Source organism: Erinaceus europaeus, chromosome 8 (assembly GCF_950295315.1).
Source record: "Erinaceus europaeus chromosome 8, mEriEur2.1, whole genome shotgun sequence".
NCBI classification, from domain to species: domain Eukaryota; kingdom Metazoa; phylum Chordata; class Mammalia; order Eulipotyphla; family Erinaceidae; genus Erinaceus; species Erinaceus europaeus.
In genome coordinates this window covers 91,206,931-91,351,109 of record NC_080169.1, presented here as the reverse complement: position 1 = coordinate 91,351,109, position 144,179 = coordinate 91,206,931, and the positions used below count along the sequence as shown (strand labels likewise).

Genomic DNA, 144,179 nt, shown 5'->3' with positions numbered 1-144,179 from the left:
TCAAAGATTAGATGCCCATAGGTGTTGGGATTTACTTCTGGGCTTTCAATTCTGTTCCACTGGTCTGTATGCCTATTTTTGTTCCAGTACCATGCTGTTTTGATGATGATGGCTTTATAATATAGTTTGAGGTCTGGGAGTGTGATGCCTCCATTTCTGTTTCTTTTCCTTAAGATGGTTTTGGCAATTCTAGGTGTTTTCAGGTTCCAGATAAATGATTGTAGCGTTTGTTCTATTCTCTTAAAGAAGCCTGGTGGAACTTTGATGGGTATTGCATTAAATTTGTATATGGCTCTGGGGAGAATATTCATTTTGATGATATTTATTCTTCCAATCCATGAGCATGGGATATCTTTCCATTTCTTGGTATCAGTTTCTATCTCCTTGAGTAGCGACTCATAGTTTTCAGTATACAAGTCTTTCACTTCTTTGGTCAACTTTATTCCTAGGTATTTGATTGATTTTGCTGAAACAGTAAATGGGAGTGATTTCTGGATGTCTTCTTCTTCAGATTTAGTGTTTGCATAAAGAAATGCCACTGATTTTTGTACATTGATTTTGTAGCCTGATACCTTGCTATATTGCCTAACAACTTCCAGTAATTTTTCTACTGGATTCTTTAGGTCTTTCTATGTATACTATCATATCATCTGCAAATACTGAGAGCTTGACTTCTTCCCTTCCAATCTGTATCCCTTTGATTTCTTTCTCTTGCCTGATTGCTATGGCAAGAACTTCCAATACTATGTTGAAGAGTAACGGTGACAGTGGACAGCCCTGTCTAGTCCCCGATCTGAGGGGGAATGCTTTCAGCTTCTCTCCATTGAGTATGATGTTGGCTGTAGGTTTGCTATATATAGACTCCACTATCTTGAGGAATTTCCCATCTATTCCCATTTTCTGTAGAGTTTTGAGCATGAATGGGTGTTGGATTTTGTCAAAGGCTTTCTCTGCATCTATTGAGATAATCATGTGGTTTTTGGCTTTGCTTTTATTGATGTGATGAATGACATTGATTGATTTACGGATGTTGAACCAGCCTTGCATTCCTGGGATGAATCCCACTTGGTCATGATGAACAATCTTTTTGATGTGTTGCTGTATCCGGTTGGCCAAGATCTTGTTTAATATTTTGGCATCTATGTTCATCAGAGATATTGGTCTGTAGTTTTCCTTTTTTGTTCTGTCCCTATCAGCTTTTGGTATCAGGGTGATGTTGGCTTCATAAAAGGTGGAAGGGAGTATTCTTGTTTCTTCAATCTTATGGAATAGCTTAAGAAGTATGGGTATTAACTGTTTCCTGAAAGTTTTGTAGAATTCATTTGTGAAGCCATCTGGTCCAGGACTTTTGTTGTTGGGGAGATTCTTAATAACGGTTTCAATTTCTTTGTCTGTGATTGGTGCATTTAGATTTTGTAGTTCTTCTTGGTTCAGTTTTGGAAGTGCATAGGTTTTTAGGAATTGTTCCATTTCTTCCAGATTCTCTAGCTTGGTGGCATATAGTTCTTTATAGAAGTTTCGCAGAATTCTCTGGATTTCTGTGGTGTCAGTTGTGATATCTCCTGCATCGTTTACAATTCTATTAATTTGAGTCTTCTCTCTTTTTTGTTTGGTGAGTCTGGCTAGGGGTTTGTCAATTTTGTTTAATCTTTCAAAGAACCAACATTTGGCTTCATTGATCTTTTGTATGGTTCTTTTATTTTCGATGTTGTTTATTTCTGCTCTAACTTTAGTGATTTCTGTCCTTCTGGTTGCTTTAGGGTTCCTTTGTTCCTCTTCCTCTAAGTCCTTGAGGTGTCTAGTAAGGTCGTTCATTTGGGCTTCTTCTTGGTGTTTAATATGTGATTGTATGGCTATAAGTTTCCCTCTCAGTACTGCTTTCACTGTGTCCCAAATATTTTGATAGGTTGTGTCTTCATTTTCATTAGTTTCCAGGAACATTTGAATTTCCTGTTTGAGTGAGTGTCTGACCCAGTGGTTCTTAAGGAGCATGTTGTTTAGTTTCCAAATTCTATGTCTTTTAATAATTTTCCGTTTGTTGTTAAAAGTTAGTTTTACTCCACTGTGGTCTGAGAAGATACTTGGGATGATTTCAATGCTCTTGAATTTATTGATGCTGTCTTTGTGGCCTAACATGTGGTCTATCCTTGAGTATGTGTTATGTGGATTTGAAAAGAAGGTGTATTCCAGTTTTTTGGGGTGGAGGAGTCTGAAAATGTCCAAGAGGTCTAGTCTGTCAATCTCTTCATTCAATTCTCTTGTATCTTTATTGGTTCTCTGCTTTGTTGATCTGTCTAAGTGTGAGAGTGGGGTATTGAAGTCTCCCACTATTATTGTATTACTATTGATGTATTTTTCAAATTCTTTCAGTAGGTGTTTAATGTATTTAGATGGTCCCTCGTTGGGTGCATAGATGTTAATAATTGTTAAGTCTTCTTGGCTGATTGATCCTCTAATCATTATGTAATGTCCTTGCCTATCTTTTATTACTTTATTTAATTTAAATATATCGTGTCTGAGATGAGAATGGCTGTTCCTGCCCTTTTTTTGTGGACCGTTAGCCTGTATGATAGTTTTCCATCCTTTCACTTTAAGTCTGTGTTTATCTTGTTGTGACAGATGGGATCCTTGCATGCAGCATATGGTTGGGTTATGTTTTCTGATCCATCCCCCCACCCTGTGCCTTTTGATGGGTGAGTTTAAGCCATTGACATTTATTGATATTATGGATTTAATGTATTGTAGTGCCATTGTTCTAAAAAACGATTTGTTTACTCTGATATATTACAAGTATTATAGTGATGTTCTTGTTTATAAGAGGTCTTTTAGTACCTCTTTCAGGGCTGGCTTGGTGATAGTTGCCTCCTTTAACTGTTGTTTGTCTAAGAAGGTTTTGATCCCTCCATCTAGCTTGAATGAAAGTCTAGCAGGATATATTATCCTTGGTTGAAACCCTTTTTCATTCAGGGCTCGATAGATATCTTGCCACTCCCTTCTGGCTTTTAGAGTTTGAGTGGAGAAATCTGCAGAAAGTCTTATGGGTTATCCCCTGTATGTGACTTTTTGTTTCTCTCTTGCAGCCTTTAGGATCCTTTCTTTATCCTTACTTCTTCTCATTGTGACTATGATGTGTCTTGGTGTTTTCAGGTCTGGGTTGATTCTGTTTGGTACTCTCTGGGCCTCTTGCACCTTGATATCCTTTCTGTTATTCAGGTCTGGGAAATTTTCTTGTATTATTTCCTCTAGAATGTTTACTTCCCCTTCCTCTCTTTCTTCCTCTGGCAGGCCAATTATACGAATGTTACTTCTTTTGAGATCATCCCATATGTCTCTGTTGTTGTTTTCAGTGTCTCTCAATCTCTTTTTAAGCTCTTTCACCTCTTTATTAGTTTTCTCTAACTCATCCTCTGTCTGACTAATTCTGTTTTCTGCTTCTGTTAGTCTGCTTTCCCTTGCCTCAGCTTCTTTCTTCATTACAGCTATTTCAGCTTTCAGTTCTCTAATTGTCTCAAGATAATCAGTATTTTCCTTGGGGGTCTCAACTGTTGTTTCCCTAATACTGCCATTCCTTTCCTCCAATGTTGTTTTCATTTCTGTGATTAATAAGTTTATTATTGCTTGCATACTTTTCTTATCTATGGTTACTTCTGATTGATTTATGGTTTCTTCTGGGCTCTTGTCTTCATTCATTGGGGTAGCAGTTTTATTTGTTTTTAATCTACCCATTTTTTTTTTATTTCTGTGTTTCTCTCTCTTTTTTTTTTTTAATGCTCTGTTGTTCCTCAGTTGTTGTGTTTTGAGCACAAGTAGCACTGTACTAAATACCTTTATGACAATTGCACTCACCAACCTCCGGAATTACAGTAGCAACTGAAGTAAGTATTAAAGGAGTTTAATCGTTACCAGTTAGCCAAAAAATTTCTCCAGTCCGTGAAAAAATAGTAACCAAATCCCAGTGAAGAAAGAGAAAAGAAAGAGAGGATAGCAAGAATAGACAGTTATGCAAATCTACTATCCAGTGTATATTCTAGGGGTAACAAGAGTGTAAAGGGAACTAGAGCAGAGATACACACATAGAAAGTCCACTCTGGGTCAGATTTCTTCCCCAAAGTAATTCACAAATTCAGAAAGGCAAAGAAGAAAGAAGTGTATGACAAGATTAAAAAAAATAATAATAATAAAAAATAAAAAAAGAGATAGAGAGAGATAAAAGAGAGAAAAGGGAGAATATAAGAAGAAGGGTTGTAATTAAAGAGCAGTGCGAGGAACTTCCCAAATGTGTATCAGTGAGTTTAAAAAAAAAAAAAAAAACACCCTGTTTTGTGGTATGGGGTATCCTGCTAGTAGCTGGTCCCAGGCACTGCTTATGGTGGGGGGGGGGGAGCGGCGGGAAGGATGTATGCTTGAAAATTAAAAGGAAGAAAAAAGAATTTTTTTCCCCTACCCTAATTCTTAACCCAAATTAAGTTATAGACACCTCCTTGGTATGACCGCTGAGGCCCCTTATTGGCTGGCCTGCTAAAGGCAGAAAATCCTATTATTTACACGAGATGTGTCCGGAGCTCAAAGGCTAGCCGCTTCTCCGTCGTCCGCCATCTTCCGGGAAACCCCCCCCTCCAGACTTTTTTAAAGGATTTCTCAAAAATGAAAACTAGCTCCAAATCCTTTGATCCAATGAGAGCTATACTCAAGAAGTCTTTGGATCTGCTCTCAGGGTGGCGGTGGACCCTGGATTCTCCCAAGAGGAAGCCCCCGAGCTAAAGTGCTCTCTCCGGGTCCTCTGCCCGCCGCGCTCTGCAACAGGCGGAGGAGCCGCCTTCCTGGGCGGGCGGAGGACAATGCCTGGCGCACTCTCCTTGCCCGGCGCCCTGGGAATTCTGGAGCCCTGCTAGTCCGTGTCACCTTTACTCTAATTCTTAACCCAAATTAAATTGTACCCACTCTTTGGTGTCACCCCTTATTAACTGGCCTGCTAAAGGCAGAAAATCCTACCGTTGCCGACGATGTGGTCAGAGCGCTCGCTGTCAGCAACTTCTCAGGCCGCCATCTTCCCACCTTTCGTTCTTCTATTGACTTTCTTTGTGCTTTGATATTTGCCCTTGATGTAGTAATCTGTCTCCCTATGCCTCTTCTTTGTCTCTTCAAAGTACTTTTTTGTATTAAGATTACCCTGAAGGTTACATCTAGGCTTCTAATTTAATAATCCCCTTTAAATTGACAGCAAATAAATCTCTGGTTTCAAGAATTCACATCATGACTCTATCTCTCCCGTATTTTATGTTGTTAAGTTATTGTTGTTCCAACTAGACTTTCATTATTGTTATTTATTTTTATTAGTGATTTAATAATGATCAATAAGATTGTGGGATAATAGGGGTACAGTTCCACACAATTCCTATCACCAGATCTCTGTATCCCATCCATTCGCCTGACAGCTTTCTTATTCTTTAACCCTCTGGGAGTATGGACCCAAGATCATTGTATAATGCAGAAGGTGGAAGGTCTGGCTTCTGTAATTGCTTCCCCGTTGAACATGGGCATTGACAGGTCGATCCATACTCCCAGCCTTCCTGCCTCTTTCCCTAGTAGGGTGGGTCTCTGGGGAAGCAGAGCTCCAGGATACATTGGTGGGGTCATCTGTCCAGGGAAGTCTTGTTGGCATCATGGTATCATCTGGAACCTGGTGGCTGAAAAGAGAATTAACATACAAAGCCAAACAAATTGTTGACCAATCATGGACCGAAAGGCTGGAATAGTGCAGATGAAGTATTGGGGTTCCTCCATTTTGTAGATAGCTAATAGGCATATTTTAGTTATATTTCAAAGGGCCTGTAGCTATAGTGTTTTGTTTTGTTTTGTTTTGTTTTGGTTTTCTCTCTAAGCTTGATATCTGATATCCAGGTGGATACTAGTTATTGTCTGGGGAGGTGATGTCATGGCTGGGAAAGGGACATAACGCTGCATCAGGGAAGAGAGTAGCTCCCTAATATGGGGAAGAGGTATAAATATTGTTGACTGTAAACCCCATGGACTTGATCTAGTTTGGAGCTCATATTCAGCTTAGGACCCTATGTGACCTCTGCATCCCTGTAGATCTGAGCTCACATTCTGTGGTCATGAGTAGGAACATTCCAAGCTGCCCCAATATTGACCCATCTTCCTCAGGTATAGCATAGAATATGTTGTCCATTTTATGGGATGCAGAAAGTGGAAGGCCTGGCTTCTATAATTGCTGGACATGGGTATTGACAGGTCAAGCTATACCCCATCCTGTTTCTATCTTTCCCTAATGGGGTAGGGCTTCAAACTAGATTTTCTTTTCTTTTTATAGATGAGGACTTCAGCAAAGAGTGGAAAATACAGAAAAATTCCAACCATAAATTATAGATCTAATGAGTACAGCTGCTCAACTAAAAAATAAGACAGACAGGTTTAACAGCTGGATAGCAGTAATACCAAAGATAGGATACAATAATAAATGTTTTTAAAAGACCATTAAAAAGAAAAAAAAGGTGAGAGTTGGGCAGTAGAGCAGCAGGTTAAGTGCACGCAGTGTGAAGAGCAAGGGCCGGCATAAGGATCCAGTTCCAGCCTACAGTTCCCCACCTGCAGGGCAGTCAGTTCACAGGCAGTGAAGCAGGTCTGCAGGTATTCATCTTTCTCTCTCCCTCTATGTCTTCCCCACCTCTTTCCGTTTCTCTTTGTCCTATCTAACAATGACGACATCAATAAAAACAGCAATGATAACTACAACAATAAAAAACAATAAGGGCAACAAAAGGGAAAAATAAATAAATATTAAAAAAAGAAAAATGTTAAAATAAATGAAGATAACACTTGACAGTTATAAGGAGTAAGGAGTAAGAGCATTCATCAGAAGTGTCATAAAGTTGGATAGAGAGAAAGTAAGATTGTATGTTTGAAGACAAAATTATCAGCTAGAGAGGCGGTATGTCAGGTAAAGAGAATTTCATGCATGAATGAGGCACAAAATCTGACCTAAGACTCCATGTATAGTGGATTATTGCTTGGGTCTCTCAGTCACATACAAAATAAATAAATACATATTTTATGCATTCTTTATTTTAAAAATAGCCAATACATTCCTGAGACTTAGAAAATAGAATCCCAAATCTAGGAAGTTCAAAAAGCTCCGAACAAAATAGCTCAAATAGTCATATACTAATATTCATTACAATTAAAATGCCAAAGATCAAAGGTAAACAGAAAATATTAAAGGCAATAAAAGAAATAGAATTCACACACAAGGACAGCCTCATCAGAATATCAGCATATTTCTCAACATAAATTCTAAAGATCCATACACACTGGCATGATATATTCAAAGAATGACTAGAAAAGATCTCCAACCAAGAATAAAATGCCTATTAAGATTATCAAAAAGATGTGAAGGGGTGATGATGAGCTTTACAGATAAATCAGATTTTTCAGGAGTTAATAACTAACCTGATGCTGCAAAACATATTAAAAGGGACTCATATAAAAAAGAAAGGAACAAAGTTTAACCAGGTACATTACAACTACATGTTAGTCCTTTTATCAGCTTGGTAGTGGCTCTTTCAGAAATAGAAGTTATCCAAGATTATCTTGGATGGAACCTGAAAACATCATGTTGAGTGAGAAAAGCCAAAAAGAGAAGGACAAATAGCAAAGGATCTCACTTATAAGCAGGACTTAATAAATAGGGGCAGGGAGGGAGAAAACTTATGTGAAACTTCAACTGGGCATGATGTAATGCATCAGAGTAAGGGACTCTAGGGATTTAGAGGAAGGAAGGGGCTAAAGAGATATTTGGGGTCCTGGTGCACAATGAGATTATGCTCATATGACAATGACTCCTTTTAAAGCATTAACCCTCCTCAGTAAAATTAGAAAAAAGTGATGGAAGGAAGGAAGGAAGGAAGGAAGGAAGGAAGGAAGGAAGGAAGGATGGATGGAGGGAAGGAAGGGAGATAAGCTAACGGCCAAAGATGATTGCCCACCTGAAGAAAGCCCCTTATGTAAAAACAGACACAAAAGAGCACATACACAAAGATATTGGCAGAGGTATAAGAATGTTATTAAAAAAACTCACTAAAGTTTTATGATAAAGGTGAACTGTCATATTGAAATAATAAGAGGATAGAGTAGAAGAATGGAGGGAGAGAAAGAATGATTTCAATAAACTATGCCAGAGCTGTTCAATGTTCTGGTTCAAAAAAATAAATATTTTAATAAAAAAATTGGAACTGACACATTACCTAATGTATTATAAATTTTTATCTGAGGTTCATACTTCTCAAAGAGAGTTTGAGAACTAATTATTTATAAATACATAACAAGCAGAAAAAATAAGATGGCTATTATTTAGAAAAATATTAAACATAAAAATTTAAAAATTGACAATTTTCAAACATAATTAAGTTGTCATAAGCAATAAATACAGATTTAACTTATCTTAGTATTTTAGGAAGTATCTTGTATTTTGAAAAATTTTGACTTAACTGAGTAGATTGATCAAAGATTGAAAATACCAAATTTATGTATATATTGGGGGTAGGGGATGGGCAGTGGTGTACCCAGTTAAGCATACACATTACCATGCGCAAGGATATGGGTTCAGTTCTCCACTCCCCACCTACAGAGGGAGAAGGTGGTGAAGCATGGTATCTATCTTTTTCTCTCCCTGTCTCCCCCATTCCCTCTCAATTTTTCTCTGTTCTAAACAATAAACTACTAAGAATGATGCATTCATTGTACAGTACTGAGCCCTAGCAATACCCTGCTGGCAATAATTTAAAAAAAGATTATGGGAGCATAAAGTGTGTGTGTGTGTGTGTGTGTGTGTGTGTGTGTGTGTGTGTGTGTGTGTTGTAATAAAGTGAATACGTAATACCAGAAGAATGGGCTGAAATAATTAAATGTGATGACAATTTTGAGGGAAAAAAATAACATCCTATTTCTTATAATATTTGAACACTTGGGTTGTATTAAGTTGGGAAATTAGGTCTTCTGACAAAATGAGTGTTCAGGACTATGAGCCTAAAAACTAGCTAAAGTGATAACTGTGTAACCATAGATAATAATAGCAAAAGTAGAAAGACATCAAAGATCTGTAATCTTAGGACAAAAGACTGGCCACGTTTTTTTAAAGCACAACAAACACAAAATTTAGCAATCATTAATAGATGCCAGGAGTTCAAGGTGAGGAGTGCTTAACAACTGAGACTTCTCCATAAAAAGTAGATGGTGACTATATTTTTGAGAGGGTCATTTTAATCTTAAAAGCTTAATTTTGAGATACTTGACTTCAAAATTAAGACTAAGCAATGAAATACCCTTGATTTTTTTTCTTTTTTTGTCTACAGGATTGTTGCTAGGGTTTGGTGCCTTCCCCAGGAATCCACTGCTCCTGGAAGCTATATATTACCTTTCGTTGCCCTTGTTTTTTTTTCTATCATTGTCATGGGTATTATTGTTGTTATCAATGTCACTGTTGTTGGATAGGACAGAGAGAAATGGAGAGCGGAGGGGAAGACAGAAAGGGGGAGAGAAATATAGACACCTGCAGAACTCCTTCACCGTTCGTGAAGCGACCTCCATGCTGGGGGGCTCAAACCGGGATTCTTATTCTGGCCCTTGTGCTTTGAGCCATGTGTGCTTAGCTACCACCGAACTCCCCAAATTTTTGATGTGTTGAATTAAGGTGTATTGGGGACCGGGTGGTGGTGCACCGGATTATGGTCACATAGAACAAAGTTTAAGGACCCACGTAAGGATCCCGGTTTGAGTCTCTGCCTACTCACCTGCAGGGGAGTCGCTTCACAAATGGTGAAGTAGGTCTGCAGATATCTTTCTGTCTTGTTCTTTATCTTCCCCCTCCCCTCTCCATTTCTCTCTGTCCCATCCAAAGAAACAGATAAAAAAAAAAAAAAAAAAGGTCGCAGGAGCAGTGAATTCGCAGTGCCAGCACCAAGTCCCCTGAGATAACCCTGGAGGAAAAAGAAAAGAGAATGAAAGTGTATTGAAAGGTCATCATACTATATTATTATATTGGTGGGCCCTAAATCCCAAACAAGTGAACAAGTGTCTAGATTAGAATGAGAGGAAAAGACAGGGAGAATATTTCAAACTGACACCTGCAGCACTGCTTCATCACTGGCAAAGATTTCCCCCCTGAATGGGGAGGGGAACTGGGAGCTCAAACCTTGGGTCCTTAGGCATTGGGTCCTTAACATGTGCACACAACCAGATGCACCACTACCCAGCCCCCTATTACTGAATCTTAATACTATCATAGGTCTCTGATTCAAACACCTCCATGACTACTCTGATCCTCTCTATATGTCTATATGGATTTGTTCTTATCTTTTTGAAGACTGAAGAGAACTTCTTATCTTTTTGAAGACAGAGAATTCACCTAGAAGAGCAATACCTCCCTATGCATGAGGCCTTGAGTTTGAGCCCCTGTACTACATGAGAATATTATGGATAGCAACAAGAGAGCTCTGTGAATGATGGAGTGTTATTATTGTTATTCTCCTTTCTGTTTCACTCCCTTTCCCCTATCTAGGACTCTTTCAAGAAGTAAAGAATTGAAAAAAATCTGAATCTGAAAGATTAGTTGTCTTGCATAGGTGTGAGCTCCTGAGTTCACTCTCTGGTATTATATAAAAATATAACAAAAGATGAGACCAGCACAAACTTAGTAAATCACCCTCACTAACATTTCAGTGGTGATATTTCTCAAGAAGATTTAAATTTTAGGGGTAAACTATTGACAAAATACATATGTATGGTTTTACCATCCTAAACTTGCAAAATCTCATTTAATCTCAAAAGCTAAACATAGTTGGGGCTGGTGAGTATTTAGATGGGAATTTTTTTTAAAGATCAAAACTGATTTACTGTTTTTAGGTTTTTGTTGGGTGTTTTATTTTTACTTCAACTTTTAAAGAGCAGAAATTCAGTTCATGAGGGAGGAGCCATCCTCAGAGTAGAGTGAAATGGAAGTGATTATTCCCATTTCTGCCACTATTGCAGTTGGTGCTTATAAAAAAAAATCTGAGATTAATGTTGTGAAATCAATCTGGAATTCATTTAATATCAAGTCAAAACAATTCTTAAAAATACATGGCTCTTCCTTCCTCAGGCTCTGAACCCCACATACCAATTCAATCTAGAATTCTTTTGTTGTTCCTTTTTCACTTTAAGATTAAAAGATGCACCCAGGGTTTGTGTTTTCTTTATTTTATTTAATCTATATCAGCATCAGCCTGGGATTAGATGAGGAACCTCACTGAGAATGGTATCACTTCCACACTCTTTAATGAAGATCTGATGGGGAGAAATCCATTTGGGCACTGGGACTGTCCAAAAAGTTCATAGGCAGGTACCTAATCATCATTTATATTCTGGGTTCCTTTGACCTGTGGCAAGCTGTGATGAGAAAATCCATCTACTTTCTGTATCTTACTTGGCTACACTCTTCCTCCTTTTAAAAGCTGTATGCTGGAGGAGGAACTAGGCTGGGGGTGAGAGTGTATTGCAAAAAACTGAGAAATTTTACACATGTACCAACAACCATATTTACTATAAAGCATTAATCCCACAATAAAAAATAGTGTAAAATACACTTATTTAAACAAACATACAAAAAAGCAGTAGAAAATAGCATTACAAATGAAAAGCGGATGCTCCAATGGCGCAATCGGTTAATGCAAGGTACTTATATGATAAATGAAAAGCAATTCAAATGTCCACTTGGAGTTACTCAAATTTTACTGAAGTCACTGTAGAAAGTACTAAAATGGGGGACAAGACGGTGGCACATCCATCCAGCTGAGTGCACACATTACCATGCTGCCCACTAGCAGGGAGGCTGGTGCTTCCAAAGTGGTGGAGCAGGTCTGCAGGTGTCTGTCTTTCTTTTTTCTTGTCTATTCCCCCACCCCCACCAATTTATCTCTGTCTTATCAAGTAAAGCAGAAAGAAAAGGATAAAAAAAGAAACAGATGGCCACCGGGAGTAATGGGTTCATAGTGCCAGCACCAATTCCCAGTTATAGCCCTGGTGGCAATAAAAGAAAAAAATGTATGTAAATATTGAGGTGATTTTTAAAATTTACCTGTGTTACAAACCTAAGACTAGATGTGTTCTTTTTTCCTCTAGCATTCTCACTGATGGAAGTGATGTCTCACTGTAAAGTCTTTGACTTTTTCTGATAATCTGTGACTTGGTGCACTTTTTTTCTTGGGTATCGACCACCTGGATATCTTCACTGATAAGGACTCTGTCCACATCCTCTCCCACTGTTAATGGGACTGTGCGGCTTTTTGTTGATGCCTTTAGTGTATTTGGGTGTTTTTTGGGTTATTCTTTTTCTTTATATATTTCGGTTACTTGCCTTGTGCCTGATGTAGGCCTCCATATACATAATGTTCTTGCTTACATCGACCCTCTCTCATTCAGTAAGTTGTCTTTCAGTTTTGGTGATAGTTCCTTTAATTGTGCAGAAACTTTTTGGTTTTATGTAACCCCACCCTGAGGGATCTACCCAGAGAGCACAGAAAAACCAATCCAGAAAGATCTATACACATATATGCTCATAACAGCACTTTGTTTTTTTGCCAGACCATGGTTTCTGTTGGATTTATAGATACATTTTCCTGCTCATTTTCATATACCTATCATTAGAGAGACAGCAAAACTAATTTATTGCTATGGAAATAACTAAAAATGGTGATAGCAACTTTTTGGTAGGTTCACATTGGAGAAAACCCTTGTGATTTTCTTAAACATATACTAGGGTTGCAACCTCATATGTGTGTTCTTAGGAACTATTGGGTCAAGTCCTGTGAGTGATAACAGCATAATCTGTAATAGCTCAGTCTTGGAAATAACCCATATACTCAGGATAGATTAGTAGATAAAGTGGTATGTATACACAACAGAATACCAGATAACCATAAAAAATCATAAAATCATCTCCTTCGCCTTGTTCTACATAAAATCTAAAGGTTTCGTGCAATAAACCAGAAGAGGGATGCATGCTGGTTGATCTTAGTCATAGGCAGAAACAAGAAAAGGAAAAAGAAGCACAAGGTGAAACCTGGACTGGATGTGGTGTATTGTAGGAAAGTAAAGGGTTCTGAGTGAGAGGGAGGGAGTGGGGGAGAAAATACTGGGGACCTAATAAACAATGGTGGAGAAAGACTTACAGAGGTGGTGACAGTGGTATGCAATTACCTACCGCTGGGAGATAAGAGCTTGTGTCCATGTATCAACAGCTGTCCTATAACTCATTATTTACCCAGTATGATTATTTGGATAAGGGGGTGGGTGAGGAAAATAAATTCAAATTAGCAGCCTGGAGTTAACACAGTAGATAAGCATTAAGCTCTCAAGCATTAGGTCCTGAGTTCTAGCCTTTGCATTATATGTATCAAGGTGATGTCTTGGTTTTCTTTCCTTTTCTTTTTCTCATTAATATATAATTTTTAAAAAACTTTGAAAAGGAGGGACTAGGTGGTGGCTTATCTGATTAAGCACACACAGTACAAAGCATATGGACTCATGCAAGCATCCAGGTTCAAGTCTGACCCCTCCCCCTTACCTCCAGGGGGATGCTTCAAGAGCAGCAGAGCGGGTCTGCAGGTGTCTATCTTTCTCTCTCCCTCTCTATCTTCCCCCTCTTGATTTCTTTCTGTCATATCCAATAAAATGTGTAGGCATAAAGCTCCAGAGATAACCCTGGAGGATTAAAAAGAAAGAAAATCTTTAAAAAGTTTTTTTAAAGGAAACTAGGACAGATATAGTTTAAAACATGAATATCCAATCATATTTAATATTTATTTTATTAATATGATCAGTCAACTGTGTGTAAATAAGCTATTTACTTAGTCTTTGTAGTACTGCCTTTACGAAAATTTTCAGAAAATGCTGACTCTATAAACTGCACTATATGTAGAAAGTATTTGACTCATTTTATATAGTAAACATCAGTCTCCTAAATTGATTTTACCTTAAAGAAACTTATTTGTATACTAGTAATTGGAAAAAAGAGTAATTTCCTTGATAATCAATAGGATAGTTCAGGTGGTTTAAAATTCTGATGTCTATAGATGGTCTTCAATAGGGCTATATTCCCTTTTGAAATGAGTTACATCAACAAAGAAAAAGCTATATTGAACTCATTTGTATATAGTGGCAAAGGAGTTGAAAATAAAAGAAACTTATGAAGAGGAAAACTTAATCATTTTTTAACATAAGAGTGAGAAAGACAGAGACCAGTGCACCACTTCATTATATACAGTATAAGAAAATGAACCCAGGGCCATGCATATACAATGCTTGTGACTCTACTGAATCACCTGCATAGACTTCTTTTTTCTTTTTTCTTCCATTTGGGTTTCCACAAATATGGGCTGACATTTTCAGATAGATGATAAATAGATACATGGGAAGATAGATGATAGGTAGATAGAGGTAGATAGATAGATAGATAGATAGATGATAGATGAAACATAGATAGGAGGAGAAGTCACTACAACTGCAAAGCTTCCTCCAATGCTTTAGAGAAAGGTTTCAACTCTGGGTCATGTGGGAAAACATTTATTTATTTGTTTATTTATTGATACCAGGATTATCGTTGGGCTGGAGCAGACATGATGAAACCATGGTTCCCGGTGGTCATTTGGGGAAATTTTTTGAAAATAACTTTAGGTTGCGCATTTCTGGAATACCTGTGCTTTTTCAATTTTTCATATGACTCTTTTTTTTCCCCACAAAAAAAAGCACATCAACATCTCCAGGAAATTAAGATCCATTTTTGGCATTTCCTCTATTTTCTTCTTTCTAGATGTGATGTTTGTACCTTGACATCACTGCAGAAATTGTTTTAGAGTCAAGATGACCTATTTCTTCCCTTGAATTTCCCTTTCAATTTCCAAAGGCAAGTTCTCAATTCTTTTATTTTGAAACTCAAGTCTCAAGTTTCCACTCCTTATGGGCTCAACACACACTCAAGTGAATCATATCTAAACTACCAAATGTTTGTTTGTGATTGGTATGTGAGTTTATGAACGGTTTAAACCTGGCCTTAGTCTATTTCCTCATTACATCTTTTGGACTATTTGCAATAGCTAATGGTACTTAACAAAAGGGGTGGTTGAAGATTAATAATTTTGACAAACAAGTCCACAGTTTATAATGAAGGTGGCTCAGGTACCAAAACCTGACACATAAACATTTATTAAGTAAATATTTATTAGCAAGTGGGCACAGCAAAGAACTAACTTGTCCAGACAAGCTCCTCTATAAACTTTTAAAAATCCTAGTCCACAGGAGTAGCGCAGCAGGTTAAGCACAGGTGGCGCAAAGCGTAAGGACGGGTGTAAGAATCCCGGTTCAAGACTCCGGCTCCCCACTTGCAGGGGAGTCGTTTCACAGGTGGTGAAGGAGGTCTGCAGGTATCTATCTTTCTCTCCCCCTCTCTGTCTTCCCCTCCTCTCTCCATTTCTCTTTGTCCTATCCAGAACAACATCAAAAAACAACAATAATAACTACAACAATAGAAAACAAGGACAACAAAAAAGAATAAATAAATATAAAAAATCCTAGTCCACTATAACTAGAAAAGGTTTGAACATGCCTTGTACAAATTTTATTTAATATTTACATGATTTTTTGAAGACAAGAAAAATGCAAACAGTATTTTAAGGATCGTTCTTACAGATAAAACTTTCTACCTTGTTCTGAAATTTTTTTTTTTTCTAGTACAGATACCACAAAGCTACTAACTCCACTAGTATGGACACAATTTCTAATTCTTGCTGCAGTAATTGAAGAAAATAAAAGAAAAGTTGGTGTTGGTAGACAGTAAAACTATCTGTAGTGGTTGTAGTATAACTGTTTCTGGGTCGGGCAGCCTTTCCTTAATGTGAGCTAATGGCTCTGAAATTATGAGTCTCTGATTAAAGCAAATGACTGTCTTAGAACTAAACTCAAACTAAAAGTGCTTTATAATAAAATACAGATGCCAGAGCAGCTCCTAAAGCTGTTGCCTCATTTGTTAGATGTTCACATATGAATTTTTTTTCGTAAGCTAAAGCAGCGTTTGCACCTCATGCAAAAGGGGAACACTTAGGGGAGTTCTTAGGGGAGTAGAAGAGTAGAGTGTTTAGTGGGAGGACAGCCTAGTGTTAACAGGGGTTCCTCCACAGCCTGAAAGCCCAGAATTAGAAGCATATTGGTGGCTGTTCTACATTCAGGACCCTGAGAGTTAGTCATAGAAGCTTAAAGTATACACAGCTTCATATTTAGCATACCTTAAATGACCAGTCACTTTTCTTAAAGATCACCTCCATTGTTGCTGACATCTTTCCATCTTCTATGACATCTAAAGTCATATCCATGATGTATTTTGTCTCTGCAGTTTTCATATCCATCACATCAATCATAAAACCTTCCTATCCTTCCTTTGTGGTAGTTCCCAGCTAACTACGTAACTTGTGAGGCCCAATAAAAAATGAAAGTGCAGAAGTCTTATGTAAAAAGCCGGTGGGGAAATAGATGCTATTATAAGGACTGAATAGATTTCCCATGCCTTGTACTTCTCAATCTGTCCTGGTGTGTGTGTGTGTGTGTGTGTGTGTATGTTTGATTTAATATATCACTCCCTCAAGTTGCTAGTCCCTCTTCATCCCCATGACTGTAGGCTTCAAAACCCTCTCTCCTACCAGCTGCTTGGTCATTCTGTGTTCCTGGTTGGGATCAGAGAAGGCCCCGGGATGCATTGGATCGACCTTCTTGTGATGCATACCGTGAGTACCCATTTATTGGGGAAACTGACGATCCTCCCTAGCCAACTGAATCCACATGGATCCCAGTCATTTTCAAAGCCAGCAACAAGCAGACATCAGGCTCAACCTGACGCTGTTGAGTGGCTACGGAAGAAGGGCAAAAGCTAGAAGAAGAAGAAGAAGAAGAAGAAGCAAGGCCCCCCCACCCCCTGCTCAAAGCACAAGTGGACAGTGACCAATTAGACTGCGTCCTTTGAGCTAGGACATGTTAAATTACCTGGGTCAGGGAAGGGCATGAGCTCATTTCCATGGGATTGTCCACTCTCAGCCACTCCTTGAGATACCACAGGCCTGAAAGCCCATATGCGATCCTTTTCATACTTGAACTATGTCCACTGGGGTCAGAGGTCTAATCTGGACCTGGAAGTCAGATAAGGCCCAAGATACAAATGAATGGTGAGGTTACTGGTAGGGAGCCCATGCTGGGGAGATAGTAAGAGTTGCAGAAGAAAAGTGGTTCCAAGCCTTCAAGGGTTGTCCCATTAAATACAAAAGATTGATATAAAAAATTAAATTATTAAGAATTTTGAGATAGTGACTGCAAAGCATTCATCCAGCACAGTGTCCTTCTGACAGTAGAACCCTCTAATACTTAGTTTCATGTGTCAACTTAATTGAGCCACAAGGTGCCCATATGTTCGACCTAATATTACTTTGGGTGTTTCTCTGAGGATGCTTTGAAATGAGATTAGCATTTACATCAATAGACTGAAAAAGACATTCTCTCATGTAATCATAACAAAAAGGCTGACCTTCCTCAGAGAAAGAAAGCATTCCTCCTCCCTGTCTGCTTTTGAACAGGGGCACTAACTTCCTGGGTCTTGAACCTGCTGACTTTGAAGTTGAAATCATGCTATGGTCTCTCCTGGGGCTCCATCCTGCCAGTTCATACAACAGATCTTGGAACTTGACAGTCTCCATAAACACATGAACCATTCTTTCTGTTACCCTGCTGGTTCTGCTTCCCTGGAGAATACTAATACTGGCCCATGTGAATGATAGCTTCCCTATGAAGGCTGCCTTGATAACTTCTCCCACACTCATTTCTTTTAGCTCCCATTGTTGCCAGATGAGCTCAGAAGATTTATCTTTTCTTTCTAGCCCTATGCCAGAAGCTTCCCAGATGATATTTTCTTTTGGGTATATCCTTGTGAGTCCCACAAATACAACCAATTCGCATCACTCTCTGTTAAGAAGCATTCCATAACTCTTTGTTTATCTTAAACATCCTTACATTTACATTCTTTTGCGAGATAGGTTTTGGAGTCAATTGTTAATCATGTACCTCTAGGTCATCCTTTTGGCCTAGTCAGTTTCATTTCATGCACATTTCCATTTATATACAGCAGACATTTACACCACTATGCCTTTGCCTGAAGTGTTCCTCAAGTCTGAAATGTTAACCCCCACTATCCTTTAAGACTCATCTCGGGGGCCAGGCAGTAGCGCAGTGTGTTAAGTGCACCTGGCACAAAGCGCTAGGACCAGAATAAAGATCCCAGTTCCAGCCCCACCCCCTCCTTCCACCTGCAGGGGGTGTCACTTCACAAGCGGTGAGGCAGGTCTGTAGTTATTTAGTCTTTCTCTCCCCATCTCTGTCTTCCCCTCATCTTTTGATCTCTCTGTTCTATCCAAAAACAATGACAACAGTTCTAATCACAACGATAAACAAAAAGGGCAACAAAAGGAGGAAAATAGACTCCAGGAGGAGTGGATTCATAGTGTAGGCTCTGAGCCACAGCAATAAGCCTGGAGGCAAAAAAAAAAAAAAAAGACTCATCTCAAGCTATTTTTTTCTAGTATAACCTATAAGAAATCTACCTAAAACCAGTTTACAATAACCCAGATTTCTGAGTTCTCCTACACTTGACCCCTACCCTTAGTTGTATTTATACATTTCTTGATTACTAAACTTTGTCATGTGTTTTCTCCATAACATAATTACAGGCTACTCACAGGCATATAAACCATATAGCCTAACAATATTATATTCCTTTTAGAAGTTTAAGTAATATTTCTTGAAATAAATAATACATGAATTAATTATTGCTCATTGTGGTAAATTGAATGGTGCCACTGGCGGGGGGGGGGAGACAAAACAAACAAACAAACAAAAAAGATGTTTACATCCTGTCCCCTGGAATTCATGGAAGTGAGATTTCAGCCAAAAGGGGCAGGACTGCATAACATGACCCTGGAAGAACCTGTGGCCTGAGGGTAACAATTGGGATATGTGCAAGTAGTTACTATGTAAAAGTTTAATTTGTAGGTAAGAAGATAACTCATGGCATATATCCTAAGGAATCAAACACACCCATCCAAAAAGATTTGTAGATACCTATGTTCATAGCAGAACAATTTGTAATAGCCCAAACTTAGTAATCCAGTTGTCCAACAACAGATGAGTGGCTGAGAAAGCTGTGGTCTATAAACACAATGGAATATTACTCAGCTATTAAAAATGGTGATTTCACCATTTTCAGCCCATCTTGGATGGGACTTGAAGAAATCATGTTAAGTGAAATAAGTCAGAAACAGAAGGATGAATATGGGATGCTCTCACTCATAGTCAGAAGCTGAAAAACAAGATAAGAACAGAAAACACTAAGCAGAACTTGGACTGGAGTTGGTATATTGCACCAAAGTAAAAGACTCTGGAATGGGGGTTGCGGAGAGTTAAGGTCCTGAAACAGGGTGGCAGAGGACCTAGTGGGGGTTGTATTGTTATGTGGAAAACTGAGAATGTACAAACTATTGTACTTCCTGTTGACTGTAAAACATTAATCCCCCAATAAAGAAATAATAAAAAAGAGAAGATAGCTCACTGGGTAAAGTATACTTTTTGGTATATCCATAGTTTGGGTTTAATCCCTGCCAGCACATGGAAAACTACTGTACTACAGGAAGATCTGATACACTGTTGTCACTCCATATCTATCTTTTTATTTACATATGATATAAAAAAGAGTGAAAAATTTGCCCTGGAGCAGTGGAATCTCCCATGCCTGAGACTTTAGAGACATAAATAAATAAACCTTGAAACTGCAAAAGAAAGGACATCAAGTATAAATTCCAACTCTTCCTTCTTGCTCTGCTCTTTCAGAACAATGAGATCTATTGTAAACTGATTGGGAGGAAATGTACTGAATACTCATGAACCAGAGGGCTGGATGACCTGCTAGCCAACAGATGCTATCCTATTCTTCCTGAAATATACTTCTTGCTCCTCCTTCTAACTGCACAAACATTTCCTAAGAATAAGTAATGGAGCTGGGAGGTAGATTTGAGTTGGGGTTTGTATCTCTATTGAATGTTATTGATACAATAGCAATACAGATTTTCTCTTCATGTGAAAATAGGCAGCAAGTCCATAAGACATTCCGACTTAAAGGTGAGCATATATGGAAAAATGAGTGCTTTGTGGATAGAATTAAAGAATTTTGAGATGAGATCATACTGAAATATCTAGTGGGCCCCAAAACATGATGTCCTTCTAAGACTTAGAAGCAAAGAACACAGAGAGAGAACATTTAAAATAACAATTAATTGGAGTAGTATCCACAAGGCAGAAGGTGATAGGCCAGGGAAAAGGCAAGGAAGAATGCTCTCCTATACCAGAAACATGATCCTGATAGCTTTAGATTTTAGAATTCTGAGGTCCAGAACAACAGGAGAAGAAAATGTAGTTGTTGAAATATCAGTGGTTGTAATCTGTTATGGCAAGCCTGAAGAAACAAACACATTTTTTTATTCCCTTGGGTTATCTGCAGAATTTAGACCCCATTATGTCTGTATGTAATAGTGGCACCATTTTTATCTTAGAAGTTAAAAAGATAATTGCTCCAGACTGAATTCTCCAAAATGTCAGGTACAAAAATCCTTCAAGCTCTTTCAAACACTGACATTCAAATTACACAATTCTTCAGGAATGCTGATTTATTCCAATCATTTTTTCAAAAGTACTCTTGTATACTCTTGAAATTTAATTTTATGATAGTTATGAAACCCTGTACAATTGTGAAAAATAATAATAGAGAGATTTCATGTGGGCTGTACCCAATTTCTTCAAATGGTAGAATTTTATAAAATTACAGTACAATATTAACAACCAGGATATTGACATAAATGCAGCCCATAGGTCATATTCTGGAGTTCCAATTCTATCTATATTTATTTGTGTGCATTTATTTACTTTGTGCCATTTCATCACCTGTTTGTTCCATGTCTCCTCCACAACAGTTTAGAATGAAAACTGATATATTACCACAATGGACCTAGTGAAATGTTTTTATAGACACATTCAATGTTTTTATTTATTTATTTATTCCCTTTTGTTGCCCTTGTTATTTTATTGTTGTATTTTTATTGATGTTGTTGTTGTTGGATAGGACAGAAAGAAATGGGAAAGGAGGGGAAGACAGAGAGAAAGATAGACACCTGCAGACCTGCTTCACCTCTTGTAAAGTGACTCCCCTGCAGGTAGGTAGGGATCCTTATGCTGGTCCTTGCACTTCTCGCCACATGTGCATAACCCGCTGTTCTACTGCCTGACTCCCTACATTCACTGTTTTTTATTAGTGATTTAATACTGATTTATAAAATAACATAATAATAAAGGTGTAATCCCACACCATTTCCACCACAAGAGTTCTGTGTCTCTATCCCTTCCATTGAAAACTGTGGTAGTTCTCCCATGTTTACAGATATGGGTTGATTTCATATCTATCACTATCTGTTTATATTTATTTATTTGCCCATCATTTCTATGAAATTGAAATTGACTTTATTTCCTTTCTAAATCACACCTACAGTTATTACTACTGTTGAGCATTCTTCTTTGTTTCTGTTCATTCACAGGTAAAAGAACCAGTATCTGACTTCCTCTGGTGTTTTCCAGATCACCTCCCTTTCAGTAATGATATAAAAACAAGATTCCATGTCAACCCTTCAGCCTCATTACTCGGGTGAGGCCTTTCCTTTCATAGGATTCTTTGATTCCATTTCAGGTGGTTCACTTCCTAACAAAGTCCCAAAACCTAGATATAGACCAGATCCTTTTAGATAGAGAATATGTTCACATGTATCTATAAATTAGGGCAAAATATACACCTGAAAGCAAAAGTACACCATAGTCTTCAGTGAGTCAGTATATGTAGCAAGCAAGCAGAAAGACCTAAAAAGACACCATAAAGTTCCTAATGAAATAGTGTCTACTTAGACTTAGATAACCTCCTCACCTACTTCCTATTATACTTAGTCACTCCAAAGCTAACCTTATCAAATTAAGGACTGCAAAAGTTGAATAAGGGCAAGAGACTCACATAATTTAATGGTGACTTTTTTTAGTCACTATCAGGCCACCCCATCATCTGGGGCCCTATTCGGGGAGTCCTGAGATTCCCAAACAGACATGATGGGCCGAGATCTCAAATAAGTCCCTCACTCCACTGTTACTGTTCATCTCTATCAGGAACAACACAATAGACCCCTTTTGTGGGCCCCCATAAGACCTTGCCCTCAGCTTGGATCAACAACAGCAGATAATGTTCCATCCTTCGAAGGGAGGCTGGACAACATAATCTATGCTACACCTGAGGAAGATGGGTCCTGAAACTGAGGCATCTTGGAACGTTCCTACTCATGACCACAAAATATGAGCTCAGATCTACAGGGATTCAGAGGACACATAGGCTCCTAAGCTGAATATGGGCCCCAGATTATAACAAATCGATGGGATTTATAGTCAACAATATTTGTACACCTTTTCCATATTTGGAAGCTACTCTCTTCCTTGATTCAGCTTTCTGGTTCTTTTTCCAACTGTGATATCATCTCTCCAGGCAATAACTTGGATCTACCTGCATATCAGATATCAGTCTCAGGAAAAAAAAAACTAGTATAGTCAAGGGCTTTTTAGAATATAACTAAAATAGGCCTACTAACTATTTACAAAATGGAAACCTCCCCCAACTCATCATCTGAACTATTCCAGTCTTTAGGTTCATGATTAGTCAACAATTTTTTTGGCTTTATATGTTAACTCTTTTTTTCATCCACCAGGTTTCAGATGCTAAGATGATGCCAACTGGACTTCCCTGGGCAGATGACCCCACCAATATGTCCTGGAACCCCACCAAGCTAGGGAAAGAGAGAAATAGGCTGGGAGTATTGATCTACCTGTGAATTCCCATGTTCAGTGGGTAAGAAATTACAGAAGCCAGACCTATCACTTTCTACACCCCATAATGACCCTGGGTCCATACTCCCAGAAGGATAAAGAATAGGAAAGCTATCAGGGGAGGGGATAGGATTACGGAGTTCAGGTGGTTTTGTGAATTGTGTGGAGTTGTACCCCTCTTATCCTATGGCTTTTGTCAGTGTTTCCTTTTTATAAATAAAAATAAAAGATTCCAGATGACAGAAACTTCGAGTCCTGGTGGAATTGGGTTCAGATCCCTCTAGTCATCTTACCCTATCTTTTGTTCTTCTGGGAATATGGGCCAAAATTTTTCTAGCATTGCAGAAGTTGGGATTTCTGGCTTCTATAATTGCATCTCCAAGAGATGTGGATATTGGCAGGCCAATCCGTACCCCTAGTCTGTTTCTGTCTTTCCCTCTTGAGATAGGGCTCTGGAGAGGTGAAGTTCCAGGACACATTACTGAGGTAGTCTACCCAGAGAAGTCAGGATGGTATCATAGTAGCATCTGCAACTTGGTGGCTGAAAGGCAATAAGATATTAAGCAGGACAAAATGTTTAATAAACAGCAACATAAAAGTAGCAGTAGAGCAGATGAGAATAGCAACTTTAGAGTTGAAAGAGGCTAGAAAGTCTATATTTAGTATGCTGCTAGGGGCCTATGATTTTAGTAACCTTTCTTTGAGCCTGATAGCTACCATGGAGGTAGACTAGAAATACTGTCTGGCAAGATGCTTTCAGGGCTGAGAAAAGAACTAGAAAGCCAGATTAGGGTATCTCCTGAAGAAAATATATAAATACAATTAACTGCTTTCTACATTCATCTGACATTTAGCACAGGAGCCTGTATCATATCTAAAGCTGTGTCAGTCTGAGCTCACAGTCCGTGGTCACAGCTGGGAACATTCTAGACAGCAGCACTCTTTTCAGAACCAATCTTACTCCAGTGGCAGAGTAGGATGGCCCAGCTCCCTTTCAGATACTGGGGACAGTCCTTGCCATTACTAATTTATAATGAGGGTAAAGTCCTGGAGAGGTCCACATAATGGCTTATGATAACATTTCTTATGGATGAGACCAGTGGTAGTAGAGAGAGAGAGATCCATCAGATATCCAGGCCCATAGTATCCATAGGGGAATCCAAAGATTCCCTGATTATCACTCCAGGTAGCCTGGTATTGGCTAGATGGCTACCATTAAGTAAACCAGTCTCTTTTCCTTTTCCAGCTTTTGTAGTCCCTTCTTTGTCTGATAAACTTAGACTTCCTCCCAGCTGTTAAAGCTCTGAGTTTCATTTGTTATATCCAAGCCAATATTAGGTTTACAGAGTCTGGCCTTAAGTTAGGAAGGAAATAGACTTCGAGTTTTAGTGGGGTATAAGTTAGCCTTATTTTTTAAATTTTACTTTTTAGATGATTCTAAGAAAAGTTGTCATAAAGACATTCATTGTCCTTTACTTGATATATATTGCCAGTATATCTCTTGGCCAATTATATACAGTGTGTCTTCTAAAGATTGTCTGGGTGATGGCAATAATGCTGATGCCCTGTCCAGAGTTCTTCTTTTTTGTTTCCTAACTCCTTAGAGAAATATTCTTTCAAATCTTACATATGCTTCTTTATACTATGCCTAAATTCCTAGATAGAACTCCTACTGAGTTTTCTATAGTCCTCTGATAGCTTCTCTATGTCTATAGTTTCCTAGAGTACTTCTGTTTCATTTCTACCTATATTGTTTGTCATATTTTGTTCGTGCAATTTCTCTGCTGTTTATACATTTATTGTGCTGGTTATTGCTGGGCCATCATCAGGTGATGCTATTATTGTGATTACTGAATTTTGTTTTGTTTGTATAATTGGTTGTAGGTGCTGGGGGCTGGGGTTATGTTGTTTGTTATTTTCTTGAACTGTTTCTTTACACTTACAAACCACATATATAGACACCACACAGTGTATAGAAACAGTGACTTCAAGCCTCAGGGGTTTGTTGCGAAGTGTTAGGTATGTTCAGAAAAGTTGGACTTAATTTACTGTTTAGCTTCCAGCTGCTATAATTTATCTTTTCATGTATCTTCCTTAGTTTGGGGACATACAAGACAGCATTTGTTCGTAAATTTCCCTTACCAGTGTGATATGTCTTTGCCAGAAGTTCAGTACCCTAACTCCCCAAGAGGTCATGAGTTAAAAGTTAGTAGGTTCCCCTCTCTCATGGTAAGCACAGTGTTTCTATGACTGCTGATGCACTGAAACAAAATAGTGCCATCCTCTGCTGCCAGCTTTTCAGTTTCTATGTATAGATTTCAGTACCACATCCCTTTTGACATTTCACTCCAACCACATGTAAATACCCATCTGAGACCACAGTGCTCCTGTGATGTCTCAGGTGTAGTTTGATGAGGTATGCAAAGTTTGATAGTTGTTGATTTTTACTGTTTTGGGAAAGAGTCTGAGCTGTCTTCTGTTATTCCATAGCCACGCCTCCCAGTGCCACATTCACCCTTTATTGTGCCCCTGCCCACCTTGGGAATAAGAAGTTGGTGATTTTTCAAGGGAATCATTCTAAGTGTAAACAGTCATCCTCAAAAGTTTATATGCTGGGAGTCGGGCGGTAGCACAGCAAGTTAAGCACAGGTGGCTCAAAGCACAAGGACTGGCATCAACGTAAGTATCCTGGTCTAAGTCCCCAGCCCCGGACCTGCAGGTGAGGCGCTTCACAAGCGGTGAAGCAGGTTTGCAGGTGTCTATCTTTCTCTCTCCCTCTCTGTCTTCACCTTCTCTCTCCATTTCTCTCTATCCTACCCAACAACAATGACATCAATAACAACAATAATAACTACAACAGTAAAAACAACAAGGGCAACAAAAGAGAATAAATAAATAAATTTTAAAGTTTATATGCCATATAATTAGAAGATATGGCATTCTTGAAACAACAAAATTATAGAGCTGAATAATATATTAGTGGTTGTCAGAGGGTTTGTACTCTCTGAAATTGAAATGAATATACTCAAGGAGATCAAAGTTGTTTTACACAGACTTAATTGGTTCATTTAATAAACATCTGAGGAGGGTGTGTGTGTGTGTGTGTGTGTGTGTGTGTGTGTGTGTCCAGCACCTATTTGATGAGAGGGATACTCAATCTCTACCCCAGGAGATGTATCAAGATGTAAAAGGGGAACAGATCCTGAATGGAATTATGTTAAGTCCTTTGGTGTAGAAAGGTATGGGTATGATTGGCTCCACAATAGGATATGACTGAACAACAGCAAAAAGACAAAGAGGAATGGGATTAATGAAGATGCATAGTAGTGATAATAGAAGAAAACAATATCTATCTCTATTAAGGAAATAGAAGAAATAGGAAATAGCAAGATTTAACATACAATTTATAGATTTGAGAGGCTTATCTTATGATATAGGTACACAGTTAGTGATAGACTATGTGTTTTCTGGATTCCTGAGGTAGATAAATGGGACAGTGATGAGTTTGAGCACCCAGTAGTTACACCACTATTGAGAGATAGGTTACAATTCTGGTTTGGAGGTTAGGTGATAGGGCACGAGATATTAATGTCTATACACACAGGAATATGAGCAAAGGAAGTACAGCGAATAAGAGAACAATAAATCACTGCAAAAATGAGTCCCAAGAGTTTAGAGAGCACTAAAGATGTTGCAAAGTTTCATCACTAGTGAAAGGTAGAAACAGGCTTGGGGGATGGATCAACCTGCCAACACATGTCCAGCAGAGAAGCAATTACAGAAGCCAGAACCTCCGCCCTCTGCATCTCAAAAAGAATTTTGATTCATACTGCCAGACAGGTGAATGATAGAGGAAGATAACCAGAAGGATCTGAGTCCCCATTCCTCCAGAACCTGAAGCATTTGTAACCAGGAATCTCGTTTTTATACCATAGCTGAAAGGGAGGTGAACCTGCAAAACAGCAGAAGTCAGGCACTGCCTCTCTTACCTGAGAAGATGTGTGTGTGTGGGGGGGAATGACGCTTAGAAATAATAATAGGTGTAGGTATGATTTAAAGGAAATGAAGGTAGGGCCATCAGAAATGGGCAAAAAAATTAGATATAGATAGATAGTGATAGATAGTGATAGAAATAAAATCAACCAATCTCTGACCCAGGGAGATCTACTGCAGTTTCTAATAGAGGGAGTTGGGGACACAGAACTCTGGTGGTGGGAATGGTATGAAATTATACCCCTATCATCTTATAATCTTATAAATCAATCTTAAATCACTAATAAAAGAAAGAAGTTTCATGATAACTAATAGCCTGAACTAAAAAGCATGTAGGTTATCAAAGGTTTGATGCATAGAAAAGAGAAAATGGTGTATCGAATTATTTGGGTCTATATAAAGTAAGTTATTTTCATCTTCTACACTAAAGTACACAAAATGTTCCCCACTACTTAGAAACAAGCAAAACCAAAACCAAACAAAACCACACACTGAAATTCTGTTATGTGATTGTTATTCTCATTTAAAGAGAGGAAACAGGCTCTGACAGACTAAGCCACTTGCCTGAGGTCATTTGACACTTCATAATATTCTGAGCCAGAATCTAAATTCATTTTTCTGTCTCCAAATCCAAGTCAACCCACCTCAGGCCTTTTAACAAGTTAAATAAGGCAGGGATAAGAGAGAGGTATCCTGGAGAAGACAAAGCACACAGCAGGAATCTGGAAAGGTGACATTATTTTGCCATCTAGAGAAAGGAAAAGTTAAATTCTCCCCCATGTCCCCCACCCCTTTTTTTTTTCATTTTTTTTTTCCTTAAGTGAAGTGAGCAACTTTCCTGGCTTTTGCTTCGTGAATCAAAGTGGAAAAACTGACTATTGGATAGAATTCTACAAAATACCAGATGCTGTATTTTACCAGAACTTCTCTGGGCAAATAAATCCCACTTAAAAATATTTACCAAACCTCAGCAAAGCCACAGTAGTTCTACATAGAACACTTCAAAATAAAAGTGTAAACATTAACTTCTTAGGGCCTCATAAATATCCTTTAATCAGTAGGATACAAGTTCAAGATATTTCAGATGTAGTCCTTTTGTAGGAGAGTGAATAAACTACAGTAGAAATTGATCTGGAATTGAAAATTCAGTGAATAAAACAAAACTGGTAAACTGATTCTTGTTCCCTACATAGGTCAGAGGAAAGATATTTTCCATAGACACAATTATACAAATCATATAGCCAGTAACATGTGAAATTCAAAGTATTTTCTGGAATTACATTTAATTCCTTGACCAGGAAATATTGAAATAAATTTAAGACAATGTTCAACAGATGTAAGACAGTATATATAGCTGCGTGAAAGTAACACAAAGATGGCAACAAGGTATGGAAAGGTTTTTGTTCTGCTACTTGTGTATTTCTAAGCCATGGTGTAACCACATGTGATTTTGACTTATTGGAGTTGTTGCTGAATTATCTTTAGTGACCATGAAATTCACCAGAGAACAAGTCTTAATGCAATACAAAAAAATTGTATGACATTTTGTTACTCATATTCTTGCCATTTGTCTTTGAAAAAAAATGAAATTCAATTTAATTTAACCAGAGATTTTAATGTTTAATAAAATACCGCAGTCATAGAAAATCCTTTTGTTTACACTAAAAGGGTTTCATATTCAGTTCATAATCAAGAATTAAAGTAACAGACTGAAGCAATTATATTTTAGGAGAGCACAAACCTTGTTTAGTTTCTTTTTCAGTTGCTTTTTCTCACAGTATTTCTAGTAGATTTTTTTAAATAGGAAGTGAAGTCTTCCTAGATGACATACTGTGAGGTTTATTCATTCATTTACTTAAATTTTATGAATGTCAAGGGTGTAGTTGCATTTTTCTATTTGTCTTGCTGTGGTAAACTGTGTGGTAAACACACAAAGTATTTGCTTTTAATGCTTGATAGTTTATGTGTTCAAATATCTTATAGACTATGCCTTATGTATATGCAAAATGCGTGTGTGTGTGTATGTGTATGTGTGTGTGTGTGTGTGTGTGTGTGTGTGTGTGCATGCACACACTTGCATAGTCTGATCCATGGTTTCTATGTCTTTCCTGAGCATTATCATATGTAACATTATCATGTAAAACTTCAAAAAATTATTTTAGATTTTGGTACAGAGTCAGAAATTATTCTAGAAAACAATTTAAGACATAATAAATAATTCTTTTGATGAAGTCACTAGTAACCTCAATAATTATTTATAGGATACACTTGAATATAATTTCAGGAAATGAAAGGTTACTTTGTAATTTATTTATGATTTCCTCTGTGATTCTTTTAAAAATTTTTTTATCTTTATTTATTTGTTGGACAGAGACAGCCAGAACTCAAGAGTGAAGGGAGTTGTAGAGAGGGAGAGAGACAGAGAGACATCTGCAGCCCTGCTTCACCATTCACAAAGCTTTCCCCCTGCAGGTGGGAGCTGGGGACTCAAACCTGGGTCATTACGCATTGTAATGTGTGCGCTCAACCAGGTGCACCACCACCTGGTCCCTCATGATTCCTTAATATGTGGGCTAATTTATAAAGCATATAACTGAATGTGTTTTATAATCAAGAAAGAGATGCAAAATTATATTACACAGAAACATATCATTATCAATCCAAATGAGAATATCCTAGGGAACAAAATAAAAAAAATAACATTAACAAAATCCAAATTTTGTGGGATATAGTATATTCTTTTTATATATTTATTTATTTATTCCTTTTTGTTGCCTTTTTGTTTTTTTATTATTGTAGTTATTATTGACGTTGTTATTGATGTCATCATTGTTGGATAGAACAGAGAGCAATGGAGAGAGGAGGGGAAGACAGAGAGGGGGAGAGAAAGAAACACCTGCCGACCTGCTTCACCATTTGTGAAGCGACTCCCCTGCAGGTGGGGAGCCAGGGACTCGAACCAGGATCCTTACTCCAGTTCTTGCGCTTTACGCCACCTGCTCTTAACCTGCTGCACTACCACCCAACTCTCTACACTATATTCTTGCCTATTGTAAGAAAGATATTAATAGACAAAAATTTTGGAGTTCATGTTACAAAGATACATTTGGTATCATTGTATATTGTATATTACATAGGAAATCAGCTACTAGTTTCAAAAAGATAATATTTCTTATCCATCAAGTGTAACAACATGAAATCTTCTGTCATTGTGTTTTTTTTTAGATTTTACAATTCTGCTTGTATGAAGTATATAGAGTTGACAAAGTCATAGAGACAGAGAGGCCAGTTTTAATTGGCATAGACTGGAGAGAGTAGAGTGACCGTTAATAAGTACCTGAAGAGTTTCAGTTTTTCACAATAAAAAGTATTCTGAAAATTAAAATAGTACTGCTTACATAGCAATTATGAGTGTACTTAATACTACAGAGCTTTACGTTTGGAAATGGTTTAAATGGTCATTTTGATGTTAAAATAGTAAATGTATCAAACATTACATCATCGAGTCTGTGGACATTCCAGGTATTTGTTTATTTACTTATTTATTGGGTTGATGGGACCTTAAGAATGTCTAATTGTATCACTGTCAGGCCAACTTTTCCATGCTTTCTTGTCTCAGACAGAGACACTGAGGAAGGAAAGACACCACAATTCTGGAGCCTCCCTGGAGTTACGATACTCTGGTATCGTGATGCTGGGCTTCCTACCCAGGTTGCATGCACGACAAGGCACACTTCTTACCAGAGACCTATCTTTTGGCTCCCCATTCAGGTTTTCTAAATGGTATTCATTGCACTTACAGATTTCTAGAAACTAAACAAATGTGTAATAGTTTTGGAGCAAATGTCACTAATTTGCTACCAGTTTACAATTCTATAGCTATTAACAAGCAAAAAAAAAAATCATGGTAATATCTTAACCACCCCACCACCACTAATAAAAAGCACTTGCCAAAAACCATGATAGTAGCTCCTATTTTTTAAATATTTATTTATTTATTTATTCCCTTTTGTTGCCCTTGTTGTTTTTTTGTTGTTGTTATTGATGTCATTGTTGTTGGAAAGGACAAGGAGAAATGGAGAGAGGAGGGGAAGACAGAGGGGGAGAGAAAGATAGACACCTGCAGACTTGCTTCTTTGCTTGTGAAGGAACACCCCTGCCGGTGGGGAGCTGGGGATTTGAACCAGGATCCTTATGCTGGTCCTTCCGCTTTGTGCTACCTGTGCTTAACCAGCTGCACTATCGCCCCTATTTCTTAAGTTGATCAGTGGAGTGGTTGCAATCAGTTGAATAAGGATAATTATGCTCTCCAAATAACTATCCCTATACAACTACTATTAATAGGTTTCTATTTATTTATTTATTTATTTTCCCTTTTGTTGCCCTTGTTGTTTTATTGTTGTAGTTATTGATGTCATCGTTGTTCGATAGGACAGAGAGAAATGGAGAGAGGAGGGGAAGACAGAGGGGGGGAGAGAAAGATAGACACCTGCAGACCTGCTTCACCGCCTGTGAGGCGACTCCCCTGCAGGTGGGGATTCGGGGCCTTGAACCAGGATCCTTACTCTGGTCCTTGCGCTTTGCGCCATGTGCGCTTAACCCGCTGCACTACCGCCTGACTCCCCAATAGGTTTCTCTTCACTGATGCACATTTACACAAAGTATCCCTGTGCAGAGTCTGCTAACTTAAGTGCAGAAATTATTATATGGGTTTGAAAACCACTTGAAAAGTTATTGCAGAGTAGGCTCTGAATTCATATAATCAACTGCATCAAAAGTAGGTTTTCTTCTTCATGATTAACTATATTTTCCACAACAAATTGGGTAAAATGTGAGAAATATTAAGATACAACATAGAAAATAATAAGGATGGGACATTTAGGCCTGAAAGCCAAGCTTATTCCTGGCTAAAATGCAAGACGAGAGGAAGGCAGGTGAGCAAAGGTTGAGGCATTCGCTTTGTCCAGCTTGCTGTCTAGGCCAACAAAGGCTATTGAACAGGGATTCAAGAAATTTGGGGCCTACATACACACCTAGAACATATCTTGGCTCAGCTGTTGATGGACCTGGCTTGTCATAAAGGACTTGGCACACGAGTAACATATCTGGGAGGTGGTGAAGTAGATAAAGTACTGGACTCTTAGCCATGGCATCCTGAGTTTGAGGCCTACCATTAAATGTCCCAGAGTGTTCTTTTTCTTCTCTCTCTTGTAAATATATAACTCTTAAACAAAAGAAAACAAGAGAAGGAGTGATTGAGGACAAGGACCCAGATTCAAGCCCCTGATCCCTACCTGCAGGGGGAAAGCTTCATTACCAGTAAAGAAGGGCTACAGGAGTCTCTCTCTCTCTTCCTTTCTATCTCCCCTTCTTCTCAGTTTCTCTTTACTCTATCCAAAAAATAAATACATAAAATATTTCAACTAAAAATAATAATTGAGGAGTAACCCTAGTGTCTTGAAGTGTATACCAATAGGTAGGATGAAATTTGAGAAGCTCTGAGCACATTTCTGTGAACATTATAAAAATAAGTTTAAAATACACTTGGGTGTGGTATTTTATCCAGAGTGGGTACAAAATCTGACAATTTAATTTTTATTTTCATTATTCTTTCTTTTTTTTACACTGCCATTCATTCATTAAAAGCTGGGCCAGATTGCCACTGGCCATCTCCATCAGGAACAACATAATGGACCCCTTTGTGGGCCCCTATAGGACCTTGTCCTCAATGTGGATCAACAATGGTAGGGAATGTTCCATTCTCCCAAGGGAGTTTAAATAACATACTCTACCTATCACCTGAAGAAGATCAGTTCTGAAATTAGTGTAGTCTGGAATGTTCCTAGCTGAGACCACAGAATGTGAGCTCAGACCTATAGGGATACAGAGGTTACATAGGCTCTTGTGCTGAATATGGGCCCCAGATCAAATCGATGGAGTATACAGTTAACAATATTTATATACTTTTCCCGATATTTGGAAGCTACTCTCTTCCCCGATCCAGCTTTCTAGTCCTTTCCCCAACTATGACACCATCTCCCCAACAATAACTTGGGTCCACCTGCATACTAGATGTCAGGCTCAGGCAAAAACCAGTAAAGCCATGAGCCCTCTGGAATATACCTAAAATAGACTGACCTGCTTTTTCCAAAATGGAGACCCCAAATCTTCATCTACAATATTCTTGCCTTTAGGTTCATGATTTGTTCTGCTTTGTATATTAACTCCTTTTCAGCCACCAGGTTGCAGATGCTACCATGATGTCAATCTGACTTCCTGGGCAGATGACCCCACCAATGTGTCCTGGAGCCCTGCCCCACTAGGAAAAGAGAGACATAGGCTGGGAGTATGGCTCAACCTGCCAATGCCCATGTCCAGTGGGGAAGCAATTACAGAAGCCAGACCTTCCACCTTCTGCATCCCATAATGATCCTGGGTCCATACTCCCAAAGGGATAAAGAATAGGGAAGCTATCAAGGGAAGGGATTGGATATGGAGTTCTGGTGGTGGGAATTATGTGGAAATGTACTCCCTCTTACTCTATGGTCTTGTCAATATGTCTGTTTTATAAATAAATAATAAAAAATAAAATAAAAAGTTGGGCTGAGGAAGTTTCTGAACAATGCTCTACAAACTTGACTTTATGATATCATGTAAATACAAACATGCCATGTCTTATTATTTTAAAGCCCTCGTACTTCTGGAGATTTAAAAAAAAATAATAACAGATCTTTTCTTTTATGTGTCAGTTAACACACACATACACTCACATATATAACTGCAAATTTTAGCAACTTAAAACAATTATTTATCAAAGTTCTGTGTTCTGACTGGCCTTAAATGTGGAGTTGCCACATAGTATTGTCCAGGTTCACTCATATGGTGCACTCAGCTAGGTGTGAAGCTAGAGCTGGGACATCGAAAGAGGTCTACTCATCTGTCTATAATAATTTGGGCTTAATTTGGTCTCTCTCTTTTCATGTAAGGTCTCCTCATCCAATGGCCTCATTTGAGTTTCTTTAGACAGTTACAAACATAAGTGAAGATAAAAGTTTAAAAGCCCAGAAGTCACACAGCATCAAGCTGATGGCTCTATGGGTCCAGGGAACTCCTGGGGCCAGCCTAGGTTCAAGAAGGAAGACAGACTCTACTATCTCTTAATGATGGAAGTCGTACAGATTGAGTGGAAAGGGAGACAGAAATATTCAGCTTGAGAATGCATCCAATTAATATTTTGAAGCTTTTCATTAGTTTGCTTATTTACTTTTTTTTTTTTTTTGCAGAATTGGGACTGTGCATATAAGCAATTATGCCACTTTCAAAATGTTTTTTTTTCCATTTAGGTGGAGAGACTGTGTAAGAAGGGGAGACACCAGAGCCCCAGAGCTACTATCCCCATGTCATGGCATCTCCCATATGGTGCAGGGATAATTGAAACTTGGGTTGTATATATGCCAAGGCAGGCATGCTAGTGGATGAGCTATCTCCCTGGCTCTCATCAAGCTTTATATTTAATATAAATATTATGCTATACTTACATGAGAAATAGTATACTATAAATTGTGAGGTGGAAAAAAAACCTGCACACAGAGAATGAATTTTCTTTTTTTAAAAAAATATTTATTTACTTATTCCCTTTTGTTGCCCTTGTTGTTTTATTGTTGTTGTTGTTGATGATGATGATGATGTTGTCATTGTTGGATAGGACAGAGAGAAATGGAGAGAGGAGGGGAAGACAGAGAGGAGGAGAGAAAGATAGACACCTGCCAACCTGCTTCACTGCTTGTGAATTGACTCCCCTGAAGGGGGGGGGGAGCCGGGGGGCTTGAACCGGGATCCTTATGCTGGTCCTTGTGCTTGGTGCCACATGTGCTTAACCTGCTGCGAAGAATGAATTTTCATGTGTATATAAAAGGCAGAGGTAGAGGAAGGGCATGGGAGTTTGAATGTTACCTCCACTCAGCACTTACTATGGGACCTTCAGTATTGCATTTTTCTCCTTTATATTTATAGGATTATTGCCAGGATTAAAGGCACCAGGATATTATATTTAAAGAACTTGGCACAAAGCTTGATACCCAGTAACATACAATGAGTACTGGTTCAAAAAAAAAGAAAGAAAAGAAATAGAAAAAAAATTATCATTACCTCTTGTGTAACATTGCAGCACCTGTTTGGATTAAACCTCCTAGAGCGGCAGTTTCCTGTCTAATTTAATCATTAAACCTGATTACTTCCCCTTCCTTTTCTACCTCTTGCCACGTGAAAAAGCAGGACGATTATTTTTATCCTTTCATAGGAAGAACAATGGGTTGATTAACAGGTGCTGTAAAGCAGTGATTTATCAACCTCAGAACATTCCATTAGATGTCAAGATATATATTTCACACTGTAATCCTCACCCACACCACAAATTATGAAAATATTCCATGAAGTAAAACTTGCCCTTATGTGTGCTATGAACTCTGACATTTTCACACTGTTCTTTTCCAGTGAAAACAACAACAAAATGTTGACTGTGGACCACTATTTTTAACTTTACTTCCACCAAACTTAGAGAGTTCTAAGCAACATATTATGATCGCTGGTGAATAAGACATTAAATACACTTACAGCTCAGGAATTAATTTCAAGTATGATAGTTCTTCTTCTTCTAGCATTTGCCCTTCTTCCGTAGCCAGTCAACAGCGTCAGGTTGAGCCTGATGTAAAGTTTTGAGACCTCCTTTGAATCTGGAGAGGTGGCAGTCGTTGACTATGTGGGTCATAGTCTGTCTGTATAATATGTAGTATGATAGTATAACAATGTGACATAAGTCATTCTCATACAGGGAAGTTTTGAGAGCTTGTTTGGAGGTTCTAGCAGGGTAGCACAGAGACTCGTATACCCTAGACCGAAGATGGGTCCATCTCTACGGTCCGTCTCTATTCAGGGAAGGCCATCCTTGTAGACCTAGTGTACAACTTTGGGAAGGATGTACATGGAGCATTGAAGGAGAAAGGGGACACCCGCCTAGCCAGCCAGATCAGCCGAATCAACCCTGGCCATCAATGTAGTGACAGATGTCTCAGCCAGATTGCCCTCACATCCACAGGGCAGTTTTGTTTTGGCATAAAAACATTCTTTCTAAGTGGGCACTTATGACAAGTGTGTACAATGCACAGTGGTGTACAAAAGCCCATTTTGTGATGGGATCATCGCATAGACATCCATCATAGAAGGATGTAGATGGGGCCTGGGTGGTGGTGCACCTGGCTGAGCATACATGTTACAGTGCTCAAGGACCTGGGTTCGAGCCTCCAGTCCCCACCTGCAAGGGGAAAGCTTTGCGAGTGGTGAAGCAGGGCTGTAGGTGTCTCTGTCTTTCTTCCTATCACCCCCTTCCCTCTCAATTTCTGGCTGTCTATATCCAATAAATAACTAAGAATAAAAAAAAATTAAAAAGAAGGATGTAGATTACTCATGTGACAATAATTGCCTAGTAAATCATTATTTCCATAATAAAACTATAAAAAGAATATATTCTTTCACAAAAGTCTGACCTCCCTACTCTAGAGCTTCATTCAACCCCCCCAAGTGGGACATAAGGACTTGAGGGGAGGAGTCATTTTTTTGTATGTTTTGATACCAAAAAACACAAAGTGTTTGAGGCTCAGGTAATGGTGCACTCAGCTAGAATGCACACATTACCATATGCAAGGAGCCTGGGTCAAGCCTCCTATCCCTCATCTGCAGGGAGAGCACTTGTACATGTCTCCCTTCCTCTCTACCTCCCCTTTCTCTCTCAATTTCTATCTTTTTAAAAATATTTGTTCTTTACTTGAATGAAAGAGATACAGAGAGAAAGATACAGAAAGAGAAGAACGGAGAGCATTGCTCAGCTTTGGCTTATGGTGGTAGAGGAATTAAATTTGGGAGCTCAGAGCCTCAGGCATGAAAGTCTATTGCATAACCATTAATTTGTTTCCACAGCACAGTTTCTATTTCGATCAACAAAAAGAAAGAAATAACTGCTATGTGCCCCACCCCCAGCCCGGTGGTGGATTCATTGTGTAGGTACTGAGCCTCAGAGAGAACGTTGGTGATAATAATATTAGTTATAGTAATAATAAAGATAAAGTACGCCAAGAAAGTGTCTTAGGCTTTTGTGGAGCTAGATGGAACTAGGTTAGAATTCTAATTTCACTATTGAAATGCATGCAGTTTGCAATTTGACTGATCCCAGAGACCCATATTTCCGTTCTTTTTATTTTATGCATAGAGATAGAGATAGAAAGGTCCGTTTCTATCACCCCTGGAACACGTAATGATTTAGTACATCCATGCATTTCCAGTCTGATAACCCATTTATTTTTACTAGCTGAGTTACCTACTGGGCCTACACTGCATTTTTGAGTAGGTTATTTAACGTGTTTTGGAGGGGTTTCTATTTAGTTGGTTGGTTTTTGATTTGCACAAACTTTATCTACTGGTGTGAAGATTAAATAAGGACACATACAAACATTCAGCAAAGGTACAACAGAGTGTTTGACATACAGGAGGTTCTCAGAATGTGCCTCCAGACTCCATCTACCATGGGGCACAAATTTCAAATATATATATATATGTATATTTGCTGATTTATTATTTATTTGTGATAAAGAGGCAGAGAGAGAGTGAAAGAGATCATAACACCAAAGCATTCTTCAATTTGGTGGGAGCTGGGCTGGAACCTAGGTCGCTCATATGACAAAGGAATACACTATCCAAGTGAGCTATTTTTCTGGCCCCGATTCAATAATTTTTAGCTATTACTTGGATTCTATATTTTACAGGAGGTAGAATATCTGCTATGATGAGCTCTCTTATTTCTTTACTACAATTCTAAATTCTATACAGAAATATTATCTCGTTATTTTACCTAAGAGTTAAAATATAGTGATTGCTATACAATATACATATGAATCATGAAGAATTTGGAGTTTAACTTTTGTTTAAAGGAATTTGTGCTGATTTCCTAGTCTTCAGCAGGATCCTGGTAAAAATGTCTTACAGGAGAAGAATATTTCTAAAGATGGCTTTGTTAAGAAGTAATTTAAACAAGTTGATGTACTAAATACAGGCTACTTTTTTCTTCTGGACTCAGGTTTTTTGAGATTACCCCGCCCCTAGTGCCTCAGGTAGGTAGTTTTTTTCCACAATGGGCTACTGGCTCTTAAGGACAGAACAGGGAATTGCCGGGTTCTTGCGGCCATCTCTCATATCCCAGCTGCAGGAGAGACAGATGGGACTTTCTTTCTTTCTTTCTTTCTTTCTTTCTTTCTTTCTTTCTTTCTTTCTTTCTTTCTTTCTTTCTTTCTTTCTTTCTTTCTTTCTTTCTTTCTTTCTTTCTTTCTTTCTTTCTTTCTTTCTTTCTTTCTTTCTTTCTTTCTTTCTTTCTGCTTTTATATCTGAGATTATTTAACTTGTGTTAAATGGAGGCGGGGAAGAAGTGAGGAAGAGGCCGTGACAGACTGCTCTAGCTTCGGGGTACCGTTGAGCGCCGCCCGCCGCCCCTGCAGCTCCTACGTGGCAAGTCCAGGTCGTGCAGCGCCGGGCGGAGCTGGGCAGGCGGCGGGAGGGACCGAAGACCCCACCCTCGGTTCTACGGTCCTTCGCTCCGGTCGGCTGGGGCGCCAACTCGGTCCTCCACCGCCAGGGGGCGGACGCGGCTTCCCAGCGGTGGGGGCCCATTGGTCACGGCGGGGAAGCAGGGGAGGAGGCCCGAAGGCGAGCTGGCTTCCTTCTGGCTACTCTCCGGGGTGAGGATCCAGGGAAGAAGCGGCGGGGCAAGCGAGAAGCGGCGGCGGACTGGACCGCAGGGAGGCAGGAAGGCAGGTGCGCTCGGTGGCGAGGCGGGCGGGAGGCCGGTGAGATGCAGCGGGAGACGATCGGAGCCGCGACCCAGAGTGGGAAGGAATGGAGGGCGCCCCGGGGCGCGGGGGAAACGGGCCCCCGCCTTCCCCTTCATCGTTCGCTTTCCCCGCCACTGCCGGCTGGGGGCGGGTCTAGGGGGCGCGTCTGGGTCGTCGTGAGGCATCCCGACCTGGGCACCTGATAGCAGTGAACTATGACTCGGGACCGCAGCCCTGGCGCGGCACCCACTGCCGGCGCCCCCTCCCCAGTTACCAGAAGGGCGGGGCGGCGCCTGCACCTGGCGCCCGGGCTGATCGCGCGGCCTGGGGACCCGCACCTGGAGCGCTCCTTCTGTGCTGGGGCTCCGGCTCGCGGCGAACCTGGGGTTGAGCACCCAAAGGAGGCGGGGATGGCGTTGAATCTGTGTTGCATTTGAACTCTTTGGAGCGCCCTTTTTGTTCACTCTTGTAAAGTTTTAGTATCACCTAAACTGGAGGCGCTTTTTTTTTTTTTTTGAAACCTGTTCGGCTTATTGGTGTTTAGTGTTAATGGCTGAAGATGATGTGCTTTACTTTTAATCCCGGGACCCCCATATGTTTACTATTAAAGTGATTTTATTATATAAAATGATTAGGGTGACCCAAGATCTAAGTCTGATGAGTGACAAATTAAATAATCAGCTATGATTTGTTTTTTGGGGCGGTGTGTGTGGGGGAGGGGGTCCTATGCTTTAATCAGCCTCTATGATTTATTTATCTTATTTTGTGTAGTAGTGAACTGTTGTAGACAAACTTCCACTTTGTGTGTGCTTTTATTTTAGTTAGAAGTACATAGACACAGTGATACTTGATAATCAGATGTTTCAAGTGCACATTTCTCAACACAAAGATTTGGCCTTTTTTTTTTTTTAATTCCAGTTGTACCGGTAAAAATATGAACTTCCCTAGCAGTTATGTGTAAGTATTGGCTGGCAATATATTCCCAAATTTTTTGAATCTTTCCTCACTTTGTAGACTAGTGATAGGCTGTCAAATTTTCTACGTATCTGGAAGCATTATGGCTATCTATACAGCAGATTAAGCAGAAAAGTCATAACGTACCATTCAACGAGAAGTTGATGGAGTCGGCATGATCATTGAATATAACTGTTCCATTTTGTAAAGATTGAGACCTGTTGAGTTCTTTGACTGTTAAATAAATTTTTCCCCATTTTTATACAGGTGTTATTTCTCACAAATTCTGCATGATATTTTCAGCTTATTAAACATCAGAATGTTTTTTTATAACAATGGCAGGGGACTTCCCAGAATCATCCATACCTAGGTCTTTACAAAGGCCAGGTTCCTCCTCCAAAGTCTATATTCTAAGAGTCCTCAGTTTCAAAAGGGAATCAACATAGGAATGGAGACCACCAGGTTAAAATGACTTTGGAACTTAGTGGATACTTTGTTACATTTTGAAAGTTTTAACTTGGGTAACTTGTTAGGAGAAAGTAATTAGAAGAAGGGTCAAAGGACAAAAGAGATGGGCAAAAAAATCATTACCTTTGGAGTCTGTAGGTAGGTCTATTGCTACATACTTCAACATATACATCTATCTATCACATTTTAGATCTTTAATGGTGGTTCTCCTTATTCAAAAATTTTTATTATTTTATTATGTTTTAAAGTTTTTTGTTTTTAATTATATTTATTTATTTATTGTATAGAGACAGCCAAAAATTGAGAGGGAAGGGGGTGATAGAGAGACAGAGAAACACTTGCAGCCCTGCTCCACCACTCATGAAGCTTTCCCCCTGCAGGTGGGTCCTTGCACATTTTAACATGTGTGCTCTACCAGGTGCACCACCACCCGCCCCCACATTTTTAATATTTCTTTCTTTTTTGACCACCAGGGTTATTGTTGGGGCTCAGTCTCAGTGCCTGCACTGTGAATTCACTGCTCCCAGTGGCCGCTTTTTTCTTTTTCTCTTTTAATTTTATTTGACAGGACAGAGAAATTGAGAAGGGAGGGGAGATAGGGAGAGAGAAAGATAGACAAATGCAGAGATACTTCACTGCTTGTGAAGTGTCCCCCCTACAGGTGGGGAGCTGGGCTCAAACTCAGGTTCTTCTGCATAGTGATACCTATGTCACTCCCTTTTTTATATTTCTTTAAAGTATGAGAGTGCTGACTTCCCCCTGATTACAGGTAATAGATATTATTAACAAGGCATCTGAACCCTTTAGCATGTTTTAAAGTTTCATCAGTGTTGTAGCAAGTATTGCATTTCAAATCTTTTTTGGCTGAATAATATCCCATATGTGGATACATACCACTTAAGCTATTTATTCATTTCACCCAATGAGGACTCTGGAACTCTGGTGGCTTTTTAGTGTTCTAGTGAAAAAAGTTATTTGGTTATCTTAACAGGGAATCAGTTCCTAAGTTAGTTTTCATTATACTTTCTACAAGGGCTTGTTAAAGTAGTATGGTATCAGGTGTACTACCTTTATACCACTTATTATGTGTAATTAAGTGGTCATTAAATGTGTTTTGAAGGATTTGTGGTCAACAGAAATGCTGTTTTTAATTAGTTCAGCCTTCTGTAACCTCCAGCAGTTTATGAGATAGACACACCTTTACCCTACTTTTCCTCAACTTCCACATAGGCTGTGCATTTAGTTTTATTTTTGCCACTGTTCCCAGTTAATACTTATTTTTGTCTAGCTCTTATTGGCCTATCTCCTATTTGTTGTATAGGATTAAGATACTTAAGCATAGTGGGTTAAGCACAGGTGGTACAGCTTGCATGAACTAGAGTAAGGATCCTGGTTCGAGCCCCAGAATCCCAACCTGCAGGGGAGTCACTTCACAGGCGGTGAAGCAGGTATGCAGGTGTCTGTCTTTCTCTCCCCCTCTCTGTCTTCCCCTCCTCTCTCCATTTCTCTCTGTCCTATCCAACAACAGCAACAACAGCAACAATAATAATAACTACAATGCAAAATCAACAAGGGCAACAAAAGGGGAAAAAGTAGTCTCCAGGAGCAGTGGATTCGTGGTGCAGGCACCAAGCCCTGGCAATAACCCTGGAGGCAAAAAAAAAAAAAAAGATACTTTAGATTACAATTATATGGAATGGAGAGTTCTGAAGGTGCAGGCAGGCAATATTTCATTGAGTCTAAGAGATACATCATTATGCTATTAAAGAAAAAATTGTGGTTGTAAGCCTTATCCCAATTTAATACATAGTAAAATGATGGATGTATTGCCCACCTTCCAATAAAAGAATGTTAGGTGTCTGTGGAAACATAGTCTCTTATCATGTTAAAGGATTGTCATGAAGAATAGAAACAAAGCAGGGGTAGATAGAATAATGGTTACACAAAGAGTCTCTCATTCCTGAGGCTCCAAGGTCCTAGGTTCTATCCCTTGATCCTCTGCATCACCATAAGCCAGAGCTGAACGACTGCCACCTCTCCAGATTCAAAGGAGGTCTTGAAACTTTACATCAGGCTCAACTTGAAGCTGTTGACTGGCTACGGAAGAAGGGCAAATGCTAGAAGAAGAAGAAGAAGTGCTCTGGTTAAAAGAAAAGAAGGAAGGAAGGAAGAAAGAAAGAAAGAAAGAAAGAAAGAAAGAAAGAAAGAAAGGGAAAGAAAGAAACAATTAGAAACAATGAAATAGGGCACTGGGCTGGATGGTGGTGAACCTGGTTGAGCACACATATTACCATGCACTCTGTGGGAGTGGGGTGGGAGAGCTTCACAAGTGGTGAAGCAGTCTTGCAAGTCTGTCTCTCCTCCCTCCGTCCCTCCCTCCCTCTCTCCCTCTCCCCACCCCCACCAGAGGGATTCTATGATGAGCAGCCACACCTGCCCTGGTGCTTCATTTGGTGGTGTATCCTCTTAGAAAATGAGATCTGTCAGAAATGCTGATGGTGCTTCATTTGGCAGTATATCCTCTCAGAAAAGTGTTACTTAGCTATGTTAGATTTGGGAAGTGAAACAAAATATGTCCATTTCATCATTTAAATTATTTACAGAGAACATGACCAAATGCTTGTGGATCAGCTGAGCTATTTATAAATCTGATATCTCAAATTGCTGAATATCAAGCAATTTTAGGTCTTTTTTTTAAAAAAATTTTTTTTCCTTTTGTTGCCCTTGTTTTATTGTTGTAGTTGTTTATGTCCTCATTGTTGGATAGGACAGAGAAATTGAGAGAGGAGGGGAAGACAGAGAAGGGGAGAGAATGACACCTGCAGACCTGCTTCACCGCCTGTGAAGTGACTCCCCTGCAAGTGGGGAGCCAGGGGCTCAAACCTGAAACCTTATATTGGTCCTTGCACTTCGTGCCATGTGCGTTTAACTGCCTGACTCCTATAAAGTGAACTTTTATCTAACTTCTGTAGACCAGGTTAAAGTCTTATGAAATGTTTTTCTTTTCATTTATTGCCACATAGAAACTGCATGTGTTGTAAGTCCGGTGGTAGCGAGGCGGGTTAAATGTACTTAGCGCAAAGCGCAAGGACCAGAGTAAGGATTCCGGTTCCAGCCCCTGGCTCCCCACCTGCAGGGGAGTTGCTTCACAGGCAGTGAAGCGGGTCTGCAGGTGTCTATCTTTCTCTCCCCCTTTCTGTCTTCCCCTCCTCTTTCAATTTCTCTCTGCCTTATCCAACGACAGCAACAACAATAGTAATAATAACCACAGCAATGACAAAAACAACAAGGGCAACAAAAGAGCAAAAAATGGTCTCCAGGAGCAGTGGATTTGTCTGAGCCCTGGCAATAACCCTGGAGGCAAAAAAAATAAAAACCAAAAAACGTGTTAAGGTGCATTGCAGAGGACAGCCAGTCCACCCAGTGTTGTCCCTTTATGTTGCATGTCAATTATCGATCAACAATTTGGAGGGAGTTAAAAACATCTTTTGCTTATTTGTGTGTGTGTGTGTGTGTGTGTGTGTGTGTGTGTGTGTGTGTGTGTGTGTGTGTGTGTGTGCGCGCCTGTCTGTCAGTCTGTCTCTCTGTGGTGCATTTTTTTTAGATACTTTGATACTAACCACTGTTTGATATGGTTTCAGTGTGATACAGTTTCAATGTGATGGTGTTTATAAAGCAAGAAAAGCTATATAGATAGTAATTTTAGATAATGTAGAAAGCCATACATAGATTATCCATACTATTTACTTCCCAAGGATTTCAGTGAAGCATTAAATTAATATTCTGAAATACTTGCCTATTGGTTCTTCTGAACCCTGCCCAGTATTACAGGTTTGCTACAGCTTTTTCACTCTTAACTTTTTGAAGACAGTTCTGCATATATTGATAGGTTTATGCATATGTTTTCTATAGTGACCTTTTGAAAATATGGCCATTCTTGACACTACAGAATTCACACACATCACCTTTGATTACACGAGTATTCCATTAAGATGCTTTCTTAAATTAACAGATTTTTCTAATAAGCATTTCCTTTTTACATCAGATTCAACTAAACCCACAATATTTAAACACAGTGATATAGCAGAGTAGCTAATATACTGCTTTATTTTATTTTTATTGAATAGAGACAGAAATTGAGAGAGAAAAGGGAGCTAGAAAGTGAGACACCTGAAGCACTATGAAGTTTTCCCTCTGTAGATGGGGAGCTTGAACCCTGATCTTTGTGTATGGTAACTTGTGTGCTCAGCCAGGTGTACCATCACATGCCCCACCTCCCTACTGAGTTTCATATGTTAAGATTCTTTCAATCTTTCATGTTTCTTTTGTTATTTTACTAGTCTGTCCAACCTGCTTCTGGTATTTATGGTGGTATCTAGAGAAAATACACTTGCCAATAGTCTATATCTGCTGTAGTGCAAACCTTTTCATTGAAGAATTTCAAAGCTAAATATTTGAAATTTTGTAAGTTGATCAAAGATAGGATGCAAAGTCATCTTTCCCTTTTTAAACCCACAATGAAGTTACTTTTAGCATAAACTAAGTAGTAATGCAAACAAAACAGTAATGTTAGTCTTTCCATACCAATATAATTTTACCAATATAATGTAATAATTTTCCCCCTAACTTTTGGAAAACCTTTCAGAGCCTAGATTTATTTCCATCTTTGGTGTAGCTGAACAGCTTTGTCTATGAAAAGTTTAGACTTTCAATTATGTTGTTTCTCATAGAGTGAATGTTCTTGCCATGGAGAGCTGTTGATTAGCAAATATGTGATTAATACAGACTTTGAGATTCAGTTTGTGACCAATATATGCCTTGTAGGAATTGCATTTGATGCAGATAACCTGGCAAAAAAAGTTTAGACTGTTAGGAAAAGTAAAATCTAAAGGAGAAGATTATTTTGTAATGTGAAAGTCCTATGAAATTTCAGTCTCCATGAATAATGCTTTATGATATAACAGGATTGAGCCCATCTGTTCAAGTATTCTCTAAGTTTGCTTTCTAGCAACCACTGCAGAGCTTCAAGTTGGATAGACTTGAGTAATATAGTTTCATTGTGTTTGTGGAATATTGATTTTCAGCATTTTTCTCCTAGCTTAACTAAGTGATATTTGTAGCATTAAATACCAAGATGGACTTGCTTGTAAGCTTCATTTTCCTATTTTCCTTAGATCTTGGTTAGATGTAGTGGGGAAAGCTTCTAATGTTACATCTCTAGAAAGGCTAGTGGGTAGTGGGCAGTTAGCAACAGAGATTAGCACTTCTTATTCAATTTGCAGAAGCCAAATTGAACAACATAGGATTTTGTCAACAAGCCTGTGGCATTAGAGAGAGTCAGTGAGCTGCTGTGATGAAAGGAAAGTATAGTTGTAGTATCAGCTTCTTACTTATACCTTATATGACCTTAGACAAATCCCTTCACCTCATCTTTATTCCGTAATGTTTTTGACATTTAAAGGCTGCTGGGAAGATTGCGCAACATAAGTGCAAATTGCATGGCTGTTTCCTCTTATCTGAGTTTTAGACCAGATTCTATTAAGTTTGGCTTTTCCCTTTCTAGAATTATTGCATGTAATGAATGCAATGATTTCTTATATGTTTAAACGTCTTCCTAAGATGTTCTAGGGAGATCCGGTGGTGGCACACTCAGTTAAGTGCATACATTCCCATACACAAGGATACAGGTTCAAGTCCCAGATCTTCACCTGTGGGGGAGGGGAGGATGCTTCAGGATAGATGAAGCACTGCTTGCTGTAGCTGTCTCTGTCTGCTGCTCTCAGTTTCTCTCTTGGGTCTATCAAATAAAAAACAAAAAAGGAAAAAAATGGCTGAAAGGAGCAGTGAATTCATTGTGTAGGCACCAAGCCCCAGTGATAATAACTCTTGGTGCCAAAGACAGAGAGTTAGAAGTGCTTTGAAATGACAGTGCTGTCAGCAGGAGCTCATAGAGTAAATACTTCTTTATGCTGTTTTACACTGTTTCATCATTAATTTGCTCCTTAAACAAACTCATCAAAAGGTATTATGAGCAACACCTTAATTTAGAGACTTTTAGTAAATGTTACTCTCTGAGAAAATTTTATGAAAAAAAATGTATCCTGCTCAAAAATTGTGGTTGTTCCTGCTCAAAAATTGTGGTTGTTGACCTTGCTAGTGATGAGCTTTAGAATCTAGAAACAGTCTTTGGAAATACAAGCAAGTTTCAGTATATGAAACAGTGGCTGCAATTGTACAAGCATGGCCTCCTTAGCTGGTAATGGAAAGGGTGAAATAGCACAGCATGTGTCTGTCCACTCACTGTTTATCACATTTTCCTAAGCCACGGTCAGGTAAGAATGAAGTTATTTGAAATATTAACTGGGAAGAAAGATATGTGCGTGTTGTGAATACACTATTTTTTTCCTGGAAATCTGAAAAGGATTTATAATCATTTGGATTTTTTTTTTTCATTTGAAAGACTCAATTTTTTTTTCCTGCTTTATGTGATATTTTGTGGAGACATCAGTACCTCTGTATTTTCCTAGCATGTAGCAAAGCAGTTGAAATACATGTGTATTTTTTACCATAAGAATAACAGTGTTCTGATCTGCCTATAATAAGCTGTTAGATAGTTGTCAAGTGCTGTGCAAATGTGTATATACTTAAGTAAACATTATCTTTGAAATTAAGACTTTATAAGACAGTTAAATTAAGAGATGATTGTCTTCATTGCAAAATAGATTATTTGTACCCAGCAATTACCTTCATGAGTTTTTTTTTTTCTTCCTTCATATTATTGATGGGTAAATAACTTATAGCAGAGTTGTCTACACATGGGCACTATTTCACAGCTCTGCATCATGGGTGTCTGCACAATACTTTCACTCTCAACATAGGACCTGAGCTCCTTCACTCAAACCTTCTTCCTTCATTCCTTCTTCAGTGTCCCTTGCTTTGATGCAGTATAACACACCCAGTTCAAGTTTCTCCCTGTGTTCTCCCTTTCTGACCCTGTCTCCTGAGTTCTACGTATGTGAGGTCACCCAGCATTGATTCCTCCCTTCCTGACTCATTCCACCTCCTTTTCCTCCAGATTCTATCTAAGGTGAGATAGAGATTGGTATTGTAGCTCCTTACAAATTATTTGTTCTATGACTAGATAAGCAGGTTAACCTCTTTGTACCTCTACTAGGAACTGAAGGTTTGAAACAAGTTATCCAAAGGTCCTTATAAATACATAATCACAAGACTAACAAGTAATTGTCTCCTCATTTGTGTCTCAGTGGGTTTACATGGTGGCAACATCTCTCCTATTCTTCTTTCAGATAGGGAACTGGGGATGCAACACTAAAAACATATACATTCCTTTTAGCAGCTTTTATGTAAGTCCAGTGGAAGAAGTCTTGCTGAATGATGAGAATTTTCTCCTTAACTATCAATTTAGGTAGAAATGTCAACATATATTCATATTCCACACCGTACTCAATCTAGGGAACAATTCTTATTTTATACCTAATAATGTTTTTATTTTCTTTTGATTTTAGGAATTTGTTTAATGAAAAGTGCCATAATCTGAAAAACCAACCATGAGGGTGGCAGGTAAGATATTTAACTCAATAGAAGTAAATTTATTTTTCTGTATAACCTGTTTGTGTGGTGCAGACAAACCAAAGGAAAGACAGTAACTAATCTTTTTTTCCATTTTGAGTTCAAAATTGAAGTAAACTAATGAAAATTCTTATGTTATTTTGGACATATTTGTGTAGAAATTATTTATGCCAAATATTTCTTAGGGTTTCAGTATTTCATTTTTTCTACATGTCTGTCTAATTAAACACACACATTAATGTGAAGAATGATCTCAATACTCTAGTGAGGCTTTTTTTTTTCTAAATTCTCATTTGTTTGATGAGTTGTAAGTTTCAAAAACTCAATTTTTCCTATGTATTTTTTTTCATTAAAGTCAGTATATGTGAAGGATTCAATATAATATGCTTTTGCTTAGTTGACTGTGTTCTAGTTCAAGTTCAGTTTGCATAACTGAGTTTACATTAGAACATTTGTTCCTTAGGTAGCTTATAAGAACCTAATAATCACATTGATAGTATTAAGGTTGTTATCTTTAAATATTATAAAAGAATAGATTCAAAAATGACTGGAGGGACTGTTGAACATATTTCTAACTTTAAAGTCTAGTGTGTTCTCACCTTGTCCCTTCAGCACAATCAAGAAGAAAGATACACTTATACAGAAAATTCTATCGTTTTGTTTTTGTTGTTATTACCTGGGTTTCAATGCTCTAAGCCAACTTTTTCAGTCAGAGAAAGAGATGGAGAGGTAAAGGGAAAGACACCCCAGCACAAATGTTCTCCCCCTGTGGACCAAATTTTAATCAAGGTTGATGCACATGACAAAGCATGTATATTCCTAGGTAAGCTGTCTTGCCAGCTGAACCCAGAAGTTTCTATTCAAAGTGTATATCCAACCTAGGAGAAAGCTTTTTGTTGGCCAAATCTAGATAGGGTGGTTGTTCTTCCGTTTGCCAGCAAATTAAATATTTTCCTATGATAGCATCTCTTAGGGGTACCTAAAGTCAGGATGGGTAAACAAATGTCTTAATGCTCCAATCATAATTACATATCACTAGAATTAGATGACTAAATGTCATGCTTATTAAACAAAGATAACCGAAAAGTATTTACACATGCTTTGGTAGAAATTCGAAAGTGCATGTAATTACAGAGTATCCTTTTTTCAGTAGTTATTCAAGTATGAAAGGTAACTTCCAAGAAATCAAGTGCTTAAACTCTGGCAAAACATGTTATGTCTTTTTAAAGAAGATCTTTGGATAGAGCACAATCAATTAAGAGTAAATGTCTCCTAATAATTTAAAAAATACATTACTTAATGTGTATAATGACTTGGGATAAATCAGGTTTGTCTTTCTCACATGATTTTGCATTCTAGTTGAAGTTTGTCATGGGGGTAACTTGCGGTGATTGTGCTTAGTGAAGTAAGTAAGGAAGTGAAGGACAACTACAGGATGATTTCACTCATGGAAAATATAGAAAATTAAAACACATGAACTTGAAAAAAGAAGGAAATATACATATTGTCAACCCATATCTGTGACATTAGCAAAACTGTGGTCATTACTATTGGAGGGAGGTAGGAACATAAAACTTTGGTGGTGGGAGGAATATAGAATTATACCTATATTATCTTATAATCTTGTAAATCACTAATACAAATATAATAAAAATTGTTACCTAGTCCATTTTTCTGATTCTAACTTAATAACAAGGATAATGGGTAAGTACTATTCACTGGTTGCTTATAGTCATATTTGATACTGTTTCTGTTATTGGTCTTGAGGGGACTGACTTGAATGAATGAATAATGAAAATCAGTCATTAGTTTATTTCTAATTAATTAAAAAAACTCTTCTATTCCATTTGGAATATCTTTATTCTTACAGTAAAGTATTAGTGTCTGAACTTACACATTTTGATTTGTAAAAAAAAAAAAGGAATACATTCCAATTAGTGTGCTTTATAGGCATAAATAAAAGTAAATCTTGTGAAAAATAAAGGATCATGTGCGGTTATGTATAGGCCCCTCCAAGTCCAGTGGTGATTGTTTTAAAAGAGACAAGACTTTACCATTTTGAAGCCTCTGCTAGTCCTCACCTGCCTGCTTCTCTCAGGGGCCACCTGCTTGTTTTATTACAAGTCAGTTTCTCAACCTGTAATTTCTCTCTCTCTCTACACTTTGATTTCTTCCTGATTCCTTTGATGGTGTAGTATAAATGAAAAAAGTCCTAATTTAAGACTTAGTTGTGCTACTGACTCATCATTATGACCATATGCAAGTGATCTGAATTATTTGGTCTTTGCTTTCTTCATCCATAGAGTGGATATATTGAGAAAAGATGTAAAGTGAGATGATGCTTACAAATCATTGAACTCTAAAGCAGCAGGCAGTAATAGATGTGTGTAATATACATATATGTTGGGTCAGGTGTAACATGGTGTGAATTTAGTCTCAAACTTACATATATCATAAACATAATAGTTTAAGATTTCAATCTTGAACACCTACAGTTTCATTATCTATTAGCTCTGTGGCAAAGCTTAAAGTTACACATACGCATCATTGCTAGAAAATGAGATGTTTAAGACTTACGTAATAAATCTCCAAGTCTTTGGACTTAAATGATCAAGAAGGGATGTATATACCTGTATTCACTACTCAGCAAACACTGCTGAGTGCTCTAGTATGTACAAGGCACTTGGTAGCCTCTGTAGAGAAATGAAAGCCTCGTGGAATTTACTTTCTTATACACTAAAATTGTTGGCAACATGGAGTTGCTCTTGAAAACAGGAAACACAGTTTATGGAGAAATAAAAGTAGGAAAGAGAGAATGAGATTGGTCTTCATTAATAGCTAGACTTCCTCATTGTCATCTTATATCTGTTAAGTGTTGTTTCAAATAGACATGAGTAGTCCTTTTGTGAAATAAATAAATAAAAGGGGGTGGCTGGGTGGTAGTGCAGCCGGTTAAGTACACATGATGCCAAGTACAAAGACCAGCTTAATGATCCTGGTTTGAGCCCTCGGCTCCCCACCTGCAGGGAGGATTGCTTCGCAATCAGTGAAGCAGGTCTGAAGGTGTCTTATCTTTCTCCCTCCCCCCTGTCTTCTCCTCTCTCAGTTTCTTTCTGTCCTATCCCACAACAACAATAGCAATAACAATAATAACAGCAACAAAAATGGGGGCGGTGGCCGTCAGGAGCAGTGAATTCATAGTGCAGGCACCGAGCCCCAGAGATAACCCTGGAAGCAATACATACATACATACATACATACATACATACTTACGTACATACATACATACATACATACATACATACATACATACAAACAGCTGCTTTCAGCATCATCAACCTTCCTGAACACTGCCAGGTCATTCATTCTCTTCCCTAGTTGCTATATCTTTTTGAAATTAGAATTAACATTGTGCTTTATATATATTTTTCTTTTTTAATCCAGGAAGCTAGTATGAATAGTTTTTCAAGAGAGTGTGGTAATTTAATGTGTTAGTACTAGGTTGTGGAAGCGGATTTTGACCTTAGTGCTATTCCTGACTTGTCTGTAATCTTAGGCAATCAATTGTCTTACTTCTGAACCTTTGATTCCCTAAGTAAGGATAGTTAGATGACTACTGATGTCCATCTACCTCTTTAAGATGGATGCATTAACTTTTTGTTAAGAGTGATGGACAATTATACGGTCAGACATTAATATAGTTCCTGAATAAAAGTTGTTTCTGAAATTGAGTGTCAAGTGATATTTTTCCGCTTGCCATTTTCAGTTATTTCCTGTACTTTTTCCTTCTTAGATTTTTCAAACTGTAGAGTTAAAAGGGAAAATGATGATTCATAGTAAGCAGTTATCAGCTTACTATGAAGTAAGCTGATAACTTACTCAAGTAATAGGCACTCAAGTAATAGTTGACAATATAGAGATATAAAAGATGAAGGTAGTTCAGCTTTATGGAGTTTTATCATGTAGACATATCATGAAGTGCATGTGGTAGGATCAGAGTCAGTCTTCTGTGAATGGAGAAGACCAATGGTAAACTAACTACTGATTATGAGGAGGAATACTTAGTTGTGCACCCTACCACTAGCACCTGCATAGCTCCAAGAGATACCTTAGTTGGATAATAGGACAGTAATCCTCTTCTATTTCATGGACAACCCCTTGGCTAATGGACATCCTGGCCTGTTGCCACAGTATCTTCAAAAGTTTCAGTGTTTTTATATTCATTTCTGTTTAGGGCTACCCTTTACATTTCAAAAGGATAACGAGTCTGCTATCAGTTTACTTTGTGGTGGTGTATCATGAGCCATGATACTTTTTGCATTGTCAGCTACAAATTGATAACTGATCTTTTTCTTCATGTAAAGTTGGCCGTCCTTGATAATTCTGTCAGGAAAATATTACTGTTGAGAGGTTTGGTGTTTTGTTTTGTTTTGTTTTTATATAACTCAAAATTAAAATCCAGTAGATTTTAAAAAAAAAAGTTATTTGTTAGGTTTACATTTTCCTTTGAAAAATAGATAATAGAACTTCTGTGAAACTCAAAAGCTCAGTCTGAATTATTTCTACCCTTTATCTAGGTGCTGCAAAGCTGGTGGTAGCAGTAGCAGTATTTTTACTGACATTTTATGTTATTTCTCAAGTATTTGAAATAAAAATGGATGCAAGTTTAGGCAGTCTCTTTGGTAAGTCAATTTTATTTTTTCTTAAATCTAACTTTGGTCTGGTTGTTTTTTAAGTTTTTAACATTTACCCACATTGAACCTCTCAACTGGTTAATCTCTGTAGAAAAGAAATGCAGTTATATCAGTAAGAGTGACTTACTAGGTTACTCTAAAATACAAGTAGAAGATCTTAGAATGAATACATTATGAGGCGTAAATCTTTGTTCAGTATTTTGAACATATTTAGTGGGAACTCATTTGTTTGTTTATTTATTTATTTATTCATTTATTTCATTGCCACCGGGGTTATTGCTGGAGTTGGTGCCAGTACTCTGAATCCACTGCTCCTAAATGGCATTTTTTTCTTTCTATTTTATTTGACAGAACAGAGAGAGTGTGAGAGGAGAGGGAGGGATAAAGACAGAGAATGAGAAAGATAGAGATACCTGCAGACCTGCTTCACCTTTTATAAAGCATCCCACCTGCAGTGGGAGCCAGGGCTGGAACCCAGGTCCTTACACCTTAGACATGGCTCTGCCTAGCCCGATGGGATCTCTTTTATACAGGATTAGGAACATTAATAATACTTTCTAAAAGCTCATTCTAGAAGACAGCATACTTAGACTTAAATTGTTTTTTTTTTTTTTATTTGAGTTGCTTTCTATAAAACTTGGTTCCCAGTCTGGTCCCTGACTAGCAAGGGAGTAGGAGTTATGATAATGCCATTTAGATATACCAAGCACTGAAAATTATCTTGAATTTATCCTTACTTTACTCTTGTGATTTTTTTTTTTTTAAATACAGAAACAGAAACTCAGAGAGTAAAAGATACTATAGCACTAGAGCTTCCTTCAGTGCAGTGGGAGCCAAACCTGGGTTAGACACATGGCTAAGCAGCACACTATCCAAGTGAAGTATTTCTCTGGCCCACAAATTATTTAAGCTTTTGCCTTACCACCTCTACATTCCAGCTTATGTTGTTGCTTGGGATTGAACTTGGGGGCCTTTGGTACCTCAGGCAGGAAAGATGTTTTACACAACTACTACACTTCCTCTCACCTACTTGACATTTTCTTCTTGTCCCTTTATTTAGTACTACACTATGTTGAATTTACCACTGCAAGTTACCTTGACTTCTTTTTTTAAAAAAATAGTTTTAAATCTTTAAAATAAGTTAACACTCAAAATGTTTGAGATATTTTGAAGGTATTAAAATACTACACATTCAAAGTGATATTGTGAAACTTGCAGGCAGTATTGTGACCTAGTTGGCAAAGGCTGAATGAAAGAATTGTGAGATCTTTGGGATAGAAAGATTTACTTTTCATGTTAATATTTGGAAGTTATCAGCAAGACCTAAGTCAGTCCCTCTCAATTCTACTTTCAAAAATCCCTAGACCATAGCTTCTCAATATTTAATGTCAAAACAACTTACAAGGAATCTTGAGAAATGAAATTCTGATGGTGTCTGTGAGTATATACTGTCACTAAACTCCTGGTGTGTGAGCTGAGATGCCTGAGTGTAGTATCAAACATTTGAGCCATGTGTTTTGACATGCAATCATCAGGTGATTCTTCTTACCCTTGACTGCTTAAATACATCCTTGTACTGCATTACATTCTGCCTTCTATATTCTCAAGTTATTTCAGTTCTCCTACTTTGCTTCCGTATGATAGGATCTCTCCACATCAGTGACCTTTTTGTATTAAAATTCTCTGGACTATCTTCTGTATGTTCTCATCTTTTTAAGTGATGGAATTTCACCCTTTGAGCAATTCCTCCTGATGGACTGGTTATTCTCTTACTGCACATTTTCCAACCTTCATTCAACCTTGAGAGCTATTCAGAATCTAATGTAGAGTGGTTGTAAAGTATATTAGCACTTGCCTTTATTTCTGATCTATGTGTTTCTGGTCTTACAAAGAGCCAGCCTAGTGGCCAGTGGGGTTGAAGCTAATTTCAGTTGTATAATGAAACAGAAACCACTTTGATGGTATTGATAACCTGCCCATTGCAACTGTGGATTCACTGTGTATGACTAAATATGCAGAGGATGGTTAGTGTTTAGTGGTTAGTAACTTGAGGTAGAAGCAAGTTAAGCATTTTTTTTTAAAGGTATTAGAGTTTCATTGTCTATAGGCCTTCAAAGTATTTCATTTAAAATAAATCACTGAATGAAAAATCAATGGGAAAATATTGAACAGCCTAAATAAATAAATAAAATAAATGGAGGAGAATCATTGAGGGAATGCAGGTAGTGATGTCTAGTATTAGTACAAAGAGGAAAACTTCCTTGGGGAAAGAACTGGCTTTTCTTATCTTTGCTATGTGTTGATCTTACCACTGCTGGAATCAATTCTCTTTAAACTCCAGGGCCTTTAGTATCAGATTATTATAAAATAGCACTGCATTCATTCCTTAGGATGGTATCTAAAGTCCTCCCCTGCCGTCCCCAGTTCTCCCCACCCATCTGGTGCCTCCCATTCCCAACCTGGGCATGTTCAACAGGCACAAGCCCTGCCCTGTTCTTTTCTACCTCCGCCTTTCCTCATGCCGACGACTCCGCACCTTACACATTTTTTTTTCAATCTCACTTTGAACTATAAATTCTCATTTCTCAAATCCGCACAGATATCCCCATATTTAGAGAAATTATATTTGACCTTTTGGGCCCCCAGCAGTGGTGCACCTGGTTAAGCACACACATTACAGTGCATACGAGGACCTGGGCTCAAGCTCCTGCAGGGGGAAAAGCTTCACAAGTGGTGAAGCAGAGCTGCAGGTTTCTGTCTCTTTCCCAATCTCCCTCTTCTCAGTTTCTCTCTGTCTCTATCCAATAATAAATAATATAAAATAAATAATAAGTAATAATATATTTAAAAAATTTTTATATCCCTGTTATAATGTGTTACTCTTTTTCTGAGCTGTTGCACATGAAGTATTACATAATAATTATGTATCAATGCATCATCAGTTTTATTGTTTCTTTTTTTTCTTGTGATAAAATTTATTTGTTACCTGTGTCCATTACCATGGAATGGTAGTTTTGGGGCAGGCAGTGGCATACCCAGTTTAGAGCACACATTATTATGTGTGAGGATTGGGGTTTGAGCCCCTACTCCCAGTCTGCTTCACAGTTGGTGTCTCTCTGCAGATGTCTCTCTTGCTCTATATATTCTCTTCTCTTGATTTCTCTCTGTCCGATCAAATAAAAAATTTAAAAATATATTAATTTTTTTTTTCAAAAAGAATGATAGTCTTAAGGACAATAATAGCAATAACCTCAGTGCATGACCCTGTAGACAGTAAATACTGATTTAAGAGAAGGTGACTGTAGGGGCCTGGTGAAATAGACCATAGGGCCACTGGGTGTGACCCAGGGTCAAACCTGATGGCCACTACAGTAAAGAGGCCTTCAGTACTTTAGTCTTTTACTCTTTCTCTCTGCCTTTTAAAAAATAAGTGTAAATCATTGAGAATTTTAGTTTTTACATGGTGTTTAAGACTTTCATTTTTTTACATCTTTGCATTAATTTTATTCCCATAAGCAATTTAATTTGAAGTATTTCTAAAATTTTTCATAGGTATGAAACAATTTGAAACTTTCCTAATTTAATCGCTACTCCACCAAAATATAGTATACTTTTTAGCTATAGTTTTTCAACTATAAATCCATAGATTTGATTGAAGATTTTAATTTTTTTATATTCCTTTGTATTTTATCTTTTTTTGGGGGGATGGGAAGTTTACAGTATTGATCTAGTAATGATTGACAAGACTGTGATATACTCTTGGTACATGGGTACAAATTTCTCATTTACCAATGATAAGAATCTGCAGAACACTCTTGATCCCAGTTTAGGCTCTTTTGGAAGAATATTTCTAAAGGGAGATCCATTTAAAAATAGTGGAACAAGACTGTATTTGGTGGTAGAAGTGGCACAAAGAAATCTAATACAGATTAGGAAGTGTACTTATGTAACAACAGCTGTCTTGTAAACCATTATTTCCCCCAATAAGGTGATATGACAATAAAAATAAAAGGATCTATCACAAACTGCCTTTAAAACTGCAGATGCTTCCATAATGCCAACTTGACTTCCCTGGGTAGAGAACCTCACCAATGGGTCCTAGAACCCCACTTCCCCAGTGCTCTACCCCACTAGGGAAAGATAGAAACAGCCTGGGGGTATGGATCAACCTGCCAACCAACACCCATGTTCAGCAGAGAAGCAATTACGGAAGCAAGATCTCCCACCTCTGCACTCCATAAAGATAATTGTTTCAAATACCCATAGGGATAAAGAATAGAGAAGCTTCCAATAGAGGGGAGGGGATATGGAACCCTGGTGGTGAGAATTGTACCTTTCATACCACAATCTTGTCAATGATTATTAAATCACTAAAAACAACAACAACAACAAAAAACAAACCAAAAAAACCTGGAAACTCATGCAGTCCAGAGGATAGTTAGGCTTCTAGTATGTGTGATAACTGGTCTATTTCTCTCAAAGTTCTGCCCATGCTTGTGTCAGTTTAATCTTGAGATTGACTTTCCTCATGATAGCAAAGTATCTGAAACGCTTTTACACTTCACATCAAAACACCACACCAGCTAAAAGAAATAGACTTTTTGTTCTGCCAAACTCTAAATATATGCCATGGGACTCACTCTGATTGGATTATCTTCTGCTGTGTGATTCTTATGAACTAATTACTGCCCACAGAAATGGGATTACACTTTGGGCTAAACCAATTATAATCCACTTCTGAAACTGAAATGCATATCCAGATAGTGGCTGCTTGTGATATTGAAGATGCAATAATAGCAGTAGCCACTGCAGACAAACTTATATCAAAATAATAGAAATTGCACTTGCCTAAACAACTATTTGGAGAACAGACCCATTTACCGAAGTATGAAATATAATTTTTAATTGAATTGGCCAACTGAATGTGTATTCAAACTGTTCACAGTTGTGTAACCTTTTCAGGGATTTAACTGGCCCTTTAAAAACCAGTTCTTTTATAGTGTGACAAGGATATTAAAAGACTCTGTCCCAGTAATCCTATTTTTTTCTAAGTCTTTGTACTTAATCCATGAATATTTTTAGTATGTATGTACAGCTGTGTGGATTAACTGTGATTTCTACTTTATTTTAACCACTATACTCTTCCCATGTTACAACATGGCCTTTTTGCTGTCAATGATGCATACAATTCAACCACTGTGTGTTGTTTTGAGTTAATGAACCTTCATATACTTGGCCACTTGTCCTTTTTTAAAAAAACATTTACATACTGTTTTTTTTTTTTAACTTTCTGTTCTCCAGTTTGAGTACTGGACTTTGGAGAAATTTGCAATTATCTAAAATAGTACAAGACTTTTAGCTAATTATAGTTCACCAGCTGGCAAACATTTATGATACCGCAAACTTATTAACCAAGTCAGGAGGCACCTTCCACAATAGTTATAGATGATCAAAATTATAACCTTCAGAACTAGGATCAATATTAGTTATTTTATAACCTCCTAAGTTCAGTAAGATCAAGATGGCCACATTGAATACGGCTTCATTCAGATTGAGTTGAGCACAAGATTTTAACCTCCTTGAACTAATCAATTATAAAATAAGTTTTCATTTCAGGGAAATAAAGCTTCCTAACCCATCCATCCCTTTCATAATTCCTGCTAGCCTTCAAAATCTCCTAGCCTAACTGATAAAATGAATTTATGTATATTCTTCAGGGCTTTATATACATATGGACACAACAGTAGCTTTTAAACATCAGAGTGTTCACTTACTGTATATCAAGTCATTTAAAAGTAAGTTGGTAGAATTTCTGATTAGAATTTGAACTTATAACTGCAAACATAAAGGTAAAAAAAGATGTCCTAGCAATAATATCTTCCTCCATGACTCCTATGCATGATTGTTCCTAGTGAATTGTGTGTAACCTAAAGTTACATTCTCTTTTTGTTTCTAAAATGGCATGTTTCCTTTGCTTAGCAATAATTTAGAGTTTTATTTAAATATTTTAAAAAGTGGATACCTGCCATTAGACATATGCTTTCTAACATAGCTTTTTTTCCCCCAGCAAGATCAGCATTGGACACAGCCGCACGCTGTAAGTGTTTTAACTCTTTTATTCTGTTTATGGTTTATTCTATTCTGTCTGGGCATATGAGAACTTAAACTCCAACAATGGAGATCATTCAGTAACAGTGGCACTTATTTAGAAATAACTTTTAGAATTAATGGTTGCTTTATGATTGGATAGCCCAGTATATTTGTTCTTTATTCATAGTGAATATTTTGTTTCATTAATGTTTCATAGCTTCAGTGTTACAAAATATGCCAAAGAACTTGTTGAAAATAGTATGTGAGTAGCTATTCAGTGATGTGTTAAGTTGTCTTATTGGTCATGCAGATAACTTGTATTATTAGGGATGAACTTGTAAAGTAACAAATCTCAACCCTCCTGAATTTTAAGAATAAATTTGATAAAATATGTTCGTTTTTATTAAGATCATATTACTTCATCTGTATCATACTAGCTTGCTTTCTGGAAGTTCTTTTTTGTTGTTGTTGTTAGTTTTATTTTGAGGTTCTTTGAAACCCAGGGAGAGGGGGGTATCTGGCATGTTTTATAAGATATGTATACTTTAGTGTTTTACACAATATCCTTTGTGGCTTGAAATATGAAACAGATAATAGTTTATTTTCTTTTAAAAATACATCCTTTTCTCCTTCCACAAAGCTACAAAGCCTCCCAGATATAAATGTGGAATCTCAAAAGCTTGTCCTGAGAAGCATTTTGCTTTTAAAATGGCAAGCGGAGCAGCCAATGTGGTGGGACCCAAAATATGCCTGGAAGACAAAGTGTAAGTATTTACTCAGTTTGGCACTATAAGGTATTTTATTAAATCCTAGCAAATTAGGCAAGACCCTAGTTGATCTACAGAAAATGTATTGAGTGGCCTGGGAGTTGGCATAGTGGCTAAAGCATTAGACTCTCAAACAGGAGGTCCCAAGTTTGATTTCTGGCATTTCATGTGCAGGATGGTAATCTTTCTCCCTTTCAGGAATGAGTAAGTGGGAGGAGTGGGGTCAGAGAGGAAGAGAAAGAAGCAGATGAAGGGGTGTGGGGAGAGGAAATGTATTGAGACTGGTCTCACTAAAACAACAAAAAAAATGGATTCGATTTTGGTTGTACATTCTATGTCCCCCCCTCCATTTAAGCAGTATTAAACTTGCTAATTTTCATTTTACAATGTATATAAAACAAAGCATTTATGCAGTTATGTGTAGAGCTATGAGATTTCCTAAGTAAATTTTCTAGGTCCATTTTCCATATGGTAGGCACACAGACAAGTTGTTAAATAGTGGAGGAAGAAGTTACTTTATTTAAATTAACTAAAATGAAAAGTCCAGTTCTGTTAGCATTACTAGCCAAAGATAGCTTGAACTGAGCCTCCCAGATAAAGAACACTTCCATCACTGCAAAAAGGCCTACTGGTATCACCACCCTGAGCACTGAGCACTTTATCTTACAAACCAGCAGTCTGCATTTTAAATGTCTGTGTGCTACATGTTGAAGTGTGAAATAATCCAGTAATAACTGAATGACTCCCAGAGCACAGAACTTGCCACTAAGCTGAATGGTTTCTTTACTGAGATGCTCTGCAAAGTATAGTTTTTAGGCTTTTCAATCTTCTATTCAGTATCAGCTGCCGCTCGCAACTTAAAGTTCTTGTCTCTTATTGTCACAAGCCATACTCTTTGTTGGTTGTTTCTGACCTCTTTTTTGCTTAGAAAGTTTGACCTCTTAATTTATTTGAACTCTGTGTAAAATAGTAGATATTCTATTAATCATGAAGAGTAAGATAATTTTATGACTGAGTATCATCTAGGCAGTATTATTTATTTATTTATTTATTTATTTATTTGGGGGGTTTTTGTTAAAATTAGAGACCTGAGCTAGATAATCTTTTAAGTTCCATGCCCATTTGGTTTCTTTTCCCTCATGATAATAATTTTTGTTCACTGTCTTGTAATTGTTCATTCATTATAATAGGTCTGTTTAGCTGAATTCTCTAGTAAAACATTTGAACTTTACAAGTTTTTAGACTTTGCATTGAATACTCTGCCCATTGATAAAGAATTGTTCTCTTTCCTTCTTTTCACTCCTCACACCCCCACCCCCTGGCTAAAGAAGCCCCAAGTTTGATTTAAGTACTAGGGGTAGTTTATCTTTGGAGATCTCTCCTTACCTTGAAGCATATAAGTTTTAATGTAAAGAAAAAGTTGTCAAATTTCTTAATAGCAGGTTTTCTGTTCAAAAATTGTATAGGTCAAAAAAAAAAATGTGGGCAACAGATTTTGGCAAAATAAGACTGTGCTCGGAGCCAGAGAATTTGGCTCTATCATGGTATGCATGTCATGTTGAATTTGCATTTGCATTTTTTAAAATGATAAAATTGAGGCAGGCTGCCTAGCCATCCTCATTTTAGGACTCATTCTGCTATTCCTATGAGAAACTTAATAACTGTTGAAATTTTACAACTAGGCCTCAGATATAAGATCTATAATGAAGCCAGGGATCCCTAGTGGAGAACGTGCAGGGACTTACTCAGTGTTCTTCAGTGTGTTCTTTTATGTGGAAAGTTTTTGCAACAGAATGAAAATGAGAGATTTTGAGTGCTCCTAGCCTCATCCATTCACTTATTTAACTAGTATTTGCTAAACATAGTACCTGCTCACAGATGAATAAAGACAGTAGGTATCTAAGAAGGAAATGCTCATAAACAATTTCAAATTAATGTAAAAACTATTCAGTACAGAGCAACAGGGTGTGGTAAATACTGTTGAAGGTGAGTCAGGTGAGGTTAGGACATCTGACTAGATTGAATGAGTCAAGAGAGAGTTTCTGTAAGATAGTGGTGCTTAGTGTGACAGATAAACAGATGGAGAATTCATCCCAACTACAATATAAAGCTTTGTTCCAATTCCCTAATATGGGGAAGAAATGGAAAGAAGCAAATAAGGGCTCCATCATTTCGCAATGTGTTGAGGAGTTGTTGAAGGTTTATAAACTCTGACTGTCATGATTTTTTAATATGGGGGCTGGAGGGGTGGGAGGAAGCAAAGTCCTTTGGGGAGGGAGCACACACCATGAAACAATAGACTGAACATGGTATATTGCACCAAAGCAAAGGACTCTGGGGAGGAAGGATAGGAGGATATCTCAGAGGGCCTATCATATAATTGTGTGCATATGTCAATGATTGCACTGTAAAACATTAGCCCCTCCATAAAATATCAATTGTGTAATATGATTAGAAGAGAGAGCAACTGGAAGGTCATTGTCAGCATTTCTCATAGTTCTGTGATATTACCCTTCCTCTATGACACTGCCCATCCTATTGGTAACAAAACTTCGAGAATGTACACTCAGTAAAATATGTAAATAGATGATACTAAATAGGTACATCGAAATCTTGATATTTTCTACATATGCAACTCACTTTGAAGACTACGAGTCCAAATCTGTTCTTCCCAGGGGACAGTTGTCAAGGTCTGGAGACATTTGAGTTGCCAGAGAGATGGAGATTCTTTTAAAACTCTTAAACAGGGAAGTCGGGCGGTAGTGCAGTAGGTTAAGCACACGTGGAACGAAGCCCAGGGACCAGTGTAAAGTTCCCAGTTCGAGCCCCAGCTCCCCACGTGCAGGGGAATTGCTTCACAGGCGGTGACACAGGTCTGCAGGTGTCTGTCTTTCTCTCCCTCTCTGTCTTCCCCTCCTCTCTCTATTTCTCTCTGTCCTATCTAACAACGACAGCATCAATAACAACAATAATAACTACAGCAACAATAAAAAACAAGGGCAAAAAAAGGGGAAAAAAAAACCAAAAACTCTTAGGATAGCCCTTTCTAACAAAAAGTATTATGTCCATTAAAGTCTAAACTGAGTTAGAGAGAGCACAATTCTTAGGATAACTAAGATAAAGTTGCCCTAATTTCAAGAAGAAATAGATGTGATCAAGATATGTTATGGAAATTAGGGTGATTTAAAACTTCTCACTAGTTAGAAATCCTGGCTAGAAACATCAGTTGGGGGGCTGGGTGGTGGCACACTGAGTTAGGTGCACATAGGACGAAATGCAAGGACCTATACAAGGATCTCTGTTTGGGCCTCTGGCTCCCTACCTTCAGGGGAGCCATTTCACAAGTGGTGAAGCAGATCTGCAGGTGTCTTATCTTTCTCTCCCCCTCTCTATCCACCCTGCTTTAAACATAAACAGTGATAGCTAGAACTACTTGAAAGAGGGCTGGGTGGCGGCAGAGCTGGTGGAACACAAGTTACAGTGTTCAAGGACCCAGATTTAAGCTCCCAGTCCCCGCCAGAAGGAAGTTTTACAAGTATTGAAGTAGCGCTGCAGGTGTCTCTTTCTCTCTACCCCTGCCCTCCTAATTTTTGTCTCTATCAAATAAATAAATAAAATATTAAAACAAAACTACTTCAAAGTAGTTTAGACTTTTTGCTTGGAGGTATGGAGGAAACTTCTGTATTCATGAAGAATTATAGTAAATAACTTCATTCTGTCTTGGGAAGAGCAACTAGCTTTTATACATTTAAAAATCTTAAGTGGGTATTTCATTTGGTCTGTACAGATGAAACCTTCACTGAATTCCAGTTTTTGAAAATTTATAAGCTGCTGCCCTCTTGTGGGAAGTCAGAGTCATAGTCTTTGTTGCCTTCGAATTTTCCTTACTCTATGGTAGACTTGAGCTTAGTAACAGCAAAGTACTCCAGGATGATCTCTAGTCACACGTAAGTATTAATTGATTATTCATAACTTGCTTTTTCTTACTAATGATGGAGTTCACTTAACTAATATGTTTCTGAAAAGAGAAAAGCAAATTCATTTTGAAACATTTTGGGTATAGCAGAATTACTTAGTTCTCTTGTGATTCATCTGCCTTTCTTTTATTTTTAGTATTTTACTTATTATTTATTTGTTTATTTTGATTAAAGAGAGAGAAATTGAGAGGTAAAAGGGAGAGAGAAGAGACACCTGTAGTACTGCTTCACCGCTCATGAAGCTTCCACCCCACAGGTTCAGGCCTGGATCCTTACACATTATAACATGTGTGCTCTGCTGAGTGGGCCACTATCTGGCATATATATAAACTTTTTTTCTTATTGGTTGCCACTGGGGTTATCACTAGGGTTTGATGCCTACACCAAAACACCACTACTTCTATTGGGGATTTTTTTTTTTCTTTCCTTCCTTCATTCCTTCTCCTTTCCCTTCCCTCCCTCTCTCCCTTTCTTTCTTGCTTTCTTGATAGAGACAGAGAAATTGAGAGAAAAGTGGAGAGAGAGAGAGACCTGCAGCTCTGCTTTACCACTTGTGAAGAGCTTTCCCCTTGCAGGTGGGGACCGGGGGCTTGAACCTGGGTCCTGGCACACTATAATGTGTGCACTTAACCAGTTGCATCACTGCCTGGCCCTTTACACATATATTGATAGGATTCCTATGTCTTTTTGCTGTATTGGCCCTTTAGTCATTATGTAACTTCTCTGTTTCTATCTGTTAATTCCCTTTCTTTTATTCTTTCTTTTTTTCCTCCTCTCTCCTCTCTCTCTCTCTCTCTCTCTCTCTCTCTCTCATTTTCCTGTTATGAAGATAACCTTGGGGTCCAGTTGCAGGATGATGTAAAAGGACCTAAATTAATGGTTTGTATAAGTATATACAGTTGTTGGTACATGTGTAAAATTTCTTAATTTTCTGTAAAGCACTCTCACCTACAGCCCAAGTCCCCCTCCACCATCATGTACCAGGACCTGAATGTTCCCCTTTCCGTATAGCAAAGGAAATGGTCAGTTGAATGAAGTGTTAACATTCAAATGGGGAAAATATCTGCAAACCACATATCTGATAAGATTTTAATAGCCAAAGTATATAAGGAACTTAATACAGCTCACTAGCCAAAGTAGTAGTAGTTGTAGCAGCAGCAACAACAGCATTAGGAGTAGAAATGCTATTAACAGATGAGCAAAGAAGTTGTGTATCTAGATGACTTCTCAACGGAAGACATGCTAGTGATCAGTAGGTATATAAAGACATGCAGAACATTACTAATCACTGGGGAGATGAAAGTCAAGACAAAGAGGTGGCACCTCACACCTGTTAGAATGACTGTCACCAGTAAGTGTTTATTTACAAAGGTGTGTGTGTGTGTTGGGGTGTGTTAAGGAATCCTTTGTACAATGCTTGTAGGAATGTAATTTGATTGAGCTGATGTAGAAGAACATCAAGAAGATAATTCATAATATTAAAACATAGAACTATCTTGTTGTTCAGCAGTCCTAACTTGGGGTATATGTATCCAGAGTAAATAAAATCAGGACTTGAAAAAGTTCTCTGTACTTCCCACCTGTGTTCACTACAGTATTGCTCGCGACAGTTGGGATATGGAAACAGTCTTCATGCTGGTTAGCAGGCAAATGAGTAAACATCTAGACACCATGAATGAACCTGAGGGTTCATCATACTAAGTGAAATAAAGCAGAACAGCATTATCTTTCATAATGTATGGACTCACTTCTATGTGCAGTTTAAAATAGTGCAACTCATACAAGCAGAGGATAGTGTGCTCCAGAATCCTGAGAGAATAGTAAGTGAGGACCTTTAGGTCAAACCCATCCAAAAAGATCTGTGTACACATATGTTCTTGGCAGCACAATTTGTAATAGCCAAAACCTGGAAGCAACCCAGGTGTCCAACAACAGATGAGTGGCTGAGCAAGTTGTGGTATATATACACAATGGAATACTACTCAGCTGTAAAAAATGGTGACTTCACCATTTTCAGCCGATCTTGGATGGACATTGAAAAAATCATGTTGAGTGAAATAAGTCAGAAACAGAAGGATGAATATGGGATGATCTCATTCTCAGGCCGAAGTTAAAAATAAGATCAGAAAAGAAAACACAAGTAGAACCTGAAATGGAATTGGCATATCGCACCAAAGTAAAAGACTCTGGGGTGGGTGAGTGGAGAATACAGGTCTAAGAAGGATTCAGAAGACCTAGTGGGGGTTGTATTGTTAAATGGGAAACTGGGGAATGTTATGCATGTACAAACTATTGTACTTACTGTTGAATGTAAAACATTAATTCCCCAATAAAAAAAATCAGAAAAGAAAAAAAAAAACTACAAAGTTTCAGTTATGCGAGATGAGCAAGCTCTAGAATTCTATTAGACAACAGTGTGACTGTGCAGCTTTTGTATACTTGAATTTGCTCAGAGCTTAGTTCCAAAATATCTTACTATGTATGCAAACAAGTGGTTACAATCTGAGATGATATACATAGTAATTACTTTTATTGGTGCTTAGACATAGACCATTGCCAGTTGCACAACAATAAAAGAAGGAAGGAGAGAAAGGAAGAGAATAGGGGGGGCAGTTTCTTATAAACAAAATGAACTAGTGGAATCCAAATCAATCCATTGTCAGTTTCTGTCTTTAGTATCTTCCAACTATTTGCTTATTCACACATTCTTTATAGTTTGTTGTTTTATTGTTAATTTCGACCTATATTTCCATTTTACTTCCCCCTTGTGAGATAATTTTGTTTGACTGTATCTTCTTTATGATTTCTTTTTCACTCACAGTTGTTTCTTATATAGCTCATTACAGAGGTTACTGTTGATAATGTTTAACTTATTAAAAGTTTGTAGACGAAAGTCTAGATTATTTAAAGTGTGGAAGTATTCATTATGTAGATTATACTAGAAGTATGTAATGTTTGTAGCTATTATATTGTGAAAAGCACAAAAAGTGAGGAAATTATCTTTCAGTATTAGAAACTGTTTTCAAAAATATTGCCCTCAGGAGGTAGATAATATAATGGTATGCAAAGAGACTCTCTCGTGCCTGAGGCTCATTCTTTCACACCACCATAAGCCAGAGCTGTGCAGTGCTCTGGTAAAAACTAATTAATTAATTAAATAAAAATAAAGATGAATGCACATTACAATGTGCAAGGACCTACGTTCAAGCCCCTGTCACCATCTGCAAGGGGAAATCTCTATTAAGTGGTGAAACAGTGCTGCAGGTGTCTCTCTGTCTCTCTCCCTCTTTATCTCCCCAACCCCTTTTGATTTCTGGCAGTGTATCCAATAAATAAATAAAGATAATTTTTAAAAAATTACAAATTACTCTCATTATTTTGCCAGGTTTACAAATTTTTAACATAACTTCATCATTTTATCTTTTTTATTTAAGTGAAATATCCAACATGTGTGTGAGAACTGTACTCATTCAGCACTTGTGATCATAGGCTAGCTACAGAGAATGAGTTTATGAAAATCATTCAACACAATATGAGAGTCAGCTGACCACATGACATTCATAATAAAGCATAGATTCTATTGTCTGTGAAATTATGTGCTACAAATCTTTTGATACATTTTGTAGTAAATTTATGTATCTATAGTCCCATCCTACAAAATAACCAAGTTTTATTGAGCTACAGGAACAAAAAGTATGTCTTGTATGGTGGCACTTGACCTCTGGCTTGAGATTATCAGTTGTTTGATTCCTAGAAAATGGTGCTGAATGTGTGCATAATAATGTTCATATGTTTTCAGGAATTTCTGAAATGTTACTTTATAATTTGACACAGCAGCAAGAAATTGTCTAGTGTTTTGGCCATACTCCTTTCCATATAGATTTCTATTTGTGAGCTTTTATTTTGTTTAAAGACATTGCTTCTCCATTTAATGTGGCTTGTGAGATAAACAACTGTATGGATATATACTACTTCCAACTTTTATTTTTGTATTAGTTTGTGTTTTTTTACATGGTTATGTTCAGTAGTTAATTCTAAAATTTTTTTGACTTTGCAGTTTAATGAGTGGTGTCAAGAATAATGTTGGAAGAGGGATCAATGTTGCCTTGGTAAATGGTAAGGATTACTAAATTTGTTCATATAGTCAGTGAATATTTATATGCCCCAAAGCAAAATGTGTTCTATCTCAAGGAATCAGATAAGATCTGTGTTACCCCTCCAAATCAAAAGGCAACTAGGTTTCCAAAATATCCACGGGGTGTTCTTGGAAGCATTCAGTTTGCTGTGCACTGTCGAGAGAGCTTACCAGGAGGTTGTCAGGAATCAATCTATCTAATATTAATGAATTCATTCTGCCAGTTTTGGGAGCCTAAGGTAATTTGAATATAGATTGACATGGAATAGGGTGTATGAAATGACAAAGGATGATAACTGTTGGATGAAGTAGTTGGAGGACAAATTAACTGATCTTTCAGTATTGTTCACATTCTTCTATAACCTTTCTATTGTTAGTAAATTCACTGAATCCTGAATATATCAAGTATTCTTGCAAAAATGAAAACTGCAAATGCAGTGAAATCTGTGGATTTCCTGCTGGTCTTCTCTTTTTGGTATCATATTCATGTAAAGCTGTTTAGAGTGGTGGTAACTCTCACAGAACATACACTTTTGCATTTTTGCTGTCTTCACTTTTTCATGTAAAAAGATTCTGTTGCTTATTTTCGAGTTAATTGATAGCAATAATAATATGCATATTTTTGAAGAAAAGGAAGTGAGAAATTTATAATTGGTGAATTTAATGATACATTTCAGTCTTACCTTTTGTAAAAGCTGTATGTGTTTGGTGATAATTCTTAAATACTGGAAGGTGGTAACACAAAATGATGAAAAATATATAACTTTGAAGTAGAAAAATGTGTAGTCTGTAAAGAACTTCTGTTTGCTAACATTGAGATGTTATAAATGTTACAAAAATCACCCTTTAGAAATAGGTTTCAGATATATGTAGTTTATATTGTGAGTCTTTTAAAAAATAATTATCATTGCTAGTTCTAATCAGTCATCTGATAAGCTCGGTCTTACACAGTGGAGAATATATTTCAGTTACATAATTTGATATGATTTTAATCTTTTTCAGGAAAAACAGGAGAAGTATTAGACACTAAATATTTTGACATGTGGGGAGGAGGTAAGTATGAATAACATAGTAATAACATTTCTGTTATTACTAACATGAATTATCACAACAAAATGTAGCTGAGTACTGTTATTTTCATGACAAAAGAATAGTAATGTTTTGTATTCATTTTGTATTTTATTTCTTTTTGCTAGATTTAGGTGACTAGTCATAGTGTATATACTTGAGATTTTTAAATAAAAATTGTTTATGATATGTAATTAAGAATAGTAATATGAATCATTATATGATTTCCCTTACATATGAAGAAACAAATTAAATGAAATAAAACAAAGTTTGGGGCTGGAAGATTAACTTAGTTATGGTGTTTTATTATTAGCTCTTGTCTGCAGTTTTTGAAAAGAGTAAGTAAGGTGAAGGTTAATATAATTTAATTATTTTAAGTGACTGAAGTGATTTTTTTAACATGAGATTATTTTCCTTTTTATTGATTTTTTAAAAGTAATTATGGATATATGTATATATATCCAAATATATCTATATATGTGTACATACACAAACACACACACACATATATACATATATATATATATAGAGAGAGAGAGAGAGAGAAAACATGAAATTGAGAAATAAGGAAGACAGGGAGAGAGGAGAAACATCTGCAGCACTGCTTCACCACGCCTGAAGCTTCCCCCTACAGGTGGGGACCAGGAGCTTGTAGCCAGGTCCTTGTGCACTGTAATGGTTGTGCTTAACCAGGTGCACCACCTCCTAGTTCGGATTTTTTTTAAGGAATTTTTATTTGTAATCAGAGATACAGGCAGCAAGACAGGGAGCCAGAACATCACTCTGACATATACAGTGCCTGGGACCTTATTTGGGGCCTCACACTTAGAAGTCCTATACTCAACCACAGTGCTACCTCTTTAGTTGCTTGTTACATATGATTCTTAATTCTGAAAAACGATAACCAGGGTTATTACTAAAGTCGATGCTTATCTGCGAAAAGGAAAGTTGGGTTTTCTTTCTAACTCTCTGGACTTTGTTGCAAAGCAATATTCTCTGTATGGAAGTCCCTTAGGGAACAGGAGGAGCCAGCCACCGTCATGCAGAGCCTTGTGATGGAGGAACTGACTCTGGGAGTGCAGGGAGATATGTCTGGAAAAAAAAAAAAATCTTCCTCCAGCTTGAAGGGAAACAATGAGTGATATATTTTAACTATTCTATAAGTGATTGGGAATTTTTTTTAATGAACACCACAAACTTTCTTTTTTTTAATTTTAATATTTATTCATTTATTTTTCTTTTTGTTGCCCTTGTTGTTTTATTGTTGTTGGGTAGGACAGAGAGAAATGGAGAGAGGAGGGGAAGACAGAGAGGGGGAGAGAAAGATAGACACCTGCAGACCGGCTTCACCACCTATGAAGGGACTCCCCTGTAGGTGGGGAGCCAGGGGCTCGAACCGGGATTCTTCCAGTGGTCCTTGATCTTTGCCCCACATGCGCATAACCCGCTGCGCTACCGCCCGACTCCCATGTTTGGGAAATTTATCATTAGTTCCTTTCACTTTCCTATTCCATCCTATCTCTTCTACATTCCTAAAAGTCAACTGCAATTAAAATTCCTAAAAATAATTTTTAGAGGGGGCCAGGTGGTGGCAACCAATTAAGTGCACACATTATCATGCACAAGGACCCGGGTTCCAGCCCCCAGTCCCGACCTGAAGGGGAAAAGCTTCATGAGTGGTGAAGCAGTGCTGAAGATGGCTCTTTCTTCCTATCTCCCACGCCCTCTTATTTTCTCTTTGTTAAATAAATAAAATCTAGAAAATAAAAAAATTTTCAGAGTTTTTTAAACAACTGAGTTTATCTAGCATTTGTCCCACTAATAATAAAATGCTGTGTGTTGTACCTGTCAGAACTATAGATTTTAAAGTACTATCAGAAATATTTGATTCTAAATGCTTAACTAGTCTCTACCAGAATTGAGTACATAGAAATTATTATTATTTTTTTTACGCTGTTCTTTAAATTAGTCAGGTAACTGATTCGAATGTCTGGTTTTCATCATAGGTAGATGTAAATAGTACTCCAGTAGTATTTTTTTTGTCTATATCTTTATATTTCATCAAAAATGATTTGTTAGCTGTTCTATTACATTATCTTTTGATTTGAAAGTGCTTTTAATATAAAATAGAATTCAATTAGAGAAAGTCTTTGCTGTAGAGAGAAACTGAATACATTTGAAGTAACTCAGTTTTGGAGTAATGTTAGATTTAGGGAGACTGTAAGAAAATCTGACACTGTACACACTTGGAAGATATAAATATGATTTGTAGTACCTGATCTACCTCTTTTACATTAAAATTGAAATATTCCTGAGTCTTGTGTTAGATGTAATGGGGAATAAGTAATATTTGATGCAATTAGTTTGAATTTTAATGATAATCTTCATTTCCTACCTAGTTTATAGTAAATAGATATGCCAGAAGGTCATATACCAGGGAATGTGCATTGCGTGCATGCATATATGAGTAGACATTTCTGTAATTGTGTTATAGACCCTTTTGTGAATTACATACAAGATATTTATCTTCATTTTAGAAAGTTACCCATACAAATGCCCCCTATAAATTAAGAAACACCATGAACTGTTCTCCTGCCCTCTAAAATTGCCTACAAAGAACTCACAAGCCAATCTTCCACATATTTTTGCTGTTATTTTTTATTTCATTTTTGAAGTATTGGTACACATGATACATAGCATAAACAGGAGTGGGAGATTTTAAATTGATGATTTAAATCATTGAAAGGGACAAACAGCAATTTTTTTCAACTTCTCATAAGACTTGTTTCCCCTTTGTATACTCTGCATTAGAAATAAGTGATTTGTAAAATTCATATTTTAACATATCCATTCAAAAATATCTGTGTATAGCTATGTTCATAGCAACAGAATTTGTAATAGCCAAAACATGGAAGCAACCCTGGTGTCCAACAACAGATGAGTGACTGAATACATGTGGTATATAAATACACAGTGGAATACTACTCAGGTATTAAAAATGGTAATTTCACCACCTTCATCTCATCTTGGATGGAGCTTGAAGGAATCATTATGTGAGATAAGTCAGAAAAGGATGAATAAAGGATGACCCCATTCATAAACAGAAGTTGAAGAATAAGAACAGAAGGGAAAAACACAAAGCAGATCTTGGACTGGAGTTGGTGTATTGCACTAAAGTAAAAGACTGGGATGGGGAGGAGGGTTTAGGTCCTGGAACAAGATGGCAGAGAAGGACCTAGTGGGGGCTGAATTGTTATGTGGAAAACTAAGAAATGTTACACATGTACAAATTACTGTATTTTACTGTCGACTGTAAACCATTAATCCCCCTCAATGAAGAAAAAAATAGGTATTTTAGCATTAGAGAATATAACAGTTATTCACTTAAAAAATACTTCAACCTTTTCTTTTTCATTAGATGTGGCCCCTTTTATTGAATTTCTGAAGTCTATTCAAGATGGAACAATTGTTTTAATGGGAACGTATGATGATGGAGCAACCAAGTATGTAAACTTGAAAAATATTACAGCTTTTTAGGAACACAAGTGACTTTTTTCTTTTTTTCTCAGTAAATAAGTCATTTCATGTTTAGTTTGAAATTTTAAATCTAAACTTTGATACTCTCACACTTGTTCAGCATATTTAGCTTCTGAGTTTATTGTATGTATATTCAATTTAGAGTTATGAATTTGTACTTTTAATAGGCTAGGCACTGGTGAAATAAATTCTAAGCATGATGTCTTATACATAGAAATGGACATTGAAGGATGGATGTTCTACGTTAAATACAACAAAATATATACACATATCTTAGCAAGGATTAAACTGTGGGAAATTGGAAATGATTCATGCCCAGTCTTCTATGTAAATTGACATTCTACTTAATTCTCCTGATGTGTTGTAACCTTTACTTACTTAAAACTATTGGTTTTACCTTATAAAAAGTGATTTATTCTCCTACTCATGCCAAGAGAGGTAGACTATGAAATAGTTATTCCTGTTCTCTATGATAAGGAGTAAGTTTGGGGTTTATAATTGGTATTTTAGTAGGATTTTGAAAAGCCCATTCTGAAAAACCAAGACACCTATACTGAAGGTAATTTCTAGTTTGGGTATAAGTAGATGCATATCTTTACCATGCCTATGTTTTACTTCAACTCCCTCTACAATAATTTTGGTTTTGTTTACCTAATAAAGAATATACTAGTTTAAATAAGTTAAATTCTGCTCATGCATTCCTTCTTTTGGAGGAATGATGTTAATTTCATACCTAAGTGAAAGGTTAAAATGGAAAAGGGGATCTTAAAAGGTCACATGAAACAGCCTTCTAGTCTGAGGAGGATAATAGCTCCCCTTTGCCGATCGTTTCCTGCGGGTATAGTACCCTTGTTATTTCTCTGTTTGAAATAAAACAAAGCTTGCTAATTAAATGCTATATTTTCTGGATAGTCTCTAAATACTGCCTGACAGACAGTTCTTGGATAAATAGAGTAACTAAACAATAAATGCATTCATTAGTCCTTTTTGCTCTACTGTACCGTATTTGAGGCAGTTGGCTTTATCTTCTTTGTTTTTCTCTTTTCCAGGCTCAGTAGTATGGTTCTTTCACCCCGGCATCATGCTAATAAGTTTCTAGGTTGTTTTACCCTCCTGACAGACTATTGTCTCTCTTAAAATGAGTACCCAAATTGAACACAGTGTTCCAGATGCGGTCTGGCTGGGACAGGGTACCATGGAGATGCTAGTTCACCACGTTTTAGAGATTACGTTTCTTTGAATATTCATGCAGACTAGTATGGCATTAGTTTTCTTTAAACAGTCATATCACATTTTTGGTTTATGAACATTGGGTCAATTTAAATTCTCAGATCTTTTCATTCGATCTTCTACTTCTCTTATTATTATTATCATTTTTTTAACCACTGCCAAGTCAGGTCCTTCTTCCCATTTAGAACGTGATTTTGTTCCATCTAAACAAATGGCTTTATGCTTGTTTTTACTTGCTAAATTCAATTTTTGCTGATTTTGGCCTACTTTTGGTCATCATTCTTATTTTGTCCTTAGATTTTCATGATCCAATTCTTGTACCATTTCCAAAGTCATTCTTATTTCTAACTTGAAGTCATTGATAAATGACTACCAAGGGCAGAGTGCCACCCTGCTAAGGAGTCCTCCAGGGGACTCTATTAATCAACTGCAGGAACCATTTTACAAATAGATGCCAATCTACCTTGGTAGGCATTCTATCCAGTTACTGTTTTTGTGGGTTTTTTTTTCCATATAGACTATTTTGAAACTGTCAGATGTCCAGTTGAGATTCATGAACTGTGTAGAAAAGGGAATGTTCAGGTGCTGGTACAGGATGGTGAAGGAGGACTTAGGCTGGATCTGAGAGGGCTTTGCAGAAAACTGAGAAGTTTTACGCGTCCTAACAATCATTACATGTAATTATAGGAACCAGGAATGTGGCTTCATAGCTCAGTACCTGAGTGCATACCTCACATGCTTTGGGTCCTGGGCTCTATCTTGGGCATCACATTAGATAAAAACAAAATAGACATGGTACAGTCAACTTTTTAGTCTCTCCCACCTTCTTCCCCAAATCAAAATAAATTAACAAGTATGGTTTACAAAAGGTTTAGTGGATATTCAAAATGATATTTACTAATCTAAAGATAATAGGAATTTAAGACCTTGGATTAGCTTTGGAAGGCATCTACAAATTGTAGGACCTTCATTTGATGAATGGAAGTGAAAGGAAATTACTGTATGAAATAAAAATACTTAAAAGGAGCTTCTGAATAAACTTAAAATCAGTTACTAAGATTGCATGTCTATTGTCATTTAAGAATTCATAAAGTAGGAAGTTTAATGCAAACACAGTTGATGTTCTATTATTTAAAGTGCCATTTTTCTTATATGTTACCTGTTAAAAATCTTTAATGACTCAATGTTGCTTAGTTAATGTCCAATGCATTGTACTTAGTGTAATTTTCTTTTCTCTGTTTAAGGCTCAACGATGAGGCACGACGGCTCATTGCAGAATTAGGGAGTACATCTATAACTAATCTTGGTTTCAGAGACAACTGGGTCTTCTGTGGTGGGAAAGGCATTAAGACCAAGAGCCCTTTTGAACAGGTCAGTGTCCTCACAAATTGTGTGACAACTTAGATGTATACATTTTTGATAGAGATAACTATGACAGTGTGTTAATTTCAGAACTTAAAGTAGAATTTACATGAGTTTTTTTTCTTACACAATATTGCAGTAGCATATGGTTAGTTTTTCCTTAAGTCCTTTAAATTTTTTTATTTTAGTTATGCTTTTTCTGTGGTATAGGGATTAAATACAGGACTTCACTTTGTATTTTATTCACTGAACCACCTGCTTGGTCCCTTGGTCCCAGGATCTTGTGCATGCTTGATACAACTGCTCTTGTGTCAACATTGTATTCATTTTTTTTTTCTCCATAGATAACTAGAGACGAAACACAGTAGTAGCTCCACCATTCGTGGAGCACCTCCCAATGTGGTGTTTTCATGTAATGCCAGAGCTTGACCACAAGACCTTCTGTATGGCAAGGTTTATACTATACCCAATAAACTGTCTCCCAGTGCCCATTTTTAAGCCTTTTTTCTTTAAATGATTATTAAAGAGTTTTAATTGAACTTTTGATATTATAATCAAAGTGTGAGAATAAAATGTAAAGGGTACTTTGTGACTTCGGTCTTTTACTTCCCTGGATAGATTATCTTACCCATGAGTCCTGGAACCCCACCTCTCCAGAGCCCTGAACCCCACTAGGGAAAGATAGGAACAGGCTGGCGGTATGGATTGACCTGCCAACACTCATGTCCAGTGGAGAAGCAATTACAGAAGCTAGACCTTCTACCTTCTATACCCCATAATGACCCTGGGTCCATACTCTTTACTTTAGAGGAGTAAAAAAATAGGGACGCTTCCAGTGGGGGGTGGGGTGGGGTGGGATGTAGAACTCTGGTGCTGGGAATTGTGTGGAATTGTACTCCTCTTATCCTACAGTCTTGTCAATCATTATTAAATCACTAATAAAAAAATAAAAATAAATATCTGCCAGCTGGGGTGACACTCAGTGTTAGAGCACATACTAGCATGTTTCACATGTATGAGGCTCTGGGTTTGGTCATCCATGCCAAAATAATAATAAACATCTGTAAAACTTTGATCTTTTAGTTATTATGGGGTTGGGCTGCCACTATATACCACAGATGCCTCATTTATTGTCTGGAACATTAACTTACATGAGCACCTCCATGACATGAGTGTTAACAAAATGAATGTACATGAAATACGTTGTTGCAGGTAAGCAGTTTATAAAGGATTCTTAAGTTGTATACTATTATCATGTTCCAACAGCATATAAAGAATAATAAGGACACAAACAAATATGAAGGATGGCCTGAAGTTGTAGAAATGGAAGGATGCATCCCCCAGAAGCAAGACTAATGTGGAGAAAATTGAAGGATGTGCACTTTCACCATTAACAGAGAAACTGTGTGTAAATATTTTAAGAGCATGCAGCCATCTCCGTGTGTGCATGAGCATTAATCTCTGTTGATACCAGGATTATTTATTGCTAACATAAATAGATATCTTTGTAAATAGTCATAATGAGCAAATCACCCATTTCTAAGCGTATTTCCCTTATAGTAGGTACAGAGTCTAGACTGCCATGGTAAATAACATAATGATAAAAGCATACCCATTGTATAAGTGAACAGATTGTGGAAAATGTATTGATACTGACTGCTGTGAAAATCTATCATGGATAACAAGGGTTTTAGGGAGAAACTTCTCTTTCTTATATATTGCTTTCTGATGATAGTATCTTTTAAATTAAAAAAAGATATTTGGCCAGTTGTGTGTGCAATGTTATTTTATAGTCTAGCTCTCCTGATGTATTTTCTTTTTTTTTTAATCTTTCTCTTTTCTTCTGAAAAAAACCTGGAAATAATATAGAAAAACTTACATCAGATATGTGATAAGCATAACAAAGCATGTTTTTAAAAAATGTATACAGTATATATATATATATATATGTAGATGGTATTCAAAACTATAGCTTACTGGGGGTTGTATTAGCAATGTGAATAACATGATTTTGTATAAGCTAATGGAACTCCACAAAACAAAGGGACCAGGCTGCTTTTTCCATAAACTAGGTCATTTGATACAATTGTGTAAGTATATGCAGAAAAATGCTGGCACATATTTTCGTTATTAAAATGTAACCAGCATCGACCAAGTGATTTGGAAAAAGACATGCCTTAATATCACAGTAATTTGTAATTGTAAATCAGGAAATTGATTATGTTAATCCACCTAACTGCCTAATAGCAAATTTTGCCTGAAGATATAATGATATATTTAGAAAAGTCCTGATTACTGAATGGGTTCCTAAGTAACCCAAAATGACTATATACCCAATTGTACTTAAAAATGTCTGAGATCTAACTTTTTTTGTTAACTTCACATGTTTGTTAATGACTTAAGGGTTTTCATTTGTTTTATTGAAGTTGCATTAACCTACTTTGTATAAAGTATCTTAAATATGAATGTAATGATCAAATTGTCACTCGCAGTAAAAGACAATGCTTAAGTTTTAGATGACTTATATTTAAAAAAAAAACTAAAACAGTATTTTTTATTGTGTTGTAAATCAAGTTGGAAGAGATTCAACTATTTCGTAAATATTAATGAACTCTTGGGTACTATTTTTTTCCTTAAACTGAATGTAATCCATGGATAATGCACCTTACATGTTTAAACAATTTTTGTAAACTTCAGATTTTGGTGCTTAAATACTAAACCACATTCAGCATGTATATTTTGACATTTTAACTACTTCCCTGTTTCTGTAAATTAAAAGATCAGCTGTTTTACAGCTCCGGGGATTGTGAAATAAATGTTACATTTTTTTTTAATAATGAAAATAAATCCTTGTGGTTTTGCATTGTGATAAATATACATTTTAAGTATTATCTGTCAAAGTAAGATACCTATAAAATTTAGTATAAAGGTTATCAGGCACTTAGTGTGCTGCTTACTGTGTGATAAAGTTATTCCTGTGATTAAATATATTGAATATCCTTAAGTAAGCTATATCTGCGAGTGCATAGGTGTATAGAACTTTAAATAGCAAGATGGAAGGATCTTTTCCAGCTAAAGATCACAAATTGATAGCTTTGTAAAGGCATATAAGAAGCTGAAAGAAGGAAAAAATATGATTATGTAACCAATTTTGTACAGTTGCTTTTGTTTCAATTCTATCTTGTATAGTTTGTGCTAGCTTAACTTTGGAAGCAATAATTTTATTACATTTCATTTCTCTGATATATTTTAAAAGTCAGCATTATCAATGAAACAATTTTCATGTTGTCAAGAACTTTATTAAAATCAAATTTGGCACTGATATTCTGATATTTTAATTGGTGTTTAAAATTCTGTAAGACATTTTATCTGTAATCACAAGTACTTTACAAGAGCAAGTATATTAGGATACTCTTTTAAAAGTAAACAAGAACAGAAAAATAAGTAATACTTTGGAAATTAAAAAAAAGTTAAAGCAGTCTTTCTTTTTCTACCAGGATTATCATTGGGGCTCTGTGGTCTTTTATTTCTTATTTTAATTTGATTAAAATAAATTTTTATTCTTCCTGTATTGTATTACATTTTAAATGAATCACCTAATATTTTATAATAATATTTCATAATTTTATATGCACCTACCCTGCGGTACTTGCTGTTGAGAGCTGTGGAGACAGCATAATGGCTATATTAAAAAAAAAAAGTTTTCATGTTTGAGGCTCTGAGATTCTAGGGTTAATCCCTGTCACCACCATAAACCAGAGCTAAGCAGAACTCTGATATCTGTCTTCTGACTGTATCTTTCTCCCTCTTGTTAAAGTAAAATAAATAAATAAATATTTTTTAAGTTAGTGAAAATTATAATTGACTCCATCAATGATGATAATTTCAATCAATTTGGTTGACACCTTCCTGGTATATTATTATAATTTTAATAATGGTTTACACCTACCACTATTCTTCTATTAAATGCAAGAATGAGAAATGCACTGCGTTCAGTTAGTAAAAGCAAAGGTGAAAATGGAGTTAGAGTACTTTTAAAAATCTGTGCGAGGGGCCCAGCTGTATACCAAGTTGAGTGACATGCATGCATAAGGGGCCAGGTTTAAGCTAGCACTCAGTTTCTATCTGCCAAGGGAAAGCTTCGTGAGTGGTAATGCAGTGCTATAGGTATCTCTGTTTCCAACTGTCAGTTTCTCTCTATTAAAAAGAAAACAAAATAATAAATCCATGTGAAAGAGAAGCATTATTAGTGCTGATCCTGGGGAAGATTTGATAATGTGCTCAGGCAGGCTTTGGACAGAGGTAAGTACAAATTACGAGCTATAGAATGAAGTATAAATCTTAACCTTTGTTTATTTCTTTGTAGTTTTTTTTATATATATATATTTACTTTCCCTTTTGTTGCCCTTGTTTTTTTTATTGTTGTAGTTGTTGTTTTGTAGTTGTTGTTATTGATGCCGTCATTGTAAGGACAGAGAGAAATGGAGAGAGGAGGGGGAGACGGGGTGGGGAGAAAGGTAGACACCTGCAGACCTGCTTCACCACCTGTGAAGTGACCCCCCTGCAGGTGGGGAGCTGGGGGCTCAAACCTGGATCCTTACACTGGTCCTTGCGCTTTTCCATGTGCACTTAAACTGCTGTGCTACTACCGGACTCCCTCTGTTGTTTTTTTCATCTGACTTCACTACATAGGGCAGACTTTTTCAGATACGGACAGATAGAGAGAGGAAGACCACATCACCAAAGCTTCTCCCAGTTCATGGTGACTGAGTTCAAACCTAGGTCACATGCATCACAAGCAGAAAGCCTCTCAGGTGAGCTATCTTGCCAAACTCAGATCTTCCCTTTTCTACAAAGCCACTCAGAAAGATAGATCTGCTTCCTCTACCCAGTATGATTTTCTGTCATATACTTGGTTTCTGATTGTCACATACTAATTGTTAGTTAATTTCTATTCTCAAATCCTCATAGGTTAAGCTTTTTCCTCTTCTGCTGTGTTTTCCTAAGAATTCAAACCCTTTTCTTGAGATTCTATTCTAGGCCTGAACTTGGGAGTGCCAGTCACTTGCTAGGCAGTTTGATTAGAGCCACAATGGATGGCAGTGTGGTAAAAGTCCATTCTAGGACTGAAGAGAACATTCCTCGCATCCAGTGAGGATAACTTTTTCCAGTAAGCATTTTGAGCACTAGGGGAAAGAAATTGGAGACAAGAGGTTTCTTTTGGATTTGTCCCATGAACAGTTGTTAGCAAACGTGACACAAGGACAGTACTCTTCCCAATAGCTAGTCCATAGGTATTCCTTGCTGCCATTACTAGACTCACTGCCCAGATCTAGAAACCTTATACCCACTACTAGAGTGCAGCAAATACCTAAAGAACAAATTAGAAGTTGATAAATGACACCTTTACTAGGGAAGTTTGATTTATAAATTTTGAAGTTCCTAATATTCCATATAGTTCACCTATTTTCATATGATAGTAGAGAGAGAATTCTGTAGTGAGGACGCATGGTGGTTATGAGTACCAACTTGTCCACATTCCTACTTACAGATGAAAGCCTGGGGTATGAGAATCGGTAGCTTCATACAATAGAGATAACAAGCACACATACACGAAGTACTAATGACAATATTTTCAGGATTACTAAAGTATCTCTTAAAAGTTACTAAAATACAGCCCAAGAGGAGGTAAGTAAGCCTCTAGCTTTTCATTTCCATCCTACCAAGTGTTATGGTTGTTAACGTGTATGTCCCTACCTTATATATATTGAATTCTAGTTCCCAAAGTGAAGGTACTTGAAAGTGAGGCCTTCGAGAAGTGATTGAACCATATAGACAGAGTCCTCAAGAGTGAGATTAGTACACATACAAAGAAGTCCTAGAACAGGTCACTTTGATATGTGAAGATTAAGAGAACAAAGAAGCAGGCATATCATCCTTCAGAACAGAGAGAAGTAAATTGGACTAGCTCCAGTCTCTTGAAGCATAACTAAGATTATAGCAGGAAGATCTGGAGAGAGGGCTGCACAATGGTGTACCAGAATTTAGGGTGGCAGTGAGGTTGGCAGCTATGATAGAAGGATGGGAATGTGACAACTGTCTTATAAATCATTATTTCCCTAATAAAACAATTTTTTAAATCTCTGATGTAAAAGTCACACATTCTGCATTTGTTAAAGTAGTCCACGTGAATCAAGTCACAATGGAACCATTAGATGAGTTGCAGAGTAAGATCCATGGGAGAGGACTCAGCTGTTCACCTGAAGTTCTTGACCTCAAAGCCTCTGAGGACATACTACCTCTCCTTTCAATACTTGTTCACACCAACCTACCTTCATATGCAAAAGTCAAGCTTTGTGGGTCTCTTGGCAGCTAGCCATTCAAATATCAAAGCATGATAATAGTTGGGCCTGGTGGCTTGCCTAGAGAACAGAGAGTGAAAGTGTAACATCAACCTGACTCAAGGAAGGTGTTTTCTGGTTCCTTTCACTGGCAGCAGCTGGAAGAAGAGCCTTCTGAGTGAGTTTTCCGCTGAAGCCCCCAGCCAGATAGAGCACAGACTAGACCTCAATCCTTATTGCTAGTAATGTCCCAATTTACCAAATCCCTAATTCTGGGTGGAATTTAGCTGGCACTGGAGTCTCATGAAAGAATTTTGAAGCATGGTTTTCTGCTTTCTGGCTTTCACAATTATATTACCAGTCCAGTTGTTGAAATTTATATGCTTTCAAACACATTTTAAGCATTGTATTGTGTGTTGAAAGCAGTCCTGTTTGGTTACAGTGCTGAAACCATTGACTGGATGCATAAGCAAAGCATTGTGATAGCTGAATTTCCTGCCAAGTCTTAACTTGCCTATCACTAGAGGAATGAAATGACTGGGGCCAGGTGGTCGCACATCTGGTTGAGTGCACATGTTACAGTGTTCAAGGATCCAGGTTCAAGCCCTGGTCCCCACCTGCAGGGGGAAATTTTACGAGTGGTGAAGCAGTGTTGCAGGTGTTTTCTGTCTCTCTCCCTAACACCCCACTCCTTCTCAATTTCTGACTCTATCAGGTAGAGATAATTTTAAAAGAAGAATAAAATGATCAATTTGAAAATAATCTGTTGGATAAAATTGCTGTTCAATCCAGGCATATCCTTCAAAACAGAGCAAAGTAAATACCCATCCTTGGATATATTGGATTTTAGCTGAGAAACTATGAGCCAGAGAAACTGTCATTCTAAAGTGTCCTTTGTGTGGGCTTTTCATTTGATGTTTACCATCTACTCATGGTTATTTTTAACACATATCTTTTTTAAATTTTTATTTATAAAAAGGAAACAAAAACCATAGGATAAGAGGGGTACAATTCCACACAATTCCTACCACCGGAACTCTGTCCCATTCCCTCCCTTGATAGCTTCCCTATTCTTTATCCCTCAGGGAGTATGGACCTAAGATCATTATTGGGTGCAGAAGGTGGAAGGTCTGGTTTCTGTAATTGCTTCCTCGCTGAACATGGGCATTGGCAGTTTGATCCATACTCCCAGCCTGTCTCTCTCTTTCCCTAGTGAGGCAGGGCTCTGGGAAAGCAGGGCTCCAGGACACACTGTTGGGGTCATCTGCCCAGGGAAGTCCAGGTGGCATCATGTTAGCATCTGGAACCTGGTGCGTGAAAAAAGAGTTAACATATAGAGCCAAATAAATCATGAACCTAAAGGCTGGAATAGTTCAGATGAACAGTTGCAGGTGTATGTGTGGGGGTGTCTCCGTTTTGTATTACTATCTAGTAATCCTATTTTAGTTATATTCCAAAGAGCCCATGACTGTACTAGGTTTTTTCTTTTCTTTTTATTTTTATTGGCTTTCATTTATATATGTTCTGGGTTTATAAAGAGTTAGAGACACATTTAAATGTGAAGTTAAAATTTGGTGATATCGTAGGAGCCATTTTCTTTAATGGCTAAACATGAATATGGGTCATGATCTCAGGTGTTCAGTGCTACTGACATGCAAAACTAACCATTTGGACTTCTGTGGAGGTAAGCTACCTTTAGGTTCAACATAGTAATGACAGACAGGGAAGGACAGACCTCCCTATCTGTGTCTACCACTCTTTCTGCCTTTTTACTTCTAACACACGAACCACATGCCTTCACTTAATCTGCAGATTAGAAAGTCACATGCAAAACTAGTCTTTGTTGACTTGGTCAACATTTATTACTGCTTTTCTTTTACAACCAATGGGAGAAAGTATTATTTCTAGCATAATTTTATTTCAAAAGCTTTTGATCCTGCAAACCACCTCTGGTGGTTTTCCCTTGGATGTGAATGAACCATCACCAATGGTAAATTTCATCCATCTATTATAAATAGTACCTTATGTAAAAATTGGCTATAAACACAACAATAAAGAGGATGTGAGTATTTATTTTAAGTCACACTAAATTAGCGTGATATTTACCCCCAGTCATTTTATTTTTGGAATGGTGGCTAGACTTTTGCAGAATCCAACTGTTAGCCACATTGGGATCTAAAATAGCAGGCAGTCTAAGTCACTGTGAGCTTGGAAATCAAGAGGCAGGGTATTTTAATTATATTTCACAGCAAATTCTCAGTTCTCCATCACTTCTGCTCCTCAACCAAATTTATATAACCAAACCATGAAGGAACATCCTGTAATTGTCATTATATTTACAAATCTCCCAAACTCTGTGTGGTGTGCTATAAACAGTGTACTGCCAATTTTGATACTACAAGATGTATAAGAACAATGATGGCTAAGGGCACAGATACTGAAGCCTGTCCATTCTTGGAGAACTTAGGCTAACTCACAAATTACTGAGTCTGTTTGCCTACTTATAAAATGAAGACCATGATAATGGTACCTACTTCATGAGATTACTAGGAGGATTAAATGTCTTCATATATTTAAAACTGCCTGGTGTATAATAATTGCTGTTAATGTTTTTTAATCTTTTCTCTATAAAAGCAAATGAGTCCCTGGTGTATCACTATGCCCATTTACATGTTATTTCTCCTGCACTAACCTTTCTCAGCTTGTCTTTTCATTTACTCCAAGATATGTTATGACTTAGATGAATCTGCAATCAAACTGACTTATTTTTTCAAATCAAAGTATTTAACAAACTTTCCTTGAAGAAATGTTGAGCATTCATGATTCTCTGAGATATGCTTTGGTTGGTTTTTTTTTTTTTGCTTTATCATTTTCTTGGGGGCTTAAAGATTAACAATAGTTATTGACACTTGGGTACAATTTCTTATCACCAAGTGATAGACACATCTTGGATGCAACTTGAAGAAATGAATTTTTTTTTTCAAGCCAATTCAATGTGTTCTGAATAATCAACTGACTTCAAATGGTTGGCTTAGTTCCTCAGTCTTTAATGGCCTTTATGGGGTGATGCAAAAAAGTACTCACAGCTCACCACATTTCCTCTGATGAAATCTTTTGGTAGATCTTCCGGTTCCATACACATATCAATACTGACAGCACTTCAGAAAAATCAAAGTGTATAGAAAATATTTACTGTAAATATTATGTGGTTATAAAGCTGAAAAATATAGTTGTAGTATCTAACTGATATAATTCAATTTCATGGTCATTCTTAACAAAACTATCATCGTTCCTTTAAAAAATAAAGGTGGAATAACTATTATCTATGTTATGAATGAGGAAATAATTCAGTTGTTTATAACCAAATAGCTTATTTTTATATTGTGTGAAGTACTAACTTCAGGGAACATCTTTAATTAGCTTTCTTATCCAGAGGTTACAGATAATGCCATTTTATATATTTATTCTTGATTTCAATACCACCATCATTACCTCTCACCACTGCTTCTATCAGGCAGTTTCAAATATACATAAAAAAGTTGAACTCCTCAGATGAAAATGAATACACTAGAGAACTTCCCATCTCCTTTTAAAACCAAATAGGACATTTCAAGACATCAAGGTATTTTACACATACACAGTCCACAATCTTTTCTAAGTCTAACCGATATGGTGCAGGAAAGTTGTTTCCTAAACACATTAGCATAGCCCAGCATAACTAGTGTCCTGGCTGCTTGGTATTCAAGCACTGCACCTTGTAGTGATAGCCTTTTACTCTGGTTTTCTTATGTGCATTTCCCCTTTTCTCAAATTATGTGATTTTAGTTAAAATGAATTCCAGGACTACCTGCTGGGGATTTGTGGGTTTTATTTGCCTGGACTATAAGTGTATTTATTTTTCAGTCCCAATATTTGATGGCCATTGAAATTATTTCAGAGATGGGGATATTAACCAATCAGAGCCGGTGAGATCTAAAGGGACTTTGTTGGACGTGCAAAGAAATAGTGTTCTCTCTCCTATTTCTCTCAGAGAAATAGTGTGAGCAACAACAGCAACAACAAAAAAATGAACTGTTTATTTGGAGGAGAATGGAAGTATGGAAGAACAATGCATAATAGATAATAAGTGCTAAGCGTTAGATAGGAAAAATGGCAACCTTCTAGGAATTGGAGATTGGAAGGATGATGATATAACATCTTGTGTAGTAAGAAGTTGAAGACAGTAACACAGAACTTAATCTCTTTAGAACAAAAATGGAGAGACCCAGGCCATAAGAACATAGTGGGATCTTTTGAATCAAGCTTTGTCTGAACCGAAGTTGGACTTCTCCATACAGAGTGGATGTTTGTTCATCTTGTTGGATTTTCATTACTTGCAATTTTACTTGTAGCCTTAACTAAACCAGTGGGAAGAAAATGGGCCACAGCTAGATTGCCAGAGAGTAAAACAGAAAGGTAAGAAATTCAAGAATAGCTTCCATGGAGGACAGGGAAAAAGAATCAGGAACACAGTCTGAGAGTTTGGAGTTTCTCCTTGCACTTGCCAGAGAAAAAAAGCCTAAGTTGGCAACATTTTTTCAAGCAATGGCTGAATAGTAAACAGGCATTTCTGAATTATAGGCTGCCTGATTCTCACAATTTGTGGGTAAGGTAATTAGGAAAATTTTTTTGGTTAATAGAATAAATTGCTAATGAGAAATATAGTCTTCATCTTTAAAAGAAGTGCTCATTTTCAATACAAATAAAATGTGTTTACTTTGCAAAAAATAAGTGTGCCTACTTTTTTTTAGATTATTCTAATCAGTGGATGCTAAAGAATGGTTAAGCACTCTTTAATAAGAACTGCATTGGTTCACTTCTCATTTCTGAATCTCTCATTTAGTAAATAAGCATACTGTTAAATTTGAAGGAACACAGTTAAATATTTAGCCTCAATTTTAATACTAGACATGAAACATTTTCCATGGGTTTTCTGTTTTGCAAATTATGATAAATAAAATTGAAAGAAAATAAAATGAGACATGGCAGGGGAAAAGGGAATTATTATTTAACTGATTATAAAATTGTTCTTGCTTTGTCCATTTTCAACTTAGAAAAAAATTATATAATACTGAAATATTTAGCAGTTCAGTAAACAATTACATAAAAGTACAACCTTCAATATAGTCCTATACTTCTCATAATAAACCTTGTAAGATATGATGGATGAATACATAAGCATGAATACTTAAACCATAAAGACCACTCAACATTCATATAGAAATGCAACATTAGTTACAATATAATAAATATGCAGGATATCAAACCCAGAGGTTTATCATTATTCCGATTTAGATTATTTTTTCCAGTTAACACTTTTCCTATATAATTTATTATAATAAACTTACAAGTTAACATAGCTAATTTAAAACAGATTTCATCTAGACTGACAGCTGAAATAGCACAATTCTCAACATTTTGAAGCATATGTTAATCTATAACATGTAAAACTGTCATTTGAGAAGAAAAACACATCCATATAACTGACTGTTCAATCAACCTCTTTTTCCAATGTATAAAAAAATGTCAGTTTAAGGTATAAAAAAAAACAGAACTAATCTTATTTCCAGATAATTTTATTGCCTTAGCTCTTGGACTTTGGCAATAAATGTCTTAAGTTTTAATATATATCATATGACTTAAATACTGTATTTACAAAATATAAAACTCTTTTATAAAATTCTATACAAAATACTGTCTTTACACATTTAAAGAACACTTTCCTTAAAATGTATGTAAGCCCTTTTGGTTTTAACTATCATCCCTCCCACCCATGTACTTTAAGGAAAAAAAGCATCTCATAGCTGGATTTTTTTTTAATATTTATTTTATTTATTTATTCTCTTTTGTTGCCCTTGTTGTTTTATTGCTGTTGTTATTGATGTTGTTGTTGGATAGGACAGAGAGAAATGGAGAGAGGAGGGGAAGACAAAGAGGGGGAGAGAAAGACAGACACCTGCAGACCTGCTTCACTGCGTGTGAAGAGACTCTCCTGCAGGTGAGGAGCCTGGGCCTCCAACCGGGATTCTTACGCTGGTTCTTGCTCTTTGCGCCGCCTGCGCTTAACCCGCTGCTCTACCGCCCGACTCCCCATAGCTGGATTTTTAACGAAAACTGGTCTGACACTAAAGTATTAAGCCAGGTTAAAAAAAAAAAATGCTCTGTATCTCACTGATAATTTCCTAAACAAATTCTACAAATTAAAATCTAAATCATATATTTTACTATTTATTTTTCAACTTTTATCATTAAACACTTAAAAACAGCACTTTTTTGCTTTTAGGAAATATATCACTTACAAATATTCTTTTTAATTACCTCTTTTTATAAAAAAAAATGCACTTAAAGTAGATTAAGTGTCAACCACCACTTCTACAAACTTAGCAATATCTCTTTCTATGCAGGACCACTAGTATGATTTCTTCATCTAAAATATTGAGAGGATAGATGAGATCATTGTTATCGGCTCTCACAGACACCTTTTAAGTCTTTACAGTTCATATTCACCCACCACTATTGAATTCCATATCTGAGCATCTTATCCTGAGTATGGATCAGGCCATCTAGCTGAAAGACTCTTTTGTTTTCTTTCTTTGTTGCTTAGGAGACAGATTTTCTTTCTTGTATGCCATTATAGAATCCCCAGACCAACAAATATCAGCCTTTTCATCTTTAAAAAGCTCAAGAAACCCACATGTTCATTGTGTGATTGAGTGACCAAGTAAAAGTAACTCAGACATGAGTTGAGAATTCAAAGGCAGTTGTCCATCTTGCAAAGAGAAAGACACACTTGGGTGACACTTCTATCGCATGTCATTGATCAGCGCTGTCCATATCTGAGTGGAGTGATTACTTGCAAGTGTGGACGTCAGTCATGCTTTCACACCTCCGGCATCGGACATAGCAACACCAGATAAACTTGCACTCACATCTCTCCACGTGCCTGACCACGTGGGTATTGTAGCCTCTACCACAGCAGAGGAGGTTGCAGCCATCGGGACCCTCTGATGTACGGTTGCATTCTCTGCCTTGGGTCCCTGGAATCCCCAGTTTCTTATCCTCCACACAGTAATTAGGAGACTTATTGATGTAGAGCAGTTCATCTTTGTCAATTGGTATTTTCCTCTGATCCTTTTCTCTCCTGCGCATTTTCTTCTTTATTTTGTCTGAGATTTGGACGCTGTTTTCATATTTATCCTTCAACAAACGACCAATCTTTTCAAAAGAAGACATGGTTTTCCAACATGTTTTCACAGCACAGGAGCCTGAAACACCATGGCAGCGACAGTCTACTGACATTAACTTGGCGACAGCCTGAAACCAACAGCCATTGTGTTAAGTATCATTCACAAAGTGTATTACTCAAAAACAAGACATTTTTAGTACTTAACTTTCTGAATCTACTTTCTCCTGTATAAATATTGTGCATCTTAAAGATTTTAGAGTTTAAATTTTTGTCCTCCTCTTGACTGCATAGCAAATTTTTCCAATTTGAGTTTCAAGTAGTGGACCAGGCTTGTACTTACATTACAGATTATCTAAAACAGCAAAAGGAGCTGCTTTTCTTTCTAATCTCCCTGATTAGGGGACTGGGAAGCTACTCATGCATATCTCCTTGTTCTGAGGTGATTTTGCACTTTGCTTGTGATTCAGAGTGATTCGAGGACTGACAGTACCAGCATCACTTGTGGAAAATGCAGACTTTCACAGTCAGAACCTGCATTTTACTATGATCCTCAGGTGACTCTCATGCACATTCAAATGCATGAAGCAATAACAGAGCTGTCAGTCTCAGCTCACATGGTGCATGGGTAATGGCGCTTTAGCAAAGCTGATAAATTGATTCTAATAGACATCCAGGAATCTGATCTCCTGATGGAACTGAAAGTTGGGGGTTGGAGGTTGAGGGTTGATTATTATAAAGTCAGTTACATTCACCAGGGGCTAAGAAGACATGTTATCCTCTAGTCAAAGACCATATGAGAAACCCTGACTAATCCACTTAAATTGGGCAAAAAGAGACCAGACAGAAGTGTGTGGTTGCTCCCAGCAAATTCTCTTCTTCTAGATGATTAATTCAAAACAAATGTTCTGTTTTTGACAGATAGTAGAATCATCCTAACCTATAAAGGGAACACTATTTATACAATTTTTCATTCTATATGTTGAATTTAGTTTATAGACACTGAGGAATTAAATGAAATTCACACACACACACACACACACACACACACACCTGTAACATCCCATTGCCTGACACACATTAAAGTCTAAATGCATATGATCTCTCCCTAAAGAAGAAAGCATGACAAAAGTTAGATAAAAAGTCAAATGAGAATAACAATGCAAAAATTATTAAGATTTCAAAAGTTTTAGGACACTAATCTCTGACATGCTGGGCTAGTTAGCATAGCTTCCTTCAATACTCAGAACAGCAGAACAGATTAATAAATTGTCAAGACTAGCTGCAGAGTTGACATCCTGTCAACATGCTGGGTAAAATTTAAAAAAAAAAAGATCTATACATTTCAATAACTTGGAAAGCATATATACAACCCCATAAAAGACAGAGAGAGAGAGAGAGAAAGAGAAAGAGAGAGAGAGAGAGAGAGAAATTCTCTTACAATTTAAATTCTACTTATAGTTCTTATCAAAACTAAGAAATGACAGGGGTTTATACTCTGCTATTTTGTACCAACCCTGACATTGACATGTTTGTGGAATGTTAAATTTCCAAAAAAGTTAACCAAAGTTTTGAGCTATGTAATGAGACAGAATATTTCAAACAATTTAGAACATTTTCAACCTTGAATGAAGGCATATGGTTTTGATTTGTGTGATCCTCAATACTTATTAGTTTTTGAAAAATAAGCAGCATAATAATAAAATACTGTCCATTATAGAAAATAGTACATACTCTTTTTTCATTTACAAAACTGAGAAGTGAGTAGATGTCTATTTTTCATTAATTTAGACAAAACTTACTTTTCAATGATATGCAATAAGTTTATAAAGTATAGCATATGATCGTCTTTGGTTAAATTTATGATGCTTGGTATTCTTAAAGCCTTTGATTCTTTAAAATTTCTTTAGGAAAAACAAATGTTCAAGTTAATGTAAACTGCCTACTTTTGCTCAGATGATAAATGCTTCAAAGATATGAGAAAAAGAGTCAGTCAACACTAGGTAATATCAAAGGCTGTTGTCCAAAAAAAAAAAAAAAAAAAAAAATCTAAGAATGTATGTCTGTATTTTTAACATTCGTCAAGATTCTATGTAGTCTTTACTTAGTGATTTAAAGTTTCAGGATTACCTTTGAGTTATAATGGATGAGCCATCTTTTCATTTGTTTCGTATTAACCAGTTCAGATGTAATGTAGGATGTCACTAATTTGCAAAGGAGGGAAATTAAGTAGATGCTTTCTAATACATAATGAGTAACTTGTCTAGCTCACTTACTGGTGAACAGAATTGGAAGAAAGTAATAAAAAAGAGGGACAAGCATTAACAGACAGACTCTAGATGGGATTAGGCTCTCATTCTACTCCTCAGCCCACAAGAGTGATGGCTGTCACTCCTCAACCCACGAGAGTGACACCCTACAAGTTTGAAGAATAGGAACTGTTTTATAGATCCAGTCACAGCAATGCCAAATTTGTATTAAAATTGAAAAAGATTTTATTGCCATAAAAAATAGACCTTTCAACTTCCTGAAGTTAACTATAACTTTCTCAGGATTACATTTTAACAATGTTTTTGATTACTTTCCTATTCTTAGTAGCTAGTGAGAAGAAACACTTTATCTTATGAAAACTCTTTAAAAATATTTTATTTCCCTCCTCTTTCTCTCTCTCTGTCACACACACACACACACACACACACACACACACACACACACACATACACACACACACACATATTCTGCAGCACTCAGAACTTCTTAGAGATTGTTTTCATAAATTAGTTTCTTTGATTTAGTTTTATAGGAAGAAATTCTTTGCATACGGTAGGTAGTTAATAGACATACTCTTACTATTCCCGGTTTACGGAAAAATAGTGTGGTTAAGACATATAAAGAAATTGGTGATGCACAATATGTGGTTTTATATGTAGCAGAATAATTTCAATAGGACAGAAAAAAATGACAATGGAAAATGCACATATGTCTAAAGAAATTTCAGGAACAGGTCAGAAAAAAATATATACTCCAAAGGTTTTCAACTAAGATTCTACATTAATGTTACTGCATCTGAGTTGCAGTGATAGTTCAGCTGTTTTATAAAGGATAGGGAAAGTAAGAGAAGAACAACTGAATGAGTTGTGTGTGGTTATGAGAAAAAATTCCTAGTCGAGTTGTTAAGGTTTATAATGATATTAACAGACGAATGTTTTGTTAACTATTGCAAACAGATGTGCGCATTTTGGTGGGACACTTTAAACAATGGAGAGCAATTAGAAGGGTAGCTTTTAATCGACCAGGTTCCTTGTGTTAAGTTTTGGTTTGACAAATTTCTAGTGAAGTAAAATAGGAAACATGTATCATAAGTTCCTAAGGTAAAAATAGAAACCGTTTGAGAAGCGGTCTTAGAAGTGATTGGTCCCACAGTTTTAACCCAGAGGTAATACAGCAGGCGATGATTATTTTCCAGTACATTGCTTTATCCAAACTTTAAGAAAAGGTTCAAAAACTGTTGTGGAATATTTTATGACATAAGTTTCATTTTGTCAACCATAAAATAATCTGTTTAAGGTTTTATGAAACCTGCTACGCAAAGTAGGATGTGCATATGTATCATTCCTATTCGTCTGACCAATTTTTCCCTGTTAATCCAAAAATATATTTGAACCTGTTGAAAAGAAAAACACTTTCGTGTTGTTCAAGAACTTCTAAATATTCTTGAAACAGGTCAATGAACATTTGGGGTTGGTCCTTCTCACTTTTTTGAGTTACTCATCATAAAACAAATTATGGGGTAGGGAAACTTAAAAGTTTATGAGGTGGACATGGGAAGAATGGAAATATTTTAAGTACACCAAAAGAAATATCCATAAATATTCCAAGTCACAATATTCCCAGAAGTTCTGCCCCTGGAAGACATCACATCATTCTGTCAACCAATCACAATTCGGCAACATTATTCTTGGAGTCATAAGTTTAGGAATGGTGTCAGAAACCAAGTGGGAATCAGTGTATTTAAGGTCAGCGGTTAGAAAATCATCTATCCTGCTCATAGCACTACTAAGCGCCAGTACCCACATTTTTCTGAATGCTTTCCTACATGATGAGTTTGGGATTTTGAGACTAAGCAAATCAACTCAATTGAATGCAGACCTTGAACTTTATTCAAGAAAAAATGCTTATTAGATTAAAATCTAATTGTGATCCAAAATGGAGTTGATTGCTCTTTTATATTAGATAATAACCTGGAAACTTGGTCAACTTTTGTTGTGTTGGTGGTGATGGTGGTGGTGGCAGTGATTTATTGTTGTTGGTTTTGGCCACAAACGTAAAGAAAAATACAAAAATATTTTGAATTTGAGTACTTTATGAGGAAACTCAAATCAAAAAGACCAGTGCAGTTGCTCTCACAATATCCATATATATATATCCATACTATATATATATATATATATATATATATATATACATACATATATATATATATATACACACATATATATATATATAGTAATACTTTAAGTTTCTGTCTAGATATATGTGGAAATAAAAAGGTTCAGTAGACAAACTCTAAAATGTAAACGAAATGTCAATATGTAAAATGTGTGTACAGTTGAATTACCTTTTACATAATAAGAATAACAGCAAAAAAAATCAAATAACCCGAGGAGATTTTATCAACAAAAGACATAAAATGATGCTGAATAGTTTTAAGTTTTAATAAAATTAGTATAAGCAACAGTTTAAGATCAAAGTTAGTAATTACAGAGTCCAGTACTGATACTAAATTTGAAAACTGATATAACACAAAGTAAAATTAAATTGTTATCTACTGTTACTAATTAAATACACACTAGCTTACTGTTAGGGCATTCCATAAGTTCAAAGGTAAATTAATCATATTAAATTTCTGAGTTTTGTTAGCTGTCAATTTTTGACAGCTTTATCAAATAATTATAAGATTAAAGAAGATTTAAAATCTAAATTAATAATAAACATTAATTGTTTTCTTATTTTTTAACATATTGATTTAGCTTTGCTTGATGTTTTCCTTTACCTTAGAGTTCTGAAAAACAGCTTAACTTTTCTATGTTTATATGTTAGAAATAGAAGTTATTTTTTTAATACTACTTAAGGTTATGCCAAATGCATTTATTAATTTTTAAGTGAGAAACTTTAGCAGAGATAAATAAATAAATAAATATATACATATGTAACTATGGTTTCATTGGGCAAGAGTTACTTAAAATAAATTTTAAACAAAAGTATGAAAACATCATATACCTATTTGCTGGATTTTCTTTTTTTATATTACTTGTTTTCTATTTTACTCTTATGAATTGAGTACTCAAATTGAAAAGTAGAATTTAAGGGGTTGTGGTGAAATATGCACTGAGTTTTCTGAGTTTTGTATCTAAACCAAAGTGGTTAAGAAAACTAGCTGAAACTGTGCAGATATTTTGAACTAGGTCCATTAGTTCATGATACAAAAACTGAAATAAATAAAATATATATTTGAAATACTCTGGAGAGTTACTACTTTCAGGTTTTATGCATTCACTATGTAAAAATATAAAACAAATGCAATATATGCTTTAGATGTCCCTGAAAGATTTCTGAAAAACATGACAAACTGAAATGATTACTTTGGGACCTTTATACATTAATAGTACATTTACAATAAAATATATACTATGTGCAATATTCCTGCACTTAAAATATTACTTACAACATGAATACATATATCCATAAAAAGGTTCTGACAGTTTAAGAAATATCATTGTGGACTGCCAAATAATTCAACTATATTATAATACTTAAACTTTATTGAGTTGATACTCAGCATTAGTATAAACAAAAATCGAATTGAGCTACAAATTTATCCCATTTTCAGAAAGCTTAGTATAAAAACAATATTCAAAATGATTAGTTACATTTGCCTTTTCTAAATATTTAATAGGACTGTATTTAAAATACCCATGTTTAACATATCTATATTTTCTTTACATTTATTTCTATTTGTCAAGTTTACAGCAAATCTACATTACTTATAATCAAATAACTTCTTCCTTCAGAAATCTGTACTTTTAAAAATATGTTCTTTAAAAATTGTGTATTCAAAAATATTTGACAACTAAAAACAAAACTGATAATCTGCTTTTGAACTATCGCCTACTACAAATTATATTTAAAAAAGATTGAGTTTAAGGGCATCAAAATTCAAATTTGAGGACCTGAAAACTGATTTAGTCCCATTAGAAAGTCAGATATTGTATATTGTATGTCTGCTTTGCCACTAGAGGAATCTTATTTAATATTTTAAGTTAAACAGCATATACTGTCATCTACTCTATAACAAGATTCAATTCATATACAATGAAAAGTTAAACTAAATCAATGGGTCAGTAAGATTCCTGGAAGAAATATATATATATATTTTTTTCTAAGACCATAAACTTTAAGTGTTTGGTTTTTAAACCGTTCAGAGAGATTTATCCAGATGTATAATCCCACTGTCAGCTAAAGGAACTTTTTTTTTTTTAATTTGTGTAATTGCATTTTCTAATACATACCTGCCTTCCAGCTTCATTGTTATGTAGGTTCATTGCTGATAGTACTTTACTTTCTTTTCCTGTGGCGTTTCTGTCAGGGAAATCTAGGAACTTTCTGCTGAACCACATGCCATACTGGACATCATCAGAGCAGCCCCCCCAGTGCCAACCTTCACTTGCTGAGCCGCCATTTTGCAAGGTAGTGTCACAGGAACACTCCGTCATGTTGCCTGCACTGCATGACCTGGTCACCGAGTGCACCAACCCTGCAGCCATCACCGCATAAATAAATGCTGTTTCCTTGGTGCCTATAATAAGATATAACTTGCTAAGTGGAAAGAGATATACCATTCTCTTGTGCATAATAAAATCATCTACTTATCTTCATGGTAAGGAAGCAGTTTTTCAGTTGTTCACAATGGGTATTTTAATAAGCACCAATTTCAAAACGTCAATTTCCTATTGCTCCATTCTCCCTCCCCTGACCACCCAGCAACAATTTTCAGTATCCCACCTAAGTGGATTTTCATATGCAAATCATGAATTGTCCCTAGACATTGGACTCATCAAATTTATTTTTAAAATTTGAAATGTATGTCAGCATCTAATTTAGTACTTAATAAACAGTAAAAGTTTCAATAAGTGCATGTAGTAGTTAAAATCCTTTGCACGTCTTAGTGAATGAAAACACAATGCCTGAAGGAGTTCATATTGCCTTTCTTTACAGTTTTTAAAATGTGTTCTTACAAAGCACAAGCTGAAAAAAAAGTGATGTTAAAAGACATCAATACTACGTGTCAGAATACAAATGAAAAGCAAAACATCAAAGCAACTAATGTACAAATATTACGATTAGGATTCAAGTTCACATCAGACTTTTTTAAATCCCAGGATACTATAACAACATTATTAATATGAAATTCAATTATGTTATAATCTAGCTAATCTTCTTATAGTCTTAAAAGCAATGTTAAAGGCAATGAGTGATCATGGAAATTTCACCAGAAAAAGTAGATATGCAAAACCACTGAATGTTTATTTAGAAAATCAGCAATAGCATATGAGCTAAAATTAAGGTTCCATTAAAACATTAATATAATGGATTAGAAAGGATTCTGTTGCCTTTTTTTTTTTTTTGAGTTGTTTAGATTGGAGTAGAAACAGTTTCACGCCCCATAGTCTAGTAAACCTTTCCAACAGCCCATGCCTTTGCATTTCAACAAGTGTAAAGAAGACTCCCTCCACCCTTTTCCCGGAGGGGGTCAAGGTCTTCTTATTGAGGAGTGAGGTCTAAAACACTGAAGGGCTTTGGCTGAGAAGTTTGTAGGGACCGCGTGGGGAAGGGTGAAGGGTGGAGGCAAAACGGAAAAGAACGTGAAAAATAACAAATCTCTCAGTGTCTGAGTCCTGAATGTCTTTGAATCTGCTGCGATCCCTGGAACAATTCTGACTTCTTGTCCCGTTGTCTTTACTAAATCCCTGGACAATTACACTCTGTTTTACTACAGATTCCCACCCCGCGGGAGTGCAGAGAGGAAGGAACTGCGAGGAAGGGAGGACTAGTGAACCCAGTGAACAGAGGGCGAAGTCAAACAAATCATGCTGGGATTAGCTGCACTTAGTGTTGTCCGGACAATCCCTGTAAACCCCCCTTTTATTCTGTCTGCCCGAACCAACAACCCTGGAACTTCGTTGCAAATTAGCCACTTGTCCCGAGCTCAGTGCGCAGCAGGCTTGCTTAAGTTAAAGCAGATGCTGCAGCAACGTTCCCAACTAAGGACATCATGTTTCTCCAGCTGTTCACCCTTGTAGGGGGGTGCTACGGGGTCCGAGGGATCGGAGGGGTGGAGGGTCAGAGATTTCTAACTCTGGCCATGCGCTGCGGGAAGTAGGAAGAGCTACAGCCCCAAGCGCCCAGTTTTGGACCTAGGTAACCCCCCTCCCCCTATGCTCACTCCTTCTCTAGGATCGCACCTGCACCCCAAGTCTTCTGTGGTTCCCGATTTAATGGACTTCTTTTAAGGTTTAGGAAGATTGGGACCAGCCAAGTGCTGTGCATCTCATTTACAGTATTTGGTGCCCTTCATTCCTCGTTTTAGCCCTGAGCGTGTGGGACTTACCGCTAGTCAACTCATTGCCAAAGAGGTGGCTGCTCCCCGGAGTGGCAGAGGTGGCGACTTCACAGTTCCATCGCTCGTGTCTGAACTGGCTCCTGCACTCCTGAATGCCCAGCCGGGCGCCCTCCCGGATGCTGGACAACAGGTACGGTTTCCTCTTGCACAGCTCCTTCTGGCGGCTGTTCAGAGGCAAATTGGCGCAGCCCAGCTTCTCCGGAACCCCGAAGGAGGCGATGCCCAACCACCTGTAAGACAAGCCTCCCCTTCGGTAAGCCGCTCCCTCACTCTGCTCCCCCAACCCCAGTTGTTTTCCTGAAAATCAGCTCATCCCTCCGTGGTCCCCACACACACACACGCACCCTGCCTCAGAGGACAGTCCTTTGTACCTCCCCCAGCCCCCCGTTGCCTCGTATCCCCTTATGCCCCTGCCACCCTCCTATACTCACATCCAGTTCCCTTGGGTTCCGCAGGGGAACAGCGCGATCAGGACTGCCCACAGCACGCACAGGCGGGACAGTCCCAGGAGCGCCACTCTGTCCATGGCCCCAGCATGGAGTCCCCAGTGCCAGCCACACCTCTTCTGTCTTCCCCGCCCTGGGACTCTCCTAGAGAGAGGTCAGTTCTCCACCCCAAACTATCTCTCAGCCTTGCCTTCCTGCAAAAAGACATAAAGAAATATAAAAGACTGCCAGTGAGAGGGGCTCCGCTCGCATGCACCGGGCAGATTGAGGAGGTGGAGAAAGTTATCTCTGGGGTGACGTCTTCCCGCTGGGACTAGGAGATGAGTTGGAGATGCGCGAGCTGTCCTTCCTTAGCCAAGGTGAGAAACTTCTGTAGTTGTAGCTCAATCTCCATCGCCTCCGGCCTCTCCTCCCATCTCCTTCCTCTTACACCCTCCCCCACGATCTTGGAGCCTGATTGGTCCAGTTGTAGTCCCGCGGCTCATCATCCCCGGACCTCGAGCTCCCATTGGCTGAGAGCGGACACTGCTGGGGGCGCTTAGGGCCACAGCTGCCTGACAGCAAGTTCAACCCTGGTTGTGTTCTTGACCTTCCCTCCTTGTCATAGAGCAACCTTGGGTGGGTCTCTGAAGAATGCTGCTTCAGGATGAAGACAAATTGGTGCACAGTTTTAGCCACCCAAGCTGAAGGCTTGGGTTGAGTAGGAGATGTTTGTGTTCCACCCACCCCAGTCACACTTGGATAAATCACCCATTTGGGTGGAGTGGCTGGAAAATCTAACTGCTCCTGTTTCTTTTCCTCTCTTTCACCTCACTGGAGAATAAATCTTTGAGTCTGAATTGGTACCAAACAAGTTGAACTTTCAACACCCTGCTTGAGGTCTCTCAATGTGTCAGAAGTGCTGTCAGACTTGTAATCCTCCTCGTTTATACAGACTTATTTTCAGAGAAAATGGAGGTTTCACTGTTGCATACAATCTAGGTCATATTGTAAGAGTGGCTTCTTTTTCCCTGGCTGTCTAATTTTCTGTAGTTTTTACTGAGAACATTGGCAAAGGATGGAGGAAGAAAGAGAGTGTGATAACTGCCAGGACAATTTGAGAGTAATGAGGATTATGCCTTTTTTTTTTCTTCAGTCTAGTTCACATTGGAAGTCATGGAAACCGCACACATTCACAACAATTTAAAAAACATTTATTGACTACAATTTTAATGTGGAAATTTATAAAGATGATAATCATTCTTTCATGTACCCAAACTAGTCAAAGAGATAAATCTGAAACAAACAAAAAAATATCAGTTGATACCATAGAGTATAGAATCAAGCACTCATTGGAGCAAGAGAGTTAGAAGCAGAAAATTTTAGGATAATAGGTGTGGGACCTGGCAGTTCAGGAAAGTTAATTATTCTGTGTTTTTCAGGATAATTTCCTAGTTGGTATAAAGAAATAATTATAGGAAACATTATCTGCTACTCAGAGAAATTGAAATGTTAGTAAATTCTCAGGGTGAATACACTTACAAAAATCTAGACTTAACTCAAATAAAAGAGTTGCTCTACTTGTTTAATCCCTAACTGAAGGATTTTATTTGTAGTATATCTCCTAGATCTGCCCAGAGCAATAAAAATCTCTCTGAAATTCTTGTCTTATCCCATTCCTTCCTTTGTCCAACAGATATTTATGAGTGAACACTATGTACTAGGTCTTCAAGCCACATTGTAATTTTTAGAGAGTCAAACTGATGATAGGGTGTGATTTCTGATCCATCTATTTTTGGATAATGGCTGGTGACCTTTCTGATCATCAATGTTTTCATTCAAACTTATTTTATTCTGTGAGCTTTCTTAGGAGGCAACATGGGGCATCCATTCATCCACTTCTGTAACTTCTGCCTTTAGACACAATGTAGGAGATCTAATTTTGAGTATAAAGTAACGAATAGATTAATATAAGGAAGAACATACCCAAGTAGCCTAAGTGGTTAAACCGAAGAAGTGATTTCCTTTTAAGGGATAAAGGTAGAGAGCAATCTCTAGACTGGGGGAATAGAGAACATTAGCTATTTCCCATATATTTCAAATAAAAACATACAACAACAACAACAAAAAAAAAAAACTAGTATAGCCACAGGCCCTTTGGAATATAACTAAAATATGCCTACTAGCTATTTCCAAAATGAAGACCACCCCCCAACTCTTCATCTGCACTACTCCAGCCTTTAGGTTCATGATTAGTCAACAACTTGTTTGGCTTTATATGTTAACTCTCTTTTCAACCGCCAGGTTCCAGATGCTAGCATAATGCCAACCAGATTTCCCTGGACAGACAGCTCCACCAATGTGTCCTGGAGCTCTGATTCCCTAGAACCCTGCCCCACTAGGTAAAGAGAGAGGCAGGCTGAGAGTATGGATCCACCTGTCAATGCCCATGTTCAGTGAGGAAGCAATTACAGAAGCCAGAACTTCCATCTTCTGCATCCCACAATGACCTTGGGTCCATACTCCCAGAGGGATAAAGAATAGGAAAGCTACCTGGGGAGGGGATGGGATATGGAGTTCTGGTGGTGGTAATTGTGTGGAGTTGTACCCCTCTTACCCTGTGGTTTTGTCAATGTTTCCTTTTATAAATAAATAAAAAAAATACAACAGTGGTAAATGATCAAAGAAGTTGGATATTTTTCTTTATCAAAAATACATATGAGTTACAGAAAACTGGTAATACCACTGAGCTAAAAGATGATGTAATTCACAGTCTGATTGGCAAAGAACACATGTGAACAAGTAATTATAGTACAATTTGATAAATGGGGTAATAAGTATGATCTGATAATGAAGAAGTAGCAGGATTGCTCAATCTTGTTTGAGAAAGGAGATTACTTGAATGTTGCCTTTGTTATAACTCTAAAGATCCAGCATTATCCATGCATCTAGATAAATCTTTGGAGGAACACTCTGAGTATTCTATTTTTTAGAGTCTTAAGATCACTAGGGAATTAAGTTTTGAATGCAGTCATAACTTCATTTTCTGAGTGGTCCTGGTTTAGGGATAACTTATTTTTAATTTAGTTTTAGTTTAATTTTAGAAACTTTTTTTCATATTTCTCAAGCAAAGGGACTTATTTCTAGGAGTTGATCCAACTGAGGATCAAGGATTTTAATTCAGTGAGTGGATATTTGAGTGTTCTGTCCCAGGCATTATGACCACTGATGTCTTGAGAGTTCTCAGTGCTCTTTCTTTGCCCATCCCAAATTGATTCTCATTTTATGAGTAAAAAATAAGTTTGAAGATGAATATGGGCCCCAGATCAAATTGATGGGGTATACAGTTAACAATGTTAATATACCTTTCCCATATTTGAAAGCTACTCTCTACCCTGATCCAGATTTCTGGCCCTTTTTCCAACTATGACACCATCTTCCCAGACAATAAGTTGGGTCCAACTACATACTAGATGTCAGGTTCAGACAAAACTGGTAAAGTCATGGGCCCCTTGGAATATATCTAAATTAGACCTACCAGCTTTTTCCAAAACGGAGACCCCAAATCTTCATCTGCAATGTTTTTACCTTTAGGTTCATGATTAGTCAACAATTTGTTCTGCTTTATACCTTACCTCTTTTTCAACCATCAGGTTCCAAATGCTACCATTATGCCAACCTAACTTCCCTGGGTGCATGACCCCACCAATGTGTCCTGGAGCCTCATCTCCCCAGATCCCTGCCCCACTAGGGAAAAAGAGACAGCCTGGGAGTATGGACTGATGTGCCAATGCCCATGTTTAGTGGGGAAGCAATTACATTAGCCAGACCTTCCATCTTCTGGATCCCACAATACCCTGGGTCCATACTCCCAGAAGGATAAAGAATAGGAAAGCTATCAAGGGAAGGGATTGGATACGAAGTTCTGGTGGTGGGAACTGTATGAAATTGTACCTCTTTTATCTTATGGTCTTGTCAATATTTCCACTTTATAAATAAATAAAAATAATAAAAAATAAGCTTGAAGAAACTTAGGTTCACTCAGTAAGTACTGCCAGTCACTCATCAATCTTAAAAACTGTGTTCTTTGCACCACAAAGTAGTGCTACATAGTCTAGTCATATACTTTTTTTTTTCCTTTTCTAACCAGATCCCAGGGTTTAAATTTATTTTTGTGTTCATCATTTTCCACACCACAGTTCACTGATACATCCACCAAACTATTAGTCTGTTTTCTGAAAATAAGCAATGCCAGCAATAGGTGGGTCATTTGAGGAGAGCTTGTTGATAAGGGTTCATCTGAGGAAGTCAATATTCTGCATGGATATCCTTTATCACTGCTACCTACTTCCTGTGGGCTGTGAGGGAGCAGTGCAAAGAATACTGAGATCATAGGAAGTCCTTTTATAGATTGCAGTCTTGGGCAATTAAGTTTAATATTGTATTTCCTCACTTGTAAAATTATTTTTGAAAAAAATATCTGAGTCTTTTGCTGGAACTCCCATACAACTAGAGTGAAAGAGGTGGTGGTGGTGGTGTGTTGAAGGACTAATTCATTAGTGGAAAACTTTGAGACATACAGTTGATTTCCCCCTCTCATATTAATTAACTGCTGATTTATATGTCTACATTTTGCTAGGAGTGTACATAAACACCATTCCCACCACCAAAGGGCTGTGACCCATCCCTCCCGCCCACTCTCACCCCCCACTGGCCCAGGAGGCTACATGTCTACCCCTCACCACAGGGTTTTTACTTTGGTGCCCTACTTACAATTTGATCAGGTCCTGCTTTTAGTTTCCCTTTCAGATCTTCTTAGTCAGCTTCTGTTGATGAGTGGGATCATCCCATACTCACATTAGTGAAGTTATACTTGTATAAGTAGGGAGCCTGAATGATTGATAAGGCTTGTCCACCTGGGATTAGACCCCAGTTTTCAGTGTGGCACAAGCTATGGTTTTTTCCATTCCATCTTCTAACCCCAGTTCCATTTGTTGCTTCTGGATTTCAGTGAGCAAGAATTACTTAACTGTAGAAGCCTTTATTAAAATCTTGTCATACTATGACAGTGTAGAGAAAAGCTACAGATATTTCATATGTCCTATAGTATGAAAAGAGGTCTTTTGTAATGTGACCTATATCCCTTAATGTGAAGTGGCTCAGACCAGGTGATAGCATACCTGGTAGAACACACACATTACCACATGTAAGGATCCAGGTTAAAGTCCCCTGCTTTCACCTACTAGGAAGAGGCTTCGTGAGCAGTAGAACAGGGATGCAGGTGCCTCTTTCTGTCTCTCTCCCTTCCCCTCTCAATTTCTCACTGTCTCTTTTGTTTTAACTCTTTAAAATTTTAATTATATTTTAATATTTTGTTTATATGCTTTGGTTAGAAGGTAGAGACAGATAGAAATCAAGAGGGAAGGGGGAGATAAAGAAGGAGAAAGATAGATACTGCCAATACTGCTTTACTGCTTATGAAGCTTCCCTCCTCTAGATAGGGACCAAGGACTTAAACCTGGGTCCTTGTGCACTGTTACAGGTGCTCAACTGGGTGCACCACCACCTGGCCCCATTTCTCTCTGTCTCTATTAAAAAAAGAAAGGGAGAGAGAGAAGAAGAAAAAGGCTAATGAGTGTGGTGGATTCATTTCACAGACACTGAGCCCCAGTGGTGACCCTGGTGGAAATAAAATAATAACAATAAGAATAATAATAATGAAGTTACTGAACTCTACTATTAATTCTGAGGATTATGCTTCCTATTTAGAGCTGAAGAGTAAAGAAAGTGATGGGTCAAATCCAAACACATACACAACAACACATTTCAAGTTGTTAATTTTTTTATTAGTAAGCAGGAATCTCATCTTCCATTTATTAGTTTTGATCTAGTAATTTGGAAAGAAAGAAAAATATTAGCTGGCTGATAGAATATGACCTTTCTCTCTCTCTCTCTCCCATCCCCCCCCCGTGTGTGTGTGTGTGTGTGTGTGTGTGTGTGTGTGTGTGTGTGTGTGTGTGTGTGTGTGTGTTTGCTGTGCTAGGCAAACTTCTTACAATTCAGATTGCCATAATATTTTACAAAACTCATTTATTAGTTGTTCATAAACTAGGAGCTGATGCTATGCCCTTTCACAAACTGAATCCAACTGTATAAAATTTGATCAATACTATTAAGGAAAACCAAGTTTGCATAGGTTACTGAAACACCTTTAGCTTCTTGATCCCACCTAGAAGTACTTAGACTTGTTTTCCTAGCAGAGGTAAGGTGTTTTGAGAATATATTCTGGGAACAGGTTTTAAGTGGAGGAGGGGGGAAAGGAGGCAGACTTGAAGCAGATCCATTTCACTTTAAGCAACTTCCCAGAGGATCTGAATAAGTGATCATTACCATCTCTGACCAGCCAGGCCAATGGAACCTGATAAATAGTCTGCTGGCAGTAAATCTTACCTCTCATCCAGGATAATTGTAGCTTATCAGCTGCGGAACCCAGGGAAGACTGTTGCTTCTAATAGTTTTCTCTCAGTCCCTGGGAAACTCAGCAAAAAGCCTGCCTGCATAGATATGCCTTGGACTCTGCCTCTGGCAGTCCATCAGAGGACAAGACTTCTAAGAGCCCTGTTGTAAGAATTTCTGCTGCAGATCACAGAGACTTATGTACTGGAAACTGATACCAGAAGCACCCCAGCTGGTCTTAACTCCCATGATAGAACAGAAGACCAGAGGTGACTTTTGACATAACTGGGTCCCCATCCATTCTATTTTCAATTCCACCTGGATGCAGCCAGTGTGGGACAGAGCACAGGCTTGTGACCGTTGGCTCACAGTAGGGGCAAAGAATGGTATTCTAAATGTCCTGCTGACCTTTGGTGGCCTGACAAGCTCACAAAAATAACAGACTTGAAGAAGCAGAGGAATCACTGGTAACAGAACCAGGAGAAAAAACAGAAATTGGAAGCAGATTTTGTATTGCTTTTCAAAATTTTCCAAATGCCAAAGTGAAATTCTTGTACTTACTTATCTGAGAAAGAAATGTTGAAGAAAAATTATAATTTAAAAAAAGTGGCTTATCTCAAGACCAAGCACTGGCACACCTGGTAAAGTGCACACTTTACCTGAGTTTAAGCTCTGAGTCCCCACCAGTAGGGGAAGCGCTTCAGGAGCTGTGAAGCAGTGTTCTTTTGCTCTTATCTCTCTATCCTCAGCTTCCCTCTCAATTTTTCTCTGCCTCTGCCAAATGAAAAGAAAGAAAGAAAAAAAAAGATCTCTGGGAGCAGTGAATTTTCATGAGGGCATTGAAACCTAATGATAACTCTAGTTGCAATACAAAAAAGAAAAAAAAAAAAAGGAAAGTGGCTTATCTCTAGAAGTATTTATACAGATTATGCATTCTTTCTGGAATGAGGGAGTAGAAGTAAAGTGTAATCTTGACAAACAAGAGTGATCACAGGTGCTCTAAGGCACAGTTAAGCTTTCTAACACACATAACTGAAGTTTATGCAGTGTTGAATTTCTCATAACCCCTTTTCCAATTTTTTTTTTTACTGATTTAGTAGAATGCTACAACTTAGCTGACTTTTAAAATAAATTATAATATACTATCAAGAAAACGGCTTAAAATCTGACATTTATATATTTTGGAGTAACATAATGATCATCAAACTATCTGTAATGAAAGATATCCTTTTTTTTTTTTTTTACATTTTACTAAAATAGGGAAATCCCAAATTTTATAACACAAATCTTTGAGGGATAAAGTCACTTAAGAGAGATTTGATAGTTTCTATCTTATTCTAACTTTTGGTCTGTGTAACTCCACTAAATTGTTGTGAGGTAATAAATCTCTTTCTACCAACAAAATGACAGTTAAAAACCAGCAATACTAAAGGTGTTTTTGTGCTCTGGATTCATATTTCCAACGATTGGCTTCTGTGTTCATAATGGGTGGGTAGCATGGTAAAGTAGAGTTTAAGTCTGGCTGAGTAAGGAATTATTTGGTGTTAGCTCTTGTCTCAGTATTCACATAGAGGCAAATCACAGTTAAGTCTGACCGTAACTTTTCGTGTACCTGATGAAACCTTTAATGACTTCTTATTTACTCTTGAATAAATACTAAGCCCTTTGGTTTTGACTTCTAAAACCATTCATACAGGATTTGTCCGTAGTAGTCATCTCTGATTAAATTCACTCTATTTCCTCATTCTCACTCTCCCTGAACAGTCCAACTTCCCATTTTCACAGGCAGAACTCACATATTCTTATTTCAGTTTCTTAAGAAACACCATCTCGATGACTAAACCCACCCAATTATTCCCAAGATCATGCCACTTCAGGAAACTTCACAGTTAATCATTTCTTTTGTCCAGTTCCCATATGATTGGTAATATCTACCAGACATTTTTTTTCTCTTGTGTTCTGAAGGTTTAACACACTTTAACTTCAAGTTACCAAATTAGGCTAAAAATATCTTTCAATGCAAGAAGTGTATCAACAATTACTTTACAGTCCCTTCTACTGCCTATAAAAATATGTGAGTGCAGAACAGACTGTCAATAAATGCAGTCAACTTGTTGTTATGAGGACTCCTTCATAACAGTAGACCTACATAAGCATTAAGCTGAGAACTGTCAGCATTGACATAACTACTAATTTGTCACTTTTCAATTGGAAATTCACCATGCTTCATACCTAGCACACTGCATTAGTATGTGTCACATGATTTGCACAAGTTCCAGAGGGACCACCAGATGGCTAAGTCTAGAGTACCAAAAGCTTGAGTTTCTGCTAGCGTTAAAATCAGTAAATAAAAGGATAGTTTTAAATCTTTCTGACATATCTGTAGCTGTGCCATGTGCTCCTTCCGGGTAAGTTTGTTGAGTGGGGCAAATAGTTCCAGCTTTTCCTGGAGTTTCCTCCAGAGAACATTTTTATTTGAATAGGCAAGTGCTCGGAGCCCGGGAGATTTATGAGGGTTCAGAGACATAAACACAAATCGTATAATAGGTGTAAGGTATGTTCCAACTGCAGCCTTCTCACCTTCTGTTAATGATTACGGGAAAGGAGGCATCAATACAAAAACAGCAGACATGAGGGCTCTCAAGTTTGCAATCTGATGAAGTCTTCTGGTGCCAGACCAACTTTTGGGGTTGTCACATGGCTTAGTGAAGCAGCTTCCAAAATGGGCTGAAAACCACAATATTGATATACTGGGCCACTTGCCAGAATAGAGCCTTAGTCCAGCTGACTGGGTAAAAGATTCCAGTTGCTACTTTAGCACTAGTGTATTGTCTGGAATCCCCAGGACATAGTCATGAAACCAGCACCAGACAAGTATATTGGAGCCACTTTTTAATGCTGTTTGGGGGAGAGAAATAATATTTGCCTTATAGGTTAACTGAGTTATGGCAGGCTTCTGCTGGAAGGAGTTTTCCTTCAGGAACTGATTTGGCCCTCAGCGTATCTTAATCTTACAGTAATTTTTGGCAGTCCAGGGTGGGGCTCAGTCCTGGAATCTTACCCTTCATACTCTGCCCCCTCCCTGCCCCAGGGGTTCTGATGAATAAAGCATGCGTGGAGAGAAATGAACCAGTTTGGGCAAACTATCAGCTTTATTAAGTGTAAGTCTTCCTAGACTATGCAAAGTGAAGTTTCCTATTCCTTTTCCCTGGTTTGAAGACAGCAAGGCTGACCAAGTAAGTCTAATCCAATACATCCACCAGGCTCAGGGTGAGAAGCAGGACCTGAGAGGAGGCTAGGTTGAGGCAACAAGGAGTGGAAAGGAAGATTCATTTTACTTAAGGATGTCTTTGTCCATAATCAAGGAAAATGATGCTGTATTTCTTTTGAAGCACCCACTGGTGTTGAGAACCAATTAACTAATCACTCTTTCTCCATGGGAGTTGGGGAGAGTAATCAATGAGCTGGAGCACAGATCAGTATTTCCTCTTTATAGAAGAAATGAAAATACAGGGGCTCTGAGATGTGACTCCATGAGTTATAGACTTGCAAGCATAAGTCTCAAGTTCAATACCCAACACAGCATTTGCTAGAGTAATGTTCTTTTTTTTTTTTTCTCTTTCTCTCTCCCTGTTACTAGATACATATATACTAGATACATTTTATTACTGGTTTAATATTGATTTACAAAATTAAAAGATAATAGGGTTATAATTCCACAACATTCCCACCACCAGAGTTCTCTGTCCTCATTCCCTCCATTGGAAACTACAGTAGTTCTCCCTAGAGAACTACTTTTAAAAGGTATTTTAATAAAGAAATAAGAATATAGGGGCCAGGCAGTGGCACATCTGATTAAACGCACATAGTATCCTGAACAAGGACTTAGGTTCAAGCCCTCAGTCCCCACCTATAGGGGAGAAGCTTCATGAACAGTAAAGCAGATTTGTAGGTGTCTATCTTTCTCTACATCTCTCCTTTTCCTCTCAATTTATTTCTGTCCTATCAAATAAAATAGAAAAATAAATAAATACAATGTAAACAAAAAAGAAGTGAGACTAAAAATGTTGGTGGAAGTTTTTGATTTCTAGAGTTGGCAGCAAGTTAGGGAGGATTTTCACCTCCTAAGAAATGTGCAAAATGCAACTGAGGCAGACTAAGAACCATCATTGAAGCTATAGTCAGGACAGCTATTCTGCAAATACTTTAGACTGCATTCTGAGAAAACACAAATTATGTGGTGATATTTAGAAATGGTGTAGGAAGTGTCTTCTAGAGGGAACATCCATGTCCACTGAACCACTGCTTACTTCTGCCCTTGAAAACCATGCTATGACAGAGTAATATTTTCTTATCAGCCTCAATTGTTTAGATGAGTACAGGAGAGTAGAGGAGTGAATTACTCCAGATCACTGTGTCCCTTAATGTCCTCCTTACTTTTTTTTTTAAACATTGGAAAACATAGTTTGGCTTATTTTTCATCTTGTGGCTTCTTTTGGCAACATTAAAATTAATTCATGATCCTCACACAATGTCATCTCAGGCAATTGGCCCAGTAGCATGTTGGGTGGCCTACAGTAATCAATATGAGGTTAAAAACATGGGTGAAGATAAATTACAAATTAGATCATCAATAGTTGGCTTAAAATTCAGCAGGATAAGTCTGAAAAATTTGCAATATTGATGTATATAGATGCTCATAAAAATACTGATGAAATCCTGTGATATGCATAATTATTTCTTGATAAGTTGCATACATTTCAGATGAGACAAAACATGTTATAGATGCTTCTGATTGTATACAAAGAAACATATTACAGTTTCAGTATAATTGAAGTCATATGAAAACACTTATAATGAGCATTCTTTTTGTTAGTTGCTTGCTTTAATGTGTATCTTTATTTTCTTCTCTTTTGAGACAGAGAGAAATTGAGAGTGGAGGGAAGAGGTAGATACAGTAGGGGCTGTTTAACTACTTGTGAGGTTTTTTCCTCCGTTTGCTGATGGGAACCAGGGGTTTGAACGTAAATCTTGTGCACTATAATTGTGCAGTCAACATGACTGTGCAGCTGTGCTTTCTTTTCTTAAACTGTACCAGTGTGTGTGTGTGTGTGTGTGTGTGTGCTTGCGCGTGGGTTGCACCTGGACCTCATGGATTCATTACCTCTTCATTCACAGGCTGACTTTATTATTCTTTTTATTTTAGATATAAAAGAAAGACACAGAGAGAGACAGAGACAGAGAGAGAGAAAGAGAGATGCCATGGTGGTGAGAGTGAGACTGTCCTATCACCTGTGGAGCTTGCCTGGTGCTCTCATGGTGCCCTTATGGTATACTTGAGTTTGAACACAGGGGCTTCTTGTCTGTCAATGTGCACCCTCTACCACCCTCTCTCTGAGTTAGTGTATCTTATATATTGGTACTCTGGTCTTGTATATTCATGATACCTCTGTTCAGTATGATCTTCTCCTGATCAGTCTGTTCCAACCTAGAAGGATTGCCTCCATTCTCTGTGCCAAGGGTTACCTGCTTACCTTCACCCCAGCAATCACATTGTTCTTTCACCTGTGCAGAAACTTCATGAATCTTATGAATTTCTCATTTTTAGTTTAGGCCCCATGTAGTCCTGTAGCTTTTTTTTCAAAGGCAAATTGTATATAAGCTAAATTTTATGAGAATTTTCTGTAAAATAACATTATTTTATTTTATTGTCTCTAGGGTTATCACTGGGGCTCAGTGCTGGCACTGTTAGTTCACTGCTCCTGTTGGCCATTTTTTTCCATTTTATTGACTAGGGCAGAAAGAAATTGAGGGAGAAGAGGGAGAGAAAGCAGGGAGAGTAAGACACCTGCAGACCAGCTTCACCGCTTGTAAAGCGATCCCCTGGCAGGTGGGGAGCCAGGAGCTTGAACACAGACCCTTACGCAGGTTCTTGTGCTTAGTACTATGTGCACTTAACTGGGTGCACCACCACCTGCCCCCCTTATTTTTTTATTATTGATTTAATATTGATTTATCAAATTAGGAGATAACAGTGGTATAATTCCACACTTTTCCCACCATCTGACTTCTGTGTCCCCATTCCCTCCACTGGAAACTGCAGTAGTTTTCACAAGGTCACAGATATGGGTTGAATACTATTTCTATAAGTATCTGTCTATATTTTTATATATTTGTCCATTTTTTTCTATGGTCCTGCCTTCTCTTCCTTTCTAAGTCACACCTACACCTATTACTATTTCTGAGTGACCTTCTTCTTTTCCTCTTTTCTCTCCAGTTCCTGATAGAATTGGAGTTAAAAGCCCTCTGATCATGTTCCCCTAACATTTCTCCTCCTCCATTTAACTGTTTACACCATCGATATGACTCAGGACCTGTATATATTCATATTTAGCACAGGATCTTGTGTAGTCTATGAGTATCTGTTAGTCTGAGCTCACAGTCCATGATCACAGCTGGAAACATTCTATGTTGTGTTCATTTCAGGACCAATCTTTCTAGAGTGGCAGAGTAGGATGACCCCGCCTCCCTTTGGAGGGTGGAGCAGTCCCCACCAATGCTGCTTTATAGTGAGGGCAAGGTCCTGGAGAGGCCCAAAAAAGGGCTTCTGATGAAGCTCCTGATGAAAGTGACCAGTGATGGTACAAAGAGGGATGGATCTATGAGAGGTCCAGGCCCATGTTGTCTATGGGGGAATCCAAGGATTCTTTCAGTAGGGCCTCAGATGATGATGTGGCCTGGTATTGACCAGAAGGGTCATCATTAAGTGATCAGTCTCTTGTCCTTATCTGGATTTTGTAGCTCTTTCTTTTTCTATCAAGGTTAGACTTTCTCCCTTTTGTTAAAGTGTTGAGTCTCATTTGTTGTATCCAAACTAGTATTAGGTTTATGGGGTCTTGTCCCAAGTTAGGGAGGAAATAGGCCTAGGTTTTTAGTAGGGTCTAAGTGAGAACGTCATACATCAGAAACAACAGCAATAACAAATGCTGGGGAGATTGTGGAGACAAAGAAACCTTCCTACTCTGCTGATGGAAATATAAATTGGTCCAATCCATGTGGAGAGCAGTCTGGAGAACTCTCACAAGGACAGAAATGGATAAACCTTATGAACCAGCATTTCTCCTCCTGGGGATATATCCTAAAAAGTCAAATAAACTCATCCCAAAATATCTGTGTATATTTATGTTCATAACATAATTTGTAATTTGTAATAACCAAAGTCTGGAAGAACCTAGGTCTCCAACAACAAATGAGAAAATAATACACACACACACACACACACACACACACACACACACACAATGGAATGCTACCTAGCTATTAAAAATGGTGAATTCGCTTTATTCAACCCATCTTGGATGGAGATTGAAGGAATCATGTTAAATGAGATAAGCTAGAAAGAGAAGGATGAATATGGGATGATCTCATTCATAGACAGAAGTTGAGATATAAGAAGAGAAAAGGAAGTATAAAGGAGAACTTGAGTTGGATTTGGAGTAGTGCACCAAAATAAAGACTCTTGAGGATGGGGAGGGGTTGGAATTTTAGGTCCACTGTAGGGGGCTTAGGGACACAGATCTTTTGTGGTGGGAGTGTTGTTAAACTATTAATTTATAATTCTATAAATCACTATTTACTCAATATATCAGGGGAAAAACAGATTGGATGTCTCAAGTTCTTTAAATGCCTAGATTTCAGTTCTTAGTTACTTTAGTCTACACCTAATGTTTCAAATTTGTAAGCTGATTAAATTATGACACTGGGATTAAATGATTAATGCATTTCTAAAATAACATTTTATTTTATTTATAAAAAGGAAACACTGGCAAAAACATAGGGTAAGAGGGATACAAATCCACACAATTCCCACCACTAGAACTCCTTATCCCACCCTCTCCCTTGATAAATTTCCTATTCTTTAACCCTCTGGGAATATGGATCCAAGGTCATTGTGGGATGCAGAAGGTGGAAGGTCTGGCTTCTACAATTGCTTCCCTGCTGAACATGAGCCTTGCTTGATAGGTTGATCCATACTCCCAGCCTGCCTCTCTCTTTCCCTTGTGGGCGGGGTTCTAGGGAATCAAAGCTCCAGGAAATATTGGTGGGGTTGTCTGTCCAGGGAAGTCTTGTTGGCAGCATGCTAGTATCTGGCACCTAGTGACCGAAAATAGTTAACATATAACATCAGATCACATCAAATCGATGGGGTTTACACTCAACAATATTTACACACCTTTCCCATATTTGGGAGCTACCCTCTTCCCTGATTCAGCTTTCTGGTCCTTTTTCCAGCCATGACATTATCTCCCCAGACAATAACTTGGATCCACCTGCATATCAGATTTCAGTATCAGGGGAGAGAGAGAGAGAGAAAGAGAGAGAGAGAGAGAGAGAGAGAGAGAGAGAGAGAGAGAGAGAGAGAGAGAAAGGGAGATGGGAGAGAGAGAGAGAGAGGAAGGGAGTTGGGTGGTCGCACAGCGGGTTAAGCGCAAGTGGCATGAAGTGCAAGGACCAGCTTAAGGATACCTGTTCTAGCCCCAGCTCCCCACCTGCCGGGGAGTTGCTTCACAGGTGGTGAAGCAGGTCTGCAGGTGTCTATCTTTCTATCCCCCTCTCTGTCTTCCCCTCCTCTCTCCATTTCTCTGTCCTATCCAACAACAATGACTTCAATAATAACTACAACAATAAAACAAGAAGGGCAACAAAAGGGAATAAATAAATGAATAAATAAATATTAAAAAAGAAAAAAAACTAGTATAGCCACAGGCCCTTTGGAATATAACTAAAATATGCTTACTAGCTATCTACAAAACAGAGACTCCCCCCAACTCTTCATCTGCACTATTCCAGCCTTTAGTTCATGATTATTCAACAATTTATTTGGCTTTATATGTTAACTAAAATAACATTTTCTTTTCAAATACTACATTGCCTACAACCTTAGACCAGTTAGGTCACAATCAACTGGTCCTGTCAGTATCTAAGCTATAATTATTTGTAGATAGCTTTAAATGACATAAATTATGGTGAAATCAAGTATGTTACAGTCAATCCTAACCATGATATTTTCAAAGTAAACCAAGCAGCCAAGTAGCTTAATAATAATAACAATAATAATAATCTATTGTCTTCTTGAAATTCTAAGAGCACAAGGAACCTTCTCCATTCTCTTTAAATACCACATTTCTCCCAGTCCTGGAACCTCTGCTTGCATATTTGATGCCTTTTTTTCTTGATCCCTTACCCTGTTACACTGCCTCTACTGATCTCAACTAAATCAATCAACCAGAGCCACCATGCCACTTTATGCTGCCATTGCCTGTTTGCTTTTCATTTTAACCAGAGTCACCCAGCCTGAGATGTCAACCTTCCAACTCCAATAATCTGGTGAGAGCTTTTCTAACACATGTGTCACCCTAGTTCCACAAATGGTGTACTCTCCAACAGTTACAGACCCTGGATATAGGATAGGACCTAGGGGACAGGGTACATGTATATGTATTTATAAGCTTGGAGCAACTGTATATCTCAAAGTAAAAGTGCTTATAGTCCACTGTGATTATATTTAGACCTAATAATCTTGGCAATCAAATAGAAAGTCCTAATGAAGGCACCATAAATCGTCTAATCAAATATTTACTACTTAGGCCTAGACACCCTCCTCTTCTACCCCCTACTTCACTTCCTTCAATCACTCTTTGTACTACTATTAACTACACAAAAGTAAGATACAACTCCTAATCTTTTTTGATAACAGCAGTATTACTGTCACCCCTTAATAAGCTTTAGAAGAAATATTGAATAGAATTATCAAAGAGATATATTGACAAATGTAAAGGACAACTATTATCCTTATGAAAACCTTTATGAGAATTATCAAACAAGCACAGTAAAACTTAAGATTAACTTAGACCCCCACTAAAGCATTTTCATATTCTAGTAGTTAAATTAAGTATTGAATTATAATTTAGGAAAACAACTTTCAGAAATTCAAGGATATGTCTACATTTTTTCTAGCTTTCATTGTTACTATTAAAATTTATAAAGATACTTTAATTCTAAAATCTTTGTGATTTTCCCCCAGTATCTTTTAGAATCTTTCTGAATGTTTGAATATTTCATGATATCTGGCTAAATATAAGTATATTTTCATCAGTTGGTCTTGATACTCAACAGGCCATTTCAATGAGAAAACTCATTTTTCACTTGTAGAAAATATTTTCAAATTATTGAATTGACATTTCCTCTCATTTTATTCCTTTTTTCTAGAACTCCTACTATGTGATTGTTGGATCAATTTTCCAACTTTCAGAATAGTTTTGTAACTGTTTTGTCTGACTTTCTGTATCTTTTTTTCCTCTAGTTTCTGGGAAGCTTTTCTTAATTACATTTATTGTTTTCTGAGTTTTTTTAAATTTCTACTAGTATATTGTGTATATGTGAATATGTATATATGTATATGCTTATATACATACAATTCCTATGATTTCTTTAATTTTTTAAATTATCTTTATTTATTTATTTATTTATTTATTTATTCAGTAGAGACAGCCAGAAATTGAGAGGGAGAGGGAGATAGAGAGGAGGAGAGAGTGAAACACCTGCACCACTGTTTCACCATTTGGGAAGCTTCCCCCCTGAAGGTGCAGATCAGAGGCTTGAACTTGGGTCCTTGCACATTGTAACATGTGTGTTTAACCATGTATGACACCACCTGGCCCCTTCCTATGAGTCTTTTGTAACGATTGTTGAATGTTCCTTTTAAAAATCAAATTATAACCTGTTATGCTTCAAAGGATGTGACTATTCTTATCACTTTGAGTATATGAGCGAATTTATTGTTATTGTGTAAAATTCTCACAATTTTAATGACTAAAAATGGCACACCTTTATTATGTTATAGATCTGGAGGAACAGTGAATCAGTAGGAATGAGTTCCTTCTGCAGGCTCTGAAGGAAAATCTGTTCCTTTTGCCTTTTCCTGCTTCTTTGAGCCACTTTCATTCCTTGGCTGTGGTCACCATCCATATATATCCTGGTCTTTGCAACTCTTGTCTAATCTTCTCTACCTGTGATTCTCTTATCAGATCTTCTTTGATTCTGACCTTTTTGTCTCTTTTAAGGAAACACTTTATAGGTTGGGGTCACCTGAGTAATAATAATAATATATTCCCATTTAAATGTCCTTAACCTTACTCACATCTGCAAAATCCTTGTTATCAATTAAGACATGGAATTTATAGTTTCCAAGGATTTTAGGAAATGATATTGTGTTGAGTAGTGATCTTCCTGCAAGATATACCAACATCTCAATTTTATAGTGATATATGTAGATTTGTATGTGTGTGTTCATATATATTTTGTGAATGTTATATTTTTTTCCATACTATGTTTTTTACAGCTGTAATTAAATCAAAGTGATTAAATGAGATTATGCTAGGTTATCATGGTGGACCTTAAAACCAGGGATTCTTCCCCCTGATTCTTCTAAGTTGTTTTATTTCCTTTTTTTCTTAGTTTTTTTCCTCAAAATCACTTTATTGTGGGAAATAATGATTTGCAAACAGTTGTCACATGAACAAAATTTCTTACTTTCCCATTATAAGTGTCAGCACTTGACTCCCCTACTACTTTATGTCTTTCTCCACTGCTGTGTTGTGGAACCCCAACCCCCTGCCAAGTCCCTCTTGCGTTCCCAACCTCCCTCTGGAGTCCATGGCTCTGCTGCTGTTAATCTGTTCTCTTTTTCCTTTCTTTCTTAAGTTTCACCTATCAATAAGGTCATCCAATATTCATCATTCTCTCTCTTTTTAATATTTTACCAATAATTTTATTATTGGATAGAGACAGAAGTTGAGAGGGAAGGGTAAAATAGAGAGGAGGAAAAAAAAAGAGACACCTGTAGCATTGCTTCACCACTTGTGAAGCTTCTCTCCTGCAGGTGAGGGACTAGGGGTTAGAAGTTGGGTCCCTGTACATTGTAACTCACAATCAACCAGGAGCACCACTGTCCAGCCCATCCAATATTCATCATTCTCTTTCTGGTAGATTCACTTAAAACGAGCCCTTTACATTTTATCCATGATGTGGCAAGACAAGTCTGTCTTAGTTGTTTTGTTACCTTAGGCAACCTGGTGTGCGCCCCCCCATCAGCATAGAGCACTATATTCCAGAACTGATTATTGTTCATGATTGCATGGAGTAGTTAAAAGTCTCTTTGAAACTCTGAGTAGGTGGGTAAAATTTATCATCTTTGGGTCTTACAGTGTGATCTTGGTGATTTTATTGGTGACTTCAATATTAGCCTGCTTATGACTTGTTCTAGGTTGGTCAGACTCCCCAGATAATATAGTAGTTTCCTATTTAGATATTAGCACATACTATTATTCACTATTAGTGGAGGAAAAAAATTGAAAAATTTTAGCATTTTCTCTCTATTAAGTTTTCCTTTTTTCAGTCAGGTATCTTCATCTTCACCTTTCCTGCTGTTTCTGATCCCAGACTTCCTACATTTTATGTTTTTTCAAAGAGCAGATAGATTCGTCATCTTCTACTAGGGTACTGTGGGTCCCTTGTTAACATCTTTTTGCTGGGAAAAGCAGTCTGTGGTGTGTCATTTAAGCTTTTCACTATTTTTTAAAACCTTATCTTCAACTCCACTTATAAAAATTCTGGTATCTCCAGTCCCTAAAACTCTTGGAAATTATATAGTTGGAGCCAGGTGATGGCTCACCTGGTTAAGTACACACACTATAGTACAAGGATCTGGGTTCAATTCCCTTGTCTCCACCTGCAATGGGAAAGCTTCCGAGTCATGAGGCAGGGCTGCAGGTTTCTCTTCTTCTTTATCTCTCCCTCTCTCCTGTCAATTTTCCTCTGTCACTATCCAATAAAAATTAAGTTAAATTAAATTTTTTTAAAAAGAAACTTATATGGTTGCATTCAGGTTGCTTCTCACCTTACTTAGGTTTCAGCTTACTTGGGCCTATTAACTCAGTTATCAGCTTTCTAGTTCTTAAGGTTTTATTTCTGTGTGTCCTTTCTTTTTCTTTGTACTTTGGATATATGCTCTTTTAGAACTAATTTACTATAGTTACTGTGCATTTCTGAAAAAAAAAGTATTTATGCTCAATAACTATCTCTAATCAGAAATTGCACACTGAAGACATTTCTTCGACTTCATTGTTATTGATCAGGCTAATTCACTTCCAGGAAATTTTGATTTGTGTTTTCACTATTTTATTACATATTTTAATTTTTATTGTTTTTCCTATAGAATGATTTAAAAATATCTTGCTTATTCCTTAAAATTATATTTAACTAACGCAAATTAAGTAATAATACTGGGATATTTTCATAAGTAAAAAAAAACAGGATTAGGTAGTGGCATACCTGGTAAAGCATACAGATTGCCAAAGGCAAATTGCCAGGGTTCAAACTCCTGGTTCCTATCTACAGCAGTGAAGCAGTGCTGCAGGTATCTCACCCACTCTCTATTTTCAAGTACACATCTGCACAATTGAAAACCTTTGAACTGGAGGCTCTTATTTTTCCACTGAATAATAGTTTATAAGATATAACTGCTGAATAAGATCTAATTGTAGTTAAATTCTAGCCCACTATGGCTGACTGGTAACTATGACATCTGCCACTATTTCTTAGAGTTTCTAAACCTCCTCTCTCATTCTCTCCTCAATTTGTCTTACTTACCTTTATCATATTCTTCTCATGTTCCATCATCACTTTCCTTCCTCCCTTCCTTTCTTCCTTCCTTCCTTCCTCCCTTTCTTTCTTTCTTGTGTGGTGTGATAAAAAAACTGATTTACTTTCTTTTTTATTTATTTTAATGAGAAAGAGTACATACAGAGGGAAAGATACCATGAGAGAGGAAGAGACCAGAATCCTGCTCAGTTCTGGCTTATGGTGGTACTGGGGATTGAACCTGGGACCTCAGAGCCTCAGGCTTGAAAGGCTTTTGTATAACCATTATGCTCTCTCCCCAGCCCTTACTTTCTTAATTGGTATTATTATTATTATTATTTTGCCACCAGGGTTAATGCTGGGGCTCGGTGCCTGCACTATGAATCCACTGCTCCTGGAGACCATTTTTCCTGTTTTTGTTGCCCTTGTTGTTGCTATTACTATTGTTGTCATTGCTGTTGGATAGGACAGAGAGAAATTGAGAGAAAAGGGGAGACAGAAAGGAGGAGAGAAAGACACCTGCAGACCTGCTTTATTGCCTGTGAACTGACCCCCCTGCAAATGGGGAACCAGGGACTCGAATAGATCCTTATGCCGCTCCTTGAGTTTGGTTCCTTGTGAGCTTAACCTGCTACGTTACCACCCAACCCCCCCTTAATTGGTATTATTGACTCTTTTCAAGACCTTTCTGGAATACTGAAAATTGATGGTTTATGTGTTTGAATACAGCTTTCCAAGAAAACATTGGCTAGTGGTCATATTACAACAGAAAAGTAAATATTCTGCAGTATTTAGGTAATAGCAATGCTTTTTATTTGCATAAAAGGGACAGAAGTATGGAAATACCTGTGTTGTAACTTTAGGACACTAAAGTACCACATATCTTTGGAGGACAGAGACAATGGGCATGCCTAGTTAAGACTTTAAACCCTTTAAAACATACACATTTTCCACTGTGTTCAATTTCACAAGTTTTAATTTCAAGTTTTCATTAATCCAGTTTTTCAGTGAATATCATGTCTTAGGAAGTTGATGAGCCTATTTTTTCTTTTCTTTTCTTTTATTTTATTTATTTATTCCCTTTTGTTGCCCTTGTTTTATTGTTGTAGTTATTATTGTTGTTGTCGTCGTTGTTGGATAGGACAGAGAGAAACGGAGAGAGGAGGGGAAGACAGAGAGGGGGAGAGAAAGATAGACACCTGCAGACCTGCTTCACCGCCTGTGAAGCGACTCCCCTGCAGGTGGGGAGCCGGGATTCGAACCGGGATCCTTATGCCGGTCCTTGTGCTTTGCGCCACCTGCGCTTAACCCGCTGCACCACAGCCCGACTCCCGAGCCTATTTTTTCATAAATAATCTATAGTAGTTGGTTTGGAGACTATAGAAAGAGAAAAACTATAACTTTGAGTTAGTAACTTCTTTTTAACAACACACTTGAATGGAACAAGTGGATAAAATACTTCAGACACAGCCCACCAGAACAGCCAAGTTAATCCTGGCAATCATTGAGATATTTGTCATCCATACTGGGTTGCACTTACATTCAAATACTTTCAGGAATAAAGGACAAATATAAACTTTTAAAATTCCCATCATAAATTAAGCAGAGAACCAATTATCTCCACTCTTAGCAATGCTTTACTTCCTTGGCAATTTCTAAGCAGACTGTTTTAGAAGCAGAGGGCTCCTGATTGGAAGTGCACTGTGAAGAAACCCAATCTTTTTTGAGGCAGAGATGGAAGTCAACAAATGGAAAGATAGAGGGAGCAGGAAATGTAGTGTTTAGTAGGTCTCCTGACTAAGCTAAAATGATAAAATGCAAAACAATGGGTACTGGGTGTCAGGCATTAAACCAGCTCCCCCTGCTCCCTGCTGCATTGCTGATAGTATGGCCTATTTACATAATCATTATTTGCCTGATCTATCTTCTTTCTACCTGGAGACCCGCCCTGCCTGCAAGGTATATTAATCCCACCAGTTAAAACATCACAACAGTTGCTAAGGACACTTCTGCCTTCCCAGCATGCCTTTTGCCTCTCTCCACCCCCTCTCCTAGCCACTTCTGACTTGCCACTTCCAGTTTTATCCTGTAAAACCCAATTCTGTTCCTGGTTTCGCCCTCTTTCTCTCCAGCTTCCTGACCTGGGGAAGGGCTGGCTTGCAGAGCGGGAGGTGGCCATTGAGGTTTGGAGCCATGTGGTTTAACCCACTGTGCTCACATCTGACTCTGGGACATATGCATGAATAAATATTTATGTTGCTACCGCCACAAGCTTGGTTCCTGAATCCATCTCTCCCACCCACGACACTAGCCCGGCAACTGAGAATAATACAATGAAGTCATCTTTAAAGTCTTCCCCTATTCAGGTGAATAAATTCAGTTTCTAATGAGAATTCCTAACTAATTTCTCAACACAAACTTAAAGACCAGGAAAGAGTGGTGCAATATAGTCAAAGTTTTAAATTGAAAATATCTTCATCCATGAATATCCTGGTAGGTTATTATTCATACTAAAAAGTATGAAGAAAAGATTTTCCAGACTAGTAGTAGTTAAAGGAGTCCATTACCACCAGCTCACCTCTATAAGAAATACACAATGGAATACTATGTAGCTATCAAGAACAATGAACCCACTTTCTCTGACCCATCTTGGACAGAGCTAGAAGTAATTATGTTAAGTGAGCTAAGTCAGAAAGATAAAGATGAGTATGGGATGATCCCACTCATCAACAGAAGTTGAGGAAGAAGATCTGAAAGGGAAACTAAAAGCAGGACCTGACCAAATTGTAAGTAGGGCACCAAAGTAAAAACCCTGTGGTGAGGGGTAGACATGCAGCTTCCTGGGCCAGTGGGGGGTAGGAGTGGGTGGGAGGGATGGGTCACAGTCTTTTGGTGGTGGGAATGGTGTTTATGTACACTCTTAGTAAAATGTAGTCATATAAATCACTAGTTAATTAATATGAGAGGGGAAAAATTAATTGTATGTCTCGAAGTTTTTTAAAACACAGACTGAGTCTTTTTAATATATAGGCTGTGTAGTTGATAGGAGGACTCTCTCAAAAGCCTAGACCAAGTAGATCAGAAGCAACCAATAGCACAGCTATATACAAGATACTGGGTACTATACAGCAAACCCTAACAAAAGGACTTTTCAAAGTTAACCCAATTACCAAATTATGTGATGATAACATTCACTATCCATTGTCTTTTGGAACCCTAAGACAGCAGGAACCTCACATCTCCACTATAGAGCCTCTACTTTCCCCAGTCCTGGAACCCTTGGATAGGGCCCACTTTCCCGTATGCCTCTCCCAAGCCATATCAAATAATATTGCATCTGCCGATAACAATCTAATCAACACAAGGATGGCCACCTCAACATGCTTCACTTCAGACTGTGTCCAGAGACTTCATGTGTGGAATGACAACCTTTCAGCTTCATTACTCGGGTGAGACCTGACCTTTCCTTTCATAGTATTCTCTAATTACATCCCAGGTGGTTCACTTTCTAACAAAGTCCCAAAACCTAGATATACACCAGGTTCTGTAAGAGAGAGCATATGTTCACACGTATCCATAAACTACTGCAAAATATATACCTGAAAGCAGAAGTACACTAGAGTTTGCAATGAGTACCTCCCTAACACTTCCTCTCCACTATTCCAAGCTTTGGGTCCATGATTGCTCAACAATTTGTTTGGCTTTGTATGTTAACTCTCTTTTCAGTCACCAGGTTCCAGATGTCATCAGGATGCCGGCCAGGCTTCCCTGGACTGAAGACCCTACTAATGTGTCCTGTAGCTCCACTTCCCCAGAGACCCACCCTACTAGGGAAAGAGAGAGGCAGACTGGGAGTATGGTCCGACCAGTCAACGCCCATGTTCAGCGGGGAAGTAATTACAGAAGCCAGACCTTCCACCTTCTGCAACCCACAATGACCCTGGGCCCATGCTCCCAGAGGGATAGAGAATGGGAAAGCTATCAGGGGAGGTGGTGGGATACGGAGATTGGGTGGTGGGAATTGTGTGGAGTTGTACCCCTCTTACCTATGGTTTTGTTAATTTATCCTTTCTTAAATAAAAAAAAATACTTAAGGGACATATATAAAAGGAAAATACTGAATTAACATAGTCAATTGTGTTAAATAAAGACAATAAGCAAAGTCAAAAGAAGACCAGCCTGTAATCTAAAACTGCAGAATTGAGATTAGCAAAGTAGGTTGTGTGAGGGGGTTGACTAGTGTTCAAGGGCAAAAGAAGTCTAGACTTTGGTAGAGAGATGTTAATACTGTGGTTACTTATATTTTGAAAAGATGTGGCATTGTACTTCTAAAATAATTATAGTCTTATCAACTCAGGTTATCTAAACAATAAATAAAATTCAATACAATACAGATTATCAGAAAAGAATAAGAATGAATTGAAAACAAATAAAAAGAAATAAGATATAATCATTTGGTAGTTAAATGAAGAAAACTTACTTTTTTGTCCAGACGCCACAACTTTGTGCTTGTGTAAAAGTATGAATATCATTATTGCTGTCAGTTTTATTTGCCTATTCATTTATTTACTTATTTACTTGGAGGAAAGAGAGAGAGCACCAGGGCATCTCTCCAGTGTATGTAATGCTGGGGACTGAACTCAGAGCCTCAGAGCTTGAGAGTTCAATGTTTTACCCACTAAACCACCTCTCAGGTCACAGGAGTATCATTCTTAGGGCCAGTACTCCTTTCACTTCCCAGATTCAGAATTAAAGTCCCATTTCCAAAATTAAAATGAAGTCTGTAACTGTCATCTCATTATAAAAATGTCATGCAAGTAAAGCTTCCAGTTAATCCACTGTTGCGAAAGATTATGGAATCAGGGAGTATAACGGATGCAAGTACCTATTTGAAACTCACAAGAAACAGATGTCTCCTTTCCTATGCTTTTCAGTTCAAATGTGATCCCTCTACCCATAGAACTTTCAATTCCATAATTAAATTCAGTTGCATTGTTAATTTACTGTTGACATTAACTTGTATCTCATACACACAAGACTGGAAATACACATATCCAAACTAGAAACATCTGTTTGAAAAATTGCTACAATATGACCAATACTTCTTTTAACCATTATGGCTTTCTATTTAAATTTGATTTGCATCTGTAAGCACTTATTTTATATAAGTTAAGGGTAGATTTATGACACAAAATGATGAATTTTGATGCTACATTAATATTTCCTTTAACAATAGTATGGTAGAAAAAGAAAGTTAATGGAAGTGATTTTATAGATCAGAAGTCATGCCCCATTGATATGTATACCCAAAGGGCAGGGCCTAGGTAGCTATCTATCTTCCCACAAATTTTGAGATCTGGTGGCAGACAGTTCTAGACAAGACTTTCACTAGAGCTTCTTCCTTGTCTCTTCTATTTATGGGGATAACAGAATCTTGGCGATAAGTCATGTAGCGTATCCTATTTTTATTTTTTAATATTAATTTTCTGTCTTTCTTTTATTTTTTAATTGTCTTTAATTATTTGATAGAGACATCTAGAAATCAAGAAGGCAGGGGGAGATAGGGAGAAAGACAGAGAGACACCTGCAGCCTTGCTTCACTATTCACAGTTTTTCCCCTGCAAGTGGGGATTGGGGCCTGAACTCAGGTCCGTGCATATTGTAACATGTTTGCTCAACCAGTTGTGCCACCACCCAGCCTCATGATTCCCATTTTTCTAACAGCTCCATTTCTGATAACTGATACTTGAAACTTTACAACATACTCCCCCAGCCTTAAAACCCTTGAGAGATCTTGAAGTATAGAGCCTGATGATTTATTAAACCTAGAAACACCTTTCTCAGGAAGGCCTTATGGTAGTATTTGCAACTTGGTGGCTGAAAGCAGTAAAATATAAAGCAGGACTATTTGTTGAATAATCAGGAACCTAAAGGTTGGAACAGAGCAGATGGAACTGAGGGTCTTGGTGTGGGAAAAAGCTAGGGAGTCTGTTTCATATATATCTCAAGGGGCCCATGGCTTTAATCATTTTTGCCTGTGCCCAATAGCTACCATGAAGATGGATTAAGATTATTATCTGGGAAGATGGTGTCAGAGTTGAAAATAGGACTACAAAGTTGTATTAGGGCAGAGAGTAACTCCCAAACTTGAGGAAAGTATATAAATACCATTAACTGTTAACCTCATCGATCTTATGTAGAGTCCATGTCTATTCATACTTAGCACAGGAGTTTGTGTAACCTCTGCATCCCTTTCATTCTGAGCTTGCAGTTCATGGTGACATCTGGGGTACAATTCCATAGGATTCTCACCAGCAGAATTCTGTATCCTATTATTTCCATTGGAAGCTTCAGTGGTCTTTATCCTTCTGGGGGTATGGACTAAAGTTCCTCATGGGATCCAGAAGGTAGACGGAAATGACACTTTGATGGGGTGAGATCTGTTGGCATGTATTTTGCGGTGAAATTGTACCCCTGAGATAGTAACTGTCTTATAAAAGAGCATTTCCTGCTATAAAAATAATAGCAAAACTATTTAAAAAAAAGCTTTAAAAAGTCTGTAGTAGACTTTAAAGGGGACTATGGTAAATGAAGCAGGCTGTAAGTAAATGATAATCAGTAATTGATATGTAAGGTGGCATCACAGAACATTGATGTGGTGGATACAAGGGTCATGAAAATAACAGATGAGTGAAAGTCAATCCAGTTAGGAGGTGGAAACTTCTTAAGTAAAAACTGGGAGTGGTTTATGTTTTAGCTTAATGATCACTATAAAATGGTGAGATGTGAAATTTACACAGTACCACCGAACATTACATGCCACCACAGCTTACAGGAATCAATGATACTGCCATTGCATTTTTAAAATCATTTTATTAGATAATTAATGGTATACAGTGCTGTTATTGACCAGAGTACAATTTCTCATCTCCCCAGGTAGGTATCTGCAAAACATTCTCATGCCCAGTTTAGGTTCTCCTCAATGATTATTCACCAGGACCCAAAAGACACCCTTTCTACCAAATCCTTCTTTTGATAAAATACCTTAACTCTGGCCCAAGTTTTACTTTATGTTTTCTCTTTCTGTCCTTATTCTGTCTTTTTAAGTTCTGCCTATAAGATCACCCAGGATTCATTCTTTTGTTTTATTGGCTTGTTTTACTTAACACGATTCCTCATGCTTTGTCTAAGATGGTGTGAAGGAGATGATTTCAGCATTTTAACATCTGAGTAGCATTCCACTGTGTATACATGCACCATTTTTTTTCCCCATCCATATAAGTATTTCCCATGGGGAAGTCTTGAACTCAGAGATGCTTAGAAGATGGGGTGGAAAGGACCTAGAGTGTGGGTAAGAGTGTTTTGCAGACACCTATCATGATGAGATGAGGAATTTTACTCATGTGTCAACAAGTGTACTGTAAAGCATTAACCCTCTGTGCCCCTCCCACCCCCCCAAAGAATGATTTCTGACAAGCATTATCTTTTTTTTTTTTTTTTTTTTTTTTTTTTATTTAAGAAAGGATTAGTGAACAAAAGCATAAGGTAGGAGGGGTACAACTCCACACAATTCCCAACACCCAATCCCCATAACCCACCCCCTCCCCTGATAGCTTTCCCATTCTCTATCCCTCTGGGAGCATGGACTCAGGGTCGTTGAGGGATGCAGAAGGTAGAAGGTCTGGCTTCTGTAATTGCTTCCCCGCTGAACATGGGCGTTGACTGGTCGGTCCATACCCCCAGTCTGCCTCTCTCTTTCCCTAGTAGGGTGTGACTCTGGGGAAGCTGAGCTCCAGGACACATTGGTGGGGTCTTCAATCCAGGGAAGCCTAGCCAGCATCCTGGTGGCATCTGGAACCTGGTGATTGAAAAGAGAGTTAACATATGAAGCCAAACAATTTGTTGAGCAATCATGGATCCCAAGCTTGGAATAGTGGAGAGGAAGTGTTAGGGAGGTACTCACTGCAAACTCTAGTGTAGTCCTGCTTTCAGGTATATATTTTGCAGTAGTTTATGGATACGTGTGCACATAAGCTCTCTCTCACAGAAACTGGTGTATATCTAGGTTATGGGACTTTGTTGGAAAGTGAACTACCTGAGATGAAATTAGAGTGTACTATTAAAGGAAAGGTCTCACCCGAGTAATGAAGCTGAAGGGTTGTCATTCCACACGTGAAGTCTCTGGATACATTCTGGGGTGAAGCATGTTGAGGTAGCAATCGTTGCTTTGGTTAGTTTGTGATCGGCAGATGCAATGTTGTTTGGTTTGGATTGGGAGATGCATACGGGAAAGTGGGCCCTATCCAAGGGTTCCAGGACTGGGGGAAGTAGGGGCTCTATAGTGAAGATGTGAGGTTCCTGCTGTCTTAGGGTTCAAAAAGACAATCGATAGTTAATATTATCATCACATTATTTGTTAATTGGGTTAACTTTGAAAAGTCCCTTTGTTATGGTTTCCTGGACAGTACCCAGTATCTTGTATATAGCTGTGCTATTGGAAGCTTCTAATCTACTTGGTCTAGGCTTTTGAGAGAGTCTGCATATCAAATACATAGCCTATATATTAAAAAGATTCAGTTTGTCTTTTGAGAAACTTTGAGACATACAATTGATTTCCCCCTCTCATATTAATTAACTACTGATTTATATGTCTACATTTTGCTAGGAGTGTACATAAACACCATTCCCACCACCAAAGGACTGTGACCCATCCCTCCCGCCCACTTCCACCCCCCACTGGCCCAGGAAGCTACATGCCTACCCCTCACCACTGGGTTTTTACTTTGGTGCCCTACTTACAATTTGATCAGGTCCTGCTTTTAGTTTCCCTTTCAGATCTTCTTAGTCAGCTTCTGTTGATGAGTGGGATCATCCCATACTCATCTTTATCTTTCTGACTTAATTCACTTAACATAATTCCTTCTAGCTCTGTCCAAGATGGGTCAGAGAAGGTGGGTTCATTGTTCTTGATAGCTGCATAGTATTCCATTGTGTATATATACCACAGCTTTCTCAGCCACTCATCTGTTGTTGGGCACCTGGGTTGCTTCCAGGTTTTAGCTATTATGAATTGTGCTGCTATGAACATAGGAGTACACACCTCTTTTTGGTTGGGTGTTATGGAGTCCTTGGGGTATAACCCCAGGAGAGGAATTATTGGGTCATATGGAAGGTCCATGTCTAGCCTTCTGAGAGTTTTCCAGACTGCTCTCCACAGAGGCTGTACCAATTTACATTCCCACCAGCAATGTAAAAGGGTTCCTCTGTCCCCACATCCTCTCCAGCATTTGTTGCTGCTGTCCTTTTTGATGTATGCCATTCTTACAGGAGTGAAGTGGTATCTTAGTGTTGTCTTGATTTGCATTTCTCTGATAATCAGTGACCTAGAGCAGTTTTTCATATGTTTGTTAGCCTTTTGGATCTCCTCTGTGGTGAATGTTTTGTTCATTTCCTCTGCCCATTTTTGGATGGGGTCATTTGCTTTTTTGCGGCTGAGTTTGCTGAGCTCTTTATATATTTTGGTGATTAGTTTCTTGTCTGATGTCTGGCATGTGAAGATCTTCTCCCATTCTGTGAGGGGTCTCTCTGTTTGTTTAATAGTTTCTTTGGATGTGCAGAAGCTTTTCAATTTGATGTAGTCCCATTGGTTTGTTTCTGCTTTGGTCTTCCTTGCAATTGGGTTTGATTCATCAAAGATGTCCTTGAGGTGTATGTGGGAAAGTGTTTTACCAATGTTTTCCTCTAAGTATTTGATTGTTTCTGGTCTGACATCTAGGTCTTTGATCCATTTGGAGTTGATTTTTGTTTCTGGTGAGATAAAGTGGTTCAATTTCATTCTTCTGCATGTTTCAACCCAGTTTTCCCAGCACCATTTATTGAAGAGAGCCTCCTTTTTCCATTTAATCCTTTGGGCCCCCTTATCAAAGATTAGATGCCCATAGGTGTTGGGATTTACTTCTGGGCTTTCAATTCTGTTCCACTGGTCTGTATGCCTATTTTTGTTCCAGTACCATGCTGTTTTGATGATGATGGCTTTATAATATAGTTTAAGGTCTGGGAGTGTGATGCCTCCATTTCTGTTTCTTTTCCTTAAGATGGTTTTGGCAATTCTAGGTGTTTTCAGGTTCCAGATAAATGATTGTAGCGTTTGTTCTATTCTCTTAAAGAAGCCTGGTGGAACTTTGATGGGTATTGCATTAAATTTGTATATGGCTCTGGGGAGAATATTCATTTTGATGATATTTATTCTTCCAATCCATGAGCATGGGATATCTTTCCATTTCTTGGTATCAGTTTCTATCTCCTTGAGTAGCGACTCATAGTTTTCAGTATACAAGTCTTTCACTTCTTTGGTCAACTTTATTCCTAGGTATTTGATTGATTTTGCTGAAACAGTAAATGGGAGTGATTTCTGGATGTCTTCTTCTTCAGATTTAGTGTTTGCATAAAGAAATGCCACTGATTTTTGTACATTGATTTTGTAGCCTGATACCTTGCTATATTGCCTAACAACTTCCAGTAATTTTCTACTGGATTCTTTAGGTCTTTCTATGTATACTATCATATCATCTGCAAATAGTGAGAGCTTGACTTCTTCCCTTCCAATCTGTATCCCTTTGATTTCTTTCTCTTGCCTGATTGCTATGGCAAGAACTTCCAATACTATGTTGAAGAGTAACGGTGACAGTGGACAGCCCTGTCTAGTCCCCGATCTGAGGGGGAATGCTTTCAGCTTCTCTCCATTGAGTATGATGTTGGCTGTAGGTTTGCTATATATAGACTCCACTATCTTGAGGAATTTCCCATCTATTCCCATTTTCTGTAGAGTTTTGAGCATGAATGGGTGTTGGATTTTGTCAAAGGCTTTCTCTGCATCTATTGAGATAATCATGTGGTTTTTGGCTTTGCTTTTATTGATGTGATGAATGACATTGATTGATTTACGGATGTTGAACCAGCCTTGCATTCCTGGGATGAATCCCACTTGGTCATGATGAACAATCTTTTTGATGTGTTGCTGTATCCGGTTGGCCAAGATCTTGTTTAATATTTTGGCATCTATGTTCATCAGAGATATTGGTCTGTAGTTTTCCTTTTTTGTTCTGTCCCTATCAGCTTTTGGTATCAGGGTGATGTTGGCTTCATAAAAGGTGGAAGGGAGTATTCCTGTTTCTTCAATCTTATGGAATAGCTTAAGAAGTATGGGTATTAACTGTTTCCTGAAAGTTTTGTAGAATTCATTTGTGAAGCCATCTGGTCCAGGACTTTTGTTGTTGGGGAGATTCTTAATAACGGTTTCAATTTCTTTGTCTGTGATTGGTGCATTTAGATTTTGTAGTTCTTCTTGGTTCAGTTTTGGAAGTGCATAGGTTTCTAGGAATTGTTCCATTTCTTCCAGATTCTCTAGCTTGGTGGCATATAAGCATTATCTTTTTAAGAGAGGCACTAGAGCATCCTTCTGTCATTTATGATGCCCTGTTTACTGTGGTATAGGTTTTTTAAAAAATATTTATTTATTTTCCCTTTTGCTGCCCTTGTTGTGGTTATTGATGTCATTGTTGTTGGATAGGGCAGAGAGAAATGGAGAAAGGAGGGGAAGACAGAAAAGGGGAGAAAAAGATAGACATCTGCAGACCTGCTTCACCACCTGTGAAGCAACTCCCCTGCAGGTGGGGAGCAGGGGCCTCAAACTCAGATCCTTATGCTGATCCTTGGGCTTTGCTCCACGTGGGCTTAACCCACTGCGCTACTGCTTGACTCCTGTAGTATTGGTTTTATGTGGGTCAGGAGGTCAAACCCAAGGCCTCAGGCATGTAAAGCATGTGCTCAACCACTGAGCCATCTCCCTCAAAAACCTTGATCCATTTATTTTATGCAGAGTCCAGAGCTGCCCAGTTATCCTTATCCCCCCATAAGCTTTATTACTAAAGTTGTTTTAATTGTGAGACCACATTTACCTGGCAAAACCTTTCCTAACACTGATGATTTCTGGCAGCTGGGCCACTTGTCATCTCCCTAGGGAAGCATCTGCTAGACACCTCCCCTATCACATCCTTCCAGGCTCTGCTTGGCAGAAACCTCCAGCCACATTCCCCACATGTCCAGACGAGCACCTGGTTGAAGCATCCGGAGATAGAGAACCTGTTATTCTAAAGATTTTATACACTGCTAGAAATAAAAAAATGACTTTTAAAGAAACAAATACAATAAATTCAAGATCATTTAAACATATCTTTATTATCTAGTAATGTACATACTATTGTCATAGTATGTACATGTGATTGCACATATATAACTATGCACATAGTGTAAACATTTATTATCATGAGTTTTGATTAAATTAACCTAGATGGGGATAATTCAAATTTCTTGAAACCATATTTGCTATTTACTCTGTCTAGATATAAACCAATGAAAGCCTGGTTCAAGTCCTAGAGTTTTACTTCTCCTTCTCCTTCTTTGTCTCTTCCTCCTCCTCTTCCTCCTCCTCCTCCTCCTCCTCCTCCTCCTCCTCCTTCTTCTTTTTCATCTATGCCACTTTGGTTATTGCTGGGGCTTGGTGCCAGCACTGTGAATCCACCATTACCAGTGGGTATTTTTTCCTTTTTTTAAAAAAAATTATTTGATAGGACAGAGAGAAATAGAGAGGGGAAGAAGAAATATATAATCACCGCAGACCTGCTTCATTGCTCATAAAACTCAAACCACAAAGTGACATGTGTACTCGACTACTCTACCAGGTATGCCACTGCCCACCCACCCCCACAGTTTTATTTCACATTTGCAGATGTAAGATAGCAAGTCAGTACTTATTGTTGCAAAGATGGTATTTATTTTAATTGCATTTGCTAAGAGCTGACAGAAGATAATTTCCACAGAAACTTCTCCTGGAAGAACTGACTTTCAAAAATTCACTTAAAAGACTTTTGATGACCCCTGGAAACAGAAAAAAACACCTTAGGTCATTCACCCATTTGAAACCTCCCACTATTCTGGGAAACAGAAACCCAATATTCAATGTCTGTATCAGTCTCATAGAGCATACAAAAATGATTCATAGAAGGTATCAATTTATTTATAGAGTAAGTGGCCAAGAAAGAGTTCTAGGTGTTTACCGATAAGATGGCCTTCGATACTCCACACTTTTGAGATGATTCCTAGTCTTGGCAAGAATAACTTGTGCTAAGGATCATATCCACACCCTTTTCAAAACATGCCACTGATTTTGCATAGTAAATGTGAACACTGAAATGGGGACTCTGTAGAGACAAGTATGAACAGGGACCAGGTTTTCCCTGGGGAAACACACATGTGGTAGAAACTGTTGAATCCATTTCCATGCCATGTGTTGACTAAACTCATGGTAGACTACAATGCTATTAGATTGAGCTACCTTGACACTACTTTTAATTGATATAAATATTTAGCTTTTAAGTAGAAGTAATTGCAGATAATCTCATACTCTATCAATGACACTGTTTTTAACAAAAGACTCATAAAGCTTTGTATGCTACTGTAATGCTGGGGACCTCGTGCCTATTAAAACACCAGTTTCATGTCCCATTAAGTCAAGGGGGAGAACATAAACATGTGAGTTTTAATATGTATATCGTGTTACATTTTGTATGCACACAGAAAATATTATATGCATTTGATTTTGAAGGGTAAGGGCAAGCTTGAAATACTAAAGTAGATAATGATCCTGTATGTGAAAAAAAAAAAGTCAGATTGCTTGCTGCTTCACATGCTCTAGAAGACATAGTATAATGATGCCGAAAGGACATTTTTCATGTTTCTTTATCATATGTAAGTAAGAGCCCTTAAAAGTATATTCACAGAGGCCAGGCAGTAGCCGCAGCTAGTTAAGCACACATGGTGTGAAGCGCAAGGACTGGCCTAAGGATCCTGGTTCCCCACCTGCAGGGGGGTCACTTCACTGCAAGCAGTGAAGCACCTCTGCAGGTGTCTGTTTTTCTCTCCCCCTCTCTATCTTCGATTCTTCTCTCAATTTCTTTCTGTCTTATACAACAACAACAACAACAACAACAGAAATGACAACAATAACAACAAGGGCAACAAAATAGGAAAAATGTAAATATAGAAACAAAGACAACAAAATAGAAAAAAAAATCCGGGATCAGTGGATTCATAGTGTAGACAATAAACCCCAGTGATAAAAAAAAAAAGTACATTCACCTGTAACTGGGTTCATCCTGGATATGATTTTTGGTTGACCCAAGTCAGAAATTTCTTATGGTTTTCCTTAGAGTGAGGCACATCAAAATAAATTGTGTATTGGGAATAAATTTACAGAGATATTCAAGACCCATCAGGGGCAGCAGGAAAAGATGATCATAAATGTTATCCATCTTAGAACCTAATGGGGGAGGAGGACCCTTCTGGAATGAAGGCCATTGTCATTGCCAAACCCTCACCCCCATATCATGACTGTGGGGGGGGGGTAACAGATTAATCTAAATCCCATTTGCTTCAACATTGGTATTTTGCACCACTTTGCCATCTTCTTATGGTTTTTCAAATAGGTGTTACGAATTCAGATCTCCATCCCACCCCACTGAAATAGTATCTACTTAGATACCCTCTTCACCTATTTACTATTACACTTCTTTCACTCACTCCAAAACTAACCTTGTCAAAGCAAGGACTGTAAAAGCTGAATAAGGGCAAGAGGCTGGCATTCTTTAACAATGACTCTTTAGTCACTATCAGGCCATTCCATCAGCTGGGGCCCTAATCGGGCAGTCCTGAGATTCCCATACAGGCTTGATGGACCTAGACCTTGAATAAATCTCTCTCTCCATTGTTACTGGTCATTTCTATCAGGAACAACACAATAGACTCCTTTGTGTGCCCCCATAGGACCTTGCCCTCAACATGGTTCAACAATGGTAGAGAATGTTCCATCCTCTGAAGCGAGGATAGACAATATACTCTATGCTACACACCTGAGGAAGATGGGTCGATATTAAGGCAGCTTGGAATGTTCCTACTCATGACCACAGAATGTGAGCTCAGATCTACAGGGATGCAGAGGTCACATAGGCTCCTAAGCTGATTATGGGCCCCAGATCACATCAAATTGATGGGGTTTACAGTCAACAATATTTATACCCCTTTCCCATATTTGGGCGTTACTCTTTTCCCTGATCCAGCTTCTGTTTCTTTTTCCAGCCATGACATCATCTCCCTGGACAATAACTTGGATCCACCGGCATATCAGATTTCAGGCTCAGGGGAGAAAAGAAAAAGGAAAAAAAAAAAAAAAACCTAGTATAGCCACAGGTCCTTTGGAATATAACTAAAATATGCCTATTAGCTCTCTACAAAATGGAGGACCCCTCCCCCCAACTCTTCATCTGCACTATTCCAGCCCTTAGGTCCATGATTGGTCAACAATTTGTTTGGATTTGTGTGTTAACTCTCTTGTCAACCACCGGGTTCCAGATGCTAGCATGATGTTGACCAGGCTTCCCTGGACAGACAACCCCACCAATGTGTTCTGGAGCTCCACGTCCCCAGAGCCCTTCCCCACTGGGGAAATAGAGAGACAGGCTGGGAGTATGGATCCATCTGTCAATGCCCATGTTCAGCGGGGAAGCAATTACAGAAGCCAGACCTTCAACCTTCTGAATCCCACAATAACCTTGTGTCCATACTCCTGGAGGGCTAAAGAATAGGAAAGCTATCAGGGCAGGGGATGGGATACAGAGTTTGGGTGGTGGGAATTATGTGAAGTTATATCCTCTTATCCTATGGTTTTGTCAATGTTTCCTTTTTATAAATAAAAATTTAAAAAAATTCAGATCTCCTGCCACCACAAATTTATTATACCTATCAGGAGTTTTGTGTATACATGACTGAGTATATATTACAATAATCAATAATATGATTGGTTTAATTTATGTCTCTTCTCATTTTTATCCTAATATCCAGCTTTGTGGCTTAATTTAAAACTAAGCAAATGGTAGACCAAAGAAAAAAATTAAAGAATGCAACACGTTATTATGTCAGTGTTTTGGTCTTATATTGAGATTTTAATCTACATATTTTACTATTAAAATAGAAAAATCGATCAAATTATATTGATTACACACCATCACACTAAGTCGACTGATGTGTTTTTATCATCCAGTCACAAAATAAAGTTATTACATAGCATAAAACTAATGAAAACACTTTGTATTTATGAGATCACGTTATTTCTGAATTCTGATGCACCAATAATCAACTACAATTACTTTGCTTTGAAATAATACCTTAACATATAAATGAATTCTACTAGTTACTTTTTTTTATTCATAGCAAGCTTTTCCCCTAGGGAAATTACACAAAGGGTTATCAAAAAAAAAAGAAGACTTTCACAAATTAAATGAAAACAATTCTTTGTTGACTATGCTATGTAGAACTCAGGAGAAAAATGCCAGTCAGCATAAATCAAACTAAAAACCTAGCTTACCTAAATATGACAGCCCTGTAGGAATTCTTCCACAGTGTTTTGAAACTCTAAAACTACATCAACACTCTAAAACTGTAAAAATAAAATGTCAGAGACATTCCAAAGAAAATAAAGATACTTTAAATCTTGTCCTTAACATTAGTGAGCTCTAAGAAATTACTTTTGCTTATAGTTTAAATATTTGCAAATTATTTGTGTTCTTAATAAGTTTTAAGGTTAGTATTTTGATTGTGCATTGAATGTGATGAAGAGTAATGACAAGAGATTTAATATTGTCATAAAAGAAATTGTATTTCAATAAATGTAAAACAAGTGAAGAACCATTTTAGTAGAATGTCATGGTGTATATTAGCTAGAAAAAAAATTAGTTCTTCAGCCCTCTACACCAAGTGAATGAATCATAAAAGAAATATGGAAGTTGATAATAGCAGTTACTGCAGCAATAAAAACATGATAAAAGGCTCTTTGACAATCTGAAACCTTGGAAACTGTGCCAAATAGAAATCTAGTTAGTAGGGATTAGTGTATCCTGCTGTCTCTAGAGGTCTTTGGAGTTTCTGACAACTTCTGGTTCATCCCCTTCAGTCAAAGTGATCTATCAAAATGTCTTGGCTTCCACAAGCAATTATTTGAACTTTAAATACAGACAAGCTATGGTAACATTTGCATAACAATTTTCTTTGATTCAATTTAAATGGTAGAAACTATTATAATATGGGTAGATAGCATAATAGGTATGCAAAGAGACTCTCATGCCTAAGTCTTCAAAGTCCTAGGTTCGATACCACACATTACAATTAGCCAGAGCTGAGCAGTGCTTTGTTGAAAAAAACCAAAGAAGCTGTTATAGCATCCCTTTATATTAAATACATGTTTTTGAAATTAAAAAGTTTGTTCATTTCTTGATTCATTTTTCCCAACACCATTTTGTTTGTTGTTGTTTTATTAGGAAAATAATGACCTATAAGAGTATTTCATAAAAGTACAACTGTTTTGTTTCCTGTGATAGATTTTAACTCACCACTCCCCACACCAACTTAAATTATGTTCTGCTAAGTCCCCAATGTTCTCTCAGCTCTCATTTTTCTCTCAAGTCTTTCCTGCCTTTCCACATGTCCCTCTATCTACCAATGGACTCCTTAGCTTTTTCTGTAGTAGACCACACCCAGTCCACATTTCAGCCTGTCTTTACCCTTTCTTTCCATGTTTCTTAGTTCCCATCTATGAATGAGATTATCTGGTATTTGTCACTCTCTCTCTGGCTTATCTCACTTAACATGATTCTCTCAGTTCCATCTAAGATGGGACAAAGAAGATTTTAATCTTTTTTACAACAAAGTAGTATTCCATTGTGTATATATACACCACAATATTTGTTTATTTAAAGTGCACACTCAACCCAGGATGACACCACCCATACCCTTTGTTCACTTAAAATACAATAACTCCTCAGCTAATGATTCTGATGATTTTTTTTTTTTTTGCTTCTTTCTCTTTGGAAACATGACCTTGATCTCCTATTTTTGTTTCCATTCAGAATGAAAGACAGATAGAAAATAAGAGGAGTGTGAAGGAGATACTGCAGCACCTAAAATTCTTTCACTGATACAGCACCTTCCATGTGGTATTTGGGCTTGAACCTGTGTCATGTGCATGACAAGACTCTACCTATGAACTAACCCTCCACCCTTTTATTTACTTGTTTTTTTTTCTAAGATGAAATATCACTGAATTTTAAGTGCTAAGAACTCTTCCAATATTTGTTCAAATTTAAGAAGATAACATAATAATATTTAACAACATTCTACCTCTGACTACTTCTCTGGCTCTTAACCTTATTACTATGCTAGATACTGCTGAACCCTAATCCTTTATAGATTTTGAGATAACTTTTACTGGTTTCCATAATGTTTGGTTAGTGTCTGTGTTTCTTCTTGGAATTCTTTGGTAAAATTAAACTAAAAGAAACAAAATCAGATGCAAAACAGCATTGTTTTCTCAATACTACTTTAATCTCAAATGCCAGTGATTTCTTCCAGTGCTTTTTAAGTGGGAATTATTGGTCTAGACAAAAGGACAACAGGACGATTAAATAACTCAAGTGTAAATTTAACCACCAGACAGTGGCAAGTCCTTCTTTTTCTTATGGCCTTGCAAGATTCTATTTGGTGACTTGAATTGCTGACAAATGGTACATTGTCACATACATGCAGATGCATGCAAACACACATAAGTCAACAGCGATGCTTGGAAATATTTATGCAGCTATTGTTGATCTCTAGCATTATAAATGTTTTCTTTAGTTTGGTGTAGTTAGGTTAGATACTAATCAACTAAATTCTTACCAACAATAATACATTTATTTTAACTCTCTACCTAAAAGAAGGTTAGACTGTTTATTCCAATTTTCCCCCTTCAAATGATGAATTTGCTAGGCATCTACAAATGCATGCAAACACATGCACACAAACCCATATTTCCACAAGATAAAATTCAAGGTAATTTTTTTTAATTTATGGAATAACTAAAATGATTCTTAGCATTTCATCCCCTTATCCTCAAGGCAAAATGCTCGACACTCACTATATTTAGATGTTTTGGTCTTTGTATAACAGGGAGATAAACTAATCAATATTTAGAGAACATCAGGATTAAAATGAATTATTTGACTAGTTTATTAAGACATACTCCAGAGTTGGATCTATGTGAAAATAATCCAGCTAAGTGGTGTACTAAGTTGTATATCACCAATAAAAAGGACCACAAAAGACATTATGAGTAAAGTCCATTACTAGTAAGATATTTTCATTTATTAATAGTAGTATTACAACTGTTTCTAACATTTATTATTTCAATGTTGAAGAGGTAAATGCCAGACCAAACTCATCATACAGTGATTATATTTAATGCTGACTGTAAATTATAGGAAACACACACTATCAAATCGTCTTAGAACATGCAATACATTGTGGAAAGCATGAACTGGCAATATTTCACATCACTAAAACCACTGAGTACCTATACATAATGCTTGTATATAGCTGTAGATATTAGAAAAAGCCTCCATTTTAACTGTTAATTCTGTATGAATTATTCTTTAAGAAAATTCTCAGAATTATATTGTTTATATCAAATGATATTTGTGCTTAAATATAATTTTAGGAAGTCAAATATAAGTTCTTGTTTAATTTCATATAAAAATAATATATATATATATATATATATATATGTATGGAAAGTATTTATGGAAGGTACTATTCACACTAAGGAACAAATTAATGAAAGTAATTCTATATTTTGCTTGGTAATGAAATTGAGGTATTTATAATGCTTGGTAATATCAGCCATGTATTGAATTGACCCTCTCAGCAACCTGTCTCTCTAAATATCCTATATAAAACACTGTAATTGTGAGATATAACACAACAAAGTACCTATAAAATAAAGAAATTTACTATTTTGGACTTAAAATAGAAGAAAAATTTTCAATAGTAGAATTAGATACATTTTTACATGTATGCCTTAGCTTTAATAAAAATAATTTTATATCTGTTACATATTTTATTTATACGAAATTACCTGGCAAAATCAGAATATAATTACTGACAACATAGCAGTATTTGTGGACATATGTACTTTTCTTCTAGGAAAAATGCCTATGCACTTGAGAATACCTAGTTCTTTACAAAATATTTACATAAAATTTAATTGCAATATTAAATTACATAGACAAATGACTTCTGAAACAATATCATCAATGACACACAATAAAGCAATACATGAGGAACTATATTTTGTACCTCACTTTTATAGTACATTTTTCATCAATTTAGACTACAGTTACCCAGCCAAGTTCACAGACAAAACAGGAGGGAATGTTGTGAAAAGCACAGAGTGCTGAGTTGAGTAAATTTGTTAACTATAAAAGTGTTACACATTTATCTCTTTCATAAACACTTATTGAATTCCATTGTGGACAATTCCCTTTTTCTTTTCTTCTCAATTATACAGTTGCAGAAGCAAAGGAAGAAATATTTTTCCTAACTAATTAGATTCCCAAAGATGTCACAAGTGCCACTTTTGATCCTTGATAAAGTCCCCTGATAAAGGTCACAAGCGCGATCCCTTCTTGCAAGTGGAATGTAACCAATTTTTCCTCCCTTTTCAGCAACAATGTAACAGTTAAGAAAATAACATAACACTCAAGAGTATCATCCTCTTTTTCCCCCATATAATTCAAATATCTATATTTCTTTTATTTTTTACCACAATGCAGGGTCATCAAATTGCTCACTTTGATATTGCACTGCTTTGCCATGTGCACAACCTAGCTTGATCCCACTCTTCTCTGCATTAAAGGACACTTGAGTTTGTGATTTCTTTCTCCATCTCTCTCTCTCTCTCTCTCTCTCTCTCTCTCTCTCTTTCTCTCTCTCTGTATATATAACTTTATCTTAAGTAGGTTGGCCCAGAGTGGAGAAGACCTATCGATGACGAATTTTTTTTTTGCAATTAAAAAAGGTTTTTTTTTTTTTATGTTTTACCTAGAAACTTACTGATTTCCAAGTGCACATTTTTATTTTATAAAGCTATATGTAGGGTGTGTGTGAATATGATTTAAATAAATTATGTGTATATTGGTGCAATTGTGTGTGAGCATGTACAGGAGCTTGTGCAGTTAACCAGTAAGACATGTAATATACAGGAGTAGGTCCTAAGACCATCATCCAGATGAATGGCTTGACCTGAGTTCCAATTCAGTCCTCCTTCAGGAAGTCTACACAGTTCTTCTGTTTGTACACATTCTGCTGAGGAGGATTTCAGAGCAAACTTGATTGATTGGACCTCTCACGTGATATGGTGAATGAAAATTTGTCACTAAGTCTTGTCGTTGTTTACTTTGATTGCTGAAATAATTTCCCACAATATGATTTCTTGAGAGTTTCATTTTAATAAGGTGAAATTCTTTGGCTAACTTTGATTTCACTACCTGAAAAAAGAGAGAAAAAATGTTTATAACATTAGGCAAAATATATGGACATTTGATTATTACATAGAAAGGCATAAATAACTCACAAGCTTGAATAACGTTTCTCTTGCAAGAATGTTGTTCAAATGGCAAAAAAAATCTGTTTCACAAAACCAAGAATCAGAGTAAATTATTTTTCCAAAAGGACAGACATTGAAATTATAATTTCTGCCATTTTTCTTATCTCAGGCTGTTAGTACCAGTGCAAATAAGGAACAGACTCATATGATTTGTCTACTCCACCTCTCTCTCTGTGTATGTGTTTAGACCACATGCTACCATACAGAGAAGTCACTAATGATTCAAACATACTCTAAACCTGTTATAGCAACCTTTTATGGAATGGTTAACTAAAACCATGTTCAGATAAAGGCATAAATATTTTCCATTGTACAATTTTAAATGGATACTGTTAGAATTAATGGTTTTATTTCTCTGAGTAATTAGTAAGTTATGAATTCTTTTTTTTTAATGAACTTTTTATTTATTTATTTTCCCTTTTGTTGCCCTTGGTTTTTTTTTTTTAATTTAGGAAAGTAGACATTAACAAAACCATAACATAAGAGGGGTACAATTCCGCACAATTCCCATAACCCTATCTCCATATCCCATCCCCTCCCCTGATAGCCTTCCCATTCTCTATCTCTCTGGGAATATGGATCCAGGGTTGTTGTGGGTTGCAGAGGGTGGAAGGTCTGGCTTCTGTAATTGCTTCCCCACTGAACATGGGCATTGACTGGTCGATCCAAACTCCCAGTCTGCCTCTCTCTTTCCCTAGTAGGGTGGGTAAGTTATGAATTCTGAAGGTGCAGCCTGCATGTCCTACTAAGCTAGTAACTTTATATGTTTACACCTATGTAGATATATCTTTGAGTATAAAGAATCACACATCTTTATAAAGCACAACAGATGTATAATACAATCTATACTTTTTGTCTTTTCCTCACATCTCCAGAGATTCAGTTCTTCCATAAAAAGTCACATGCACTACCCATTTCTTTATTATTTCATTCAAGGATATTTTATGAACAAAAATGTAGAAAGTTTTAATTTGTACAGTTTATAAAAAAGTTGTCCTGGTGAAACCCCAAAATTGTAAGCTTTAATTATTGGTATTTAATCAATTGTAACTTAACTCATTGTTAGCACCAGCAGTCAATGTGAAGAAAACAGAGTCGGGGTCAGGTGGTGGAGCACCTGGTTAAGTGCACACATTACAGTGCACAAGGACTGGGTTCAAGCCTCCTGTCCCCACCTGCAGGGGGAAAGCTTCACAAGTGGTAAAGCAGGGCTGCAGGTATCTCTCTCTCTCTCTTCCTCTCTCTCCTCCTTCCCTCTCAATTTCTGGTTGTCTCCATCTGATAAATAAAGTTAATTAAAAAATTTTTAAAAAAAGCAGAGACCAAGACAGAGCTTGGAGGAAGGATTGGAAAGGAGAAGAGAAAATAAAACCAAATATGTTTTGTGTGTAATTACAAATAAATATCATGTAATCAATTCTGTCACATTAATACAATTGTAATTGTACTACAATTTAATTTAATTTTAATTAGTTCATATGAAGATACACAATCTACTGTCGGTGGCAAATAAAGGCAACACTAGCTTCTATTGTTAGCTATATACATGTATTCTATTCTCTTGAGTTCTGCATTCTGTATACTGACTTAGGCATACATTTTTAATTCCAGGTGATAGAAGGAAACAAATAGAAAATTACAATATTTTAAGTATAATATGATATATTTATCCCTATGATACATAATACATATACATCTATATCTCTCTATACATTTTATACAATCTCTGTGAGTCCTGTGTAGTGATTTTAGAAACACATTTTAAATTCCTCATAGGAAAAAGCAATAAAAAGAAAAAGCATTGTTAATGCATTTCTAATAATAAACTTTTTTTGAAATGTTAAATGACCTATAGTCATAGATCAAGGAAACCAGAAGTAACTGGTCTTGCTAGTATCTAAGATATTTATAGTTATTTGTAAATAGTATTAAATGATGCAAATCATGGTAAGGTCTCTCTTTTTTTAATATTTATTTATTTTCCCTTTTGTTGCCTTTTTAAAATTGTTGTTGTGTTATTGTTACTGATGTCATCATTGTTAGATAGGACAGAGAGAAATGGAGAGAGGAGGGAAAGACAGAGAGGGGAGAGAAAGATAGACACCTGCAGACCCACTTCACTGCCTGTGAAGTGACACCCCTGCAGGTGGGGAGCTGGGGGCTTGAACCGGGATCCTTATGCTGGTCCTTGCACTTCTCGCCAAGTGCGCTTAACCTGCTACGGTACTACCCGACTCCCGGTAAGGTCTCTTATAGCACAGTAAATCCTAACCATGGGATTTTCAAAGTAAATCAATTTGCTAAATAACTTGTTTATAACAATAATTATCTATTGTCATCTTAAACTCTAAGACAGCAAGGAACTTTCTTAATTATATAAACCCATATTTCTCCCAGTCCTGGAACTTCTGGGCTTTTGCTAGTTTTCCTTCATCGTTCTCTTGATTCATACCATCTGATACTGCATCTGCTGATCTCAACCAGATCAAAGCAGCCAGTGCCACCTTGACGTGTTACACTTCAGACTGTGTCCAGAGACGCCAGGACTGTGCTATCAGCCCTTCAGCTACAACCTTTTAATGAGGCCTTTTCTAGCTCGTAAGACTCCTTAATTCCATTATGGGTGGTGCCCTTCAGAACAAAGTTACAGAACTTAGATATAGAACTGGTTCCATGAGATGGGACACATGTGCACATGTATCCATAAATTGGGGAAAGTATATATTCCTTAAAGTAAAAGTGCACAGTAGTCTACAGTGACTCAATAAAGGCAGCAAGCAAGTAGAAAGATCTAAATAAGACCCCATAAGGTACTTAATCAAATATTTTCTAATTAGAACTAGACAGCTTTTTCACCTACTCAGTATTTTACTTCCTGCAATTACTGTAAGCCCAACTGTGTCAGATAAAATAAGGACTACAAAAGCTGGATAAGGGCAAAAGACTGTCACATTTAAAAAATATATTTTATTTATTTATTCCCTTTTGTTGCCCTTGTTCTATTGTTGTAGTTATTATTATTGTCATCATTGTTGGATAGGATAGAGAGAAATGGAGAGAGGAGGGGGAGACAGAGAGGGGGAGAGAAAGACACTGCAGACCTGCTTCACTACTTGTGAAGCGACTCCCCTGCACGTGGGGAGCCAGGGCTTGAACTAGGATCCTTCCACAGGTCCTTGAGCTTTGAATCACATGCACTTAACCCACTGCACTACAGCCCGACTCCCTAAGACTATCACATTTTAATAATGTCCTTTTTGGTCACCAGTAGGCCACCCCATCATCTAAGGCCCTAGTCAGAGAATCCTTGGATTCCCATATAGACATGATGTGCCTAGACCTCTAATACATTCCTCTCTCCACCATCACTGGTTATCTCTATCAGGAACAACATTATAAACTGTCTTGTTGGACTCTATAGGACCTTGTCCTCAATGCAAAATAATAGTGGTCGAAATTTCCCCACTCTTCAAAAAGAGGCTCTAACACTCGAGGAAGACTAATACTGTAATGAGTACAGCCTAGAATCTTCCTAGCTATGACCACAGAATGTGAGCTCAGACCAACAGGGATGCAGAGGTTACACAGGCTCCTGTGCTAAATATGAATAGACATGGTTCCTAGGTCAGACTTATGGGGTTTACAGTTAACAGTATTTATATACTTTTCCCATATTTGGGATCTTCTCTCTGCCATGATCCATCTTTCTAGTCCTATCCTCAGCTCTGACACTATCTTTCCAGACAACACTTTTAGACAGACTGCATATTAACAAAATAATAAAGTCATGGGCCCTTTGGAATAGACCTAAAATAGACTTCCTAGCTCCTTACAATTTGAAGACCCCAAATTTCATCTGCTATATTCTTACCGTTAGGTTCCTGATAATTAAACTATTTGTTATGCTTTATATCTTAATACTTTTTAGCCACAAAGTTGCAGATGATACCATGACACTAACATGGGATGATGACCTTACCTATATGTCCCGGAACCCCACAACCCCAGAGCCCTAGCCCACTGGGGAAAGATAGAAACAGGCTGGGAGTATGGATTGACCTGTCAATGCACATGTATAGTGGAGAAGCAAATACAGAAGGCAGACCTTCCAACTTCTGTACTCCATAAAGATCTTTGGTCCTCAGATGCCTTTCTCCACCATCACTAGTCATCTCCATCAGGAACAGCATCATGGACCCTCATGTAGGCCTTTATAGGACCTTGCCCTCAATGTGGAAGAACAATGGTGGGGACTGCCCCACTCTCCAAAGGGAGGCTGGGTCAACATACTCTGCCACTCAAGGAAGACAGGTCCTGGAATAAGTGCAACCTAGAATGTTCCTATTTATGACCATGAAATGTGAGCTCAGACCTACAGGGATGCAGAGGTTAAACAGGCTCCTCTGCTGAATATGGGTCCCAGATCAGATTGATGGGGGTTAGAGTTAATGGTATGTATATGCTTTTCCCATATTTGGGAGCTACTCTTTGTCCTGATATAGCTTTCTAGTCCTATTTCCGACACTGACACCATCTCCCCAAATACCTCACTTGCATGTTAGCTGTCAGGTGTGGGCAAAAATTGGTAAAGTCATGGGCCCCTTGGAATATGCTTAAAATAGACTTCCTAGCTTTTTCCAAAATGGGGACCCCAAATCTCTTCTGCTATATTCTCATCTTTAGGTTTCTGATTATTATATAATTTCTTCTTCTTTATATCTTTATGCTTTTCAGCCACCAAGTTGCAGATGATACCATGACAGCAATGTGAGTTCCTGGGCATATGACCTCATCAATGTGTCCTAGAACCCCACTCCCCAGAGCCCTACTCCACTAAGGAAAGATAGAGACAGGCTGTGAGTATGGATTGACCTGCCAATGACCATGTCCAGTGGGGAAGCAATTACAGAAGACAGACCTCCCAACTTCTGTACCTTCATAATGATCCTGAGTCCATACTTCCAGAGGGATAAAGAATATGAAAGCTTTC

The 144,179-nt window shown here is 37.4% G+C and overlaps 3 protein-coding genes across 6 annotated transcripts in view; 1 reads left to right on the top strand and 2 right to left on the bottom strand.

Annotated features, from left to right (window-relative positions):
- Positions 1-38,733: 38,733 nt before the first annotated feature.
- Positions 38,734-78,100, top strand: FAM3C (FAM3 metabolism regulating signaling molecule C). Of its 3 annotated transcripts, none has more exons than XM_060196490.1 (10): positions 38,734-38,889; positions 47,855-47,909; positions 52,496-52,600; positions 58,680-58,709; positions 59,343-59,466; positions 67,504-67,562; positions 68,584-68,634; positions 72,068-72,152; positions 74,661-74,787; positions 75,123-75,263. In XM_060196490.1, exons 2-10 carry the CDS (start codon positions 47,897-47,899, stop codon positions 75,144-75,146), a joined length of 618 nt encoding a protein of 205 aa, XP_060052473.1. In that variant the 5' UTR covers positions 38,734-38,889; positions 47,855-47,896; the 3' UTR covers positions 75,147-75,263. The 3 variants fall into 3 exon arrangements, with proteins under 3 accessions (XP_060052473.1, XP_007525066.1, XP_016044522.1); XM_007525004.3 differs by lacking the exon at positions 75,123-75,263 and adding an exon at positions 76,045-78,100 and having other exon boundaries at positions 38,735-38,889; XM_016189036.2 differs by lacking the exon at positions 75,123-75,263 and adding an exon at positions 76,045-78,100 and having other exon boundaries at positions 38,754-38,921.
- Positions 78,101-86,980: 8,880 nt separating this feature from the next.
- On the bottom strand, positions 86,981-98,542 carry WNT16 (Wnt family member 16). The gene is made up of 4 exons (XM_007525005.2): positions 97,453-98,542; positions 97,010-97,251; positions 94,911-95,197; positions 86,981-88,472 (listed from the first exon to the last, which is right to left on the bottom strand). Exons 1-4 carry the CDS (start codon positions 97,545-97,547, stop codon positions 88,008-88,010), a joined length of 1,089 nt encoding a protein of 362 aa, XP_007525067.1. The 5' UTR covers positions 97,548-98,542; the 3' UTR covers positions 86,981-88,007.
- A 38,317-nt stretch (positions 98,543-136,859) lies between these two features.
- Positions 136,860-144,179, bottom strand: part of CPED1 (cadherin like and PC-esterase domain containing 1) — a 422,947-nt gene continuing 415,627 nt past the window's right edge. For both annotated transcript variants that reach the window (XM_060196489.1, XM_007525006.3), the window contains exon 23: positions 136,860-139,070. In XM_060196489.1, the coding sequence (XP_060052472.1) occupies positions 138,858-139,070 (213 nt within the window). In that variant the 3' untranslated portion in view covers positions 136,860-138,857. The remainder of the gene's footprint in view (positions 139,071-144,179) is intronic.

Bases quoted from the DNA above. Each gene is read 5' to 3' on its own strand.
- FAM3C (XM_007525004.3), top strand. The intron at 52,601-58,679 runs GTAAGTCAATTT...TTTTTCCCCCAG, and splicing joins AAGTTTAGGCAGTCTCTTTG to CAAGATCAGCATTGGACACA. The intron at 74,788-76,044 runs GTCAGTGTCCTC...ATGTTCCAACAG, and splicing joins CCAAGAGCCCTTTTGAACAG to CATATAAAGAATAATAAGGA.
- WNT16 (XM_007525005.2), bottom strand. From the start codon at position 97,547: ATGGACAGAGTGGCGCTCCTGGGACTGTCCCGCCTGTGCGTGCTGTGG. The intron at 95,198-97,009 runs GTAAGTCCCACA...ATCTTATTATAG, and splicing joins TGGCAATGAGTTGACTAGCG to GCACCAAGGAAACAGCATTT. The intron at 88,473-94,910 runs GTATGTATTAGA...TGTTGGTTTCAG, and splicing joins ACAATGAAGCTGGAAGGCAG to GCTGTCGCCAAGTTAATGTC.